Source organism: Nelumbo lutea, chromosome 1, assembly GCF_056320005.1.
Source record: "Nelumbo lutea isolate HS-2025 chromosome 1, American lotus-T2T, whole genome shotgun sequence".
Taxonomy (NCBI): domain Eukaryota; kingdom Viridiplantae; phylum Streptophyta; class Magnoliopsida; order Proteales; family Nelumbonaceae; genus Nelumbo; species Nelumbo lutea.
This window is the reverse complement of record NC_142684.1, coordinates 111,567,794-111,711,972: the sequence shown is the minus strand read 5'-3', so window position 1 is coordinate 111,711,972 and position 144,179 is coordinate 111,567,794. Positions and strand designations below refer to the sequence as shown.

Sequence of the window (144,179 nt, the reverse complement as noted above, 5' to 3'; positions counted from 1 at the left end):
AGGTAGGTCCTCTATGTACATAGTTCACATAGTGTTGTCGCTAGTACTTACTAGTCGTGATAAAGCATCGGCCTTAGCATTTTTGGACCTCAGAATTTTCCTAATGAAACAAGAGTTGAAGCGGGGTAGGATCTCCTTGACTATGGTTAAGTAGGTACCATAGTCGAGTCGTGTGCTTCATAGTCACCATTGACTTGGTTTACCACCAATTGAGAATCGCTGCACACGATGAGATGTTTTATTCCCATTTCTTTCGCTAAGTTTAGCTCAGCAATTAGTGCTTCATACTCCACCTCAAATATGAACCGGAGAGCGTACTCCAACTTCACCTCGCTTAGGCCATACAGTATCAATCCCACACCTCTTCCTCGTTGGTTGGACGAGCCGTCTATGTGGAGGATCTAGGGCTCCTCGTCCTAGGTCAGTACTGCTCTAACCAGGACCGGTGCCATGCTGGAGGATGCCTCCGACGCATTAGCGAGCTCAGTCAGTTCAGGGGCCAATGTGCTGAATGTGCATTCTGCTATGAAGTCCACCAAGACTTGGGCTTTGATTGCTGGCCATTGCATGAACCGGATGTTGTACTCGCTAAACTCGATGGACCACTTCGTCAATCTCCCTGACACCACAGACTTAAGTAGGATGTAACTTAGAGGTCTATCAATAAGGACGACGATGGTATGGGCTTGGAAGTATGGACGTAATTTTTGAGCTGCAACCACTAGCACGTACGCCACCTTCTCGATGTCGGGGTATCTGGTTTCCACATCCTGCAACACTTTACTTACATAGTAGATGGGTCATTGAACCCGGTCTACCTCTCTAATTAGTACCAAGCTGACCACCTCGTCATTTGTGGAGAGGTACATCTTCAACACATCTCCTTCCTCAGGTGGGGTTAAAACCAGGGCGGTACTTAGATACCTTTTCAGCTCATCAAATGTGAGCTGACAATCTTCAGTCCATTCGAAAAGTCTCATTGCTTTAAAAAAGGGGAGGCACCAACCTGCCGATTTAGACATAAATCGGTGTAGGGGAGCTACCCGGCCAGTTAGTCGTTGTACTCCTTGATTTTTTGGGGTGGTCTCAATTCTAAGATAACCTTGATTTTGTCCGGGTTTGCTTCGATGCCACGTCGGTTCACTATGTAACCAAGGAACTTACCCGACGTGACCCCGAAGACACACTTATTCGGATTTAACTTCATATTGTATTTTCTTAAAATTTGAAAAGCAACATCTAAATCGTCAATTAAAGATCTAGAAAATTAGGTCTTCACGACCATGTCATCAACATAACATTTCACTTTATTGCCAATCAAAGGTTCAAAAATTTTGTTTACAAGTCGCTGGAAAGTTGCTCCAGCATTTTTCAAACCAAAGGGCATAACTTTATAACAGTACAGCCCGAGTTCGGTTACAAAAGCAGTTTTGTCTTGGTTAGCTATGTCCATCCTAATTTGATTGTAGCCAGAGTAGGCATCCGTGAAACTCAACAACTCATGCCCTGAGGTCACATTTACTAGGCGGTCAATTCTAGGCAGGGGGAAGCAATCCTTTGGGCAGACATTATTCAGGTCAGTGTAGTTGACACACATGCGCCACTTGCCATTGACTTTCTTCACAAGCACGGGGTTGGCAACTCAACTCAGGTAATGAACCTCCCTAATGAAGTCTGCGGCGAGGAGCTTCCCGACCTCCTCATCGACTACCCTCCACCACTCCGGGGTGAGGTTGCATTTTTTTGTCTAACTAGCCTGAGTAAAGGGTCCACATTAAGTTTATGAGTTATCACACTAGGGTCGATTCCGAGCATTTCTGTCGTGGACCAGGCAAAAACATCTAAATTGTTAATTAAGAAACTTACTAGCTGTGTTCGAAGAGGTTCACTTATCAGTGCACCTATCTGGAGAGTCTTGGTCAGTTTGGTCTCAGAAACTGGTATGTGGACGGTCTCTTCCGCCGGGGCAGCTCACTCCTCTGTGTAGTCTGCAGGTTGCTCCAATTCGACATATTCTGCCAGTTTTGCCTTTCCCTTTAGGGCAGCCACATACACTTTCAGGATTCGAGCTGATCTTCTCGTATGACCCCTACTCCGTAATCTATTAGAAACTTCATCGCGAGATAGTAAGTTGACACTATCGCGCATAAGACATGTGTAATAGGTCGACCTATTATTACGTTGTAGGGGGATGGAGTCGTGACCAACAAGAATGTGTGCTCAAACCGAACAATATTTGGCCACGTGCTTGCTTCCACTGGTATTGTGACCCGACCTATAGGCCTGACTTCCTCTCCACTAAACCCTACTAGTGGGGCATCTATTGGTTTCAGATCGCTCTACTATAGTTGCAACTTGTTAAAGGTTCCTTTGAAGAGGATATCGGCTGAACTGCCTAAGTCCACCAAGATCCGCTTCACTTTGAAGTCATTGATGATCATCTTTATGACTAGGGTGTTGTCATGAAGATACTGAATCCCATGGGCATCGTCCTTGGTAAAATAAATGGGTTCTTTGATCTGAGGTCGCTTGGGTGGGTTCTCTGCCTCGTGCTACAGTTCTCGGACTGAATTTTTCCTATTGCTGCTATGCACCCCTCTACAATGGATCCTCTAGTGATCAATATTGATCACCCCGCAGATCAGTCTTTCTTCTGGTAGTGGGCGAGGTGGCTACTTGTTCTGCCTGCTACTCTCTAGGGTGTCTTTCTTCCATTCTCCTTGTTGGTCCTCCTATCCTTTCTCCTCGTGCAAAATGTATTTCTTCAAGTACCCTCGGCAAATGAGTTCTTTGATCTCATCATGGAGGTTTCCGTAGTTCTTTGTGTTGTGACCATGGTCCCGATGAAAGTGACAATAAACATTTGGGTTCCTAGTCTTTGGGTCTCCCTGTAGCCTAGGTGGCCATCTAACAATGGAGGTGTCTTTAATGGCCGTCAAGATCTCTCCTCGCTTCGCGTTAAGGGGAGTATAGTTGGTTCTCTCCACTGGCAGGGTTCTGGAACGCCGACCCAACCTGTAACTTCATAAGGGGGACTTACTTCTCGAGCTCGGGGACTTGCTCTTTTTCCTTTTCTACTTGTTGTTTGTTCCTTCTTCCTCTTTCTTCCCCTTCTCACCTTGCTAGTTATCGATCTTCTGGTTTATTTCCTCTTCTGTATTGATGGACTGATCGGCTAGCTTGAGGAACTCAGTGATGTTCTTCGGCTTATTTGCCATGACATGCCACTTGAACTCTTTGCGAGTAATTCCTTTTCGTGCTGCGATGAGACATACTACTAGATCAAGGTTTGGTATCTACAGGCATGTCTTGTTGAAGCGCTTGATGTAGCTTCGAATTAATTTTCCTTCCCTCTGTACCTCGTTTAGAAGGCTCTCTTGTGACTTCGGGCAATTCTTACTAGTGATGAAGTGGGCCATAAACATGTCAGCGAACTGCACCCAACTTTTGATGGAACCCGGCATGAGGTTTCTATACCAGGTCCGAACTACTCCTCTGAATGTGGTGGAGAAAGCCATGCACATGCAAGCCTCGTTGGCCCCAACGAGATGCAATTGAGATTGGAATGAATCTACGTGATCGTTGGAGTCAAAGGACCCATCATACTTGTCTAGCAATGGTACCTTGAAATCTTTCGGCATTGGGGCCGCTATGAGCTCAGGTGACAGGGGGATGGCTAGCTCAATAGAGCAGGTGTCATTCTTGTGGCCGAGCTTACCTCCTCTCTTTCTTGACCTTGATCTACTAGATGGCTGGGCTTCGCTGGTGGAATGTTCCTTGATGAGGAATGGCGAGTCTTGCGATGTCGTCGCTGCTGCTTTTTTGGTGGTGCAATGTTTGTACCGCCAGCCTCAACGCTGTTAGATATCTTGATCTTGCTCCGAATGGTATGGCATGGTGGTTTAGGGGTTCTTCTCGCCACTTCTTCTTCGCCGTGTGTCCAGTGATGGCTGTCGTGGGGAACTGAGGTATCTCCTCTCAAACCTGTGCCTCGGGCCCCGAGTTGACAATTTACATTATCTTGATGTGGAACTTGCTGACTGAGCCTCTCGGGCTAGCTGGGTTTGGGAGGATAAGAACTCCCTAGCCCGTTGCTTTATCATTGCCTCACTAGCCAAGGACATATTGGATAGTCTAAAGACAATGGATGAAGAGCATAACCGTTCTACTCGACAGAAGGTCCTGAAACTGTTCATGACCGAGCAGATGTCCAAGGGGCAGAAAGTTCATGACCATTGTCTTCGGATGATGGATTACATTAACGAACTTGAAGCCCTTGGATCCAGGCTAGATCTTGGCATGCAAGTGGATGCCATCCTGAATTCTTTGCCCTCTTCCTACAATGCGTTCACAATGAACTACAACATGAATAAGCTGAATGTCAGCGTCCAAGAACTCAACAATATGTTGTCGAGGGCTAAGGATCTACTAAAGAAGGATGAGCCTGTGGTTATGCTTGCTGAAGCTAACAAATCGGGCAAGAAAAAGAGAAAGGCAAAGAAGCCACAGAAGAAAACAGCCAAACCTAAGAAGTAGAAGAAGAACAAGGCATCTGATGTCTGTCACTTCTGCAAGCAGACTGGCCACTGGAAGAGGAACTGTCCTGCCCACCTGGAATCTAAGAAAGGTAACGACGAAACTTATGTCATAGAAACTAATATGTTAGTTACTTCTGTGTCCTGGTGTGTTGACTCTGGGGCTTCAATACACGCGTGTAACTCACTACAGGGGTTCAAGGTTAGCAGAAGATCGAGTGAAGGCGAAGTGACACTATTCTTGGGAATGACTGTAAGTGTTGCAGCTGCGGCAATAGGAACCGTAGAATTAGTTTTTAGAGAAGGAGTGCTTGTACTTAAAGATTGTCTTTATGTACAGAACTTAAGAAGAAATTTGATTTCTATTTCTAAACTGTGTGCTGATGGATATACTGTTTATTTTAGTAATGTGATTACTGTTAAACGGAATAACAAATTCATCGCATGCGGGAAACTGGAGAACGGTCTCTATGTTTTACATCATTCTCTGGAAACTAACTTAACCGAAACTACATCGGTCAAAAATCCCAAGAAAAGAAATCGTGATACAGTAAATCCCACATGCCTCTGGCATTACCGACTTGGCCACATCGGTGTTGACCGAATCACAAGGCTGGTAAAGGATGGTCTTTTGGATTTTCTAACTATAGAAAATCTTCCCACTTGTGAGCCTTTCCTTCAAGGTAAGATGAGACTAAGTGGCCATTTGATGGTAAGCCTGAAAGATCTGCAAGCACACTTGACCTAATACATTCTGATGTACGTGGTCCCCTAAGTGTTAGGACACGAAATCAACATGTGTATTTCATCACCTTTACAGATGATTTTTCACGATATGGTTACGTGTACCTAATGAGACACAAATCTGAGTCATTTGAAAAGTTCAAAGAATTCAGATAGGAAGTCGAGAAACAGTTAGGGAGAGAAATTAAGGACCTTCGATCAGATCGAGGTGGCGAGTATCTCTCTGACGAATTCAAGGACTACTTAAAGGTCAATGGGATAGTGTCACAATTAACTCCTCTTGCCACACCTCAACTCAATGGTGTTTCAGAGAGGAGGAATAGAACCTTGTTAGACATGGTCCGATCACTTCTCATCCACTCAGAATTACCCACATCCTTTTGGGGATATGCATTAGAGACTGCTATGTACGTACTGAATCAGGTTCCAACCAAATTGGTTCCAAAGACTCCATATGAACTATGGACCGGAAGGAAGCCAAGTGTAAGACACTTGAAGGTTTGGGGTTGTCCTACACATGTTAAAAGAACAAGTGCGGACAAGTTGGAATCCAAAACCAGTCGTTGCCTATTTATAGGCTACCCAAAAGATTAAGTGGGTTATCTATTCTATGACTCAAGTGAGCAGAAAGTTTTCTGTAGTCGAAACGCCCAATTCTTAGAAACTCATTACATCCTGGACTCCCATCGTCAAGAAATAGTTCTTGATGAGGAGAGCTCATGTGTAGTGGGAGATGTCCCACAGGCTCCATGTAGTGACCAACCTAGAAGATCCACTCAGGTATCCAGGCCACTAGTTCGATATGGTTATGACCAGGATAGTTACCTGGTGGAAGCCTTGACTAGTGAAGAGGATCCTGTAACTTACCCGGAAGCTATGTTAGACATAGATTCCCAGAAGTGGGTGGAGGCCATGAGAGCTGAGATGGACTCGATGAAGACCAATGGAGTCTGGACTCTAGTAGATCTTCCCTTCGGGATAAAAGCAATTGGTTGCAAATGGATCTACAAGAGGAAGAAGGGCCCCGATGGCAGGATTGAAACCTACAAAGCTCGTTTGGTGGTGAAAGGGTACACTCAGAAAGAAGGTATCGATTATGAGGAAACCTTTTCGCCTGTGGCCATGCTCAAATCCATTAGGATCCTGCTAGCTGTAACAGCATACCATGACTACGAGATTTGGCAGATGGATGTCAAAACCGCGTTCCTGAATGGAGATCTTAATGAAGATATCTACATGCAGCAGCCGCAAGGCTTCATTGCTGCTGGTCAGGAACATATGGTATGCAAACTTAATAGATCCATATATGGACTTAAGCAGGCTTCTAGGAATTGGAACATCTGCTTTGATTTCGCTGTCAAAATGTTTGACTTTGTGTAGAATTCGGATGAGCCATGTGTTTATAGGAAATCCAATGGAGATAAGATCACCCTTTTGGTGTTGTATGTGGACGATATCCTACTCATTGGGAATGGTGTAGGAACATTTACTTCGGTCATGGCATGGCTATGACAACAGTTTTTCATGAAAGATCTTGGAGAAGCTTCATATATACTAGGTCTTCAACTCTATAGAGATAGATCGAAGCGGATAATTGGATTATCCCAGGCTGCTTACATTGACAAAATTGTCAAATGATACAACATAGAGAACTCCAAGAAAGGAAATGTTTCTTTTAGGCATGGAGTCACTCTCTCCAAGAAGATGTCTCCCAAGACTTCTGAGGAGATTGAGGGCATGAGAGACGTTCCCTATGCCTCGGCCGTAGGGAGCATCATGTATGTCATGCTGTGCACTCGCCCGGACATAGCTCAGGCGGTGAGTGTGGTAAGCAGATTCCAGGCCAACCTAGGGCAGAAGCATTGGATTGCTGTGAAGAACATACTTAAATACCTTCAAAGGACAAAAGAGTTTTGTCTCGTATTCGATGGTAATTCACTACAAGTTCTAGGGTATACCGATGCCGATTTCCAATTGGATCTAGATGATAGAAAGTCTACATCTGGGTATGTTTTCACGATAGGATCGTGTGCTGTTTGCTGGAAAAGCAGCAAATAGGGGTCCATTGCAGACTCCACAACCAAGGCCAAGTACATTGCCACAAGTGAAGCTGCCAAGGAAGCCGTGTGGATGAAGAAATTCATACACGAATTGGGAGTGATTCCGTCCAGCACATCACCCATCCCGTTGTTGTGTGACAACAATGGAGCAACCGCCTGGGCTAAAGAGCCTCGGGCTCACTCGAAGTCAAAGCACATCAAGAGGAAGTACCATGTACTGCAGGAGATCGTTGGTAGAGGGGACGTCCTAATTCAGAAGGTAGCATTAGTGGATAATGTGGCAGACCCATTGACTAAGCCACTGACACAGAAGGTGTTTGAGAAACACATGGAAAGTATGGGACTCCGGCTTGTACCGGATTGGACCTAAGTGCAAGTGGGAGCTGTTAGACAGTTTTGTATGCCCTTAGCTTCAATCCAATTTGATGTACTTTTGACATTTAGTGTAAATAAATAAAGTACATGTTTGATTCATGTTGTTTGGTATATTTCTATGTAAGACCCTAAAACTGGATACATATAGAGACTCGTGTTAATTTTTAATATTCATAGCCATTGGATAAATCTGAGGAGATTTATCCTGCCAAGGCTGATACTGATGTGCCACCAAGTGTTGGGATGGCTTGTCTCGGCCACCAGGGTAAGACCCAAGGCACATGTAGTATGGGATTTGAATCATTGAACCGGACCAGATTTCCAGTATTGCCCTGGACCTTGGAAACAGATGGGCAAAACTGGAAAGTTACACCTGACCCCTAGACTCGATTATGAAACTTCACTAGGTGTCGGATCGGGCTGTCTTTGATATGTCAATCAGTGAGATCCTTAGCGGGGGTCAAAACCTGAACATGTTGGGACAGTCTGAGAATTCATCTGAGTGAGTGATCATAGTGATAGGATCAGCCTCTTTGTCGAACAATGGGAATGATCGGGAATGCACTCTCTCTGATGGAAACCAAACTACCGGTAGTTGATTTCAATCGTTGGAATTTTGTTTTGCAAAATTAATATATATAAATGTATATGTACGATTTTAAAAAGGGTTTGCAAATGGTTTTAATTCCCAGGATCCATGTGACTAGAGAGTGCGGCACTGTTCCTTGCAGCCGAGGGAGAGGTCTTTTCTTGTCGGGCGGTGCTTGATCATTAAGGGCTGAGAGGTTAAGTGTAAGACCATTTAGGATAATACCTGATGGGCTAATCTTGCACCTGCCCACAGTCCTTGGGTTTTTATAAGATGGCTTGGCCCAGGGACCACTTAATGTAAGTGTTGGGCCCATTGGGCCCATGTGATGGGCTCAAGGGGTCACTGAGTTTTTCAGTGAATTTGGTTGGGCCTTATAATAGAGGCTGGGCCGAACCCATGTGGCTGGTGTGTAAATCAATGCTTGGGTCCCACGCCATACAAAGAAGCCCAACTGGGCAGCAGATTGGAAACTAGTTAAACACTGAACACTTAATGGGCCAAAAGCCCATTACGAGCTGTGTTGATATGATCACCCATCTAAGGGGCGAATCTGAGATTGATGTTAGTAAAAAGATTGGGCTTTTGACCTTATCCACTCTGGGAGACCAAATTCAAATCAGATTTGAATCTGGTAACCTCCTGATAAGATCAGGAGTAAACTAACTTAATATGCAGATAGGATTAAGATTATCCCCTATCCAAATATTGATTTGGATTGGGATAACTCCTAATTTGGATGATTTCTTAATCAAGAAGAAAGGAGGAGAAAACCAATTCGAAAATACCAGATTTTGAACCAAGTTTTTCCAATGGAGAAGAAAGTCTTCTGCATACAGAGATTAGATCTCAAAAACTCCAGAGAGAAGAAAAGCTACTGAGTCATCTTCGTCCCAGGAGTTCTCCTCTAGCTGCCGCCAACCCCTCTTGCAAGATTCGATCTTTGCAGTAGAAATAAGTCAAGAAATCAGTTCTTGACATCGGTCTTGTAGAAAAGACTGAAATGGATTCAGTGTTCAGAGTTTTCAGTGGGTTCTTGTGAAGGATCCAGTGTGTAGGACACACCCTGCTGGTTCTGTTCCATCCACTGCTGTGTCATCTTCGGCAGGAGCAGATCTTGGTGTCTTCTTTGGGCGTGAACACCAACTTTGGGAGATACTGTTTCTCCGGATCAGGTATAATCCTCCTTTTACTTTTAGTTCAGATCTGATTCGATTATGGTTCAAGTGGAATCCTTGAATATTGTATTCTAAGTTTAAAGAATATGATTCCCAGTTGGGAGAAGGTAGGAAAATTTTTGAAATTCGCCCACCCATTCCGCCCCCTTCATGGCGTCCATTAGATGGATCCTACCATTCTTTCAGCATGATCTAGAAGCTCCCAGTTGGAAGGTTTCCTGGACATTGCTCACGTAGCGAGCTGGATCAAACTACAAAACAGGGATCAGAGAGACTGGGGTGGATGACCCGGTGAGGTCACTCCGATGCTTAAGTTAGTATTCTTGTTGTGGTTGTGAGCTAAAAGCTTAAATGCTAGAGAGCTTGAATGTAAATAATCGCGCGTACCTGGGCCTTGGAGGGGTTGATGCCCTTATATAGCTGAGTTGCCATGGGTCTCACAAAACAGTTCCGGGATCTTCGGCCTGAGTAGATGAGATCCGTTTCTGCTTTAGATGGGGAGTAACGTATCAGTTAATGAAGTCTATTGTTACCGCCCGATTTGGGCGGGAAGAGGATATGGCCTGCCATTATAAGGCGTGATCGCGGGAGGTTCGGAGTTCGCTGAGAAGCTTTTGGAGTCGATTACATGTCACTTCGGTTCTTGGGCCTTGAATTGGCTTATGTGCCGTGGTGCCTCTATACCGAGGTGACTTTATGCTAAGGTGGCTTTGTACCGAGGTGATCGAACACCTGAACTCTAAAAGTTGCTGACTAGGCTCCCTTGCTGAGTTGTCATCCTACTAGCAGATCACACCCACGTGACTTTTACTTACTAGGTCGTACCAAATTTCCCCTCATCACCTGTATTTTTTATTTACTATGGTATTTATTTATTAATTTAATTTAATTTAATTTATTTTTACTAAAAGCAAATGTAAATTCATTTTGTAGTGACTAATATGTAAAAATAAATGATGAAAATACTAAAATTATTGAAAATACTGATATGAAAAAATTATTGAATTATAATGTAAAAACACCAAAAAATTAATTAAAACCAAAAGCCTAACTAAAATACTAAAAATAATTAAAAAATTAAATTAATTATATTTTATTGCAAAAAATACTGAATAATAATGAAAAAATGTATTTTAATTATTAATAGTAATATAATTAACAAAAATTATTTTTAAACTATAATTAGCAATAATTATATGTTAAGCTATAAATAGTAGAAAAATACATTAAATTACCAAAAATTTACATATAATTAGTTTTAGCCAAGAAATTAGCAATATTACTAAAAATATGATAGTTTCTAGAAATTATTGTATTTTAAATAAATACAGTAATTTAATAATTACAATATTTTAATAGCTTACAATTTTTAATAATTAATAATAAAAAGTAACAAGTCATTTGTAACTTAACCTAACCTGATTAGATCTATAAATTTACAGGCTCAAGCAACTATTTTCTTTTGAGTTAGGTCTAGCTAAGATATGCACCATGCCCACACATTATCAGGGATAATCAGGTGGGAAGTCAAATTGAGTATCAAACTTTTGGTGTCCAATGATGGATTTAGCGGATAGGGCCCAAGCTAAACAACCCCTAATAAGCTTAACTTGGAAGTTATATGCATATATGGTAAATATTATTATATAATATTTAAATAACAAATTTTATATTAATATATATAGAAATTTTATATATTTTTTATACTATACTAGAATTAAATAAATTTTAATTTGTAAAAAAATCATAGTTTTATAATTAACACGAGCCTCTTTATCAACAGAAAATGTGTAAGATCAAGCCTGACCTGACCATCGGGCCTAGATCTTGAGCTCGAGCCCAACCTTTATATAAAGCCCAAAGCTCAAGACCGAGCCGAAAGCCCTATTTGTACACAAAATGTCTTATTTTTAGTATATTTTTATAAACTAATATTATATTAATTTAGTAATAATTTAATAAATTAATAAACTAATTTGTATTTCCTAATAGTAAATTGATATTTATTAATAATTTAAGAAGCATATATATATAACATAAGTACTTTTTTATATATGAAATAGTATTGGGCTGGGCTTATTTGAGAAAGCCCGAGCTCGAGCCCACGAGCCTGAAATTTTGTCCAAGTCTGAAAAATAATGGGCCAAGCTGGCTGTTGGGCTACCTAGCCAATGAATAGGTCTAATTGTATATATAAACAATTGTATACATCAAAAATCATATGAAGTAAAAATTTAAGTATCTTTTTCATTTTTTTTTAAATGGAACCCGCCCAATAGCTTGGCCTAGTTCACTGCTTAGCCTGGCCCAAGGCTTGGCCCAGCATGACCTGATTTACACCTCTACTTGAACCCGCCCAATACTGGGGACGGGGTGGGGAAATTCGAGGATTCCCCATCCATGATGAGTAGTGGGGTGCCTTGCCCCTGAACTCACTCGACATTGAGGAGTGATTGCCTTGCCTTGAACCCACCTAACACTGGGGACGGAGCGGGGATGGGGTAGAGTGTCTATAGGGCAGGGGACAGGGATGGGGTGCCCTACCTTGAACCCACCCTGTTGTCATTCCTATATAATTGTTATTTATTAGTGAAATTAATAAAAATATTAAATTTTGTAATTATTTTTATTTATTTAAAGCTAATCAAATTTTCATTTAAAAATAACAAAAGTAATAACGATTATTAAAATTATTATAAATTATTAATAAAACTAAATTTACTAAAAATATTTATTCATATTAAATTAACAATAATTATTTTTTATGAATCAATATTAAATGAAAATACAGTTATTAAAATTTTAGATATTGACAATAACTTTGAATACTTTTAATTAATTAACAACAAGTTTTAATTATTAATTTAATATTAATTAATAGTAAACAAATTTATTAAATCTTTCAGATTTCTACGTGTATCACACAGATCTCCCCGCTAGCAACACTATAAAATTAGTCAATGAAAATCACTTTCCCCCTCCTATTTCTCGAAAAATGAGACGGGCCTCGAAGGTAAATGAAAAGTTGAGGAATATAGGAGCCGAGACACATGGCGGAAATTTAGTCGTGAGAAAAAAGGCATTATTGTTAGCATTAGCAATATCCAATCGAGAAAAACAAGAAAAAAGTCTCTTTTGTGAGCTTGACCCTACATCTCTTTTGTTGGTTGGATGTTATGTTAAATTAGTTGTTTTGAGTCTTTGTGGAACCCAGCGGATTTTTTTGCCCTGATTGGAGCCACGATTGCAGGTCAATGAGAGTGAGAGGATCACATGCAATGTGAACTTGTGAAGGCAACTCAACCAGTACAGAAGGGTCCATAAACCGAATGGTCAGGTTTCTTATTTCTTGTTAGATTACTAAACGTCGCTGTGAATGGTGTAGTCAAGAATTTCTGTGCACATACACAGGGTTTCCTTCTTCCTCCCAGATCTCAGCATTTGTAACCCAATGTCTGATTAGTTTCCTGGTTTTATGAGGTTGGCATGATTAGAATTTTGTTTCTAGAGCGAGGAAGATGTCCTCCTATATATAATGTCTTTGTGGTGTAACAAAATAAACATACATAATTAGATGAATTTCGTTTCTATTTATGACTTATAGAGACGTTCCCTCTTTTCAAATTAGACAAAGACCTCCCTGTTTCGTTTTGGTTGAGTTGGCCTCAGGTGCCACTTCTCATTTTTGTGGCTGTCTTATTTCTTTGGCCATGTCGGCACTACATAAGATGGATAAGCACGATCAAGAAAGGAGAACCTCATACGGATAAAGAGGACAGCTCTGCCGGGGATTAGGACTTATCCCGAAGACCTTGGCAGACAACCTCATCCCGACAACCTCGGAAGCCTCATTCCAATAGGACATGGATCATCGGCTATAAGTAGGTAACAACCACTCAAGGTAAAGGACTTTTGATTCTTCAGCTTTCATACCATTATACTGCCTCTACTTGGACCAGCACGTTTTTCACAATTGCTCGGTCCAACCACCCACTATTATTGACTGACTTGAGCGTCAGAGTGCATACCCAGGGAACAACTCCTCGGGCCTCTGACTACATTCTTGTTTCAGATCTTGGTACGCAGTTTCGTCCTTTCACATTGGCTTCGCTAGTTGGCAGGATTATCTAACTTCAATCTTGGTTCAGAATACCTCTGATCGGACAACATCATATTGGCGTTGACCACTCTACAGGCCATTCCAAAATCTCTTTCCGAGCAATCAAGAACCATGCCAAGAAATGCATTTGACCACTCTACAGGCCGATCCCCATCTTAGGGATCCCGTTATCACTGCAACCCTCCACCTCAGGATTCTCAGCAACAAGCTCAAAAGCAGGCCTTAGTCGACCCTGCCTAGTTCCAGGCGATGCAATAGAAGGTCGACTAGATCCTCACAATGATGCAGACACTAAGACAACTAGTACAACCCTCTTAGACCGTCCCCCCTCCCATCCAGACTTTTAACACAGTTGATCCTCGCCCTCAAGACCCAAAAAGCCCCACTCAGATAGGCATAGGGCACAGTTTGACCAAGAAAGGCAATAGTCATCAAGGAGATCGAATTCTCCAACCCAATCTCGTGCACGTGACGATCGTAGTAAGGCACACCACTCAGCCTGGGTGCCAATGAAAGAAAGGCTCGGCCAATGTTTGCAATAGTAGTTGATCTCCATCGTCGAATCCAGCTCAGTCAGAGATCATCCCGTGATGCCCAAATGAGAAAGATCCATGCATGCAGCCCCAGACAACAGAGATGTAGAGATCAAGGAGCTCAGATAGCTCTTGGTCAAATTGGAATGCAACCAAGCTGATAGAAGTGCGGCTCCTCCTATGGCCTGGCTCATAGAACCTCACAACCAGCCTGCCAAAGAGCCAGTCTTCGTCCGAGGGATTGATGTGCAAAGCCTTCGTTACCACCCTCAAGGGACTTGCCCAGACATGGTACTTTTCCCTTCCCCCATGCTCCATCTTCTCTTGGGTAGAGGTGTAAAACAATCATGTCAGGCCGGTATTACACGACTCGTGGGAAGTTTGTGCGGGCCATGCCATACCGGCCCGCGGATTGTGCCGCCCTCCCCTGGGATAACTTGGGGGGTCAGCCTGACACGGCCCACGGCCCAGGCCCGTGCAAGCCTGTGTCATGCTACGGGCTGAGCCTTAGGCTAGGTTGGGCCGATAGGACCAAAGCTATTTATTTAAACAAACTAACAAAAACTTAAAAATTTTAAATTCATATAAATTTTGATGTATAAAATTGCTTATATATACAATAATTAAAAAATTAGTATAATAAAATTAAAAAAATTATTTATTTTATTAATATATTATATACTATATATTATTATATAATTATAATTTATATAATATTATATAAATATATATATAATATAAATAATATATATGGGCCGTGCCAACCTGACCCGTGAACCTAAAACCCCAAGCCTAGCACGGCCCATGGACTGTCGTCTAGGCCAACCCAAATTCGTGTCGGGTTGTGTTGGGAAGCAGGTGGCATGACCCGATTTACACCTCTACTATTGGGAGTAGATGGAGAGCCAATTCCTGGTGCAGTTCACGGCCAACCAACGAAATTAGAAGACTTCGACCAGCCTCATGCAAGTGTGGTAGAAGAAGAGAGAGACCCTTAGAGAGTACTTGGTGAGATTCAATGCCAAGGCCCTGCAAGTCCACGCCCTAAACCAGTCTGTTGCAGTAACGCCCATCATTAAATCATGCAAGGCTTGCACCCCTCCGCCTTCAACTTCTCACTCTCAAAGAACCCTGCTCCAACCATAGCCATATTGATGACGTACACCCAAAAGTACATGAACGCCGAAGAAGCGCAAGCGCAGCTAAGGAGTGAGGAGGAGCAGCACGACAAGAAGAGAAGGGACCACGAATAGTGTAGGACAGAAAAGGTAGATCAAGATAGCAAGAGACAAGACTGTCGATTTGACCGGGTGGCAAACCTTGAACCCCTCAAGAAAACCTATCCATTACTCCCTTTGGCACAAATCCTTTCTGCATCATTCTAGTCAAGCCATTAGGAATAATGGCATTTAAGTTCGGGGGTGAGGAAAGAGATAGAGAAAATTTGAAAAAATTGTGAAGCTAAGCCTTTAAATATGTACAATTAAAATTTCGTTGAAAATTTTAAAATTTTCTATTAAAAGAGATTCTCAAAAAGAAAAAGTTAAGAAAGCTGATAAAAGAATATTGAATTCTGTAGAAATTAGTAGCAAGTGATAGAAGTCAAAATGGATTCTAAAAAAAGGAATAAAAGGTCAATGGACACCCTAGACTTAGCAACCGGGTCTCTTCACCTAAGGCAAGTGTCGAGATTCATGTACAACGATTAAAGCTAGCAATAAAAATAAGTATGCATAACAAATTTAAGGGTAGAAATCCGTTGTCAAAAATGATAAGAAGAATACCTTTCTAATTTTAAATCAATCTCATTTTATCAAGACAGTCTGCAAATGGAAGGGTAAATAAGATTTTTAAGCCATGTTTCTATAATATTCAAAATAAGATAGTTTTACCCCTAAAACCCAATACTGATCTATACAGAGTTTGAGAATGCTGGAATTAGGATGCTTGATTAATCTGTTAGGAATGACCTTGTAATGGGAAAGATCTATATACTTAGTGTAATTTTAAGGCTGCATTGCTAAGGGACTAGCAATGGTTAAGTTGGGGGTGTGATAACCCTACATTTTAATGGCTTAAGGGCATCAATTCAGGGGTATTTTTGGCATTAGAGTAGTTAAAGAATACCCTTTTCCCAGTTAAAATCAATTATGTGACCTCTGAGGGTCTCTGTGCAAATTATGTAGAAAACAGGGAAGTTTTCAAGGCAAAAGTGCAGTTTTTGGGAAGCTAGTGTGAAGACCAGCTGAGAGAGGGGGTGTTTTTGTGAAAAACTAAAAGTGGGAGGGCGCTTCCTAGCTATTAAACCCAGTTTTGCGCCCTTCCTATTGCATTAGCATATTCCCCACGCCTTAGCAAACCCTATGGCGCCTTTTAATCCATTCTTTTCACTCTTAACAAACCCTAGCCACCCCTAACAGTTAAATCCTCACCTTCCATCCCTTCTAATCTCCACCATCTGATGTAAGGTACTCTCTTTTTAGCATTCTAACCCTAGGAGCCACCTATTCTACTAATCATCAACATTCAGCTCCCCACCACTAAATCTCAACCACTCCCTCCATCTTATACCTCAACCGTTCAATCTAAGGCACCACATATTCTTTTAATCTTAACGCTTCAACCCTAGATGTTCTAATCTACACCCTCCATTTTTAGGCGCCCAAATCCCAGTCCTACATAATATTGGGTGTCCTCTCCTTCCATTTTCAGCCATAGGATCACTCCAAAACCATCTTAGCAATCCACTAGAAACCCTAGGGCATCCTTAGTTTTGCTAAATCTCATCTGCCGCCCCCCATCTTTCTCCTTATTTCTAGTTGTGTCCACCATTCTCTATAAAAAGGGTCCCAGGGGCCCTGTAGAAGGGGTTGGTCAACTCACCCAGGTAAGAAGGAAGACTAATCTTAAGAAGTTCAAGGGTATAGGAAAAGGAGGACGCCTAGGCAAGAGGAGGGGTTCCTACTTGCAGTTCGCCAACACCACTACTACCACCTCTGGATTTGAATCCCAACCATTTTTTTTCTTCAGTTTTAGAATTACTTTATGTTCTTTAATTTCCAGTTTAATTTTTTTCCTTCCTGCAAATTTATTTTTATGAGATTTAATTTGTGTTTCATTTCTTTTCTGCAAATCTGAAATTCGGCCAGGTAAGAAGGAAAGCCTAGCTTGAGAAGTTCGAGGGTCGAAGGAGAGATCCGGAGACTGCTACCTCTGATCGGATTCTCAGACATTTTTATTTTGTTCTTGCTATTTATTTGTCTTTTTTATTTATTTATTCTTATGTAGTTGTTATTCTTAGTAATGTCAGAATGTGGTTTTAATGAATTCCATTTTTTTAGTTAATTAATTTTTTATTTCTACAACTCCCACTTGGGTTCTCTTCTCCCGGATCTAAGTACATAATTATTTTTTGTTCACTTCCCTGTGGATACGATCTGTTCTCATCACTTTACTGCATTAGTAGTTGTTTGAGAATCGGAGTAAAATTATAAATGTTTAAACTAGTGTTTCGAAGTGTTTAACAACACGCTTCCGTTCTCATCACTTTACACACCAACAAGCCAAAGGAAGAATCGCACCAAATAGACAGACCTCCAGCCCAGTCTCCCCTGACCGGGTTCATCATAGTGATCTCAAGAGGGATGGCCTCCAAGGGGAGAGCAGCTTGGGCCGCAAGGCATATGCATGACTGCTCGAGATCGATGAGAGGGCGTAGAAGAGAAGGTGGCAGGATGATCCGATCACCTTCATAGAAGACGACCTCAGAGAGGTCCAGACCCCGCACGATGACAACCTCATGATATCTGCCAAGGTGGATAACTTTAAAGTTCGGTGCATCCTAGTAGATATGGGAAGCTCGACCGACATTCTCTTCGAGGAAGACTTCGAACAACTCAGCATTAGCAAGGATCACCTCACCCCGATCAACACTCCCTTGGTAGGCTTCTCCGGAGAGTCCCTCATGCTCCAAGGGAAGATCATCTTGCCTCTTTTGATCGGAGATGGTGACTGATGAGAATAAAAATTATCATATTTTTATCCCTAAATATCTAGTCTTTTATATTTAATTAGTACTTAATTGGATTCGTTATTATTGTATTTTGATTCAGGGCATGAAATAAGGCGACAGGAGAAAAACAAGGCTAATTGGGTAATTTTACCCAGTTTCGGCACCGCGAGGTGATTTGGGCATAACTCTCCCATCCGGACTTTGATTGAGAAGATTCAAGATGCATTGGAAAGACAAGGAAAAACTATACAACTTTCATGTTTTGAATTTTGATAGGTTCAGACTGAATCGATGTCCAAATTGGGCCCGAAGTATAACTAAATTCGTAGAGAAGCCCAGTTCGCAGAAAAGCCTTACAGTGGCCCGATTCATTAAAGAAGCCCAATACGAATGCAAGAATAAAGAGTCCTATCATATTTAATTTCCTGATGTAATTCTAGAAAGATAAAGGAGATTGAGATTACTAGATAAGAGATAAGGATAGGATTAGATTAGGACTTTCTATTTTTTAGGAAGAACTCCAAGGAGTTGGAAACAACCCCTCCTCCTAAAGCTATATAAAGGGGGGGCAGACTAGCACCAGAGCATTAATCAATCTTTGAAACAATCAAGGAGAAATCTTCCAAGAGAGCTTCAGACTTCAAGAAGGCAGTCAGCAACGCAAGAGGAGAAAAGGAGGAAGGCGGCGGCAAGGAGAAGACAAGCTCATCGATCCCAACCTCAAGGGACGACATCATGAGTTCTTTCTTTTACCTTGTTTGTTTAATTTCCTTTATCATGAACTAATTTATTTGTATCTAGGGCTATGGAAAGCCTAACCACGACCATTAATTGATTTTTATTTAATTCAGCCAAGTTGTTTTTATTTTCATATTTTCTATGAGTTATTATGTGTAATGCAATTAGGAGCTTGGCCACCTCCTAGTTGATTTGGTTTATATGAATGAACCGGGAGGGGAATTCATATAAAAGACTAAATAATTCATAGTATGAATTGAATGGTATATAGGAATATATATACATGATTCATCTGATGACACAGGTTTTTCATAGAACTTAATGCACTTTCTATCTTGAGAACTCCAATCGAGAGATCGAAGGGTTACTTGATAGAAGTAGGTTTGATATATCCTGAGAGGGAATATCAGATAAATTAGGAAAGACTTCAGCTTATGAAAATAATAAATCATCTTGGTTAATTTAGTAAATTGTTGTTCATTGGGATGGTTAGGTGGATCAATAGTCCTAGCATTTTCAATTAAATCATTGCAAGTTCAATCGTTGATTGCCTTTGTTTTTATTTCTGTTCTTTTTCTATCTTTAATTTTCAGTAGTTCCTATTGTTAGAATTTGGTTGTCCAAATAATTGAGGGAAGTTATAGTTCTAATATTTATTTTGTTAAATCCTCGTGGTAATGATATCTTTATACTACTTGATATCTAGTGCACTTGCTAGGGTTATAATTATAGCTATCAGTGACATCACCACCACGATGATGGTCGTCTTAATCATTGTCCAAGTCCTCTCACCCTACAATGCCATCCTTGACCGAACGACCTTGAATGCTCTTCAGGCCTCAGTTTCCACATACCACTTGGCAATTAAATTCCCCACCCCATACGGAGTAGGTATGGCATGCGGAGACCAGAAAACCGTATAACAATGTTACTTCATAGCTTGCTGGGGAAGGCCCCATAACGTAGAGACCTTGACAACAAAGAACATAGACCTAAGAGATGAGCTGAAGACATAGCGTGGCTAGTCCGTCGCCACCCTCCAATGAAGACCACAAGAATGCGGTCCAAGTTGGATCCCTTTTAGAAGATCGTCTTTAGGAAGACCTCATATAGCTGTTGAATGACAATGACAATGCCAATGTGTTTGCTTGGTCGGTGACAGACATGCCGGGGATCAACCCCAAGGTCATCACCCACCGCTTGAATGCCAACCCGTGCTATTGACCCATCAGGTAGAAGAACAGGATCTTTACCTTAGAACGGTGGCAGGTGATCAACGAAGAAGTCGAGAAGCTGATCGGCGTCAATTTCATCCAAGAAGTCAAGTACCCAAATTGGCTAGTGAATGTAGTGATGATGAAGAAAGCCAACAGAAAGTTTTGGATTTGCATCGACTTCACAAACCTGAACAAAACCTGTTCCAAAGACAACTTCCCCTTGACGAGGATTGACCAACTCGTCAATGCAACAATGGGGCACGAACTCCTGAGCTTTATGGATGCATTCTCAGGCTACAACCAAATCCAAGTGCATCCAGGCGACCAGGAGAAGTCAACCTTCATCACTGACTAAGGACTTTACTGCTACAAAGTGATGCCCTTCGGTCTCAAGAACATTGGTGCTACTTATCAGCAGCTAGTGAACCATGTTTTTAAAGATCAACTCGGCTGCAACGTGAAGGCGTATGTGGATGACATGCTGGTAAAGAGCAAGAAGGCTAAGCACCACCTAGCCGACCTCAAAGAAGTCTTCAACATCCTCAAGAAGTATCAAATGAAGCTGAACCCAAAGAAATGTGCCTTTGGGGTCGGGTCTAGCAAATTCTTGGAGTTCATGGTTACATAGAGAGGAATCGAAGCCAACCCGGAGAAGATCAAAGCCATCCTTGATATGCAGTCACCTCGGACCTACAAAGAAGTGCAGTGCCTCACCGGACGAGTAGCCACCCTCAGCAAGATCATGTCAAAATTCGCGGACCGATGCCTACCCTTCTTTAAGGCCTTAAAGAAGGTGAAAGACTTCCAGTGGACTGAAGAGTGTGAATGGTCCTTTCAAGAACTGAAGAGGTACCTGAGCTCGCCAACTCTTCTTACAGCCAAGCTTCAGAGATGTACTACTACTTTATCTCTTGGATGGAGACAAGGTGGTCAGCTTGGTCCTAGTAAAGGAGGAAAACCGAACATAGAGGCCAATCTGCTACACCAACAAAGTCCTCAATGGCACAGAAACCTGGTACTTGAACCTGGAGGTTGCCTTGGCTTCATTCACCTCGTTAAGAAAGCTCAGGCCCTAATTCGAAGCCCACAATGTCTAGGTGCTTACTAACCAGCCTCTCAAACAAGTTCTTCAGAGGTCGGAAGCATCTGGCTTCCTAGTCAAATGGAGAACGGAATTGAGTGAACTCGACATCGGCTATGCACCTAGGCCTACCATCAAAGCCCAGCCCTTGGTTGATTTCTTGGCCGAGTGCACCTTCTCAACACAAGTCCCAGTTGCGCCATCGCCGGTTTGGACTCTACACATGGATGACTCATCCAACCAACAATGCAACGGAGCCAGACTCATCCTCCTTGACCTAGACAGCACCATACTAGAGCACGCCCTCAGATTCGTATTCAAGGAATCCAACAACGAAGCTGAGTACGAAGCTCTAATTGTTAGACTTCAGCTCACCCTAGACCTCGGTGCTCGACAAGTCAAAGCCTTCAGTGATTCCTAGTTGGTGGTTAACCAAATCCTCGGCCACTACGAGGCAAGGACACCAACCATGGCGAGATACCGGCAAAGGGTGCAAGAGCTCATCCAATGGCTTGAACATTTCACCATCTTGTAGATCCCTCGAGCCGAGAACATACGAGCTGATGCACTCTTAAAGCTCGCTAGCTCGCCGCAAGCAAACCTTGACCAAACAACCTAGATGGATACACTAGCTCAGCCTAGCATCTCGGCAACATCCTTCCTCATACTCCCTATTCAGCAAGGCCTGTCCTGGATGGACCCCATAGCATAGTACCTTCAAGACGACACGCTACCAGAAGATCAAGCCAAAGCCAAGAAGCTCGCACACGGGTCGGCTCGATACTGCCTCATCTAGGGATAACTTTATCGTCGGCCGCACACTCTCTCCTACCTAAGGTGTCTCCCCCCTTCCAAGGCCAACTATGTCCTCAGGGAGATACGTGAAGGTATCTGCGGAGATCACCCCGACACTCGAACCTTAGCGCATAAGGCACTTTGGCATGGTTACTTCTAGCCGGCCATGAAGCAGGATGCAACCCAACTCAACAGGAAGTGCGATTGTTGTAAGAGGCACTCCAACCTTCACCATCAGCCAGTAGCTCCTCTGAAGTCGACTACGAGTCTATGGCCCTTTGCTCGGTGGGGAATGGACATCCTCAGATCTTTCCCTATCGTAGTCAAGCAAAATAAGTTCCTCCTTGTTGCAATTCACTACTTCACCAAGTGGGTGGAGGCCGAAGCCTTGGCATGTATTACCACACAGAATGCCCAAAACTTCTTTTGGCAGAGCATTGTTTGCTGGTTCGGCATTCCTCGGGTCCTCATCACCGACAACGACGCTCAATTCACCGATCGTAAGTTTGAAGCCTTCTACACCAACCTAAAGATAGATCACTGGACCACAACCGTTCACCGACCATAGATCAATGGACAAACTGAAGTGACCAACTAAACCCTACTACACAACCTGAAGACCAAACTTGACAAAGACCAAGGGAAGGTGGGTTGAGGAACTACCGAGCATTCTCTAGGCATACAAGACCACATCGTGGACAACTACTGGAGAGACACCGTTTAGCCTAGGATATGGGGCCAAAGACATGATCCCCGTAGAGATAGGCTCCCCAACTCTCCGGACCGAGCTCTACGACGAAGAGCAGAATAGCGAGGGCTTTCACGCAGAGCTAGACCTAGTGAAAGAAGCACTTGATCGAGCATATCTTAGGATGGCAGTGCAATAGCACTGGATGGCTAAATACTATGACTCCAAAGTCTGAAGAAGATAGTTTAAGACAGGTGACCTCATCCTTCGCAAAGTCTTAGTACTCGGACCATGAGAAGGGAAGCTCGGCCCAAATTGGGAAGGACCACACAAAGTAACCAAAGTCCTCGGACCTGGTACCTATAGGCTGGAAGACCTTGACGGGAAGCCCATATAGAGGAGTTGGAATACCGGGAACTTGAGGATATACTATCAATAGTTCACATCAATAAAAGGCTCATTTTTACATTTAGCTATTCATCACACACCGCCCAACCGAACTCTAATGGCTGAGTTACCCACGCATGCTTTCAACTGCTCAGCTATTCCACACGATCACACTTTGGCAACACATAGCTAACCAAATTGACTAGTTGACTCGGTCGACCCACAATGGCCAGAGCCCGAAGAAGGAATGACGCTCCCACCTCCAAAGGCTAAAGGGTGGCCATTGAACTCCGCACACCCGAATGATAATCCGTCAAAGTAGAGCTAGCCGAGGAACATGACTTGCCCAAAAAGAGCGTGAGGCTCCCTAAGACCATGTGCCACTAAGCATCCCCAAAGAGATGAGAGCTAGGAAGTACCTTGGCCAGCACAAAGCCGAAGACTAGGGCATCAAGATCTTGGCTACTTTAGACCTCAACCAGAATAAGACCAAGGCTTATGAATAACCCGCTCGTTTAAGTTCAACAAAATAAAAGGAGAAAGAGGAAATGAGGATACACATCTCAGAACATAAAAAACTTCTTTCATTAAATAAAAAGTCTTTATAGGTAAAAAAGGCTCGACATATCGAGCTGCGTACATTAGCAAAAAAAATAAAAAAAGAGACAACACAAAGCGAGCAGGACAAAGCAATAGCAGCACCAATAGCAGTGGACAAACACTTCAACCCTCGACTAGGTGCTCCTTGGCAGCAGCAGTGCCCTCCTCACCAGGCGTAGGGTGACCGTATGGGTCCAAACCCTCCGCGATCTCGGTGACGTCAGGAAGCTGGCGCACAATCCTCTTTCGACAAAGGTTGAGGCCATCCTCCCAAGAGCGAGAAGCCCAACCATCCATCTCGTTTTGGTAGGCCTCTGAGACCTTGTACTTTGTGACCCCTTCTTCCTCCTCCTGGGCAACCTTCTCCTTGGCCTCCTTCCTTAGGGTGTCCAATGCCTCCTTCAGCTCGGTGATGTGGCCATTTATCTTGCAAATGGTGTCATTCCGCTTGTCGATAACGTGCTTTAGTTTGGAATTCTTGGCCTCAAGCTTGGCAAGTCGAGACCTCGTCTACCCAGCCTCAGCCTCCCGTGCCTCGTAAAGGTGCTGCAACATCCAAAGGCGGTTGACCAAACCGACCATCGAGCAAGCATTCTGCAAGAAAAGACCAACCATTAGTACATCAGAAGCAATAATCAACCGAAGTAAAGTGACCAAAGAAATAAGAAGACTTACCGCCACGGCCTGCTGCAAAGCTTCACTCTCCAAGGTACTGCTCGTTGAGCAAGCGATTTCATGTATATTAATGGGCATCATCAGCCCCCGGACAAGCTGCTCGGTAACGTCCTCCATCTCAAGCCTATTGCCAAGCCGAACACTATTGCGGCATGTAGACGTTGGAGGTGCCGCTCTCCAGCTCATTCTCTCGTGGCAGCGAGGAGTGGGCGGCCCGAGCCCCCTCCTCCAGGTCAACCACCATCTCTTCCTCTGCCTGCCTCGGCCTTTTCTACTTCCAAGGCGTATGCTCCGCAAACCTTAGTTGCGGCTCAATAACTTAGGGCTAAGTCCCCTAGGCCCTTCCAAACCGCACTCTCTCTACTATGGCCCTCATACAACAAGCTACCTCCTCGCTACTAGCCATCTCAGCACTTGCACAAAACAACCACCGAGTCAGTCACCAAGTAAAGAGCTTGGGTACAAGAAGTCCGAAAACCTCAGCATGACACACAAACCGGTCTCACTCAAAACTAGTTGCACCCTCGGTCATTCAGCTCGGAGAAATATAGTTAAGGAGTTCCTCAATCGAAGTCAGAGCTCTTCCACACCACACCACGGCCGAGTACCACACTCCTCGACTTCGGAACTGGGGGAGTGGTGTTTGGGTTATGGTTGAGTTGGCCTTGGGTGCCACGTGTCACCTCTGCGGCCGTCTTGTATCTTCAGCCATGTTGGCACAACGTAAGATGGATAAGCACAACAACGAAAGGAGAACCCTATATGGATAAGGAGGACAGCTCCGCCGGGGATTAGGACTTATCCTGAAGACCTCAATAGACAATCTCATCCCAACAACTCCGAAAGACTCATCTAAATAGGACTTGGATCCTCGTTTATAAGTAGGTAACCCCTCGGGCCTACCCGTGGAACAACTCCTCGGGCCTCTGACTACTTTCTTGTTTCAGATCTTGGTGTGCAACTTCGTCCTTCTACCTCAGATTTGCCAGTTGTAGAATTATTTGACTACGATATTGGTTCGGGACACCTCGGATCGGACAACATCACTTCCCTCCTTAACAAAATTCTAAGAACTGTTTGCTTGTGACATCATGTGTAAATTAAATATTTCCAACAACCTAATTTTGCCCCTTTTGATCCATTTGAATTTAATTCTATTTGACTTATTTGGACAAAGACCTACCTTCATGGAGAAGACTCTTAAGGAGATTCCAGTCTTGGCAAATAAGTGCTTACCTTTTTCCCCAAGGTTCCATTAGGCATATATTCATGGATAATAAAATAGTGCATTCTACATCAAAAACCTAAGGATGTGTTTGGAAATGATGCAAATGGAGTGTAAATCCCGGTTTAGGGTAAATTTGCACTTTGGTTCATTTTTGGTGTGTTTGGCAATATTACATTTTTGCATTGACAAATGACAAACCAATGCATATTTACATTGACAATAAGATGTAAAAGTACATCAATAAAAAAGAAGTAGATTTGCATTCAAGTGGGATTTTGATAAAAAAAAGCATATGCTTTATTGGAATTCGTGTTTGCATCCATTAGAGATAAAGGTCTGTTTGGTAAGAATGTACATTTGTTAATGCAAAACTAACCCAACTTTACAATTTATATGAACCATTTTACACTCTACATATTTGCATCGTTTCCAAACACAACCTAAGTTTAATTGAGTCGAAAACAAACAATGTGGTATAAATGTGGAAGGAGTCTATAATTTAATTTTAGAAGATTCATGCAAACCTGTATCCACTGCAAGGGGTCACCAGGTTGCTAGAAAATATGATTTGAAAATTCGAACCAAACATAGCAGCAACGAAGTTTTTTTGAAGATTTTACTAATAATTGGGAGCTGTTCCAAGTGAATTTTTTAACTGAAGCTTTTTCGTTTTGAGATCGTCAGCTTCCTTTATCGGGAGCTTTACCAAAGGATTATTGAAAAGTTTTGGGTAAATTTCTGAAACCCCTCCTGAAGTTTGGTAATTGAAATCACTTCCCCTGAACGTTTTTACACAGTTCCAAGTAGATTCCTTCTGTTATATTCTTCTAAAATAAGGCACAAAAATGTCCAAATTACCCATGTAATTATTATTGAGGCTGCTTTCTACAGAAAAAAAATACAAAGTTTATAAACAATAAAAAATATAGAATTTAAAGTTACAATTTCATATTTGAGCAATTGATGTGAAGGGCAAATTTGGAAAATAAATCAATTTCAAAAAAGAGATTGGGAAGGCTTGGGCTAGTCATTCATATGAAGAGAAAATTGGAAGATGAACATTTTGTTCAAAAGTAATCATATTGGGTATTTTGGCTATTTTCATACATCTTTTTAGAAAATTCTAAAAGAAGGGTCTACTTATAATTATGTCAAAAAGTTCATAGGAGGTGATTGCGATTATCAAATTTCAGAGAAGATTTTGATAACAACCAAAAACTTTAGAGGAGATTTCAGCAATTTACCGGAAAGCTTTTGCAATAGCAAGGAAAAAAGGGAAATAGAATTGAGACTGAAAATTGAAATACGATGAAACCCTCATTTATTAGTGAATAGCTGATGATCCAACCGACCCAACCAGACAGTTTGTTCTGTCGGATTACCCAACCCGCTATTGACCCGAAATAGAAAAACACAACCCAACCCATTAATAAATGGGCAGGATGAAAATCGCCACCCCTACTATTGTTGACAACAACAAAATAGCCTCTTCGCTAAACAGGGTTCCTCATGATTTGCATTTCACATGTAGCGGTGATATGAAAAGTGGTATTTGCAAGGCAATTTTTGAAGGTGATTGTGCTACTTTGATTAATTTCTTGTTGGAAGATTCTGATAATCCTCCGTCGAGTGTTTTTAACTCTTTCATAAAGAATATTCTGAATCACTATCCTGATTTCTCGGTAGTCTATTGAGTTATCTAATGAATTTTAGGCTATTTGGCCTTTTTCATAAAAAAAAAAAAGAAAAAAAAAAGTGGTCAAGTTTCTACTGTCCAAGGTTGAAGATGATTAGATGGGCTTTTCTCCATTTAACTAAAGACCCATCTAATCCCAAATTTAGATAAAGGTTAATGGATTGACAGGGTAGGTCTTAGCCCTTTTTTTTTTAAAGAGAGGATGTTTCATTATCTAGGAAAAACCTCAAGCAAGGCTTTAAGTCTTCTACATTTCGATCTTTTTTTTCTGCGTCTACGTTTCGGTTAATTGGAACAACAGCTTTGAATTTATTATGAAACTAGGTTTGCAAAAGTACACATGTAAATACAATCATGATATTCATTTCCATTTATTAATTCTTTTTTGTTTCTAAATGCTGTAAAACCAACTACAGACTACAGTTTTATGTAATTATTGTTGATCATCCACTCGAGACTCCAGTGGTTCCTCACATTCTTTAGTGTCCAATAGGCCCATCCGAATGTGGCACGCCCATATACCTCCAGTTGGGCCGCCGCAAATCTCTGATAGTCCATCTTTGTTGCCCCATTGACTCGCCACTCTGCTACCCATTCCCCTGCATTTATCCATCAATATTATTGGACAGTCAATGGTATTAATCAAACAATGAGACATTTTGTGAGTTTGTTGCCAGGAGACAAATTCAATTCAACGAATTGTAAAAACCAAGGTATCTCTGGGATTGGTCCAAGGCCGCCTTCGCCAGTCGCCACCCATCCCGGCCCAATAGGATTTCAAGCCCACAAAACTGGACCGTTGTGGGAACATCTCCCGAGGTGGTCAGCGGGAGATGTTATGTTTTCAATACACGGTTGGGATATGCTGTGGGGCTTAGTGAATTCTGTTGATATTAGACCATTTGAGCCGATTGGGTTTTCTTCTGGTATAGTTATAAGCAATGGAAGAGGGAGAAGTAAGTTACCGACGAAAGTGAGAGGTCCATTTGATGTGGTGACATTATTGAGTTCAGCAGATCTGTTGGTGTGGATGAAGTCAATGTTTTCTTGCACAGTCATGTTGTAGAATACATCGTTGAAAAGATTGTAGTAATGGACGTCGATTACAGATCCCACGAGACCGCTGGCAAGAGGGAAAAGTTCTCTCGGCTCAGATGGTTCTCCTAAACGGTTGGACATCACCACGTATGCCGTAGACGAGTGCTTGCGCACGGCATCGTAACCGGCTCTGTAGTACTTCTCTAGACTCGCCAACGTTACTCCGGGCGAGCGAGGCTCGTTCATCAGTTCCACTGCGTAAAGGCTCGGGTTCCTAGCATACCTACGCATGCATAAATTACAGAGAAATTTCAATTGGGTACTGGGTATTCGATGCATTTATACCCTCTCAACACAAACTCCATAGTCTATTATAATGGGAATTAATTGTTTTCTGTTTTCTGGCACACTTGAAGAAGCTTACCTGGCAGTGAGGAAGTCTATAACCTCGATGGTCTGTTGTATGTTGTCGTCGGTGGTTCCCCAGTCCTGAAATCCGTCTCTTGATGCACTGTGCTCCCAACCATTTTGTGACCCTGGCGCTGCGTGTAAGTCGATGATAACTTTGATACCGTATTTCCTGTAAATTTAAAGCCGGAGGCCGGCCGGCCGGAGTTAATTTTAAAATAAAGCAAATAAACAAACGGGGAAAAGGAAAGGATTATTATTTACAATTATCCAATAATCATGGATGGATATGGTTGCACTCACTTAGCCCACAAGAAGGCATTGTCCAAAGCTTGCAAGGATCCACCCACGAAAGGCATGGGCGGTGTTGGGTCGCTTGCTATCCACCACCCAACTGGAATTCTCACCGCATTTAACCCATTGTTCGATATAAACTTGAAATCATCTTCCACGATGAATGTGCTCCAGTGCTCCTAAAACATAAAATTCATTCCGCTGAATTTGATTAGTTTCATATATAATATAATCGTAAGCTTCTTTTATTTTTTATTTTTATTTTTTTCGGAAGTCTACCCAGGTGCTCGTTCACAGATATATAGCAAAGAAGATGAAGATTGAAGATCGATCTTACCCTCATAACTTGTGGGGCTTTGTTAGGACCATACCCATTGGTCACTTGAAACTCGCCGTGCAACGTCCCAGCACTTTCCATTACAAAAACCGACGGATCATCATCTCCCCATCCACCATTGCCTTGGTAATCGGCTGTCACCAGCTCCTCTGTCTTCACCTATTTTTTGTTGAGATAATAATACTATTACTTATCAGGCTCCTCCATTATTAACTAACAGTGATGTTAATGGACTATAAACCACATAAATTGAAGGCGCTGGAACCACGAATATAAAACGTAGGAAATTACCTGTAAAAACAACCCATTGGGCGCTTTGATACGAACGCGACTTAAATCATCAGGTTTCCTCACAATCTCGAACGTTTCCGACCCACCAGCCGTGTTTGAAACAGCTACTACTTTTAGCCCATCTCCTTGTACATCCAGTCCCACGAACTGTCTATTGAACACTCTAAATTGAAATGTGGTCTCATTGATCCTCCACAACTACAACGTCAATTAAACAACACGGATATCGATCGTCAGAAAAAAGTAGTAACTGAACATGAAAATTCTGTAAGTTGTTCTTAACTCTCAGTTTGGAAAGAATACAAATACAAATCGGTACAGCGCAAATACATACAAAATAATACAAAATACAAGGCTTTGTACTCTACAAATTTGTATTTATCAGCTTTAGCCTTACTTTAAACGTTTCCCAGCCAGAAGCAGATGTCCTGTTTGCAACAATGATTGTTCCGCCTCCACTCTCGGCACAGAGATACTTCCCCACTGTAACGGACTTGAATTGAAGCTGGTTTCCGTCCTAACAAAAGATCAAAACAATGGGACGTTAAGAAGTAGAGGTTACAGAACTCAGATGATCAACCCAATACAATAAGAACATTACTAATTAATATATATACCAAGAGATCATTGTTGGGTATTCCATCAAAGAGAGTTGGTTTAATCCATCCTTCTGTTACCAGCCAACCGCCGAGGTTAACTGCTTTAACTCGAGAACTGGGGGTTTCCCTTGCAGCAGAAGCAAACGAGAGATACACTATAAAACAGCAGAAGAAGACATGGTAGAAAACTAGCAGCTGTCTCTTGAGTCTCCAGATTGCCATTGTTCTCCTCTCTCTTGGTTTGCTTTTTTTTGCCGACCTGCGAATGGAGCGATATCTTTGTGGAGTGCAGTCTATTTATAGTATGTTGCAATTGTGGTCAACGCATCTAGAAAAGTTGACTTGACTAACGGACAGTTCGCGTTTGACTTGGAAATAAAATACCTAAACGTTCACTCTAAACCTCTTACTTAATTGGAATGGGCCTTTTTGTGTGAAAACGAGAAAAAGTCCAAAGATGCTTGCTTGTATGCTCTATATCCATTGATGAGGTGGTGTCGGTCCCACCGAATGGCCCACCACTATTGCCCATAGAATGGCCCACCGAAATAATATGGTTAAGCGATGAAAACTAATTCTCACCACATTTATTCACAAATCAACATGTATTATAACTGTAAGATCGAGTTTGGCACATCTTTTCGTGTGAGAAGTCTGGCAGTTTACATTTTAGTCTTTTTTCATCAACTGTAGAAAATTGCAATCTCGAAAACATATAAGAAATTTATTTTGAATTATTTTTAAGAAGCTCCAAATAGAATTTTTTTATCAAATTATTAAGATCTTGATACAATAATTCATATCGTCTTTTAACTGTTAAAACTTTCAAAAAATCTTTCAAAAAAAATTTATTAAACGGCCCTTATGTTTTGTAGTGAAAGAAATAGCTGCAAGGTATTTCTACTGCATGTGAATATGAGTAATTGGCCAACTCATATTAAATTTGGTGTTTTTATTGACCTTACAACTTTATCCTTGAAAAGAACAGAGTAAGATCATAAGAAATTGGATTTCACATTGTTGACTTTCATTATGTCAAAAGTCCTAAAAGTATATCTTAGCAAAAGAAAACTCCACCATTGTTAGCCTTCACAAAGTCTTCTTTAGGGAGCATCGCAACGGATTCGGGTCAATACCATTGAAAATGATGTCATTTCATTCATATCAAATTTACAATTTTTTTTGAAATATTATATTGTTATCCAATTTCTCTAATTATTCACAAATGGAGCTAAGCAAAAAAAAAAAAAAAGACGCCTTAAGCAAAATTTCTTTACAAGCTTAAGAGAGGAAGAGGGTTTTCCAATGCACAAATTTTGCCTTGGTTCTATCAATTAGATAACCAAAATAGTTTAGCTATTCATTTGTCAAAATCAATGGGAAGACCCAAATGTTTACTAGGATTTCTTGCTATCTGAATTTTCAAACTTGTAGCCACTGCTTTCTAATGTTTTGTGCATATGTTTTTATTAAAAAAAAACATGTATATTTTATATTTTGGCAAATTCATCTATTGAGTAGTCTTTCATAGCAATTGATTTCTTGAGAAAATATAGCTATTATCTTAAAAAATAAGTGAGAGATTGCTTCCAAAATTTGCCTTCCTTTAATGATATATATAGTTTTGGATTCTAGAAGGTGAGAAAAAGCAATTGACAAAGCTTTCGAACAAAGAAAAAAGAGATAGCTGAAAGTAGGCTCCTCTTGTCTTATTCCCCTAGTGGGAATGGTTTTCTTTAAGACTGTTTAGTTTGAAGGAAAAAGGTAGAAAAAGGAAGAAAAAAATTATTTTATAAAAGTTTCTCTATCTTTCTCTATTTTTTTTCCTTCAAATCAATCACAGCCTAGAGGAGAGCCATCTACTAGAATTTTATACGATAATCATTACTTTTTTATGTGTCAAACAAACGCTCATCACAAACTCAAACTGCAATACATAAATACTCTGATTCAACGTTTGCATTGCAAACAAACAGAACCTAATAGTCTAACTCTGCTCGATCACCCAATATATATATAATTCAAATGTTTGAAGATATGACAAGGAAATAAACGCCACTAACGATTTTATTTAACTTGCTTCTTCCCCAACAGTGTGTTTGTGGTACATGAGTAGGCTTTCCATTTCGAGACTAGACCCACCTCCTCAGAAATCTTTGCTTTTAATTCTATAAAAAAAAAAAAAAAAGCTTTGCTTTTAGGGTCCAAAATGTATGATATAGTTCGACCCTTTCCAATGAACCCAAATGGGAATACTGGGTGATGTCCATTTTCTTCTTGCTAACTATAAATTTAATATAAAAGGGCGTCTCTGGGTTGGTTAATGTTGACCTGCTTTAATTGGAGTCCAAATCAAGGCAGGCCCCAGTCCACTCACTACCAAAACCTGTATTATTACACAAAATAGATGATGTCTTTGAGCCTAGCTAGCTCCTTTTCATTTGCAATTTGTTAATAATACATGGTTCATGGCATGTACTGACGTTTAAGGATTTTTAATCTCAACGTCATCTTAATTTGAACACACTTTATAAACAAGGCCAGTCAAATAGGCCTAATGCTTTGGTGGCATTAGCAAATTAAGCCATAACAAGATAAGGATAATATTCAGTCAAATAGGACACTCACATGCAACCAAAAACATATAAAGTAAAGGTCATAGACAGACATAGTGGATGAGGCGCACACAGTTCCTCAATATGGAGAGAGGCTTCTATTGCTGCTCCACCATACAAATGCTAGTTTGGGCAGGGATTTGTATTAAAGCATGCATGCATCAAATACATCCCCCACCGCTCCAAGTCCTAAAGTCAGCATATGATCAAATAAGGCTGCTCAAATTTAATTTCTGGCTTCATTAATATCAGAAGAACCTAAATTTAATTTCTCTTTTTCTTCTTTTGACATCTCGACTTAGTCAGCCCACTCCAACCCCATTGATAAATGATAATCACTCTGTTGAATAAATTGGGCCATAAGCCCCGAAAGTCAAATATATGCATGCTGATGCAGCCCATTTAGTTAGCGGAAGAAACTATGGTTTTTAAAATCGGATTGGACTGGATGGTCGGCCTGGAAAACCGAAAATTTGTTATTTGATTAGTTCCGTTTTTTTTCAAAGCTATTTTTTCTCTAAAAATATTGATTTTAGTCAATAAATCGCTGAATCGGCTAATTAATAGTTCGGAGCATTTTTTAATTTTTTTTTAAATTTTTGTTAAAACAGGCTGGTCGTTTGAATCGAATTGTCGGACAGTTCGAATCGATAACCAGACCCCTGACCGATTCGATCACCAGTTTGTTTTTTAAAAGCCATGGAAGAAACACATTGATGAGAACAGCTTCGAGCTTCAGCTTGCGGGCGATGATGGGTTGGATACAATATATAACATCTAGATCTAGTTATTGAAAATTTGAAATTAAGGCTGCAGAAATTGAAAAATGCTAACACAAATATACATCACTAAGTGAGGATCCCCAATCAAGAATCGCACATCGTGGGGAATTCCCACCCCATTCAGAGTAACTCCTATCAAATTCATCTAATTATAATTGGGCTTTCCTAGCATGAAGAGCCCTAGTGCAAACAACCAAGCATCACAACCTCTAACGGTTAATGGTTGGTAGACGGTATAAACTTCAAATATAAGGTAAATTGATAAAACCTTTCCTGAAGTTTTTGACTGTTCATGAAACCTCCTTAAAAGTTTGGCACTTCTAATGACCTCTCTGAACTTTTCAACACAGTTGCAAGTAGATTTCTTGTGGTAGAATCTTTTAAAAGGAGGTATAAAAATGTCTAAAATATCCATGTAATTATTATCGAATCTAGTTTCCACAGAAAAATACAATATAAACTTTATAATTAATAAAAAAAAGTAGAGAATTTAAAGTTGCAGCTTTACATTTGAGCGAATGATATGAAGGACAAATTTAAAAAATAAATCAATTTCAGAAAAGAGATTAAAAAAGTTTAGACTAACAAATTCATATGAAGAAAAAATTAGAAAATAAACATTTTGATCAAAAGTAACTGCACGAGTATTTTGAACATTTTTATGCATTTTCTTAGAAGATTCTAAGAAAGGGGATCGATTTGCAACAAACAAAAACTTCGGAAGAGCTTTCAACTTTACCCTATATATCAAACAATCATGCATGATTCATCATTGAAACATTTTCTTAAATCTTCAAGCTAATCTAGCATATAAATCAAATTAATCAATCATTGATAGATCATTGTTGACCCGACCAGACAATTAATGGAGCTCCAATTGGCATGTATAAGAAAACGCATCCACCAACTGAATTGGATTGGGCTGGGTTGGATGCCTAACGTGCCAACAAACTGGCCCGTTGGACTGGACCTAATCCATCAAATTACTTAGGAAAGAAGAACCAGACCAATTTGCCATTTTGGCTTCCCATGTTGAGCTTAGCATTTGCTTCACTAATACATAATAACAAAATAAAAAGAAAGTCGTCATTTATAATTCACCAACAAATAATTGAAAGCACGCTGTCATGTGTGGTGTTTTTTTTTTTTTTTTAAATCAAAACCATAAACCTTTATATTAAGTACTAACAAAGAGCTGTACACTATATTCATGATACTACGACTTGGTATATGATGCTCCATGTTCCTGTATTTTTCTTACATTAGTATAGTAAGAACCAGTGTTTTCAAAACCAGATCGGACCAGACAGTCAGATTGAAAAATCGGGAATTAGTCAATTGATCGGTTCCGCTTCACCCCAAAATCATATTTTGGCAAATAATCTGTTGATTTGATTAATAAACCATTGATCCAGACAGACCTGAACAATAATTTTGGCCATTTTTTTGTTTTTTGTAATATTTTTTTATTAAAACGGAATATCTGTTCAAACCGGGCAATTAGACGCTTTGACCCAGGAACCTGACCGAGAAGGGTTCCCTATCCGATTTGGTTTTAAAAACCTTGATAGCTACAATACGTGCCAGTACATTCTGATTTCTTTTTTACAAACATAAAAGTATATATAAAAGTATAAGATCCAAATTAAAACTTCGTTGTAAGTCCATAGTTCTTCAATGAAACTTAACTTCTGCTATAGTAGTATTAATTAAGTAAATGTGTTAGTAATTTAGCATCGGAAAAGAGGATGACACTTCTCATGCCTCAATGACTCAATCCTGTGTGCCTTGTTCGATGGACTACGTACCATTCGGCTTCCCTTGCATTAGTTACCCGGCCGGCATATCCACCTCGAATTGCTTTTACCTGCCACTGGACTATCAACTATCACTTTTTGAGTATAAAATGAAATATCTGAAGTGTAGGTAATGACTTTGGGAAATTAGACTCTCAGGTTGTACAACTTTTATGTACATGACTAAGTCTGTGTTTGGTTTGAAGGAAAAAGTAGAGAAAGGAAGGAAAAATTTTACCTCTTAACTCCGCAGGAGACAATGGTATTGTACTAGATGATCCTTCCAATGGCTGGTAAGCTGATGGGGGCATCAGATTAGCCATATCAGCTTGTTGAATCCCATCCAAACAGGTGTAGAATAATGGCATGTGAAGAAAAAGATGGTTTAATTCTTCTTTCGATCTCTTGACCACAAATTGGACAAAGCTGGTCATGAGATTGATATGTTTGATTCTATATATCCCTTGTTTGTGTTGCAACCCATTATTAATTAATAGACTCTCTCCATAGAAAAGCTTGAAATGTAATCTCCATCCAGTTAGCTTGTGATTCAGAAGCTAGGTTCTTTGCAAGAGAACACTTTATATCATCAACTCCTAAATGTCTTGAGATATTTATTTGCATGATACAATCAGCTGTACGTTTTCCCGTCAAACAAGCTGTAAATTGTCTTCCATGTCCATCTACTCTGAGGCTAGGAATTAATACCACTTGGGAGTTGGGATGGTATATATATAAACGTTAACCCAAGGATCTATTATTGATGAAGAAACTCTTTCTCCCTTATTGTGTGCTGCGTTGACATGGCTGAGCTGATTATTATTGAATTAAATAAAGTGAACATTTTGTTGTACATTCATGCTTGTGCTTGTGATGAATTTAGCATCCCAGAAGCCAGAAGAGGTTGTATGCGAGTGCACAGAGCTTTTGCTAGGCAAAATATATATATTGGTTATGACCTGTCAAGTGAATTTTTTGAGCGGACAAAAAGAAAGTCTCTTTAGAGGGTGAAAGCGAAACATTACGTTGTATATGACGTCGTTTGCACGGTTAGAATTTACTCTAGTCTCAGAAAACAGCTTTGGGTCACGTCGAGAGCTAGCTGCAGCAGCTCCTGCCTGCCAGCATTTGAGGCCTCGCCGTAGCTCTTCCAAGTTCCAAGCTAGGAGGCATGCACCGAGACCCTGTGTAGTTGTGTACTGCTACATGCATGGAGTCAGTTAGATCTGTAAAAGAACAATGCTATTTAAGACTGGATTAATTTATCTATCTTTTAATAGAAGACTAGCTACTACAACAGTCTGATGAGTGAGAAGTGCAGATTTCACCCCAAAAAAATTCAAGTTTTTAATGCTTCCCCAATCCCCATTGCACTGCAGGATCAGTGGATTGCCGTTGGGTGGTGGCCGGTGGCTGGTATGGAGAGAGAGAGATTCCAATCCATCCAAGATTCCCGGTGGGTGGTAAGTACATGTACATCGACAATTCGTCATACCTGGGGCTACAGTAAAGCCACAAATTTGTCTGAGCTAGCCGACCTCAAAACTGACGAGCCCCAATCTGATCAGAGGAAAACTCCAGGAGGCAAAGTGGATGAGCATCAGAGCTTATTATGGGCAAGACCCACCCACCGAACTCCCAAAATGCCACTCCACCAGACCACAGTTTACATTTGGTTTCTATCTTATTTCTATACCCCTCGTCCTAAGTCCTAACCCTTGATAAGTTGACATTGAATCTGAAACAAGCTAGTCAGTAGAAAGGGCCTAGACCCAGACGGACACAGACCTGACGTATCCCAACAACCCACCACACCAGGTCCAGCAGCAAGTCAGCAATAGCTAGCTCCAGGGGGTGAGGGTGGAGCGGAGCTCCCTTCACTCTTAACTCTTAAGATCGATCGATGGGACTAGACGAATGCTAGCTTCTAGCTATCGTTCAAGAATCGATGCTATTTTTCATTTAATTAAGGATTTCTCTCTGTCTCTCTCTCCCTGCATTTCTTCTGAAATTCCTTGCATCACAGGAAAAACAGTAGGGATCACGTACAGGATCACGTACATATTACACGTAACAGTGCTGCAAACATTGGGACAGGAGAATTCCGAGTCCGTACGGGTGGACAAGTAGTGGTCCTTTGTCTAGGGGCATGGGGTGAACGAATAGTGTAGTGTTGGGTCCTAGTTCATCCTTGTAAGTTGTAACGAACGTGCACTGTGGCGACCCGCCCAACAATCAATGGTCCCACGTTTACTCCTGATTAATCGGTTTGGTAGATATTAATGTACACGTATTGTTTACAAGAGATCATCCAGAAAGCAACAGACTGAATCAGAGCCTCCAAATGCTTATTAGCAGGATAAAAAGAACAAATTTGTCTTAAAATGTGTTTGATTTGATGACTCATTAACCTCGAAACATGTAACGATCGACAAAGGAATCATCAATAGGGCCTTAATAACACCTTGGGGCTTGGGCTGATCAAATCCCAATACATCCATCGCCTTTATCACATAAAATATTCACATGAGAAATAGTAAGTGATGTTAGTTTTTTGTTTTTTATTTTTAATCCCATCTCCTACTCTTTGGATCGATGATTGATTAGAATCACATTAATCACCAAATAATCTGTTAATATCCCTTCCCTGTAATTAATACAAAGCAACAAAAGGATACGTGAACTTGTGCTTGGTGCTTGTTCAAGTTCAACAACAACATTAGCTCACGGGCTCCTACAGATACATCAAACTTTCGTCGTTATTGTCGTCCATATCATCCTCATCATCATCCTTACTATAATACTAACAACACCAAGAGAGCTAGTTTTGATTACAAAACAACTGTGATATAGTTTATATGTACAACAGAGGTACAATTAATTGAAACCAGTTGCTGAAAACATTATAACGTTACTAGATTACTGCTCACATACACATATATATATATATATATATATATATTCTATATACATATTTATATTTATCTTCTTTCTAAATCAAGGTTTATGCCTTTGTACTCTATATACATGCATATTTTATGAAGTTATTCATCCATTTTTTATTTCATTTGTAAATTAGACAATGACTGTTTTAGTCATAAAAATTCATTAATAAAAGGGATAATTTTGTCTCATCCAAGTGTTAACAATTTTTTTCAAGTGAAAAAGTTATTTATCCACCAAGAGAGATAAGTATAAGTAAGTGATACACAGGGAAAATAAACTTTTCATAGACCCTACATAGAACATGAGCATCTTATTGGTCAATGAGAACCCAAATCCCATTGACCAACTTTCTTCCCTCTCAAAATTTAAAAAAGGAATACCCCCTTTATGTAATGGACACAAGGATTTTGCAAGTTTAAACCAACATGGAATCAGTTTATTATAAGAGCAAATAGCTGCAGATTTGTTATAGAAGAAAGATAAAATATAAAGATTTAAATTAAAAATTAGATGACAAGATGTGCTAATTTGAACCATTAGTTTGAGACAAACAGCTGAGTCTCGAGAACATATATATTGATGGTGATTCCAAGGGAACTAAGGAGAGGTTGTTGTATCTAGAACTGTCAATTGGACTGGATTTGGTTCAATCTGGTCCAATCCAACATTGGTCCATTTATAAATGGACTAGACTAAATTCGGTCCAAACCTCATACAAATCGGATCCAGTCCAATCCAATTGAAATGCAAATGGACGGCTGATCCAAATTAAATGTTTTCCTCATAAAATATTTTCTCTACTGACAGTCTGTAAGAGTCTACAACGGTGAAATAATAGCAATAATCAACGGACGACAGCCTCTCAACACGTACGTGTCGTCTTTTCATTGGTTGAGAGTTTTGGTAAAGCAACATTCCTTCCAAACTGCATGCTAGAGGTGTAAAGTGGGTTGTGCCAGGCCAGCACGGCATGACCCGCAAGCGGCCAAGCCATCACGGGTCGTGCCGCCCTCTCCGGTGAAAATTTTGAGGTTCGACCCAACATGACCCGTGAACTTCAAACCCCAAGCCCAGCACGACATGGACCATTGTGTCGGGCCTGGCATGGCCCGTGGGCTATCGTGCAAAACCACAGGCGACATGACCCAATTTACACCTCTACCACGTGCAGACCCTAGAAGGCTGGAAACTTCGCCCCTCCCCCAATAATATCCCGCCGTCCATCCCTACAAACTTGGAGAAATCTCAGCCGTAGCCTGTGGCATCGCTTGTCCCTCGCCAATCGCCACGTAGCATGCTAAGAGCCAATGTTTTCTATATAAAGCAAAGCCCTCAGATCTCTAGTTCCAGCTCCCCTCCTTCAAAAATAATTAACCTTAAATCCGACAACGACCACATCCGAAAGCTCTCAATCTCACAAACAAAGCAACCACCTTCTCTCTCTCTCTCTTCTCTCTTTAGTTTCTCGGATTTTCGCAGAAATGGCAACAGTAGTCGCACATCAAATCGGTGCCCTATCTGTAACGCAAATAGCTTCATCTGAAACCAAGAAAGAGTCAGGTGTCAGCCTGCTGCGATAGTGAATTTATCAGCGCTTGTGGTCGGAAGAGATGTAGACTAGAAATCAGAAACAAGGGCTGGTTGTCAGAAGAGATGGAGGCCAGCCTGTCGGTGGTGTGTCAGGCACTTGTGGTAGAGACAGCGATGGTGGAGTGCAGACATGGAGAGGTGGGAGGTGCGCAGGTTAAGGGCGAGAGGAAGATCTTCGGAGAGGAAAATACTGTGGGAATTCGTTCGAAGCTTCAAACGAAATACCACTTGCGAGACTTTGAAATGGAGTGGTGGAGGTGCCGAACTAGCCTTCGAAAGTTTCCACGCTTCAAGCCTTCAATGTTCAAACTTAATACAAAAATGAACGGACCAGCAGGCTCATCCAAAACTTTTGGCCTTATCCACTTTTGGTCCATTCATACGATTCATGTTCGGACCGGTCTGAGTCCATAACAATTTTAGGACCGTCCAAATCCGTCTATAACACTTAGTCCACCCCAAAACCGGTCTATTGACACCCCTAATTGTACCCTCGATACATATGGTTTAAACTTTGACGGTGAGGATTCTTCTTCTTGCACTCAATATGAGAACTTAATCATTAATTCATCAAACCAAAAACATTTAAATCCGATTAAGGCTTCTTGAATAAAGATGATTAATATCGGGCCTGATCTCTTCAATGAGCTTGCACTAGAAACTGTAGGGGCATCATGGTATACTACATCCAACTATACAAAATAACAAATTGGCAAATACAAGAGATCTCAATATTAAAGATGCGAATTAGATCAAGGATTTCTTTTTTCTTCCTGATTGCTGTGTTTTAGTAGGATGATTACAATTTTTTTCTTCGATTTACTCCTTTTTCATCATTGATTTTTGCTATCTATGAATATGATATCTATTACATGTGCAAGAATGCACACACAAGACACAGAATATGTCATTTCAACAAGGTTTCGGTAGATATATCTACACATTTTATATTAGTAACTCTTATCCGACACTTCAAAGTATGTCGATTTCTTCCTTTCGTTCTTATGTGAAATCAGTTGAATGGTTGATCAAAACAAGATTGAACTAGGATCATGTTATAAATTAACTATGTATTGCGCGCCTAAGCTTCATTTTAAATCTCCTTTGCTTCACTTCTTTCCACTAAAATTAATTAACCACGCGGAGTTTCATGTCCGTGACATATAATCTTTCTTCATTTGGAGGTCTCCTAGAGAGTACCAGATGGTGTGTGATTTGATAGTTTCTTGTTGGGTGATAGTTCGGATGTCGGATTAGGTAGGTTGCTTGGTTGAGCTCCAAAAAAAGAGAGAATATTAGAGTACCCGAGCTACTTTATCCAGTGTAGGCATTCCAATGCTTATGTCAGCGAAGTAAAGTTTTTTTTTTTTTTAGAGCTAGGAAGTAAAAGAGAGCTAGAGAGCTTGAGTGCTAAATCGTGCATACCTTATGAGATTGGAGGTGAGGCCCTTATATAGGTGGGCTGCCATGAGCCTCATGAAATGCGTCCAAAATCTCCAACCCATCTAGTTCAGAGGTGGTTTCATGCCTAGGGATGGACTCTATGCAAGCAGGTAATGTTAATCCAATCCCATTTGAAGTGGACAGGGTGATAACCAGCTTTTCCAATGTGGTGTTGTGATCCTAAGGAATTCGGAGGTGATAGTCAGCTTAAGGGGGAGGTCGCTTGGCAAACTAGGCAGGTCGCTAACCGAAGTGAGCTTAGATTAGTGGAAGCATGTCGCCTCTCACGCCAACCTAAGGTCTTTCCAAGTAGCTCACAATTCAACCTACCGGGGTGGTGTCGAGGTCGTTGAAGTGTCCAAAGTGGTCTGCTTGTGTGGTGTCAAGGTGACACTTTGCTGTTCTATAATGCCACGTGTTGTAATATCATTGGAGGACCAAATTACCCCTCATCAATTGCCCCCCAACTCCCAAGTCCAACATTGTTAGTCCAGCGAAGGAGTAGTTTTAATCCAAGGCAATTTGGTCCAATTTCCGTCCTCATTTGTGATTCGACCAATGGCTCAGGATCGGGTTGGTTTAGTCAGTTCGGCTTGGGCACACGGTAGAGTACCATGGAAGTGTGGACGCTAGACAACCATTAGGTCACGCGGATGTAAAAATGCACTAAATTGATTTTGCCTTGGAATATGAATCGTCACACCCCTGTGAACCGTTAGATCTAGCCAATCTCAACCATCCATAGTTCGGTTCATCATTCTATAAATAGGACCCTCAGGGGATCATTTCTCTCATCCCTATCTTTGGAGCTCTGGTGAGATCACGGAGCTCAACATTGTCGAAGTGATCGGTGTTGACGGCGAGGTTGGTTTATTCGTCTTAGGTGAGTTATTTCCCTTAGTCCTGTTTCATTCATAGGAATGGCAACGGAGCATGTATGGAGCAGGGCACCTCCTCCCCATCCCCACCCCGTGGCTAAAATCCCCTAACCGGTTCCCAACCCGTCCCTGGTATCGGGGTAAAGATTTAACCTCATCCCCGGCCCTATCGGGTATGGGGAGTCCCCGATATATCCCTGCCCCGATGACAATTAAGCAGCTACTCTAATGGAGTGGTAATAAAACCATTTATATAAATTACAAAAATCTTTCATGTAACATTTACCTACATCCAATTAATGGTTAACTGGTAAAGTTCCATCTTAAGTAGTAATCTGAATTCTAGTACTCTTTTCAAGAGATACAAATAAAAGTGAGAAGAAACAGAGTATAAAATTTGAGTCGCATAAAATCTTGCCAAATATCCAGTATAATAGATATTAACTGGTTTACATTGTACTGAGATGCTAATCCAACAATAACAAGATAATGATGATAGCAAACTGTAAACAGGGGGAACTAAAGACTGATACAGTGGGAGAAACTCAGTGGACGAACAGAGAGAGGAAAAATGATGTAAACATGGAGAACTAAAGACTGGTACGGCGGGAGAAACTCAGTGGATGGATAGAGAGAGGAAAAATGATGTAAAAAGAGAGAACTAAAGATTGATACGGTGGGAGAAACTCAGCGGATGAATGGAGAGAGGAAAAATGATAGATAGGGCAATCCTCTATAACTGGTCACTGTTGTTAGGTGGTGGCACCCGATGGTTGGTGGATGAATGAAGAGAGGAAGAACGATATATGGTGATTCCTCTGTAACTGGTCTGCTATGGCGGCGGCGGTTGCTCTTCTTTGGCAGTCGGTAGGCAAAGTCTTGAACTATAAGCTGTGAGCCTGTGAAGGAAGAGAAGAGTCGAAGACCAAAGAGAAACAAAACCAAAAGTCTAAACTCCAAAACCTAACTTACCTATACCTATATATAGGTATTTTTGTAATTCACAAGCCGGCTCAGGGCGGGTTCGGGGGTTTATATGTAGAACCTATCCCCGCCCCGTCCCCGATTTGGGGGAAAACAAAAATCCCTGAACCTGACTTGTCCCCATTTATGATTGGGGAAAATCCACCCTGTTCAGGGCGGGTCAGATCGGGGACCCGGTTTTGTGGGTAAAATTGACATACCTATTCATTCATAATGTCTAATAGTGAGTTCGAGGAAGAGAGGGGCCCATCCTTCCAAGCTAAGGAAGGGACCTCGGCTCAAGACTGACGAGGTTCTCATAATAGGACCTCGTCTTCCAGCTTTCTACCGATAGTGTCTACGAGCTCGTATCTCGACATAGGTTTCTTAATTAGTTTAGATATTCCCTTCCCCTTGGGCAATACTCGTGGGAGCATGGGAAAGTTGAGGTCACTGTCTTCGAGGAGGCCTTGAAAGCGGGTCTTTGGTTCCCCGTTCATCCCTTCATCCCTGAGGTATTGAACTATTATAACATTAGCCTAGGTCAACTACATCCCAATTCCATTAGGACCTTGGTTGGCACCATCTCCTTTGTCACCACATTAGCTTCTCCCTAGATGTTAAGACCTTCGTCATCATATGCCACATAAAGAAAAACCCTCCAATACTCCTGGGATGTACAATTATTACTTGTCCTACTGTCTTGGGTGTAAGTTGTTGAACGACTTCCCCTCCAAAGTACCGGCTTGGAAGAGGAAGTATTTCTTCCTTGACCAAAGTGGCAAATGGCCATTCTTGACGACTTGGAGAGAGGGAGGGAGGAAACCCTAAGTGAGCAAATGCAAGCAAGAGTGTAGGTCCAAATGGACTGGAAGTCTATGCTGAGTGAGTACTTGGCCGATGAGAAGTTGATCCAAGTCGGGCTGAGTCCTTTAGGTATGTCATCATCTCAAGCTTGGGCATTTTTTTTCTTCTTTGCTTTCCTTTCCTTTTACAGTTCGGTTCTCCCTTAGATCTCTCATGCAAGAGACATGTCAGGTATGCAAACTTCTGGGCTATTCCAAGCCATGAAGAGGAAGAAGAGGAAGGTGGCTCACCAAGAAGCATCTCAGGTCGCTGCTCTAGAGACTATCGTGCGAAGTTCTATTGAGGTTGTGTCAGTAGTCGAATTGGTTGAGGGAGACCAGCTAGAAAGGACCTTGCTAGAGCCTGAGGCTGCCCATACATCCATGGAACCCCTTCCACCACCCTTGATCTAGGCGACCGGTGGTTTGAACACCAAGACCGATCCCGAGGGGAGGCACACCATCATGGACTTCTAAACTGCCCTGGTGAAGGGCAAGGAAGCTGACTTTCCTGAAGAGGTCACAAGGCTTCGAGAATCACGTCCTAGTGAGCTAAGTGGAAAGCTTATATATTGCCTCATGGTGGTATGTTCCCGATCTTCCCATTGTATTCATTTCGATCTTCATTCTGGACTTATTTCCCCTTTCTCTTTTGTAGGCAAACATTTTGGTGCACTCCTTGTTGGGACAAGGTGAGGGAAATATGGCGAGGGCCCAAGCTACCGACGAGGAAGTGCCGAAGTACAGGTCCCAAATTGAGTGGGTTGTTTGTCTCATCGACAACCTGAAGGACAAGCTTATGGTGGAGCGGGGTCGCAGTATGGACTTGACGAGGGAGGCTGAGATGCTAATCAAGGAGCTTGGGCTCAAGGAATTGTAGGAGAAAGAAGCCAATCTCACTAAGCAATAGTCAAAGTTTCTTGATGGCGTCCATGCTACCAAGGTCAGTGTAGTTGAAGAGTTCAAAAATTTGCCCAACTTCTTAAAGAAAAGAGAGGAGTTCGGGTCTGGCACTTTTCATTAGGAATTCAAACTACGCCAGATGTTAGTGGCCTCGGTATGCCTAGAGTTCGACCTCAACAAAATAAAGTCCTCGGCGTGTACCAACGAGATGATGGATCGGGTTGATCAAGAGCCTGACTCTGAGGAGGAGGAGGATGAATTCGATGTGGTCAGTGGCAACACGAACAATGGATCTAATGTTGGTGTGGTAGGTGTGAGGGCAAACAAGCCCCAGAATGTCTAAATTTTTGCCTCTTTTCTTGGACCCCATGTATATAAGTTGTATGCTGAGCCTTCGAGCTCAGCTTCCTTTTATTTATTTATTTTTTAATAGCGATGTACTCGTTCCTTCTTACATTTAATGGAATAGACCTTTTACATATATTGTGCCCCTCTTTATTGCCTTGTACTTTTAGTTACTAGAAAATAGGCTAAGTCTTAAAAATGCAATCTGAGGTGCCAAAGTAACAAGGTGCACAAGTTGCCTATGTGCCAAAGTGACTAGACTCATAATTTCGGTTAAGTCAAAATGATGTCGAGTTGTCAAACTGCTAACGTATTCCGAGGTCAGCATAGGGGGTCTTAGAGATGAAAGCAACTTAGCTTCCCCTTATGTATAACTTATCCGAAGTGCTCATAGCATAGATCAATGAGACTAGGTCATCAGGGCGGGCGATCTCAGTTTTCACACTTGGTAAATTTCGCAATCCTTGCGGACGTAGCTCGAAACTTTCAAACTCTTCATAGATAATATCTCCTTAGGTTGTTGACATTCCATGCATGGGGACCTGCCTCCCCTCCAATGTTTTGAGCTTGTTTGTAACCTTACCAATTACCTTGAGAACTCTGTAGGGACCTTCTGATTCGGACCTACCTTTCCCACACCGGGCTCAAGTAGATAAGTACCATAGCTATCGTTGTTGGTATGTTGTCATCTGAATATAGGCTAAGTCATGGACTTTTTCCACTAGGTCGAGGTTAGTTTGCATCTCGTCCCCATTAGCCTCCTCATCGTACGTCTTAAACTACAAGGTCGGCACCTCGATCTCGGTTGGGATGACTGGCTCTATCCCATATGTTAGGTTGAAAGGAGTCTCCTGATTGTCATCTTGATAGTAGTTCGATAAGCCCAAAGGACACTAGGCAACTCATCCAACCAAAAACTCTTAGCTCAAGAGAGTCAAGCTTTGAATCCATGAAGTATCGCCCTATTTGTCACTTTGGCCTGACCGTTTGCTTGGGGATGGGCCACCGAGGTGAAGCTTTGTTCGATTTCCATCTCTGCACACCAAACTTCTTCTTGTCCAAAATTAGTACCTTGGGAAGTTCGAATCCGCAAATGATGCTCTTACAGAAAAAGTTTTGCACGTTTTGAGTAGTGATGGACACCAGTGGCTTGGCTTCCACTAACTTCGTAAAGTAGTCAACCACGACAACCAAGAGCCTCCTCTACCCAGTTGTAGGCAAAAAGGGACCAAGGATATCTATCCCCTATTGTTCAAATGGCCATGGGCCGATAAGGTACCTTAGGCCAGTGGCGGGTTGATGTGGTATGTGAGCATGCTGCTGGGACTTGTCTAACTTTCGAATTAATTCTAATGCATTCGCCTTCATTGTGGGCCAGTAGTAGCCTTGTCATAATGCTTTATGGGCAAGCGACCTACCCCCAAGGTGTCCTCCGCAAAGACCTTTGTGGATCTCGCATAGCACCTAGTTTGCTTCAGTTAGGTGCTCACTTATGATTACATAGCAAACTGATTGTTGCTCTATCCTTTGAGCTACATTGCACTCTATAGGTAAGGTCTAGTGGCACATATAATCATAGAGCGGATCCATCTAGCTAGGTTCTACAGCCAAAATAGGAGTGACGACTTTTGCCAACCTTTCTATGCTAGGTCATGGTAGGTCTTCAATGTAGACTATTCTCTTCGTAGTGTCCGTTGCACCAATAAGCTTCAAGAATGCATCGGCTTCGGTGTTCTCGGACCTTGGGACTTTCTAGATGTACTAAGAGTGGAAGTAGGGTAGGAGCTCCCTAACCTTAGCCGAGTAGGCTGATGTGACATGCTCCTGAGCCTCATACTGCCCATTCACTTAGTTCACCACTAGTTGTGAGTCGCTGCACACCATGAGGTGTTTCGCGCCGACTCCCCTGCCAGCTATAGCCTAACTATCAACACCCCGTACTCGGCTTCATTGTTTGATGCTTAGAACGTGAACCAAAGAGCACACTCCAGCTTCACCATGCTAGGCCTGTAAAGTATCAGCCCAACTCCGCTTCTGTGCTGGTTGGATGAGCTGTCCACATGAAGGATACAAGGCTCCCCGTCCCAAGTCGGGGCAGGTGCCATATTGGTTGATGCCTCCGAGGTGGTCACAGTTCCGACAACCTTAGGGGTCGGTGTGATGAACGTGCACTCGATGACGAAGTCATCCAAGACATGTGCCTTGATCACTTGGCACGGCTTGAATCAGATGTCATACTCACTGAGCTCAACTGCCCATTTTATTGACCTTCTTGAGACCTTGGGCTTCTAAAGGACTTGCCTCAGAGGTCGATCGGTTAGGGCTACTATGGTGTGGGCCTAAAAGCAAGGGCACAACTTCCGGGCTACTAGCAATAGCGAGAAGGCCAACTCCTCAATGTTTGGGAATCTGAAGTCCCCCATCTAACTTAGACATAAACCATAGGGTTTAACTCGACCTCCCAGCGCAAGTCAGGATGTCGGGCACTGTTGACTACTTTAGTGAGCTGGACGGCTAGGTCGAGGTTGGAAGTCTGAAGCCGCTCTAGGTTGAATCGTTTGATGTAGTCCTAGAGCTTCTTATTAGGTCGTTGGACAACATTCAACAAACAGGTCGCCAATTTTGGGCACTACTTGCTCGTCGCAAAGTGCACAATAAACAAGTCGACAAACTAGTTCCGTCCTTAATAGAGCTTGCGGCCAACCCCAAATACCACATCCGAGTTATGCCTCAAAAGTTGGACAGGAAGGCCATGCAAAGGCTTACGTCGTTTTCCTCGTATAACTACATCAGAGCTTGAAAGATGTCAAGGTGGTCGACTGGGTCAGTCGTCCCATTGTAGGATTCCAGGCTAGGGTCCTTGAAGTCTTTTGGACATGGGGCCACGAGGATCTCAACAGCCAGAGGTGCCGATTTGACTCACCTCCTTCTTCTCTTCTTGTTTCCTTTCCGCCTCTTCGTTGTCATTTGAAGCAAGGCGACTCCTTCCTGTAGCTTGGTGTGTGCGTTTGCGTCGCCTTCTCTATGACCCCTCGGTCAAGCTGGTGGCCTCAATCCCGCTTGATGCTATGGCCTGACTCAGTTCATCGATAGGGACCTAGTTCTGGTAATCAGAGCGACAAGGTGGGCTAGGTATTGGTAGTTCTATTTGTCAGTGTTCTGCCAATGGCCTGATTTCCTTGGTATTGTTGTTGTTTCTACTGTTGTTGTTGTTGTTTCTATTGCATCCTTACTAGGGCAGAAAAGCGTCCTTCCCATGTTCTCATTTGCAGGTTTATCTCGCAGACATATTGCATCAATTCATTGAATTGTCGCACATCAATCCCAACAGGAACCATTAAGGGCTAGATTGGAGGGAGAGGTGCATTCATGTTGGGTAAAGGAAAGTTGCATGTCGGGGACGCTTGGTAGGGTCATGGGTGCGATAAATTGCCCAATAGTCATAGAGGGGTTCTTGGGGTGCACCGCGGGTTGGTATTGCCCCCTATGACTGAGTTGTTATTGATAGGGGTGTTGCTTGAAGATGCCATTGAAGATGTACTTGGAAAAGAAAGTGTGAGAGTATGGCTTTTGTGTAACATTTCCTACAGACAATACCAATTGGTGGTGTGCGATCTGTAGTTCCCTGTTGGAAGACAGCTCAAACGTTGGACTAGATAGGTTGCTTAGTTGAGTTGTAAAGAAAGAGAGAGTATCAGAGTACTCGGGCTACTTTACCTGGTGTGGGCACTCCGATGCTTATGTCAGTGAACTGGAGTTTTTCTAAGAGCTAGGAAGTAAAAGAGAGCTAAATGGCTTGAGTGCTAAATCGCATGTTCCTTCTGAGGTTGGAGGTGAGGCCCTTATATAGGTGGGCTTCTGTGAGACTCACGAAACATGTCCAGGATCTCTAGCCCTTCTGGTTTAGAGGTGGTTTCGTGTCTGGGGATGGACTCCATGCAAGCACAAGTAGGTAATGTTTATCCAATCCCGTCCAAAGCAAATATGGTCATAATTAACTAGCTCTTCCAACGTGGCATCGTAATCCTGAGGAATTCGGAGGCGATAGTCTATGTAAGGGGGAGGTTGCTTGGCACACCAAATAAGTCACTAATCAAAGTGGAATCAGATTGATGGAAGTAGGTCGCCTCTCATGCCGACCTGAAATCCTGCCAAGCTATTCATAGTTCGGCCTATTGAGATGGTGCCGAGGTCGGCTGAAGTGTCCGAAGTAATCTACTTGCGTGATGCCATGACATCACTATGCTTTTCTACAATGCCACATATCACAATAGTTTGCCTTTGCTGAAGAGTTCATATATAATTGGACTAAATCCCCATCATTTTAAAATTATCGACTTCAAAAGTTTGATTTGTTGTGCACCCTTTTTCTTCCTAGCAATTTTGTTCTAGATATGATGCTAATTAATATGCATCGTTATCTGTGGGCCCGTTTGGCAAGTCTTTTTGAGATCTTCTTGCAGCTCTAATAGTCAATAGATGCATTAAGCTTTTGACATAAGATCTGGGCAGCCTGAAAACTGTTTAGCAAGTGCACATATTCATTGATCTGTTGGAAGACACTATTAGCCCAAAGACCGTTTGGTAACTATGGGTTATTGCACATTAATGATCTGGGATACTTGTGCATGTTTGACACTTGACCCATCATGATTGGGTCACAGTGGCCCAAGACCATGGTGGACACAGGTCTTGTGGAATCCATCTACAATAACAATGTGTGGGCCCCACATATATTGTGTACTATCCCGTATGGCTTTAGCATTGGTGGGGTCCACAAACCATTTGTGGGATCCACTTGGATTAATTTTAGCTGGTCTGACTAACAATATAATAGTTAACCCATCATGGTTGGGTCATAGGATAGTGGATTGGGGTATTCTGGATCCCAATTACCTTGAATTGATTTGGATATATGTGTGGGCCCCACATATACTTAGTATTATCTTGCATTGATTATAAACACCATATGGTCCCTGTATTGCTTTAGCATTAGTGGGGTCCTCATGTCCTTAATATGGAGTCCACAAACCATTTGTGGGGCCAAAAAATTGAATTTAATTTTAACTGGGGTCCTCATGTCTTTAATGTGAGTCTACACACAATTTGTGGGGTCCACTCGAATTTAATTTTAACTGGTCAACTAAATATGTGTAGCAAACATAAACATGTTCATAAGAGTTTGCTAAGGGTATCCTAATAAGTCATTTCCATACTAACAAAATGATAATTAATAGCATCAAGAAAATGATGAAACACATCATTCAACAATAGCATGCACATACTCCAAGAGCAACAGCATGCTTATTCTTATAGCCCGCATTGTCATGACCATTGTTGTGTTGTTCAATGATCTACACTTGAGGTTCGTTTGGTGTATAATTATCTGCCCACATGAAGTCGTATTCATGCGGCTAAAATATAATAACAACAAAAACTGATTACACATTACTCATTTTTCATATTAAGTAGTATGACTCACAAATATTGATTTCTTGGCTTCATACCTCACCACTAGGGCACTTATAAAATCATCTTCCATAATTTTTGTTTTCGGTTTTTGCCATGAATAACCTTATACGTCCTTGTCCACATGCACACATAGGTCCCTTACGAATAGTGGCCATAACTACCATTCAACAAGTACAATTAACTCATAACATCCGAATATTAGGAAACACAAATAAATAATAACCAACAGTAAACATATAAGTTCAAACTATAGCAAACAGTGTGAAATACACAAACAAGTTCAAAGTGAAAATAAAAGTCCAAGTATCAAATCACAACCCACACAAAGGATTAACACATAAGTTGTAGTGATCAACCATCTTGAACATAATTTCATTTTTAACTTGTTTCATTCGTCTAGTGGCCTATGACCCAATGTCAATAGGGGTAGGTGCTACATTCTGAAACACCCCTCCCTTTCCTTTAACGGGAATATCCTCTTGTAGTAATCAATTCCAATACGAATCCTCTATCTGTGACATCCATATGAAATTGTGTAGCATGCAATAAGCAAACACAATCCTAATTTGCTTGTGAAGTGGGTAGGGAGGCATCAACTTCAAAATCATGAAACATGCCTTCAAAACTCGAAAACACCACTCTATGACATTCCTAAGTGAAGAATACACATAATTAAAGTACTCTTCACCATTTCTTGGATGACCACCTCTCCCTTGAAAGTCTCTCAGGTGATATCTCTCAGATCGGTATGGAGATAAAAATCCCAACATATTTGTGTAACCCGAATCAACAACATAATACCTTCCTATACAAAAGAGTGCAACCATATTTATCAATGTATTGGTGACTTTCATACAATTATATAATTATTTATGGTTGTTTTGTTGACCTTCTGGTGGTAGAGGAAACATGTTATCTAGGTTTTAGACTGTTTCCAAAAATACCCTTGAATCATGAGCATCCCGCTCCCATCCTGCTACAACGAAAGTGAATAGCATGTCAAATGAACATGCACACATCACATTCTGGGTGGTGATTGACTTGCGTCCCCTAAATGGCACTTGTTCACTAGGTGGAACACATGCATGGACATGTGTACCATCTATAGCACCAACACAGTTCTGCAAAAAAAAGAGGGAGAAATGCAACAGTTTTGTATGTAATGGTTCAAAGAGAAGTAAAACATCTAACAAATATAATGATTTGCCTCAAACCATGGAAAATACTTTAGATTATTTTGAATATGGGGTGGCACAACTATCATATCACCAGGTCACACAATTTCTTTCCCAAACTCATATGGCCTTCAAAGCAGTGTTAAAGTGTCGTGAAATTGTTTCACTAAAATGCTGAAAATGATCTGCAGTATCCCGGTTTGATTTGTTGTGCCCTATCACTTGCAATAGAATCCCAATTTGCTCATCAACTAATACATATCGGCTGTCTTTCACTAACCCTCTCTGTTTCATTGAGGCTACTAATCTAAGAAACATTGTTGGTGTGAGTTTGAACATATCTAAGCATCTACTACCACCACTGTAGATGGCATTCTTTAAATATTCTGACCTGGTCAGTATGTCATCATGGTAAGGTGTCTTAGAGATTGACATCCCTTCTTTCTCTATTTCTCTCACAAGGATGATATTTGTCAACATTCATTTCTCTTCATCCTCAATTGCAGCAAGTGCAATTGCTGAAAGCACTGCAATCTTAGTAGGGTTGTCAACCATTTTGATCTGGCATATGAATAATGAATGAGTATAAGATGCATATCAAGGTTGGATCACGATGTCAAATGACAAATGCTTATGGTGGTGACCCATAAGCATACATTGACACCTACACCAAGATAATCATTCACCTACTATTCATTAATCACCCACCTGCCTCAAGCCCAACTCATACATACATCATACAAATAGGAGCAGATAAAATTGCATTCATCATACGTATGTCCCCAAGTCTATCCATTCACCATGTACCTATATACCATTAACAACAAATGGAAGCAACTAAAACCTGCAATCACTAGCATCTACATCCATCAAACATTAATTACAACCATAAAAAAATAGCAAAAATATATAAACTTGTCTTCACAAATCACAATAAGCATCTATCAAACCATTCATTCACCATTAAAAAAATAAAAAGCAACCCATCATGTCATGTGCTTCAAGGTTAATCATCTCACAAAGAAAAAAAAGCCCAAAAATGCAAAATACTAGACTAATTTTTAATCAAAGTCAAACAACCACCATGTTCAACGACCTATGCGGCCCATCAGCCAATTCTTCCTAATGGTTGGGGGCAAGTTCAAATAAAACTCTCTTGGTGATGGGTCATGGAAAACCTCGTATATCCTGTCATAGTCAGAAAGGTCAAGTCCTTCAATGGTGTTGACCTCAGCCAGCACAAAAGACATGGATGTTGGACTATCTATCCTTATTCGCAATCCATTTATGGCCTCAACTAGCCTATCAAACCTCTTTTTCAGCTAATGTAGATTGATCAACCACTACATCACAAAATTCGACTGGTCTCTTCCTACGTGGAGTTTTGGTGCTTGTAGTTGAGACTTGGTCAGTATCACCGTTCATTGGTTCATCAACTCCTACTGATGGGTGTTGGGTCTCATCAACAGGTGGACCAGTTGAGATGTTTCCCTCATCTCGGGGTGCGGACTCTATGCCTCATGCCAATGATGCTGAAAACCTTCCAATGGGTGTTGTTCCTCCAAATATGACCTCTAAGTTGTCATACTCCGGGCAACCCACAGTACAAAACTTTTTGGCTTTGGGATTAACCTATAAAAAAAAAGACATTGGAACACCAATCAATTTATATGCAATGTATTGAATTTAAATAAACAATCATATATGTTATAGCAAATACCATCAAATAATTGTCCTATGTCTCTGGTGAGGCTATAACCATTTGCTTCTCTTCATCCCAACCAAATCCGGTTTGCCCATATCTCAGCTTTGTAAACTCCTTATATCTACTCTTTAAGTCTTGTATCTTGTTATTAAACAATTTTGTATTGAACTTGAGGCCAAATTTTGTGAAAAAACTATATCTCACCTCTTTCCAAGTAGTTGGTTTCAAACAACCAGCTACCATTCCCCCACTTTGGACTTGTTATACAAGTAAATCTATGAAAAAAGTTTCTTGTGTAGGTGTCCAATTTTCATTTGTGACGGGGGTATTCTCAAAAGATATGTTAGATACACTAGTCACCATCTAATCATCATGAAACTTTGGGTTACTGACACAATATTGTTGTAAATTTATAGAATAATCATATTTTTTTCCAGTCAACTAAAAAAATAGAAAAAGGTTTGATGGTTGTATGAGTCACCTGAATTAGCTATTCCCTTTGAATGTCCATAAGTGGATAGAATCCTACAATCAATAACAAGGGTATGATAGCTTCAGTAAATTGCCAGTACAACCCACATCAACCAATATGTACAAGCAATGCACTGAATAACAAAACAAAGAATCTTGTGTGAATGTTTTCTTCCAAGTAATAACAAAGCAATAAGTGTTCAAATACAAAGCAATAACAAAAAGCAAAGGCTGTCAAAGAGAAACTCAGCTTGATAAATGTTTGCTTGCGAGTAATGTATGAGTTAAGCAAATTTTTTCTTAAATGAGAAAAGTGTTGTCTACAGTTTTGGTGTCCTACTAGAAGTTGGACTCCATGAAAGAAAACAATGCATATTAAGGTGGATCATGCAAGAAAACAATGTTGGAATCCATGAAAAAAAACAATGCTGGATCATTAGACAGTCATACATCTGAGGTCCTATTGCTTAGAGCCAGAATTTGCATAATCCTCCTTACCATTCAAATTTTATGGACCCACTACTTGGAGATATTTGGTGTGTTCATTTATGGGTCCACTGCTTGGAGATATTTGGTGTTCATTGGTAGTTTACTTTGTGAGAGAAAGAGAGAGAGAGAGAGGGAGAATTGGATGATTTCTCAAATAATAATTTGCATCAAATCAAGGATTGCCTTTACAACTATGATTAGCAAGTCTTTTTGAGAGAGAGAGAGAGAGAGAGAATTGGATGATTTCTCAAATATAATTTGCATCAAATCAAGGATTGCCTTTACAACCGAAGTGTACAGCAAATTTTATCCAAAAGGAGCTTTTCATGGTTCTTAGGGTTTTGGGCATGAGACAAGCTTTTATGATCATCCACATACACTTGTTTTGGGCATGAGAGAGATTGAAACCATTTTATTTGTCCTTAAAAAAGAAAGAGTTTTCACAACATAAAGCTCATTAGGGTGGATATTTATTAACTTAAAAGGATGGAACCATAAGATCATCTACAAATTCAAGGCAATAAATACCATCAAGATAATCCTTCCAATTAATCATTAGGAGTAAACCACCTACATAATAAACACCAGTAGAGGTAAGTAGAGATTTATTTATGGATACTTTGAATTGGGCAATGCTGCTGTTAAATGTGCAAAATGTGTAAATTGGAATCAAAATTGCTGAATGAGCCCTAAGTATAGACTATAGTTATAGAGGGATGGACTATTGTCTGAATGTTGGATGGGTCAAGATCATGGGTTACAGCCTACCACAGCAAGCCATCCCTTAAGTACAGGAGTGGAAGGGCTCCTTGGTATAGCAACAGGTCAATACCCAGATAGTTTTTTTTTTTTTTTTTTTTTTTTTTTTTTTTTTTGTGAATGCTAGATCTGTTTCTTTGTTTATTATCTGTATATAATTGTATAACCCTGGTGTACACACCCTTTTATAATTACTAATAAATTGATGGTACCTTCAAAAGGCATGAAAACATGATGAGAAAAGATGATTATTGAAAATTTTAAACAGGAAAATGGAGCCTGTAAAAAGTTACTTCTGCTCAAAAAAGAAAAGAAAAAACTTTTAACAGGCAAAGGAGCTAAGAGGCACATGGTTCTAGCGTGTGACAATGAATTGTGAAGTACTCCATGCCATTCCAACAGAATATTACATCAAATTGTTTAGCAAATGGTGTTGGGAAGACAAATGGTGTTGCAGTCCATTGTTTAGCAATACTTTTCCTGCTCTCTATCAAACTACATTGGGAAAAAAAAGAGCTATGAGTAGCAAAGGGTGTTGTCTAGGCCCTCATCTAAGGCATAATGCTAGATCATCTTCAGCAGCATAAACCTTTTATGGAGAGGTTATATAAGGGAGTCAATACTCTAATGGCCTGTTCTTGGTCAAGTCCTTGTATTGCCTTGCTAGGGGTGGGAGCAATTTCTTTTCCCCTTGGCATTGATTCTGTTATTGTTGCCTCGAATCCTAAACAAGGTGTGTTTTTCATGTACATGCCTCTATGGCATATCTAAACAAGATTCTTACAATTGATCAGCTTACCTCAAGGGGATGAGATGTAAGTATTGAATGTATTCTTGGTAAGTTACGAGAATTGATACCGCATATTCTCATTCATTGCAGCCTCTCCATAAAAGGTACAATCCCAGTTCATTAAACTTTTTTCACAGGCAATTGATAATACCAACAAAACCTAGTACACTTTAATACCAGGCAAGTGAAAGCTTTCAGTAAAGATGGTAAGAAGATTCCAGTACCAACAAAACCTAGTACAATTTATTACCAGTTAGACAGAGACACTTACATTCCTAACCCAACAATAATCGATGTTCCAAAAATATACATTAAAAAAAAAGTCGTACTCAGGGGCCATGCATAGGATTGTTTATGGTTTTCTTAAACCTAACAATAATCGATGTTTCAAAAAACCCTAATAAAACATTTGCAAGTTTAAACCTAACAATTTTTAACTATATTAAAAAAAAAGGGAGTAAACATATAGAAGTTTAAAGACAATCGATGTTCCAAAAAAAACCCTAACAGTACATATTGGGATGGGATGGGGGTTATACTTGTGCAAGCCACCACCGAATAACAGAATACCACCGCCACGAGATTCATGAGCACCAAATGCCTTGTAATCTCCTACAAAAGAGGGGAAAATTATTTTAGTGAACCATGGAACAGAGACGAAGAAGAGGATGGCGACGGCGGAAGAAGAAGATTGAAGGAGGAGGAGAAAGAGGAGGATTAGACCTGTTCATGGGCCGGGTGGCCCAAACCTTGGATGGGCTTGAATAGGATTTTTGGCCCATGGGCTTAACCTCGAGCCAAAAAGCCCGGCCCGCATAAAATTCGAGCCAGGCTCGGGCTTTACTAAAATAGCCCGGCCCGACCTATAGTTAAACCTAAATAAATCTGACTCGACATATAGTTAAACCTAAGTAAAAACCCTATGTGATGTCCATTTGAATATTTTTTTTTTTGATTTGAGAAGGTTGTTGATTCACTTGTAGGCCCATTGTTCATTTAAATAGGGAAAAAAATCTGAATTAAAATACATAATATCTATTTAAATAGGGAAAAATTCAAATTTCTTTTATTAGGTTGGGCTTTGGGCTCAGACTCGGGCCTAACATTTTTTTGTTAATAAAGAGTCAAAGCCCGGCCTGAGCCCGGCTCGACCCGGCCCATGAACAGGTCTAAGGAGGATGAAGGGAATGGAGGAATCGAACCTGTGAGAAGTGACAGTGAAAGTGTCGAGTATGCGAATGAGAGGAGTTTGGGGGGGTTTAGCATCGGGGGTTACTGTTCATTTGTGTATGCGTGTGAGAAACTGCACACGCATAGGGAAGCTCTGAGAGGGCATATAAGCCCAGAAGTTACGATCCTAGCTTCCTGAAATCAGTCCAATTTGGCTTCTCTAGGCTTTTTAGTGCAATGTCTTTTGACGACAAAATCTAATGTGAACCAAATAGGAATAGACCCATTTTCGATATTATGGATTTTTAAACAGACGGTGTTCTTAATGTGCGGCTGCAGTGGAGTGTTGGTACTGCACACGAAAATACTTGCCAAACGCGACCTGCGTTTAATAGGCACAATCCTTTTCGGTTCCGATCAACAAACAATATCAACGTAAGGACGGTGTTCTTAATGTGCGGCTGCAGTGGAGTGTTGGTACTGGAATCATTTTGTTGGTAACATATCCCTACCGTAGCCCAAGTAAATCCTAATTGGGGAAGGTGTAAGCGAATCATCAATTAAGGTGAGCGACCGGTCGCAAGAAACACTGGTGAAAAAGACAAAATATCACATCAAAACTGGTTTCGATTAAAACGCTGGTGTGTTCAAAACTCACTGGTTTCGTCCTGAAATGTGATCTCATCTCAGGTTAGGTCAGAGTTCAACTGTTCCAGCTATCTGGGGTAGCTTTTCTACTTTTATTCGGGATCAGAGCTAACTAGTTCTAGGCAAATACCACATCCATGCCTTCATATACACCTTTTATTCTCTCTGCACACTCTGTTCCCACCTACAACCTCGCTGTAACTGCAACATAATAAATTAGCAATAGCAAAATTGATCTCTATCTCTCTCTTTCTCTCTCTCTGATATGTGAGGGGTCGCAGGATTCTTACATTTCACTCGGCGAGGAGGAACTAGGCAGAAGAGAAAGCTAGAAGATGGATAGCCGAGCGAGGAAGAGTAGGGAGACAAGCCCTGACAGGGCAAGAGTATATGTTCAACCCAAAATGAAGGCCTTCAAGAAAATTCAGGTTTTGTATTATCTTTGTAGAAATGGGCAGCTTGAACATCCCCATTTCATGGAGGTCTCTCACTTAGCCAACCAACAGCTTCGTCTAAAAGGTAAGTAACACAGAATAACTTCTTTCTTTCCTTTGTTTTTTCTGTATCAAAATTCTTTTGGGAACACTCCTGTATCTTTATTCATTTTCTGTGCACAAAGATGTCATAGATCGGCTTACAGTTCTCAGAGGTAAAGGCATGCCCTCCCTGTTCTCCTGGTCCTGCAAAAGGTATCACTGTTTATTCAACTATACATTTCCGTTAAGCTTTTGCGCTCGTGATTTCTCCTTCATATTCTTATTAAACATTCTATGTTACAGCCTGGGAGATCCATCTTCTCATCTCACCCTTTTCTGTTTTTTTTTTTTTTTTTTCTGGTTACTGATTTAGGAGTTACAAGAATGGTTACGTGTGGAACGACTTAGCAGAGAATGACGTGATCTATCCAGCAGAAGGAGCTGAGTACATCCTCAAAGGGTCTGAGCTAATAGAAGGTTGTGCAGGTTAGTCTCCAATCACTTCCCTCACCTCCGCCAGGCCCCTACCACCCTTTACTTTCTCAGCCCCAACAATTATTTTCTTTTCTTTGAAACAGAGAGGTTCCAGCAGCTTCAAGTAAGCAGAAAGCAGCAGGGAACAGAACCAAATGTCCATTATAAAAGAAAACTAATAATTAGCCCTCGAAACAGAGAGCCGGAAGAAGTGGAAGGCATGCAAGAGGTAGAGGAAGAAGACGAAGAAGAAGCAGAGAAGGTAAGCAATGGCAGCTTCAACAGACCGTCCTACTCTCGACGCTCAAAGGGTGTTTCAACAGAGAAAAACGAGATGCACAAGAACCATCAAAAAACCCAGAACAATCTCACAGAGATCACGTTAGACAACGCATCTCCTCCTTCAACTTCCTCGACCGTTTCAGAGAAAGCCCACGAACCTAACAGTAACTTTCAACGATTCGAGGACTGTGACTCGGCCACTGAGCCCATAATGAGTCGGAACTCGGTTTTGCTCCAACTAATCGCTTGCGGCAGCTCGGTGGCCATTAAGGGAAGAAATGTTCCTACTCTGAATCACCACCAATCGGTATCGAATGGGAGAAAGAGTAATAGCCTTCACAAAGGGGTTCTCTGCAAAACTGCAATCAGGATGACCGAAGATGAAGAGATCAATTACCTGTCGGAGAACCCGCGATTCGGGAACCCTCAATTAGAAGAGAAAGAGTACTTCAGTGGGAGTATCGTGGAGTCGATGACATCAGAAGACCGGGTCACGGTGGAGCCGACACTGAAGAAATCGTCATCGTACAACGAAGCAAGGTTTGTTCCACACTCTGTCCGTCTGTCCCTCTCCTAAGCCAATCCGATACTGAAGAAATCATCATCGGGCGAGTCAAATCCAGACTCAGTCATGGAAGAACAAGCCTTTGGTATGGCTGTGGGCCTTGTGGCATGTTCACTCTTTTGAGTTTTCAGTCTTTTGGGCCTGTTCACTCTTTTTGAGTCTTCAGTCTTTTGGAGGTTCTCCCAAGTCCCAAGTCCCACAGCGTCCTAATAACATGGGCTTAGTTTAGGGATACTCATGGGCCAGGCCTGGCCGCTTTTTAACAGCATTTAATTATTAAAGCATTTGGGTTTCCAGGGCCTGATAATATATAACCAGGCCCGAGGATGGGCTGGGCATCAGGGTTGCTTGGCCCAGAAGAAAAACAGTTGCCCCTGCCCAGATCCAGAAATTTGCAGGCTTGGCAGGCCAGGCTGGGTCGGTCATAAATGATCATCCCCAACATAGTTGCTTACACATGGGCCCATGGGACAATGTCCATTTGTCTGTCAAAAGTAGTCATTGAGCTGAGCTAAACACTGGATTTATATAAATTTGCATTTATTTGTTATAGCAGGAGCATGAAGACTAGGTTGGGAGAAGTAAGAGAGGAGGAAATGGAGAAGAGAGTGAAAGGGAAGTGCATTCCTCGCAAGAAATCTTCTTCCAAGGTCCAAGCCAACCCAAAAAGAAATGATAAAATGACAAATGTATCCTAGTATTCTTTTCTTTTATTTCTTTCTTTACTAGGAAAGAGGTGATGTTGGTGTAGATGAGTAGTGATACTTAAAATTCTGACTTGTGGGACCAGAAGAAGTTCTTCGTCGTGGAAATATGAATGATGGGACTGTGGGAGTGGATCAGTGGAAACAATGTTGATCTCTTTTTTTTTATTAAAAAAAAATGATGATTATGCTGCAAAGCTGATCATTTCATTGCACCAAAATCTAACTACATGAATGAGCGGGCGTTCAGATGTACTTAAAATTAAAATGCTGATGTAGCAAGTTAATTAAAGATGGAAGTAAGACAATATGGCTTTGCCAAACACAATATGCATATGCCATGTCAGTCTGATTCGTGGAACCTGTGTATGGAGCTGATTTGAGAGTCGGTTGTTTGATTATCCAATAGGAATAGGGTTTGGGTGGAAGCTTGTTTATGTGAACTATGAGAATGGCCTTTTTCTTGTAGATGATCCATGAGAGAACATAGTACAAGCTATTTAATTGTTGGTTCAAATTAAATTCACATAGGGTACAGGCTAGTAAGCTCCTTTCAAATTAATTGGTGAAGAAGAACCCAGCTAGTTAATTCATGAGATATTATTGTTTTTCCTCAAGCGGGATGGTTTGTAGATTGATTTGCTCCTATTATTATAGAGGATGAGGATAAGAGAGAGAACAGATCTCACCTTAACAATATGAATTAATTGAACGCTTTAACTCTGTAGCAGCCTAGCAGGCTGTGGAAAACGTTACCAGTCCATGAATTCTAGCTTATATCATATTGGGCTGCTAAAAAGTATATCAGACTGGGCCAAACGGCCCATATGATGATATAATACAGTATAAGCCTATTAGTTCGTTGGTGAAAGAATTGAGGTTGAAAACGGGGCAGTAGGGAGTGGGCTGCTTGCCTAGTTGCTTGCTTCATTGTTGCCCCTTGGAGATTGGAGTATGAAGTATGAACAAGAGGAACGTGAAGTAACCGGCTGAGTAGGTGCCTAACAAATCTATAATTGTTAGATCTGATATGCCAGGTGGGAACCACCATCATCATCACCATCTAAGCCATATCCCATATCATTTCAATCCAAATCATTTTTGGTCTCTCTCTTGTTCTTCTAACTACATCACTTATTCTACTATGTACTATAGATAACCTTCTATACATACATACAATCAAACTATCTCAATCTTCTTTCTCTCATTATCACCTATTAGAGCCAGTGGTAGATCCAGGACCTTTGATTAGTGGAGACAGGGTATCCACTATCCAGCAGGGGAAATGGGTATTCAATGGTGAAGATGAGGAAAATTATTATCTCTAGGTTTGAGGAGACGAAATAGAGGGATGTGATTGAACTGTTGAGTGATGTGAAATGGCAAAAGAACAGAAGGGCAGGAAAAATATAAAAGTTAAAATCCTGAATCTCAAACCTTATAACTTGGTTAATAGGGAATAAAGATATAGGTGTCACTCTTGTATATTTTTCTTTATTTCTTACATATTTACCTCAAAAAATTGATCCTATTTAAAAAGCCAAATTTTATTCGACTCCCTATTATTTTATTTGAGTGGGGGTAATTGTATAGAAAATTAAATTTGTTTATAAATTTTTAATTATATAAGACTTTTGTGGGGGCAATTGCCCATAATGACTTCTACATAAATCCACCACTGATTAGAGCTATTCCTAGGTTCGTTCTACATAGATCCGCCACTGATTAGAGCTATTCCTAGGTTCGTTTAGTATAATTTCATTTCTAACCTTATCATTTCTAATTTGACCACTTATTCATTTAAGCATATTCAGTCATACCTTTCTTTTTTTTGGGGGGGGGTGTGTGGGTGGGGGGGTGGGGGACCTTCAGTTGATTCCAAACAACAGCCCTTCCTTGTCATCTTTCTTGAGCCAGGTTAGTAGCCAAATGATGCAAATGAGTTTAAGGCCTTGTTTGATTTCAATTCTAAAAGGTATTTCATTTAAGTACTAGGACCATACATTAAGTGGCAAAAAAGTACTTGTGTGTTTTGATAAAAACGTCACCCAGAAGTACTATTTTTTTGAAAAGCACTTATAGAAAAAGTGACCTAAGAGTGTTTCTTTTTAGCACTTCTTGAAGATGTGCTTTTTCAAAACGAATGGGACGATTCAATCCCTAAATGATTTATTTAATACCAGTTTTGCCCCCACGTGAGGGTTTTCTTCCCACTCTTCTTATTCAAACACAACAAGTAGAGGGCAGCAATTTCAGTTGTAAGTCCACCGGTGACGATCAACAGTGCAAAAATACGACTGACAAACCTGCCATTTTTCCCTGTGACTATTTTTTGCTTATTTTATTCGATTTGAAGCATTTTTCTGAAAAATGCACTCTTCTCTCTATTCATAGATCTGTGATTAAGCAAGTTTACCGGCACATGGCACTCCACGTGTGGGCCCACGTGGGCTACTAGGTGTCATGATGTGGCAATTTTTCATTGAAATGTATAGTATAATATGTGAAAAGCATTGCTTATATGTATGAGTGAAATGAAGGCTAAAATTGTTGTTTGCGTTAATATAAATACTTATGGGAAAAGTAGCTCACCAAACATCCCCACCCCAATAAGTGCTTAAAAAACATAATAAGTGATTTGACAAATGGGTCATTAAACAGTTTTAAGTGGTTGTTAAAATAAACAATTCTAAAAAATAATTGTGCAACAAGTATTTCTTTTAACAATCACTTAATCACCAAACATAATTAAGTGGAGACTAGGGTTGAATTGTTAGAGATTTTCAATATATCATGTTCACAATGCTTATATGACATTGGAAACCGGAAAGTAAGCAAAGTTTTGATTCTGCCATGGAAATACTAGTTGATGGCTACTCTCGCGCTAGTAGCTTGCCCTGTCTTGGCTCCATTGTCATGGCCCTTGCCATTAGCTTTTTGTTGCATTGAATATAAATTTGTAATTGAAACCTGTACCGGTATTGGAATAGCCCAGAGGCCCATCTTTACACCATAAAATGATAAAATGAAAATTAGTTCTGGTGCAAATATCCTACATTTCGACCAATTGACTGGTGTAATAAACCATCTCAGTCCAATTCAATGTCTGGCTGTCAAATATGTTAAAATTGGTTTTAATTTAGATTGCTTTTAACTCAAATTTGATCAATCCTATATAAATCCATTACGGATAAATTAGGTTTCTAATAAATACTTGGCCATTAATTAAATATGAACTGGTCGAATTCATTGTCATATTAATCTATCCAATCCGTTCAAATTAATTTTGATTTGAATGAATCCAACTCAAAACCCGGTCCATTGACACCCCTAGATATGGATGTGCAAGGAAATTGGGTCTGAACCTGATCAATCATCGGCTATTGGATCCGTTCAAAGTTGCTTCAGTGACATGTTTATAAAATTTGGAGTTCCAAGTTCCAAAGGCGAGTTGAGCACTTAGCCAGCCAGCCACCCCAAATCCAACCGCTTGGCCGACCGCCCTTCAGGCTTCAATTAACATCCTCATCCCGCAAAGATCTCCGAAATTGAAGCGTGCAGCATATGCATGGTTGCCAGATACGATGCTTTTGTCTGTTGGAAATTCTAACTTCATTAACTGTATCGCCTTGTTTGTTCAACACTCAATCAGAACTCCATCCTACTTTTCCTCCATTTCTGTAGTTTTTTTTTTTTACTTTTCGGTGTCTCACTCATGATTCTTGCCGCGAAACTTCGCACTCCCCTCCAGCGTGCTTTGCTATCGGTATCACGTTAAGAGACGTACAAAAGGCAAACTAAACCTGGCAATCCATTTTCAAATCCTAGCTTTCTGTTGTTAACAACGACGTGCATAAATATTTCCCTTCTGATCAATCTACCATTTACCACCTGATCAGATCACGAAATGCCATGCCATCTATTAGAATTTAATTTGCTAAAAACTATAATTATATGTGTAAATATATTTGATCCTTCTTGCTTTTCACCCTTGCTTCAATTTGAGGTTTCTCTTTAGTCTGATGTCAGTTAGTAGGAGTGTCAATTAGATTGGATTTGGTTTAATCCATCCAGTTCAATATGAATTTATTATAAATGAGTCAGGTCCAATCCAATCTAATAAATATTTTGGATAATTTTGGATCAGTTTAATTTAATGTTTGGACCATCTAATCTATTCAAATTCGTTTTTGGTTTAGATTGGTTTCAACTTAAACTTGGTTCATTGATACCTATATTATTATCTTATATCAATGAATGAGATGTTAAATTAATCTAACCTAATCCAAATATAAATTTATTATAGATAGATCAAGTTCAATCCAATCTAATAAATATTTTAAACTGGATTGATTCAATCCAATATATATTGTTGGTCTGTCTAATCTATCCAAATTAATTTTGGACTGAACAGGGTTCAATCCAAAACCAGTCCATTAACACCCTTACCAGTTAGACCTCATTTCTCAAATGTTGTTGGAGGATGCAATCAAATGAAAAACCAACCCCTCCTCTTGTTTGAGCTGACCAAATTCAGCTAGCCCAAACACAACTACATTTACCCTCGATTTGGATCAAAATACACTGCAATAAAAAAGGGCGGGGGGGATGAACTATGATGTATATTTATATATTATTATTATATATTTGGCTTAGAGGGGGAGAGGACTATGTGAGCTGGTCCTCAACCCGACCAACCAAATCTATTTTTTTTTTTTCATTTCCGTTGGGCCTGAAGTTCAAAATCACAACCCAATAATGCTGTAAAGATTTGATTATGGTGTGTATTTTTGAAATGGGATTTGGGTTGGGCCAAAAAATCAAAATGTATGCCACAGCCACACTGTCTTATCACACCGCGTGCTATCAGAATTATTACAATACACGAACTGTAAATGCAATCTGATGAAGGCAGATTTGGCCTTCCAGTGAAATTGTGACACGTGGCACCTCGTGACAACTATGAAAACACCCAGCCAACAAACTTACGAAGTTGATGACCCACCCGGGCACCAGTCTGGCGGGCCTGGCACGACCTGCGTGTGGCACACGCGACCTGCGTAGCGTACGCGCGACTTGTGCGGCGCGCGCGCGGCCTGCGCGAACTGCACATGGCCTGCACGAGCTACGTGGGGCGTGCGGCCTGCGCGACCTGGCTGACCTGGACCAGCCTAGCGCATGATCCGGTCAAGCTGCCCATATGGCGCCCACCGACAAACCTGGCTAGACACTGACCCGCCGACTGACACAGGCGCCAGCTTGACGACCTGGTCTAGACACTGACCCGCCGACTGACACAGGCGCCGACCTGACGACCTGGCCTAGAAAATAACCCGCCGACTGACGCAGGCGCCCCTCTGACAAGCACTAGCCTGACGACCTCGAGGAGTTCACCACCGTACCCCGGTTCTGACAAGATGCGACGAGTCTTACCGTTTGGAGGCTTTTCACCCACCTAACCCGCGAGGATTCCGGTATATAAAGACCTCACCCCCCAAAGGGGAGGGGGATGAAAAAAGGGAAGGAACCCCTGCTCTCTAGCTCTCTCATATTATCTTCAAAGCTCTCTACAATAAGAGTGCTAACTTAAGCATCAGAGAGCCCCCACCAGGAAAATACCCCCGGGACCTCTGATTCAGTTCTCGCAGGTCCTTCAGCTCCTGCCGCCTACAAAGAGGAGGAAAAGATGGAGTTCTCGCAGGTCTCTCAGCTCCCGCCACCTACAAAGAGGAGGAAAAGATGAAGTTCTCATAGGTCCCTCAGCTCCCGCAGCCTACATAGGAAAGAAGACCACCTCATGCTGAGGGCAGTCGGACTGTGCTGCACCAGGGAGCTCCAGCATTCTCTAAGTCATCGACCGCCTATTAGGCAGTCTGCCACCAGGCAGTTCGCCACCGAGCAGCTCACCACCGAGCAGCTCGCCACTGGGCAGTTCGCCACCGAGCGGCTTGCCACCGGGCAGTTTGCCACCAGGCATTTCGCCACCAGGCAGCTAACCACCGAGCAGCTCGCCACCGAGCAGCTCACCACCGGGCAGTTCGCCACCGAGCGGCTCGCCACCGGGCAGTTCGCCACCAGGCAGTTCGCCACCAGGCAGTTCGTAGGCAGTTCACTACCAAATAGCTCATCACTAAGGCACGCCACCACCGGGTCAAATAACGAGGTACTTAGCCAAAAATTTTTACATCACAAAACATTGGTACGTGGCCAAAAACAGTTACATCAATTGGCGCCATCTATGGGAACATGCTACAAAAAGCTAAGTTCTCATCCTACAAAAGCTAAGTTCTCATCTTGCCAAAACTAAGTCCTCACTTTTTAGAAATTGAAGCTATCGCTTTATAGTTTACATTTTTTATGAACTCAGAGACTATGCAGGGAGCTAACAGACTAAGTAGCTCTACCAGCCTTACTTTCAATTCAGATAATGCCACACCCGTCCTCTCCGCAAGGTCCCCCCTACAAAGATGAGCTCTTCGTGGCTTCCGTGGGAGTTGACAGCCAACTGACTACATAGGCGCCCTTACAGGTCGAGCCTTCCAAGGCTCCCGTGTGAGCTGGCAACCTAAAGTTAGTAGTGTTGCTCCCGAAGGTCGAGCCCCTAGTAGCTTCTTGTGGGAGTAGGTGACCGGCATTACGAAGCTGATGTAGGCCAAGCCTACGGGCCACATTACTACTTAAGACTCGGTCACCTCTCCGGCACGAGCAAAGTTAGAAAAGAGTAGACCACTGGTCACTCCCAAAGCCTACGGGCCACATTACTACTAAAGACCCAGTCGCCTCTCTGACACGGGCAAAAGTCAAAGAAGAGTAGACTACGAGTCGCTCCCAAAGCCTACGGGCCACACTAGTAATTGGATCAGCACTTACTAGCTCATCGACTTACGGGCCAAAAGAAATCTACCCCCTTCGCTGAGTTACTATCAGCTCGGGAGTGGGGGGCTATTGATGAGGGTAGATTTGGCCCTCCAGTGAAATTGTGACACGTTGTCACGGGGGTAGTTCTACAGCGGAAGAACCTGTGCGGCGTCCTGGCCAAGGCAGGCCAGAACAAGCCTTTGTAACGCATAGAGGCTAGGAGTTGCTCGAGGGGATGGCTCCACCAAAGTCAGTAGCACTGGATCATGACCTCAAGTCCAATGGCCGGGGCACTCTCCTGGCTCAGACCGGTCCATGGGAGGCGCCGCTTACGTGCTAAAGGGGGACAACCATAATGGAAGGCGACCATGCGCCGATGAAGTGACTTGGCACCGATGTGATGGGTCTCCTATAAGCCGATGATGACAGGCACCTGTGTGCCATGATGATAGGCAACTGCTTGGGCCGGAACACACCTGTGCGCCAAGGGCAACGGGGTAGCTCACTCAGCTTGGGCAAGGGACTGGCGTGGTGGAGGAACATGCTTGAGCCAAGCCCGCATGTCAAGCATCCCTTGAGTATCGGCAGCGCAGTGCCGGTCCAACACTGTCCCCATGAGCAAGTGTGCGCCCATGAGGAACCCTGGTAGCCATGCTAGCCGTTAACCAAGGCAGCCCCGCAAGGGGATGATGGTCTAGGAGTGCCAAGGTTAGGCACCCAAGGAGGTCGACCACCCCACCTCAAAGAGTACGTTAAGCTTTTGGTGGTTTGCCTGAAGATGACATCAATTCTCCCAAAAATCTTACAGGCGAAAATGACGGGCATGTCCCTAACGTAAGCCTGCCAAGCGTAGGCAAGGCTAAGCCTGTGTCAGACTGTCACAGACTCCCCCACTCTATCCATTGTCGACCTCGACAATGGTCTTCATGTGAATGCGCGTCTGTGTCCCGTTCCATCCACTTCTCCACCAGTTCCTGGGCTCACCTGGTCAACCCGGGTCTTGCCTATGTTGGTGTCCATTTATGGGGACGGAACCGTTTCACCATTGCCGGCCTGCCTGGACTTCACCCCTCCAATGTTGAGGTTACTCAAACCGCGCAATGGCTATGCCGTTGATATGTGAAAGAAGGGCCCTCGAAGAATTGTGTGTGGTGCTTCGCGGAGGTCTGCCCCATGTATCATCTTACCTCAAGGCTCAATCGTCTTCTTGGTAGCTTTTCAGTGATGCTACCGAACACGCTAATAGGTCTACTCCTCCTGTTGGCGATGACCTGGGTACCCTTTCACCATGCTGGCCTGCAGACTTCACCTCGCCCTGTGCGGGTTACTCAAACCTAGCCATGGCTTATGCTCTCCTGGCCCTTGAAACTACGCTTCGCCTCGCCGACTCGGGCTACATCTTCACTCCGAGGGGGCCCCACTGCTGCTGCCTCAAGGAGACTTGACCGCAATCTGTGCGAGTGTGGCAACTTTTACCCATGAGTTGCCGAACATGCACTCGCCTTGTGATGAGCTTCTGCTGTTGCAAGTGTTCAACCAGAAAACTGAGCATATCCACCTGAAACTTTGCCGGTGTAGGGCCGCCATGCTCCAACGGCCAGTGTAACCACATTCCTAACAAGGTCCACGCGTCTACCCCCGCATGAGGACAACAACCAATGCGTCTGCACCCAAAAGGGAAGTTGTTTTAGGGTCATTGGAATGGGAACACGAACATTGAATGGCCTCTTGCTAAGCCGGATAAACAATCTACTCGGGCAGTGTACCCGCATTCCTATCAAGGCTCACGCGTCTACCCCGCATGAGGACAACAACCAATGAGTCTGCAACCGCAAGGGAAGCTGTTTTAGTGTCATTGGAATGGGGACACGAACACTGAAATGGCCTCTTTCCAGGCCTGATCTGAATTCTGCTCAATCTTGGGAGGATGTGCCTAGGGACCGCACCCCACAAAATGCTGCTTGTCGAAATGACCGCTTCAACTGGCTCTGGGCTAATCTGCTGAAAACCAACTGCGGCTGCAATTGGCCAACTTGCTCTGATACCAACTGTCACAGGGGTAGTTCTACAACGGAAGAACCCGTGCGGCGTCCTGGCCAAGGCAGGCTAGAACAAGCCTTTGTAACGCATAGAGGCTAGGAGTTGCTCGAGGGGATGGCTCCACCAAAGTCAGTAGCACTGGATCATGACCTCAAGTCCAATGGCCGGGGCACTCTCCTGGCTCAGACCGGTCCATGGGAGGCGCCGCTTACGTGCTAAAGGGGGACAACCATAATGGAAGGCGACCATGCGCCGATGAAGTGACTTGGCACCGATGTGATGGGTCTCCTATAAGCCGATGATGACAGGCACCTGTGTGCCATGATGATAGGCAACTGCTTGGGCCGGAACACACCTGTGCGCCAAGGGCAACGGGGTAGCTCACTCAGCTTGGGCAAGGGACTGGCGTGGTGGAGGAACATGCTTGAGCCAAGCCCGCATGTCAAGCATCCCTTGAGTATCGGCAGCGTAGTGCCGGTCCAACACTGTCCCCATGAGCAAGTGTGCGCCCATGAGGAACCCTGGTAGCCATGCTAGCCGTTAACCAAGGCAGCCCCGCAAGGGGATGATGGTCTAGGAGTGCCAAGGTTAGGCACCCAAGGAGGTCGACCACCCCACCTCAAAGAGTACGTTAAGCTTTTGGTGGTTTGCTTGAAGATGACATCAATTCTCCCAAAAATCTTACAGGCAAAAATGACGGGCATGTCCCTAACGTAAGCTTGCCAAGCATAGGCAAAGCTAAGCCTGTGTCAGACTGTCACAACGTGGCACCTCATGACAACTAGGAAAACGCCCAGCCAACAAACTTACGAAGTTGGTGACCCACCCGGGCACCAGTCTGGCCGGCCTGGCGCAACCTGCGCGACCTGCGCGGCGCGCGCGCGGTCTGCGCGAACTGCACATGGCCTGCACGAGCTGCGTGTGGCATGCGGCCTGCGCGACCTGGCCGACCTGGACCAGCCTAGCGCATGATCCAGCCAAGCCGCCCATAAGGTGCCCACCGACAAACCTAGCTAGACACTGACCTGCCGACTGACACAGGCGCCAGCTTGACGACCTGGTCTAGACACTGACCCGCCGACTGACACAGGCGCCGACCTGGCGACCTGGCCTAGACACTGACCCACCGATTGACGCAGGCACCCCTCTGACAACCCGGTCCAAGCGCCGACCTGGCCGCCTGACACAAGCTCTAGCCTGACGACCTCAAGGAGTTCACCACCGTACCCCGGTTCTGACAGGATGCGACGAGTCTTACCGTTTGGAGGCTTTTCACCCACCTAACCCGCGAGGACTCCGGTATATAAAGACCTCACCCCCCAAAGGGGAAGGGGATGAAAAAAGGGAAGTAACCCCTGCTCTCTAGCTCTCTCATATTATCTTCAAAGCTCTCTACAATAAGAGTGCTAACTTAAGCGTCGGAGAGCCCCCACCGGGAAAATACCCCCGGGACCTCTGATTCAGTTCTCGCAGGTCATTCAGCTCCCGCTGCCTACAAAGAGGAGGAAAACATGGAGTTCTCGCAGGTCTCTCAGCTCCCGTCACCTACAAAGAGGAGGAAAAGATGAAGTTCTCACAGGTCCCTCAGCTCCCGTAGCCTACAAAGGAAAGAAGACCACCTCATGCTGAGGGCAGTCGGATTGCGCCGCACCAGGGAGCTCCAGCATTCTCTAAGTCATCGGCCGCCTAGTAGGCAGTCCGCCACCAGGCAGTTCGCCACCGAGCAACTCGCCACCGAGTAGCTCGCCATCGGGCAGTTCGCCACCAGGCAGTTCGCCACCGAGCGGCTCACCACCAGGCAAATCGCCACCAGGCAGTTCGCCACCAGGTAGTTCTCCACCGAGCAGCTCACCACCAGGCAGTTCGCCACCGAGCGGCTCGCCACCGGGCAGTTCGCCACCAGGCAGTTCACCACCAAGCAGTTCGCCACCAAGCAGTTCGCCACCAAGTAGTTCGCTACCAGGCAGCTCGCCACCAAGCAGCTCGCCACCATGTAGTTCGCCACCAGGCAGTTCGCCACCGGACAATTCGCCACCAGGCAGTTCGCCCCCAGGTAGTTCTCCACCAAGCAGTTCGCCAATAGACAGTTCACTATCAAGTAGCTCATCACTAAGGCACGCCACCACCGGGTCAAATAACGAAGTACTTAGGAAAAAAATTTTACATCACAAAACATTGATATGTAGCCGAAAACGGTTACATCACAATTTTCTTGTTTTTTAGATGATCTCCCCAGACCCAACAACTATACACTAAAATTATTATTAATCTCAACCATCTGGTGTGTTTTATTCGCATTATTTTCCTTCTTTCCTTCTCATTCCTACTTTTGTCTTTGTTTGCGGTGGTGGTGATTATATGATGGTTTAAAGGGTCCCACCTACTACGCGGCTATTATCAAATAATCCAATTGCCATCAACGTTCAAGTTTGTAAGTAAAAAAAGTAAAAGCAAGAAAAAGAAATGATCAAATAATCCAATTCGGGCTATTCAGCCATCAAAGTTAAAATTTGAAAGTAAAAAAGTAAAAGCAAGAAAAAGAAAACAGTCGTTAAATTTTGGAAGGAAGAAGAAAGAAAAGAACCCCATTCCTAAAATCACGGCACGAGTCGACGTCGATATTCTGTTTAGGCGTTTATTGCTATGTTTGTTTCCTTTTTCCTCATATCTCCGCGTAATGGAAAAGCAACAGCTAAGGCTCTCTAATAGAGAAGAGGGAGTGATAGACCCCACACAATGAAATTAATGATCCACCATTTTAGTGGCAGTGCGCTGTAACCCCTACATGTGAACACCGACAATTGCCAGCTGCTTCGTTTGTCACTCCTTTTCCTTCACTTTATTATCATTTTTTCTTTTCCGGTACTCAACTCGCCCGTCGTCTTATCTATCCTTATATAACTCTCCTCACGACTCTTCGTCCGAGAAGTTATCTCTCCGTTGTATTGCCCCTTTTTTCTCTGCTTGTTCTCGGCGACTCATAGACAAAAGGCAACCTACTACCATGGGCAGACTGCTTCTCTTGTTTGCTCTCTGCGTCCTGCCGGCGTTCGTCGCCGCTGCCCGTCCTGCCAGAAACCCTTTCACCGTCTTTGGCAAAGTCTACTGTGACAACTGCCGCGCTGGTTTTGAGACATCCGCCACCACTTACATTCCAGGTATCTCTCAAGTCTCAGATCTCCCTGCCGTTACCGCCGATTTCTTTCTTTCTTTTTCACCCTTGAAACGCGAGAAAAAATCTGGTTCCATGGCTCTGTAATTAAACTAATAAAATTAGATTTTAGCTTATTATGTAAATGGGTATATCTTCCACTATAGCTATCATTACCAGAACAAGTACCTTAGCGTGCCCCTACAATCGCAGATCAGTGACGGTAGTTCAGGTCTAGGCCCTATATGCCACCGGTTGCATGTTAACACGAATCCATCCATTTACGAGGCGCTCTAAAAAAATTAGATTTTTTTTTTTCTAAAGGATTAGATATAAATGAGAAAGAAATCTCTCCATCGTTATGAGATTGAGATCCTAGTCGTTGGCTCCATTGATTTTTTTGGGGGCACCGTTTGGATTGTGGGGCAGAAGGGGAAAAGTCGTCTAGGATTCCGCCAATATAATAATTAGAATAAGGGCAAATTGCTTAAACTACTCGTATGGTTTAATTAATTGATTCAGTGTATCCTTCTGTTTACGTATTGTCTTTTTAGATAAAACGAAATATCAAATTTGTGCTTCATTATTCTTCAAAATTTTAAAATAAAAAATTCAATTAATAAAAAATTTTAGGAATATGAAATAGATTACTATTCTCTCTGTCTTCGTTTCCAATTTTGACTCTGCTTCCGTCTCCATTTTCCATCCGACGGCGCGTTTATGTTTGCTGTCTCTTCTAATGTGCTTGAGGATTTGATTGCTATTAGATCTGGTTTTTTTCGTAGAACAACCCCAACTTTAGCATCTTGTAGATCTCTGCAACAAAATCTTTAACACCCTGTAGATCTCTGCATACACTTCTTCCGGTTTAGGAGCATACAACACAAAATCGTACTGCCAATCAGTTCAGAAAATGCCCTTTTTGGCTTTGCATTTAAAGAGGGTGAGTTGAATCGTATTAGGTTGTTTGCTGGTTCGTTTCAAGTCAGCTTACGTAGGCTATTATGCTTATGGTTGTTTGGTGATTTTGATTTATGAATCGAGGACACATACTGTTTCTATGGTTTTTCTTTTTCAAATCTTTTTACACATGAGTCCAGCTTGCTTTTTTTACTCTCTTCAGTCTTCATTCCTGATTTCCGGTTTTCCTGAGAAGTACTCCTAGCTCAAAGTCTTCTCGTCTTCCTCTTGACTCCTCGGCCATCGTTTATCAATTCCATAATTTCCCATCTCAGTGTTGATCCTCATTCCTTCACCGGTTCCCTTCACCCCTTCGTCACCCATCTTTCCCTCTTTATGTATTTTGGTTTTGCCTCTTCCACCATTCCTAAACCCTCTCCTGTTCTCGCTCTCTGCCAAAAACTCACCGTCTCCCTCTCCTATCGCCACCTTAGATGATCAAAAAGACCTTCCCCTTTGTGTACATTTAGTGCCATTCGATCCACTCGCTTTGTGTTCCCCTACGAGGAACACTTAGTGCCATGGATTTCTGCGGAGACCCCTTCTCTCTCTCTCTCTCTCTCTCTCTCGTGCGTTTCCTCCTCTCTAAAACGTTGGATATAAAAATAGGTAGGGCTGTTCATAAGAAGGCCCAACCCGACCAATCCGGATCGACCCAACCCGAGTCGGCTGGTTTTCATCAGCACCGGTCGGTTTCGGGTTGTACAAATTCATAAACTGATGGTTTGGGTCGATTTTGAAAACCGAAACCGACTTAGTTTCTACTTAACTAAAAACTGAAATATCTGAAAATATATATTCCAATATTTGTATATATATTTTTGTTTATATATATATATATATATATATATATATATTTCTAAAATACATATTTCAGTTTTAAATATATTTCCAAAAAACTATGTGGCCATGGGGGTATGGATGAACTTAGAGCCAAAACCGACCCAAACCGACCCAATCCGACTCAAATCGACTAGGTTAGTTTTGTTTAACACTCGGTCGGTTTTGGTTTCCATCTCAGGTAACCCGACCAGGTCGGGTCGGTTGGAAAAACCTCAGTAAACTGACCCAACCTGACCCGTGAACAACCCTAAAAATAGGCATAACAATCCCGCTCATGTGCATTGATTCTTCTCCAGCTTATAGAAGTAGAGGTGTAAAGTGGGCCATGCCAGGTCGGCACGCGGGCCGCCATGGGTTGTGTCGTCTTCCCTAATGGAAATCTTGGGGGTCAGCCTGGCACGAAACACGGCCTAGGCCCGTGTTGTGCCATGTCGGCACGCAGGCTTGGGTTGGGCTAGGCTGTAAGCCGTGTTGTGGGCTTGGACCATGCTAGGCTGGGCCACAGGGCAGGCCTTGGGCCTAGGCCGAATCAGGCTGCACTATTTTTATTTTATTTTTTGAAAATTTTGATTTCTTTTCTATGTAAAATCGTAAAACTAAAATATTTAACTTTACTATGAACTTTAGGAATTAGGAACTATTTAAAAAATTAAGAAATGAGAAATCTAAGTTATTTAATACATAAATGAAAAAAAAATACTTAACCAAATTGAAATAAGAATGATGGAATAACAAATCGAAAGAAAAATAGGAATTTTATTTCATTTAAATTTGAATGGTACAAATTAGTGAATTACAAATACAATGATTTGGATCATTGCATACTTATGAATGAAATATAAAAATGGAATAAATTAATAAAATATAAAAAATACAATATGGTTACAAATTGAAAATACAAAATTACATTGTTAAAAAATTAAAAAAATATATCAAATAAATTAAATAAAATTTAAAAATTTCACAGTAATTTGAAAAAATGAAAAAATCTACAAGTAGTCAAATTCATGAATCGTCATTCATGACTTTCATCTGCTTCGGGTGAAATGTTCGATATTATATCATGCCCTCTCTTGTCTTGTAGTCTATCTTCTACATCTAACCAATCCTTGAAGTAGATGCACATCTCTATGCTCTTATCGTTCATGTAGCTTTTTTTGTCATCCAGCACCTTGGTACCTATACTAAAACAAGACTTCGATGGAATTATAAACACCAGAGGAGTTAGTAGATCACGTGTCATGGCGACGAGAATCAGATAATTTTTCGTGTTCACTCTACTAGGCTAAAATATCAAAGTTATTTAATACTTCACCTAAATTAGAAAAATTTACTTGCAAATAAAAATTAAGTTCAGTAAATGAACTTGTTGTAGAACTAGCAGATTTCTACCTTTTACTTATTAAATAAAAAAACTTTTTTCTTCTACTATTGGGCTCAAAGTTAGAAGAAGATGAGCATACAAATTCATACAAATTGTACATTTTAAATAATAAATTATTAATTTCTTCTTTTTTATTTCTTATATCAATATTCATAGTTTTATAATGTTTCAAGTAAAATATCTAAACCATCTTTCCTAATCCTATCTAATATTGTAGCTAAATAATAAAGGGAAGAAATGTTCTTCCAATATTTTTAAAATTTTTTTCCATAATTTCAATAATACATTGAAATTGTGGATTATTTCGATATTTGGCAAAACAATCACTAATTATCATTAATTGATACGGTAAATTACAACGAGTTGGATAATAAATTTTAGATAATTCATTTGTTGCATTATAAAAATGTTTTAAAAAATCTCTTATACCGATTGCCATTTCCTAGTCTTCCTCAAATATCATATAATTAGGCATTTTTTTAATTATAAAAATCAGAAAAGAATTTGTTTATGAGATATACAACTTTCTAACATAGCATAAGTAGAATTCCACCTATGCTTTACATTTAATATAAAATGTTTATATTTTAAACCATAATTTTGGCATAAATATTTAAATTCTTGTTTTCTTGTATCTGAACTTTATATATATATAATACAACTTCTAATTTATGAAATATGATTTGGAATAATATTCAAGGCATCTTGAATCCATAAATTTAAGATGTGACATGCACATCTAATATGAAATAATTTACCAATTAGACATGGTTTTAATTGAGATTTTAAAATATTTATTGCTGAATCATTATCAAAACTAATAAAAACAATTTTCATTAATGAGATGGTTGGTAACACAGATATAACTAATATTAAAATTGAATGTCCAAACATATGAAGTAATTGCAACTTTAGAATTAAGATTTGCTAACAAAGAAATTAAATTTTGTTTACATGAATAAAAAAAATTTTAAGCATCAATTTGTAGTATTCCTAGAAACTTTTTTGTATTGTGGGTTTATAGAACTATGTAACCATTTTTCTATCTTTGAATCTTCAGTTAATATAAATGGTTGTTCTGCATGTACAATATACTTAGCAAGTTCTTGTCTCATTTTTTCTTGTGAATATCTAAAAACACCAAAACTAGTTCCCCTCCCAATCTATGTTTGGGTTGTTTCTCTTCTTTCATCTTCCTCTCACTCATGTGTGAGCAGATGTCCTCTCAAATGACCCATACTACCCTTGTTACAATAACTAAAGTCTTTCCTACAGTTTTGGCAAATGACCTTTTTCCCCTTCTCAATATCCTCTACTTTGAAAACTTTCCAAACTGGGCTACTTAGCTTAGAAGCTCTCCTTTTTCCTCTAGTATCACTACTATCGAGGGTGAAAATTCCACTTCCTTCGACATTAAACGCATCGGCATCAGTGTTAACACTAATACTATCATGATGCGATTGAATGTCATCCATGGTGAACATGTTGGGGAATTGGTTTTGAGAAGGATTGGCCATTTTTTTTTTTAATTCTAAAAAGATAAAAATTAATTTAATTCGACTTACTTGGATTGTCGGTTCAAATCCCAACTTGAATTCAACGATTAAAGCCTTTCAACGTCCAAGCCTCTCGAATTGAGATACTTGATCCGTTAAGCAAGCCTTCTTGTTAAAAGTTGAAACTTCGATAAAGTTGAGACTTGAGAATTGAAGAATGCAGAATCAAACAATCAGCTAATCAAAATTTCTTAGATTGCAGATAATTGAGAATGTACGAGTATGAGAGAGAGAATTAAGAGAATTGTTGAATTGGTGTGATGAGAATGGTGGAGGATAGGGTTGTTTATAGGAATTGAACATAATTCAATTGCCCAAAATACCTAAAAAATTATCTGTTATTTAGTTGTTGGGAGGGGTATTTTGGTCATTGCAAAGTTATTTATAACTTTACCCAAAATGCCCCTCTAAACTAGTTGTTATATAGCTATTGGGGGGAGCATTTGTGATTTTTTCAACCTTCATAAGCAAAATACAGAAATACCCCCCTAATATGATTGTTTATAGCTGTTGGGGGGGGGTATTTCTGTAAACTCCCCAAAAGCTGAAACTAGCCGTTGTGCCCCTTTAGGAGGGGGCCCAACGACTATATTCCCGGGCAGGCCGAGCACGGCTCGTTACGGGCTTGGCGGGTCGTGCCGTGCCGTGCTGGCTAAGCTTGATCATGGGTCAGGCTCGGGCCGTGCTTTGTACTTATGATAAGGGTTAAAGCTTAGGCCCGTGCCCAACTCGGCCTAGGGCTTCGGGCCTATAACATAAGCCCTAGCCTAGGTCTACACAGGCCTAGCCTAGCCCGAGCCTGATTCTAGGTCAATGTCTTTCATATATAAAACATTATATATTTGTAATATTTTATATTCAATGACATGCATATAAACTTTTATTTTATATATTATATAATATAAAATATTACATATAATATAAATTATACATTTTATGTTATAATATTTATATATAAAATATATAATATAATGTAAAATAACATGTATATATATATATGTGGGCTGGGCCGGGCTTGAAATATCAAGCCCAAGTCCGACCCTAAAATTTGTGGGCTTGATAAGGGCTTGGATCGGGCCTGAACACAAAACCCAGCCCCAGCTTGAAATTTCCAGGTCTGGCTTATGCGGGCTGGGTTGGCCCATGGGCCTTGAACCCCTGACCCAGCACGACACGGACCTTGGGCCTGGCATGGCCTATTAGCCATTGTGTTGTGCCATGCCAGGCTGGTCCAATCGTTGGCCGTGTCAGGTCACGGGTGTCTCGACTTGATTTACACTTCTATATAGAAGAGAGACAAAGGGTAATAGTGGGTTTTAAAAAAAATTATTAATTTTGACGGAATATTAAGGGATGAAAGCTAGTTAATTGTCAAAAAAAATAGTAGGGATTATTTAAGACAACAGTTAAACAATAAAGTTAAAATTTATCAATTAACTAAATAGTACGAATAGTTTAAGAAATTTGCCCCAGCTAAAATAGTAAAATTCCTTTTCGGGAACAGAACGGCAAGGCAGATGTCGAACCCTTTTTCTAAACTCTTCCTCAGATTACGTCTCACACAAGGAACCTTTTAAACTGGCATTATCCTTGGGTGTCACGGTGTTCTAGGCTATGAATATTTGAATTTAGGGGATTTTATAGTTCAGTTGAGGGTGGAGTTAAGATTTTTAGAGATGTACTGAATCCTGTCCTGGATCGATGTCAAATACCCACGAAACAATTTTATTTGAAAACGAATAAGATGGAAAAATAACGTCTATGGATCGATTAACGTGGTCTGTTCATGGCAGGTGCAAAGGTCAGAGTGGAATGCCGAGACAGGGACACCCTGAGCCTGCTCTTCAGCGTTGACGGTGTGACGGATTCCACTGGGTCATACAAGATCCAGGTCGCAGAAGACCACGAGGATCAACTCTGCGAATCAGTTCTTGTGAGTAGCCCCCAGAATGGCTGTTCAGCAGTGGAGCCAGGCCGTGAACGTGCTCGTGTAATCCTCACCCGCGGCAATGGAATCGCGTCGGACAACCGTTACGCCAACTCTTTGGGCTTCATTAAAGACCAGCCTCTCCCTGGATGTGCAGAAATCATGAAGCAATACCAGGAACTCGAAGAGTAGGTCTGCCTTCGCTAGTTGTTACTAGTTACCCTTAATAGATTTTATTGGTGATGTTCGTAATATCTATTATTATTGTTTGAGAAACTGCCTTGTGATGTCTTAACTCTTATACTATAAATGGATACGATAGCCATCAACCATATGTGTTTTCTGCATCTAGAATTTCTAACGGGAGTTGAGGACTCTTTCATTCCTCCATTTTGTCTTACTATTTTTCTTCTCCATTTTGCCTCTTGTTATCACTTAGAGATAGTGACCCAGTGCTATATAAAAATATGAACTATTTGCGTAATATATCAATTGAGCTTTATATATTGATCCATCACTTGAGCCCATTCTTTTTCTTTTTATTTCCATTATCGTTTTGGTCAGTAGAGGAAGACAAGATATGAATGAGAGCTTTGGAGGAGGGTTGGTCAAAGCTCAAAGGCCTTTCGACATTGAGGACATGTTGAGGGTTCTGAGATGCTGTGACCATGTTTGCAATTTAACACTTGGGTACTGAAAAAGGATGACTGTGAGAATCATCCAACAGGGACTCATACAATGAGCATATATCCCTCAATTTCGAGTGTAAACCTGCAAATCAAAAGCTAATTTAGAACCCTCTAATAGAGCTTTCAATCTCCATGAGAGAAAACAAAGCACGATCACAAGTAAATTCTATAGTGTTATTGGTGGCTCGTGAATCACCCCGGTTGAATTTCCACCACGTGTACAATGACGTGCAATGACACGGCCAAACAGTGCTATATGATGGGTCCCAAGCTCAATTGATATGGAGGTTGGTGATGTGGCGGATCCATGTTGGCCGAAGAAATGAGCACTTGTGCATGTTGTGAACCATGTGATGAATACAAGGTTCAAAATATCGATACGCTCGATATGCGGTATGGGCGTATTGGGCGAATCAATACTCATTTTGGTGGTTTTTTTTTTTTGTATTTTTTTTGCCAATTGGTTCAGGGGAGTCGGTTTAGGTTTTCACCACACCCTGAACTGGTCAGACTGTATCGGTGGGGTGCTGGAACGATATGTATCGATCGATATGAGCCGATACATATTGATACTTTGAACCTTGGGTGAACATCAGTCACTGAGCAGAGTTCAATGAATTACACTCCTTGTCTTACATTTTTGTGTGTGGAACGCATTCTTGGAACCTTAGTTGAAGGCAACCTCAATGCCGAAATTGGCTTCAGCCAGTGCAAGGTCCGTTCGAACAGCCTTTACAGCCTTGCATCGGGAACATTTCCATACTTCTATGCTTTATTTCATGGAGAGAGATTTCCAAGACTATGATGATTGTTTGAACGGACTTTGCACCGGACTGAATCCCATTTCTTCAATACCATGTGTCCCCGAGCGAGGAATACAACACTTCTCAACAGTCAACACAGGTATTTAAAAGCACGCCACCCAAACTATCCTTCACACTATCCGGCATTCTAGATTTTTTGTTCTCTAGCTCACCTTGGGTTCTTTGACCATTTGTGTGTATAGATTGTCGGATCCGGTACAACTTGTCCAATTCATGAAGTGTAACAACATCAATTATTGAGTTCAAAAACATGTGGACTAAGGGGGTTTTCACTAACATGAGTGCTTTTGTTTTTCCATACATCAAAAAAAAAAAAAAAAAAGCAAAACAAAAACAAATAAACATAATTGCATCTGTAGAGATGAAGTGCCTGCCCAATTTACATTATTCATATCAATCTTGATCTGTTCTCATTGGTGGGATGCAACAACATAGGAGTGCACGGTCCAGATTGACACAGTATCCACTTGCCTTGCTTGTTATGAAACTTGGGGTCTTTGGTTCAATACAGTCGTACTCAGAAAAAAATAGTCACCCATTTATAACTCAAAACTCTTTTCGGTTTATACCTAGGTGTACAACTCGGGTTGACCCGAATTGACATTTTACACTGAGGGCTTTGGATCACGTCTATTTAAATTTTGACAAAAAAAGTCACCCTATTTTTACTCTTGTAATTCACCACTTTAATAGAATTGCACTTGGCACCAAAATGAAGGAATTAGATTCACACCTGCTTTTTATTTTGCATTTGGATCTGCCACCCACAGGACACTACAGCCACTCATCAGTAACATCTCCCGTAATTGCATGTTATCATCATGGGGAGATGTTCCTGATGCCTCGTGAGTGGCATTCTTGTGCATAGCAGATCCAGAAGCCTTTTATTTTAGGTTTTGAGAATATTACTTCACTAACTTCCTATTTTTTAAAAAGTAATTAAACCTAAGTACCTAACCCATATCAATGAAATGCGAAAGGGAAATTTATTCAAGTTTTTTGGATGGGTATGTGAAGGAAGATCGAGGCAGGGGTTATAATATTGGCTAGAAAACTCCAGTTGCAGAAGGAGCTCATATCAACATTCAGAAGTGTCTGACATTACAATAGCATGCACTTGGGCATATTCCATCCATTCCTTTGCATAATTTTAATATGGTGAGTGATGTGATTGTGTGGTGAAAGTCATAGGGATGCAATTTGTGCAGATTGGACCTAATTGGACTTGGAAAGATTGGTCAAGTTTAAATAAATTTATGAATCCACAGCCCGAAAGTTTAGGCCTAATTCTTACAAAAACTCAGGTTGGGGCGAATTGGGCTTGGGTTGAATCGCACGAGTTACAACTTACAACCCTGTTTGAGGAGAGTGAGATGGAAACTTGCCAGAATTAACTTGATATGATAGAGCAATATTTACTGTTTACAAGTTTTATTAAGTCATATAATGGTAATTTCTCTCTCTCGGAGGGGATTTCTCTTTTTCTCTCTTGGGAGGGGATTTCTCTCTCACAACTATAGATGTGAGTTTCTCTCTCACACTTCTGTGTGAACATTTCTCTCTCACATCTGAGGATGTGAGATTCTTTCCAGTGCTACTGTTATCAGCGTTGATTGGAGAGATTCCTGCGACGGTTTTGATCCAGGCCCGTGGAGATAATTTCAGATCTCTGGTTCTACTCCTCGTTGACTTTGTTCAATCTGTTCATTTTTCCATCTCTGTAGGGCTGTTTATAAGAAGATCCAACCCGACCAAACCGACCAACTCGGACCGATCCAACCTGAGTCAGCCGGGTTTTCTTCAGCACCGGTTGGTTTTGGGTTGTAAAAAATCATAAACCGATGATTCAGGTTGATTTTGATTTTCATGTTTGAAAACTGAAACCAACCCGAACCGAACCAACTTAGTAGTTAGTTCCTAATTAGTAGTTACAACCTACGTAGTTCCTACTTAACTAAGTTGTCTCTATTCTACTTACAACCTACTTAATTTCTAGTCTTCTAGTTAGAAATGACATTAATGGCAAGTATTGTAAAACAATTAGACAAGGAATTTTTTGGAAAAATTTAAAGAAAAGAATCAAAGGATCCTAGTTTCTATGGTCTTTTACACCAAATAAGCAACCAATTACAATTAGAATTAGGTGTCATTTTTTATTTAGATTATAAGGTTTCTTAAAATATACAAATTTCAGTTTTCTTTCTCTAATACAGTTTGACTTTTTTATTTTTTGATAACTTCTATTCTAACTTGGTCCGCCCCCTTAGCCCCTCAACTCAAGCACAATCTCTAATACAATTTGACTCTCAAGAATCAAAATTTTGAAATTTCAATTTATTACCAGGGTTGAACTTAGAGCCGAAACTGACCCAAACCGATCCAACCCAACTCAAACCGACTAGGTCGGTTTTGCTTAACACAGGGTCGGTTTCAATTTCAATTTCAGGTAACCCGACTAGGTCGGGTCGGTTGGAAAAATCTCAGTAAACCGACCCAACCCAACCCATGAACAACCCTACCTCTCTATTTGGCATTGGTTGCTTGTGTGAGGTGCACTTTTTAGGGTTTGCCTTGGGACTTTATTTGTTTTTCCTTTGAACACTTCAGCCGTTAATTTGGGGATGGTCTAGATATGATCTTCTTTGAAGATTGGTTTTGCCCTTTTAATCAAGTTTACTTCAAGGGGATTTTGTTTGCTTCTCGTGTTTGCCGACAATGGTGCCACTTCCGACCAGATTTTGGGCTTATTGTGTGATTCTTTGCTCTTGTTAGGGCAGTTAATAACAAGACCCAAACTGACCAAACCGACCAACCCGGTCTGATCCAATCCGAATCGGCCATTTTTCTTCAGCACTGGTCGGTTTTGGGTTACAAAAAAGCATAAACCGATGATTTGGTTCAATTTCGGTTTTCACACATGAAAATCGAAACCGACCCGACCCGAACCAACTTAGTTCCTAGTTAGTAGTTACAACCTAACTTAGTTTCTAGTTACTTATTAGTTATTACTTAGCTAGGTTGTCTCTATCCTAGTTACAACCTAACTTAGTTTCTAGTCTTCTCTTTAGGAATGCCATTAATGGCAAGCATGGCAAGACAAGGAATCCCTAGTCCTACTCCCTACACCTTTCCTCCTTTAGAAATATTAGCTTGATAGCTTCTTGCATTTTTTTGGAAGGTTTAAAGAAAGGATCCTACTCTCTAAGGTCCTTTACACCAAATAGGCAATTACAATTACGTGTCATTTTTTCTTAGATTAGAAGCCTTCTTTAAATTTCCAAATTTCAGTCTTCTTTCTCTAATACAATTTGGCTCTTCTTTTCTTTGTAACTTGGTCCACCCTCAGCCCCTCAACTCAAGCACTCTTCTTTCCCTAATACAATTTGACTCTCAAGAATCAAAATTTTGAAATTTCAAGTTCATTATTCAACTTCAAGACACCACTCAAACTTGGCTCTCCCATCTTCTCATTCTCTCAACTCAAACTCAAGTCTCAAGTCTCAACTTCTCAAGACTCAAGCAACAAGCATCACATTCAGTCATTCAAAGGTTAGTATTTTTTTATTTAATATTTTTAAAATTTAATGCATGTTACAAGTTGATATATTTCTGATATGTTTGCAAAAAAAAAACTTCAATTTTGTATGAAAAACCTAATTTATTTAAATATATATTTCAGTTTTAATTTAAATATATATTTTATATTTAAAACTGTTAAATAAAGATATTTCGGTTTTGCATAAAAGCCAAAATATCTGAAAAAATATATATTCTGAAATATATCAAATATATATTTCCAGAAAATATATATTCCAGTATATTTGTATATATATTTTTGTTTAAATATATATATATATATATATATATATATATTTCTAAAATATATATTTCAGTTTTAAATATATTTCTAGAAAATATATTTTGAAATATTATATATAATATGTGTATTTTCGAAATATATATATTTCAGTTTTAAATGTATTTCCAATAAATATATTCTCACTGAAATATTATATATAATATGTATATTTCTGAATATATATATATATATATATATATATATATATATATATATATATATATTGGTTTTAAATATATTTCCAAAAAATATATTCTGAATTATTATGTATAATACGTATATTTCCAATTATATCTGAAATATATATATTAAAACAAAAAATCATGGCACTAGTAATATGTGTGGAGTCATTTGTAGCAACGGTGTATGAAATATCTCTATAGGGTTGATAAAAGGCAAAAGACATTGTCTTTTGAGCCTAAAAATGAAGGAGGAGAAGATGGTCTCACTACTGGTAAGCTAAAAGCAGTGACCTTTAGTGTTATAATTGATGAATTGCATAGAGGGGAAAGGATTTAAGAACTACTCTCGAGCTTTGCAACCTAAGTTTACAGTCCCATTTGTACCACAGTTTCTAGAGATTGCATGAAAATTTTTCTTGATGAGAAAATGAAACTGTAAAAAGTAATGAAAAATCAATGTATATGTTTTACCACTGATACTTGGTCGTCAATCCAAAATTTAAATTATATGTGCTTGACTGATTGATAGTGAATGGAACTTGAACAAAAAAATTTTAAACTTTTGTCAAATTTCTAATCACAAGGGAGAAACAATTGATAAGACTATTGAGGATTGCTTGCTAGAGTGGGGCATTGATGGAATTTTTACAATTACTGTTGATAATGCAAGTTCTAATAGTGGTGCAATTAGATATTTAAAAAGAAGAACTAGGGATTGAAAAGGCACCATCTTAGAACATGAATTCATGCATTTAAGTTATTTTGCTCATATTGTGAATTTGATAATGAAAGAAGGATTGGAAGACTTACATGAGTCTATTCTCAAAATCTAAAATGCAGTAAGATATGTGAGATCATCTCCATCTAGGCTTCAAACTTTCAAAATGTATGTTGAGAGGAGAAAATAGAAAATAAGAATCTTGTATGCCTTTATGTTGAGACTAGGTGGAATTCTACCTATTTGATATTGGAAGTTGCTAAAAATTTTGAAAGAGCTTTTGACTAGTTAGGTGAGGATGACCCAAGATATCTCCTATACTTTGAAGGTGGTGACAATGATGAAAATGAAGAGAGTAGAGGTGGGAATAGGAAAGGAAGAGGAAATAAGCATGTTGGTCCTCCTAATTATGATGATTGGGACAATGCTAGATGTTTTGTGAAGTTCCTAAAGCTTTTCTATAATGTAACATTGTGGTTTTCGGGATCTCTTTATATCACACTGAATGCATTTTTTCATGAACTCGTGGAATTACAAACTAGGTTGGTTCGTTTGTCTAGAAGAGAAGGCAATCTCTTGAGTTCTGTGGGCATGAAATGAAAGTTTGATAAATTTTGGGAGAACCTTGAAAATCTGAATTTCTTATTATATGTTGCCATTGTTTTGGATCATTGTTACAATTAAAATATGTGAAATTTTGTTTTGGTCAGATATATGATAGTTTGAGGGCTAGAGAGATGACCAAAAAAGTAGAGGCAATTCTTAATCATTTATATTACCATTATTATGATCATGAATGCAATTCAATTTTTAATGCTGGACATGAAAGATCAAGTTTAAGTAAAGATTCTAATGAGATGGATTTTGATGGTAATGAAGATGATACATGGAGATTCTTAGCATCTCAATTTGCAAAACACTTAGAAAGTGAAGACAATGTAAAAAGTAAATCTAAGGTTGCAAGGTATTTGCTAGAGAGTTGTGAAAAGCCAAGGGATTCATTTGACATTTTGATTTGGTGAAAAATGAATTCTCAAAAGTATCCTATACTTTCTCAAATAGCAAAAGATGTCTTGGCCATGCCAATTTCTACAGTTGCTTCTAAGACAACATTCAACACAAGTGGGTGTTTACTTGATCCATTTAGGAGTTCACTATCTCCAAAAATGGTGGAGACTCTTATATGTGGCCAAGATTGGTTACGGTCCAAACCAATCCCAATTGATGTTCAAGAATCTATGGATGAAATGGAAAAATATGAAAAAATTGAAATAGGTAATATTTGTGATCTTGTGAATAAACTTTATTTCATGATATTATTTATAGCTTATATAATATTTTGGGTTACATACTAATATTTGTTTCTTTGTTATAGAATTCTTAGGAACAACGGAACAAGTGTAATTAAGTGATGATGATTGGTGTTTTGTTAAGACTTAATAATCTTTACAAGTGTAATTATTTTTTTTTCTACAATTTAAAATTTCATTTTCCAAGTAATGTGACAATCTAAAACAAACTTTTCTTATTTGTTTCTTGACAGTTGAGTCATTAGCATGGCAGCATTTTTTCTTCAAACATGAAGTTCCAAAGTCCATTAGGCCACCTAGTTTTTGAATGGCTGCAAGCAATTTTGGATTAGTGATTAATGAACAACTTTGGTCATTAATTTTTCCTTGGATGGCTGAAATGATGTTCAGTTTATGAATGTTTTTAAACCTTATTTGGCACTTGTTTTTAAACCCAAAAGTTAGCGATGTTCAATACAACTTACAAGTTTAAGCTTTATTGGAATTAGAAGCTTTATTAGAAGCCAAGATGGATTTATTACTTTATTATTGATATTCACTTGTTCAATTATAAGTTTAACTGTTTAAGCTTTGTTATTAGACATTAGTGATGTTCAATTCAATAAGAGAGGCTTTCATTTTCTCTAAATACAAACAGTGGGAGAGAAGGATACAACTGTTAAGAGCCATTATGAATTGATTGCTAGTGATGTTGTGTTAGGGACAAAGAGGAGTAGCTCAACATGGATTGTTGGTTTCTATAACATGGATTGTTGGTAATATTGATCAAAGTATTAAGTTTGAAGAGAAATAGCCTTCAAGTATAAGTGAAATCATGTTTAGATAGATATCCAAGTTAAAATAAAATAAAATAAAAGCTATTTTGGACACATTGGTTTCTCCTACAATCACAAATCCTTTTGTTCTACTAATGTTTTATTCATTATTTACTAATCATTTCAACCTAATGAGCTTGTTGATATCATTACTCTCAACTCTCAACTTTCTACCTCTTACTTAACCGTACAAAACAAGAACCCAAATCCATTAAAATTTGATTTTTTTTTGCTAATTTTCCTTATTAGAGTTGTAGGACAGAGATTAGGCGCTTCTTATTCTTAGAACAAAATTTCATCTTTCAACATTCTCCATAGAAATCATTTTTTCCAAGCATCCAGCCTTCGCTTCTTAGACTTGAATCCTTTACCATTCACACTAAGAGAATCATTCACAAAACTGACCCAAACTGACTCAAAATGACCAGGTCGGTTTTACTTAGTATAGGGTCGGTTTTGGTTTCATTTCTAGGTAAACCAACTAGGTCAGGTCGGCTGGAAAATGCCAGTAAACCGACCCAACCCGACCTGTGAACAGCCCTAGGAGACACTGGGATCCTGGTTAGAGTTGCAACTGTTTGGGAAGAGAAAGTGACCAAAGGAAGAAGCGGGGAATAGCAAGTAGTGGCAAAGAAGTAAGTCACTGAAGAGAAGCTGGTCACCCCGCGACAAGAAAAGAAAATCGCCAAGAAAGAGTAGATCACCACATTGGAGTTCCAGATTAGGCTGGCGATCCAGAACACCACCAGTTTAGACTCAAAGTTACACCACCCTGAATGCAAAGAGGGGCGAGATATTAATGTAGATAAAGACAATGAAGTATGTAAGATGGCCGCCCAAGATGAGAGGTGACCTCACCACTTCCATCGTGACATCAGCCATGCCATGGAGAGTTTCCAGATCTTGAAGGATGAGATAGAGGAGTTGATCCATCATGGCTACCTTAGGCAGTTTATCAAGCATGATGAGAGAGATGCCCGACGTGCCGACTAGCCTAGGGAAGCCCTTGAATCGAGTAGGCAATGAGGTCATGACAAGCTTCCTCGGGATCCACCAAGACTAGAGAGGCCGATATGTAGAGTGATTAACATGATCACCAGAGGTTCCACCATAGCATGTTGCAATACAACGGTGGGGAAGAATGCAGTTTGGGAGTTGGAGCAGGAGGACGAGAACCCGCCAAAGCGCCCTTAGGTGGAGGAAGTCATGTACTTCACCGAGAATGGTGCTTGCGGGGTCCAATATCCGCATGATGATGCCCTTGTCATCAAGATGTTCATTAATGACTTTGAGGTAAAGCGGATTCTGGTCGACTCAAGGATCTCGGTAGGCACACTATTCCTCAAGGCCTTCGAGAATATGCAACTTGAGAGGAAGGATTTGTAGCCAACAGAGGTACCACTCATCGGCTTCAACGGAGACGTGGTGAGGTCATTAGGGTGGATTAAAGTATTAGTTGTAGAAGGGTTGAAGCCCAACATAGTCTAGTTTGAGCACACCTTCCTGGTGGTTGCCACCCTATCCCCCTACAACACAATCTTGGGTCAGTCCATCTTCATGCACTTCGTGCAGTGGTGTCGACCTACCACCTCTCGATGAAGTTTTTGACGAGGCTTTGAGTAGGGGTCATACGAGGCGACTAGTTGGAGTCACGGAAGTGCTATGTCGCAGCGCTAAAGGGAAAAGGAAGTTGGCAGGCGACATCGAGCTGGAGCCACCCCCGAGCACACAGATGAGCGAGTTCAACCAATGGAGGATAAACTCCTGGTCCTAGTGTCTGATACCGAGCCCGCAAAGATAATCTAGATTGGATTTCACCTAAAAGAACCACTTTGGTAACAACTAGTAAGTTTTTTGCTTAATAATTTAGATGTTTTAGTATGGTTGGCTGCAAAAATTCCCGGTATAGACCCTACTTTGATAAATTATAAGCTTAATGTGGACCCTTTAGTCAGGCTAGTTAGGTAGGGAAAAAGGAGCCTCACCCTAGAGAGGTGGAGGGTAGTAGATGAGGAGGTTGGAAAGCTCCTTGCAATAGATTTTGTTAGAGAGGTCCAATACCTGAGTTGGGTAGCCAACATTGTGCTCATAAAAAAATCCAATGGCAAGTGGCGCATGTGCATTGACTACACCAACCTTAATAGAGTTTGCCCAAAGGATAATTTTCTACTCCCCAAAATAAACCACCTAGGTGACACGACCTCGGGGCATGAGTTGCTAAGCTTCATGGACACTTACTCTGACTATAACCAAATCCAGATGAACTAAGCTGACTAGGAGTAAATTGCTTTTGTAACCGAGCTAGGGCTATACTGTTATAAGCAACGTGGTGGCTAGGCTAAGGGTGGTGGTCTCCTTGAAAGGTTGAGGAAGACCGGGGATGAGGAATCAAACGGAAGGTTGAGGCAAAGAGGGTTAAGAGACAACTAAGCAGGGAATCCTAGGATAGGGTTAATCAATGATTGGATCCCTTTGTTATGGGAAGGATCTCTATTTATAGGAAAGATCCTGAGATCCTATAAAGAAGGAAGCAAAGGTGTTTGTCTTCTACTAGGAAAGTGAATATTGGATTTGTTATTAATCATTAAGGGCATTGTTGGGGTTTCGCCATGTGTCCATATGGGGATCTTTCCAAGGATTGACTTTCCTTTCACTTGGAGATCCTCATAGCCCACGTGTGCTACTACTCTTTTGCCCCTTACTTAATTGACTCAACACTAGTAACATCGATTTTTGGTGGGCGAGGTCTTATTAGACTTACATGGTGCCAAGTCACTTTCCCCACATTAGTAATACGTGTGCGGCTAATACTCGAGTCCAGTTCTTGATGAACCAGAATGTCGTAATGGTTTTTAAGTTCATTGTGGGGCCTGGTACCCATGGAACCTCATCACAAGTTCGTCCTGAGTTCATTTTGGGCCTGCGCTAAGCATAGGTTCATTGCAAGTGTATGATGAACATCGGGTTCATCACATAGGAAAGACTAATTGTTGGCTTATCGCAAACGTCCATATGGTATCAACCTAATGTTTATTGTGTTCTGATGGATTGAGCAAGCACTATGCACCTACAACTGTTATAAAATTATGCCCTTTGGACTGAAAAACGCTGGAGCAACTTTCTAATGACTTGTAAATAAAGTATTTGCACCTTTGATAGGCAATAAAGTTGAATGCTATGTTGATGACATGGTCGTGAAGACCTAGTTTTCTCTCTTATTGAAGATTTAAATTGTGTTTTTCAAATTATAACAAAAAATTTAACATGATGATCAACCCGAACAAATGTGTCTTCGGGTTTGCATCGAGCAAATTCCTTGGCTACATAGTCTTAACTGATCAACCTCTGAGGCATGTCCTTCAGAAGCCTAAGGTCTCAAGACGGTTGATGAAGTGGGTAATCGAGTTGAGAAAATATGACATCCGGTTCGAGCTGCGTCTAGTAATTAAAGCATACCTTGGCAAACATCGTCGCCAAGTGCATGTTCAGCACGCCGACCCCCGGGGTGACTGAGCCCGTTAACACATCGGAGGCATCAACCAGTGCGGCACCCATCCCGGCTTGGGATGAGGAGCCTTGGATCCTCCACATTGATGACTCATCTTACTAGTGAGGAAGTGAAGCTGTGCTAATACTCTATGGGCTTAGCGAGGTGAAGCTAGAGTACGCTCTCTAGTTTGCGTTCTGGGCATCGAATAACGAAGTGGAGTATGAGGCATTGATAGCCAGGCTGACTTTGGCGAGGGAGGTCGTTGCAAAGCACATTCTGGTGTGTAGTGAATCTCAACTGGTCGTGAACTAGGTGAATGGGCAATACGAGCGTGAGATCCCGCCATGTTGGCCTTTTTGGCCAAGGTGAGAGAGCTCCTGCTCAGCATCCATTCCTGGTTCGTTCAGCAAATAACAAGGATTGAGAATGTAGAGGTTGATGCGCTTTCAAAGTTGGCTAGTGCAACCGACATCACAAAGAGGATGGTCTACGTAGAAGACCTGCCACTACCAAGTCTTGAGAGGGTGGAAGAAGAGGTCATTCTTGTGTTGTCAGCAGAACCGAGCTGGATGGATCTACTTGTTGACTATCTGCTCCAAAGGACCCTACTAGTATATCACAATGCGGCTCATAGGGTAGAGCATCAATCGGCTCGCTACGTCCTTATAGGCGAGCAACTGTATATGAGTTCCTTTACGCTTCCTTACCTACGTTGCCTGTGACCTTCGGAAGTAAGCCAGGTTCTACACGAGATCCATGAGGGTCTTTGTGGATGACACCTAGGGGACAAGGTGCTCACCTAAAAGGCGCTAAGGCAAGGATATTATTGGCCTACGATGAATGTGGATACACTCGAGCTCGTCCAAAAAGTGTGATAACTGCCAAAGGCACGCCAACATACCTTACCAACCTGCCGCCGACCTCAGGTATCTGACCAGCCCGTGGCCTTTTGCCCACTGGGGAATAGACATCCTCGGTCTATTCCCGTTTGTGACTGGGTAGAGAATGTTCTTGGTCGTGGCAGTCGGTTACTTTTTGAAGTGGGTGGAGGCTGAGCCACTAGTGACAATCACAACCTAGAATGTACAAAACTTCTTCTAGAAGAACATAGTGTGCATATTCAAACTCCCGAAGGTGCTGATATCCGATAACGGGAAGCAGTTCGAAGACATAAAATTCTAGAACTGGTGTGTTGAGATGGGGATCTAGCAAAACTTTACTTCTATAGCACATCCACAGGCAAATGGATAGGCCGAGGTGACAAAAAGGGCAATCCTCCGTGGACTCAAAGCTCAGATTTCCTGAGCTAAGAATTTGTGGGTAGATGAGTTGCCCAATGTCCTTTGGGCCTACTAGACTACAATCAAGATAGCCACTAGAGAGACCCGATTCAACTTAACATATGGTATGGAGGCCATCATCCCTACTGAGATCGAAGTACTGACCATGTGGTTAGAAGCGTACGATGAGGAGGACAATGATGACGAGTTGCAGACCAACCTTGACCTGATCAAAGAAGTGTGTGACCTGGCCCATATCTGAACGACGGCTTACCAACAATAAATAGCTCAGTATTATAATGCCTGTGTCAAGTGATGCCACTTTCGACTTGGCAACCTTGTACTCCGGAAAATCAGGGTGCCTCATGCCTAAGCTCGATGTAGGTAAGCTTGGACCGAACTGGGAAGGTCCTTACAGAATATGGTGGGTGTCCGGAGAAGGAACGTATAAACTCAAGATGTTGGAAGGGAGGTAGGTACCCCGTGCCTAGAACATTGACAACCTAAGAAAGTACTACCTATGAGCTCGAGAGTCAAACATCCACGACTTCAATCGAATAATCAAATTTTTTTCTAACTATGGAAGACCATCCGTCTCAGCAAACTGGTCAAGTTGCCCCGTGAAGAGTGCACATTGGTTAACTTATATGCCAAATCGACCTAGTAATGACCTCAACACCATTATAAATCCTAGTCGCTTTGGCATATAGGCAGATCGAGTTAATTATATTATGCCTAGTTGACACATAGGCAGTTCAAGTCATATCCCCTTCTATGCCTAGTCACCTTGGCATACATTTACCTCAGGTTTATCCCATACTATGTCTAGTCACTTTGGAGCTAGGCACCTTGGGTAAACCTATACTTAGAATTATTTTTTTATAGTTTTAGGTTTTAATAGTGTATTGAGAACAGATGAATGCGAGGTATGCAAAAAGGGCATTTTAATTGATTACTAGATCGGTAAATTTACATTAGTATTGCAAAAAAAAAAAGAGAAGATTTCTATAGACTGCGCTTGGAGGTTCGGTGCAGTACATGTATATATTGGGGGTCCAAGAAAAGAGGCAAAGGTTCAGACATCTTGGGGCTTCTCGTCCCTGTCTTCGATAGTAGTGGCAGTGCCCTCCTCGGCGGCTTCTTCCTCCATAGCATCCTCACTGGCAGCATCCAAGTCGACTTCCTCCCTAGCACCCTCGTTGAGCCCGTCTCCTTCCTCATCCTTGGAGTCTGGGGCTTCATCGACCTGGTCAGTCATCTCCTTGGTGAGGCAGAGGATGTGATGGGTCTGAGGTTGATCTTGGGGTATACCGACCTCACGAGCATTTGATAGAGTTTGAAACCCATATGGAAAGCCACAGTGCCGAAGTCCTTCTCTTTGATGGCATAGGTCTTCGCCTCCTAGATTGCGTCAATGAGGAGGGCCTCACGATCAGCAAAGGAGGCTTCTTTCTCCTCGAGGTCCTTCTTGAGCTTAGTGTTGTCAAGCTCCAGATTCTCGACATGCCTCCTCTCTGACATCGTAGAATTTTAGTACTTCAGGAATGAAAGGGTGAAGTGGAAAGTGGAGCCCAACCTTCAGGTACTCCGCGATGACATTTATTTCATTATTGTCATGTTCCCAAGTTTTTCACCATGGACTCCTAGCAGTTGGTCAGCTCTCTGAAGGTTTGGAGATGGCGACGGGGAAGAGAGAGAGATGTGGGGAAGAGGGAGGAAGAGAAGAGAGAAGGGAGTTTGGTGATAAGGCTAATCAAATGACTGGATCTCTTTCATTACGAAGAGGACCTCTATTTATAGGGGAGATCCTGAGATCTTGAAAGGAAGGAGCCAGAGGTGCTCGTTTCCTACTAAGAAAGGGAATAATGGATTAATTGTCAGTCGAGCTCGTCCAGCTCGGGGATTGCGGTGCTGAACGTACATTCTGCCATGAAATTGGCCAAGGCTTGGGCTTTAATTGCCGTCTGAGGTTCATATCGGATATCGTACCTACTGAGTTCGATGGCCCATTTCGTCAATCTTCCAGACACTTCAGGCTTGAGCAAGATCTGTCTCAGAGGCTTGTTGGTGAGGATTATGACTATCGCGTACGCCGGCTTCTCGATATCCAGATACATTGTTTCAGCATCCTGCAAAACCTTGCTAACATAGTAGATGGGTCATGGGACCCGATCTACCTCTTTTATCAGAACCGAGCTGACCACTTCGTCACTCGCGGAGAGGTACAACTTTAAAATATCCCCTTCCTTGGGGCGAGTCAAAACCGGGATACTAGCTAAGTATCTTTTTAGCTCGTTGAAGGTGAACTGACATTCCGCGGTCCACTCGAAGTCTTTACTTTTCTTTATAGACTTAAAGAAATGCAAGCAATGACCTACTGACTTAGACATAAAACGACTCAGAGCGGCTATACAGCCATTCAACCTTTGAACCTCTTTTATTTTGCGAGGTGGTCTCATATCTAAGATGGCTTTATCTTTTTTAGGTTGGCTTCGATGCCACATCAGTTGACTATGTAGCCTAAGAATTTACTCGAGGTGACGCCGAAGACACATTTGTTGGAACTTAACTTCATATTGTACTTTTATAAAATTTTAAAAATATTTTGTAAATCATTTAATAAAAAATTTGAAAATAGGGTCTGAACGACCATATCATCTACATAGCATTCAACTTTAGTGCCGATTAACGGCTCAAAAATCCTATTTACAAGTCTTTGAAAGGTTGCCCCAACATTTTTTCGTCTGAAGGGCATAACCTTATAGTAGTACAGTCCGAGCCCAGTGATAAAGGTTGTCTTTTCTTCATCGGCAGGGTCCATCCTGATATGGTTGTAACCCGAGTATGCATCCGGAAAGCTCAGTAACTCATGCCCTAAGGTCGCATCCACTAGGCGGTCAATCTTGGGCAATGGGAAACAATCTTTTGAGTAGGATCTATTCGGGTTGGTATAATCGATGCACATGCACCATTTATCGTTGGCCTTTTTTACCAGAACTGGGTTAGCTACCCAACTCAAGTAATGGACCTCCCTAATGAAGTCTGCCGCTAAGAGCTTCCCAACCTCTTCATCGACTATCCTCTAGCGCTCCGGGACGAGATTGCGTTTTTTCTGTCTAACGGGCTTGAATAAGGTATCGATATTTAATTTGTAAGTTAGAACTTTAGAATCTATTCCGGGCATTTCTACCGTGGACCATTCAAATACATCTAAATTATGAAGTAAAAAACTTACCAGCTGAGAACGAAGTGGTTTCTCGATCGAAATGCCATTCTGGAGGGTCTTAGCTAGATCATTAGTCGAGATCGGGATGTGAACTGTCTCCTCTGTCGGTGTAGCTCGGTCCTCGGCATACTCCATAGGTCGCTAGAGATTGACGTCAGCCACTAGTTTGGCTTTCCCCTTGAGGGCGGCTACGTAGCATTTGCGAGATTCGAACTGATCTCCTCGTGCAACCCCTACTCCGTAGTCTGTAGGGAGCTTCATGGCCAGGTAATAGGTGGATACTACTGCACGTAGGGTGTGCGTAATGGGCCGACCTACTATGGTGTTATAGGGAGATGGGGTTGCAACTACTAGAAACATGTGCTCGAACCTCGCTATGTTCGGCCACGTGTCGACCTCCACAGGTACTGAAACTCGCTCTAGTGGTTTGACTTCCTCGCCGCTGAAGCCTACCAGGGGGGTATCCATTGGCTTAAGGTCGCTTTCCTGGAGCTAGAGCCGAGCTACCTGAGTCAACTAGGGCACGCTTGACTTCAAAATCATTGAGCCTTAGCTTTATCACTAGGGCGTCATAATGGGGATACTAGATCCTACGCGCATCATCTTCCGTGAAGTAGATTGGCTCTTCAATTCTAGGTCACTTTGGCAGGTTCTGCTCCTCGCTTTCTAATTTGCGAACTGAAGTTCGACCTACTACCGAAGTGCAGCTCGCGATGATGGACCCGCCAGTAATCATATGGATTACTCTGCGGATCAGTCTCTCTTAAGGTAGTTATCATGGCGGCTGCTCTTTCTGTCTATTATTGGAATCAAGAGCATTTCTTCTCTGGTCCCCCTGTTGGTCTACTTGGTTTCTTTCTTCTCTTTGGATAAAATTTTTGAGATACCCATGATGGATGAGCTCTTCGATCTCGTCACGGAGGTTCCTACAGTTCTCTATACTATGTCCGTGATCTTTGTGAAAGTGACAGTAAATGTTTCTGTTCTTGGTGGCGAGATCTCCCCTCAACCTAGGAGGGCAGTTGACAAAGGAGGCGCCTTTGATAGCCATCAGGATTTTTTCCCTAGTCGGGGACTTACTCTTTCTTCTCTTATTCACGTCGTTACCTGTGTTGTCACCTTCTATTTTTCTCTTCTCTACTAGATTATTAGTCCTCTGATTCATCTCTTCTTTGGTCCTGATGAACTGGTCAGCTAGCTTGAAGAATTCTGTGATATCTTTCGGCTTGTTGGCTACCACATGCCACTTGAATTCCCTCTAGGTTATGCCCTTTTTTGCTATCGTGAGTCTCACCGCTGGGTCTAGGTCGGGGATCTACAGGCATGTATTGTTGAAACGCTTAATGTAGCTTCTGATGGACTCCCCTTCTCTCTGAACTACATTAAGAAGACTTTCTTGGGACCTCGGATGAAGTGTGAGGTGAACAGCTCCACGAATTGCGCCCAACTCTTGATTATTCCTGGCGCGAGGTTCTGATACCATGTGCGAGCTACTCCTTTGAATGTGGTGGAGAAAGCTACACATATGGAGGACTCGTTAGCCCCAGCTAGGTGCATCTAGGACTGGAAGGAGTCCACGTGATCGTTGGGATCAAAAGATCCGCCGTACTTGTCGAGGGGAGGCATCTTGAAGTCCTTGGGCATCGGGGTCACCAAGAGATCGGGAGATAGAGGGGACGACCCAGAGAGTAGAGGGACGGTCTTTGTTGCTACCGAGCTTGCCTCTTCTTTACCTTTAATTTGTTTTTGCTGGTTTGGTCTCGCGAGCTGGAGTTCGACGTGGCTTGCGATGCCTTCATTGCTACTTTTTCATCGGCTCGGCATTGGTACTACTAACCTCTGTATGGTCTGGTACTGCTCTGCAATGAGGTAGCTCTTGGTTCCTTGGGTTTTGATGCTGGCTGTCATGAATAGAAGGGCCTTGCCTTGAGTTCACGACCAACACCCCGAACCGGTTACCTGCGAGCGATCCACCTTCCTAATGTGAATGCCGAGGAAGAGTAGCTCTATTGGGCTATGTTTCTTCGGACCTATTTCTTATATTGCCTTGTGAAGCGGACGGAATGATTTGTCCGTCTCTCCTGTCGTGAGGTGAGACTTGGCTCCCAAGAGGAAGTTGAACCTGGGAAGTCTCCTCGCCTCAGTGGGGAGATCGAGTGTTCTAGACATGAGGTCAATTCTGATGAGTTGTTGGGTGCCGGGTGGAACCGGCTGCTGGCTTTGCTGCAGTGGAGGGAACTGCTACTGGTAGTAGTGGTAAAACACTTGCTACCGGAATTGTTGTAACTACTGGACCTGCTGCATTTAGACCTAAATGGCCCGCACGCAGTGTACCTGGTCATCGAACTAGGACTGCTCGACTCCGAGGGGAACCACAGATGGTTCAGCAAAGGTTGCACCCACGACTGGAGGGAGTGGGGCGTTTACCTATGTAGCGCTTTGTGGCACGATCAGTGTTGGAATCACAGCTACAGTGAGCGGTATGGTGAACTGACTAATGCACACTGTTGGAAACTATGGTTGTTCACGGGTCGGGTTGGGTTGGTTTACTGATGTTTTTCCAACCAACCCGACCTGGTCGGGTTACTTGAAATTGAAACCAAAACCGACCTTGTGTTAAGCAAAACCGACCTGATTAGTTTGAGTCGGTTTGAGTCGGTTTGGGTCGGTTTTGGCTCTAATTAGTGGTGACTTAGTTGTTGTTCAAGTGTTCATTTCTAGCTCTACATTCCCAAAGGAAACCAACATTTCCTTAATGTTTTGTGGCCCATCCATGGATCCAGTTGTGGAAGGAGTAGAGTTTGAGAGGCAACTTAGTTAAGTAGGTTGTAACTAGGATAGAGACAACTTAATTAAGTAGGAACTAAGTAGGTTGTAACTACTAAATAGGAACTAACTACTAAGTCGATTCGTTTTGGGTCGGTTTCGGTTTTCACATATGAAAACCGAAACCGAACCGAATCATTGGTTTATGAATTTTTATAACCCAAAACCGACCGGTGTTATAGAAAACCCGACCAACTCGGGTTGAGTCGGTTTGGGTTGGTCAGTTTGGTCAGGTTGGGTCTTCTTATGAACAGTCCTATTGGAAACTGAGGTTGCCCCCCAAAGACGTTCATTTCAATGCTCTGTTCGGCATTACTGGATTGATTTCTGACGAGCTGTTGATTGTGGAGAAGGCTTTTTATAGTGGTTCCCATAGACGACGCCAATTGATGTTGCGTGATCTGACTACTCCCTGCTAGAGGATGATCTGGCTTCCAATCGAATGGCAAGCTATGTAAATCTACAAAATAAGATCAGATAACCTGGGGTGGCTAGCTCGGCAAGGTTGCTCTGATGTGTAGGTTAGTAAGTTGTAGCGAGCTAAGACAACTACGAATGTAGAGAGCTAGAAAGCTAGAGAGCAGAGAAATCACTCGTACCTCATGCCATAAGGGTTGGAGCCTTTATATTGTTGAGTATTCATGGGGCACACGAAAGAGTTCCGGGATATTCGGGATGTGGAGATGGAGTTCGCTCCGCTTCCGAAGGAATAACATACAGGTAAGGCTTATCTCGTTCCTCCTCCGATTCCGGCGGAGTGAGGATAAGTGCTTATTGTGATCCCCAGAAAGGTTGGGGCCTGTTAACTTATCGTGATCTCGAGGGATTCGGGAGTCATTGGAGAGACCTCTAGAGTTGGTTACGTGTCGATTCGAGTAGCTGGTTCAGAACTGGTACTTCAACCTTTTAATTCCGAACTTACTTGAATATCGAGGTGAGACCTGCATCGAGGTGGCTTTGCTCCGAGGTGATCCTTAAGGCGTGGCCTTTGTGTCGAGGTGACTAAATACATGAGATCCATTGTTGCAAACTGAGCTTGTCAAGCTGAGTTGTCATCTCTTGGTCAGGTCGTGTCCACGTGTTCCCTTTTTACTAGGTCGGGCCAAATCACCCTTCATTAATAATAATAATAATAATAATTATTATTATTATTTAATATTACTGATTTCAAAATCAATACACACATAATTAGAATATATTATTAGTAAATAATAGTAATAATAATATACTTATTTTTATTACTGATTTCATAATTATTAATATATTATTAATCTATATTACTCAATAAAGACATGGAATAAAAATTATTCAAATTACCACTAAATGAATGAACTAAAAATCTATGAGTATTCTAATTGACTTGAATTTGACACATCAACATGCCCAAAATTATAATTACAACCTACATTTTCTATTTCTATTTCCTAATTCCCATAATTCAAAAATATCATTAGGTTATGTACAGGTTTCCCTATCTTTTCCTAAAGATAAATTCTAGCCAGTCCAGGTGCATTGTGGAGAGCTTGGACTTAAAATCTATAACCATGATCGACCAAAAGAAGCATTTCCACCTAAATTGGAGGTGACTTACATACTTAGGATGATCCCATTATTCTCCTTTCTTTCATGTTTCTTTTGTTAGATGTGCTTCAGAATCCTAATTATATTATCAATTGATTGTAGTCATACACGATGATGATTTGATTGTAGTCATATATTTTTCATCTCTTACTTTAGAGGATGGATGAATCTACAAATGTTGTTTGGCATTGATTGTTTTTCTTAGCAACTCTTCGAATGATTTTCTTCATTCTTTGCCTCTTTGAATGGATATCACAAATGCTTTTTATCCATTCATATGTCTCTAAATATTAAGTAGTATTGGTGATATTGTTGTAAACATCCATCTAAGTTTACTATTTTTTAAATAGATTAATGATTTCAAAGTTATTGATACTTTTTTGGGGTGGGCTCAACAGGACATTGATTTTTTATTGTTAAATAGTAAATTTCAAATTAAATGATACTGTAGTTGCCGCTTAGTATGGGGTCATTGTCTAGATAAAAACATGGTAAGTCTCTTAAATCAAATAAAGAGCCTACCCTAAATGTCTATTATAAATAATTAAAAAAATGAAATAATTCAGATCAAATCAAATAATTACTTACTCAAAATTACTGAATTAAGTTAATAATAATAACAATCAATTATTTATAAAAATAATTAATAATAATAACAATCATCAAGTACTTATTTAAGTAAATAATAAAAAATGAAATAACAATCATCAGTTATCATTAATGTTTATTCAAAGCATGCCCCATAATAATTACCAAATACAATAATTAAACCTTAAATAAGAATCAATATTTATCAATAGTCATTAAAAATGTTAAGCCAAATGATTAATGTTTATTCTTAAATGGAAAATATGAATTAACAAATCTATTATATAATAATTATACTCGGTTGGAAAAAATATTTTAAGTAAATATTTAAATAATTACAAATTTAGTTAATATTATAACTAAATAACAAAAATTTTAAACTAAATACTAAAATAAATTAATAATAATAATAATGGTTAAATTAAAGTGATAAACATTTCAAGTTGAATTTAATGACCCGTATAATTTTACAGATTTGACATATAAGGGTCAATTTATGTGGACTTATAAACTATGTGAGTGTTTTAAAAAATGACAGTTTATAAACAATAATAAAAATCATTAATATTTATTCATATATATAATTAACTTCCCCATACTTAATACGGGGTCATTCACTAGTTAGATATGAGGATGAGGAGCAAAAAATCCGCTGCGACTATAGTCCCAGGTGACACCGGACGAGAAGAAAAAAATCTGCTGTGACCATCAAGCATTTGAAATGAAAAAAAAAAAAATCATTTAATGTCATGAATTTATTTCGAAGATTCGGCTATTGATGCAGGAGAAAAATTTATAACCAATCAAATCAATGATCGAATGATAGATAACATAAAAGTGATAACCAATCAATGATCAAACGATAAATGACAGATTTCATAAATAAAAGTGATAACCAATCAACGGATATCATAAAATATTGAATTCACTGAAATTTTGATTGGCCAAAGCTAAGCTCTTGCCGACAAAGCAATTTGTGTTTCATTCGGATTATATGCGACCAATGTCGCAGCAGATTTTTGCTCGAGGATGAGCAGTTATTTACAAAACTTTGGCTGTTCACGTTCGACAGCCTGCTGGCTTGCCAACATGACTGTATCTGTGCAATCGGCGTGAACAAACGTTTCCTGTTGACAGCGGGTTTACTTTGGCTGTTGGGTTCTAACAATATATGCTGTTTAGACTGTTTCTAAGCTGGGTACTTTTTGGGCAGTTAATCTATTCACGCCCATCCTTTGATTTTTGATAATTACTAATTTAATCATTCACACAGGATAACGTGGCATTTCTATAAATTCTCTCAACAGTATAGGCCTGTTTGCCCAACAGCTAAAGTTTATCCGTGACAGCCAAAATTTTCCACCTGAGATATCTTGCATGGACCATGCATGCAGTGGAACAGACAGCAGTTAAACACTTAAAAAGTGAACCGGAAGCGCGCAACGGGCATTCCTGTAATTTTGAAGTTCAATAATCCGAGGAGAGGATCTGTTGCTGTTGGGGCGCGCGATGAGTTGGGTTGACGAGTTCCATCCATGGCTCCGAACTTAATGGCGGGAGAGTCTGCGAGCGGGAGAGAGAGCGAAACAATCGGCGAATCTTGAGTATACACGTTAGGGTCCTCTCTCTCTCTCTCTCTCTCTCTCTCTCTCTCTCTCTCCTTCTCTCTCCCTCCGTTCGGCAGAGCAATACCGGTATGGAATTTGGAACGCATTCAGGTGATGCCACAACCCCGCCGACGACATCTGACCCACCGTTCAATTCTTTGATTGAATGAATCAAGTATGAACCGATGTCCTCGTTTGCCGAGAGTGTGGAATTGGACCCCTACAATGAAACGACCAAAACCAACACCACCCTTGATAATTCTGTCAAGAGTGACAAGAAGAAGAAGGTATTCTTACTTCTTACATTTTTTATCCAACATTAACTGAAAAGATGAATGACAAGAGGAAGAAGGAGGAGGTACCGATACCCGTTCCTTCTTTCTCTGTTATTTTATTCTGATTGAATTTTTTTTAATCATTATTATTTTGTGTTGCCTTTCCTTTCTGGGTCAAAGTCAAGCATTCTAAAGATTTTTGGTTCAAAGCGCCGAAACGGGAGAGATCCAAACGACGATATATTTAGACGAGGGGAAGTTGTTCTGGGTATTTCTTTCCTCTCCTTTTATCTGCTATTTTTGTTTCATCTAAAAAGGTTTTTTAAGGACAAAGGTGTAGATCTTCGAATTGTGTGAAGATGATTTTGCTAAAATCTTTGATTTAATGATCAGACCTGCAAAGGAGGATTACATCAAGGAAGGCTGCCTTCTTGGAAGCATCTCCTATAATGAAAAAAAGCTTCTCAGGTGAGGGTTCATTAAAATTGACTATTTACAGGTAGTTAAGATTGAAAACCATGACTTCGATGGATATTGCATCTTTCGTACCCTTCCAGACAAAAGACAAAAGTTGGGAAGCTGAAAATCCCACACGTTCGGATGGTTTTATCATATTTTCTTCAGTTTGATTCTATAGTTTTGAAAGCGAAATCCATTAGACTTTGAAGCTTGTAAATCAAGGATTTAATTTATTTCTTTTACATTCAGAAAGACAAGCAGATTCGAGAACCGAGGGGCTGGGATTCTCTAACTTTGAATTCTCAATGGCTAAAACCGAAGTTCAAGATTTCCGGTGCGAATTCTCGAGTTCCGGTGATCATTTTATAACAGGTGGTTTTCCTTGGATTTGATACACCTTTCCTGTCTCACATTTAGTGTTTATTAATTGCAGGATATTCGTTGGAACATGGAATGTGGGAGGTAGGCCTCCCAATAATTGCCTCAACCTTGAACATTTCTTGCAGGTGGAGGGCGCTTCAGACATATATGTTTTGGGGTATGCTTAAACTCCAATTTCATAGGCCGCGCGTAGTCATGTATTTTTATGTTTATGGTTCACATTTGAGGAATAATCTTTAGTCTTTTACTAGTTTTCTTCATTAATCCAAAAGCTCCAAAAATGGACCAGACTAATGCAGTTGTCCCCCTGTATTTTCTTCAGGTTTCAGGAAATCGTCCCTTTAAATGCAGGAAATGTTTTAGTGATTGAAGACAATGAACCCGCGGCAAAATGGCTTGCCCTCATAAATCAAGCACTTAATGACCCACGTAATGACTGTTCTGAATCGAGCCAAAGCTCAAAACTACAAAACAACAGCAACCATCCCAAGGACCTGAAATTCAATAATGGAGGTCTCAACTTCTTTCAGAAACCTTCTCTCAAAATTCTAAGTCGAAATTTCAGGGCGGACAGCAGACGTCTTAAGGCATGCAACTGCCCTTTGGACTCACCTCCAATCTTGCAAAGGCGTGTAACAGACGTCAGTGAAACCCTAATAAGGAGAACAGTAGGGGACACTATGCGCAACTCCCATGACAGCTGTTCAGGTGATAGTGATATCTTTTCAATTGCAGAAGTACCACCATCACATAGCCACTTAAATTACCGGCTTATATCGAGCAAGCAGATGGTGGGTATCTTCCTCTCGATCTGGGTGAGGAATGAACTGGTTCAACATATCGGCCATCTCAGAGTTTCCTGTGTAAGCAGAGGAATCATGGGCTGCCTTGGCAACAAGGTCAGTTAATAATATACTGTGCTTAATTGTAAGCAGGTGTTCTATACTATTGGATCAAAGATGCAGGTGTTTAGTTCCAAGGCAATACCTACTTTTTTAACATGAAACTGGAACATGATTTCTTATGTTTTACTCAACTGCGCATGGATCTGGGTATAAATTGTAGGGATGCATATCAATTAGTATGTCACTGCACCAAACAAGCTTTTGCTTCGTATGCTGTCACTTGGCTTCGGGGGAAAAGGAAGGAGACGAGCTCCGGAGGAACATTGACGTGGCCGAGATCCTCAAAAATACCCAATTTAATAAGATTTGCAAGAACCCAAATAGCCGAGTCCCTGAAAAAATCGTCGACCATGAGTATGTTCATGTCAGAACTTATAACTGGAAGAAAAATGATTTCAATGTTTCTTCTTCTGTTACTACTATGAGCTTTCTAACCTGCGAATATGGATTTATGATCCAAACGTCACAGTCGAGCCATTTGGCTTGGAGATTTGAACTACCGGGTTTCCCTGAGCTACGAAGAAACAAGAACCCTGTTGGAGGACAATGACTGGGATGCTCTTCTAGAGAAGGACCAGGTTTGCATTCCTTGTTCTATCATCAGTATTTCTGTTTTGCTCAACTCCTTCCCTGAGTTGTCTTAATGTTTTCGCTATCTATCTTCTGTGCACAGTTAAACGTGGAGAGAGAAGCAGGGAGAGTATTTACGGGGTGGAATGAGGGAAGAATCCTCTTTGCCCCAACTTACAAATATTCTTACAACTCTGACTCCTATGCCGGAGAGACGGTCAAATCGAAGAAGAAACGTAGAACTCCTGCATGGTATTGTCTCCCCCCTCGCTCCTCTTCCTCCGAGTTACTAAATCACACATAATTAACCACTAAAGGTATGACAATGAATGAACTGAATTTCAGGTGCGATCGAATATTATGGTATGGTAATGGAATAGAACAATTGTCATACATTCGCGGAGAATCAAGATTCTCAGATCACAGACCAGTGTGTTCAGTCTTCCTTGTAGAAGTGGAGATGGGAAACAGTACCGCCACCAAGTTGATGAGGAAGGGGTTCTCAACCTGTACAACAGTGGATCATTTTAACGGCTTCATACCTCAAAGGCACAGCTTCTGTGAGTCGTGAAAAGAATAGAGCTGTACTGTTGTATATTTCTCTGTAAAGTAGATAACAGAACCCCATCTTTTGTTTTTTTGTTTTTTTTTTTCTTTTAACGTGCTTTACTTTGTATCAATCTCTACACTGCAAGTCTGTAACTGAGCACAATCACTTACCCTTCATCAATTTAAAATATCATATTGTAGTACCGTACGTGAAACCCGGCCCCTTTTTTGGACCCTCGTCAGTGGGATCAAGCCAATCTCTTCCAATTGATCAGACTGACCTCACTGACCCGACCAGAGACGAATTTGCATCTAATAATATAGTCAATTTTCACTTTACTCTTCATCAATTTGTATCAATCTCATGATCGAGAGCTTGATTGGGAGGGCTTTCACATTGTTGCTTTAGTCAGTTTTGCTGGGTGGGGCCCGCCCATCCAAAAGAAGCCTATAAATAATCAACGCCAACGGTTGATATATATGAAAAACCCTATTGTAATGTTCAGCCACACTACTTAACATGGCTCTGGTTCTCGGTTATATTACAAGCTGCTTTTATGGCTTCTTCAAAAGCCCTCCCAGGCCCAGGGCATGTATCGGGTAGGATACAATAAATTTATTTGAAACGATTTATTTTAATATGCAAGGGAACAACCTAACTTATTACAAGTTGTCCTCTACAATCCTTCTCGTTATACTTGTAGAGGACAGCTTGTAAGTTAGTTGTGTTGCTTATCTATTTGTTTATTTGATTTTCACACAGATTGCTGAATAAATAATGGGGAAAATTCTACTTTAGTACCCTGAATACTTAAATTTTCAAAAATTGTTAAGTTGGTCTCTACTTTAACCGACCGTGGTTATCTGTTGAAAATGTCAAAACTATTTTTCAAAAGAAACACTGTTCGTTATCTTCTACCTTGAGTCTAGACTAATGAAGTTATTGTCTTTTACCTTTAGATCTAAAATACATTCTTGTTTAGTTATTATTTTTGCTTTCAGGTATTGTTTCCCTCTATCATATTTCATCTTTTTCACTATTTTTCTTTAAAAATAACTGGTTCAGTCTCAAGGTAGAAGACAATGAACAATCTCTTCTTTTGAAAGGTAATTTTGACATTTTTACAGATAATTGACGGTCAATTAACGGCAAAGACCAACTTGACACTTTTTGAAAGTTAAGTACTGCAATGACACGCTTAAAAGTTCAGATACGAACTTGACACTACCTTGATATATACTAAGATGGAATTTTTCCTAAATAATAATGATAATAATAATAGGTGGGGTAAATACTTAAACATACCCTCACTCTTGCCTCTCTGGTGAGACGTGTCTATAAAATTTTGGTGAGATGAAATCGTCCCCGCTGAGAAAGGCACATATTTTATTCTGTGTCACTGTCTGAATGAAGAATAAAAAATTGAAAAGTGCAGACCATCCGACTTTCCGCTTCAGCATAGAAACCGTCCCTCCAAATGGTAGAGGGAGGAAATTTGGGAAATGGTGAAATGGTGAAACAGGAACCAATTCAAAAAAATTGCGAACTTAACCTGTTGAATTTATTAGCTTGTAGTATCAAGAGATTTTAACGTTGTTACTCCCAATCTCTCACTGCCACTTCTTTTTTTTTTTTTTTTTTTTTCCAATTATTAAGGTCTAGAGGAAGTTCCATTGATGATAATTGTACTGAATCGATTTTTTTTGTCGGCTAATGGGAATTCTAGTTCTGTGGTAAAAATTATACCAGAAGCACCATGTCTTTGAACTGACAAGATTTCTTCAAAACATTCAAACATTAGAAGTCGAGCATTCAGTCAGGTGCTAAGGGATTGTTCTCTTTCTGGGTAAGATCATTTGTTTCTAGAAAACTTGTGGATAGATGAGATTGGGTTTGTCGATCACTCAAGGTTGTTGTTGGTGATGTCATAATGTAGAGCATCAACTTAGATAACCTCTTTGGTTCCATTTGCCAAGAGTTGGAACTTAGGCTACATTCGTTTTTTGGTACCTGAGTAATGTGCTTACTCGGGAAAATGATTCCCAGGAAGAGTTATCTAAGCAAATTAAGGTATCAGTGTTCGGTCACACTAATGTTTACTCAGGTAAAGACTTTGGCGGGGGATTTTAGGAAATTAAAGTATCGGTTGCTTGGTGAACTGACGATACTAGATCTCCGGAAAATAATCTTTCTGTGGAACCCATTATACCGGCACTTGAACGTAGGGGAATTGGTCAATTACCCAGTTAACTACCTTACCCCCTGCGAGATATCAGTAAACAAACCAGGCGTTAATCTAGAAGGAAAAAATTAATAGAAATTTAAAAATTTTAAATGAATTCACATTGATGTTTCGTTGAATTTGAAGGAGGGAAAGGAAGGGAAAGACAAGAAAACCAATACAAGGTTTGTAAAGGTTTCGGTACCTTTCCCTTCCTTTCCTTACATTTTCCTTCAAACCAAACATAGCTGCCTTAAGTCTTTTTGAAAAATTCAGGGTACATTTAAGTTAATTTACTAAAATTCAGGCTATGTATTTTACCCTAATTAGTGTTCCTTAGAGTAGCTAGGTAAGTGATGCTTCAAACTATTCTACATTGAAATTTATGTTAGTTGATAGCATAACAGATTGGGTGAATCTCTCCTTCACTTCATTAAATCTTAACCCAAAAGTAAACCCAAGAACAAGATGGGTATCTTTAGTGTTGATGTCTGAGAGCTTCTTGCAGTGTGATTTTCTCAAAAGTAAGCTTTGCCCTTTCTGTCAAAAGGGCAAGGAGCTTGTAATTGAGGAAGTCTGGGTCGATTGCTGGGTCTATACCATTTCCTATTGTAATAAAGTTGTGTATATAGTTAATTTGTATATGAAGAATTGGCAAGCTGAAGTTCCGATGTTGTAGGTACCTAGTGTCGAAAATACATTTTTATGTGAGAATTGAAGTACTGGGCATGAAATCTAAGTATAATGCATGTATCATACCTACAAGGCTAACCAGATCTTGAGAGTTGAGCCCTTTTAGCAAACTTTCTCCTTTGCTCGGCAATGAAATCTATATAAATTGGTAGAAGAGTATCAGTAGCCTATGATACACGCCTATCTCTTCGCCCTATTGGCACAACCCAACTTGATCCCCAGTCTGTGAGAAAGAATAAACAAAATATATATGGTTAGTGTTAGACAGTGTATGCCCTTAGCTCCAATCAACATGATGTACATTGTGACATTTATTGTAAATGAATAAAGTACATATTTTATTCATGTTATTGTGGTGTGCTTTTGTGTAATACCCTTAAACTGGACACATATGAGACTCGTGTTAGTTTAGAATCTTCACAGTCGTTGGATAGATGTAGAGAGATTTATCCTACCAAGGCTGACACTGATGTGCCACCAAGTTGGTTAGGGTAGCTTGTCTCAAGTACCAAGGTGAGACGTGAGGCACATGCAGTGTGCGTTTTTCTTAAAACCCTGAACCAAACCAAATTCCATTATTGCCCTAGACCTTGGAGACAAATGGGCAAAACTGGAATGTTACACCTAACCCCTAGACTCGATTATGATACTGCACTAGGTGTCAGATTGGGCTGTCTTTGATGTGCCAATCAGTGAGATCCTTAGAGGGGGTCAAAACCTGGGTATGTTGGGACAGTCTGAGAATTCGCCTGAGTGGGTGATCATAGTGATAGGATCAGCCCCTTTGTCGGATAAAGTGAATGATAAGGGAAATGCACTCTCTCTGATAGAAACCTAAACTATCGGCAGTGGATTTCAAATGTGTTTGAAATTTGGTTTTGCAAAATATGTTTATATAGAGATCTACTTATATATTATGGTTTCAAATTGTTTGCAAAAGGTTTTAATTCCCGAGATCCATGTGAGTAGAGAGTGCAGCACTGCACCTTGCAGCCGAGGGAGAGGTCCTCTATTGTCGGGCAATGTTTGATCATTAAGGGCTGAGAGGTTAAGTGTAAGACCATTGAGGATTATACCTGATGGGCTAATCTTGCATCTGCCCACAGTCCTTGAGCCTTCAGAAAATGGCTGGACCCAAGGACCATTTAGTGTAAATGTTGGGCCCATAATGATGGACTCAAGGATTCATTGTATTCAGCAGTGAATTCGACCGGGCCTTGTAACAGAGGATAGGCTGAACCTATGTGGCTGATGTATAGATCAATGATTGGGTCCCACACCATACAAAGAGAGCCAAGCTAGCCAACATTAAAAGGAAGTGAGCCTGAAAGCTTAATGGGCCTAAAGCCCATTTTCAACTGGGTTAATTGGATTAATTAAATAAGGGCGAATCTGGGTATGGATCAACAGATAAAGATAAGATATTAACTCTTATCCACTTAAAGAGTCCAGATCCAAAGAGAGATTTGGATCAAGGAACTCCTAATTTGATTAGAAATAGCTGATCTTTATCTGCAGATAAGATAAGGGATTATCCTTGTGACTTAAAGAGTCTAGATCCAAATAAAGATTTTGATCAGGAGACTCCTAATCAGATTAAGAGGTTGTCTCTTTAAGGTTATAAATAGAGAGCAGGGTGGACCTGAAAAAGACACAACATAGAAGACAACTCAATTTGACTGTTTCTACCTTCAGTTCTTTTTCTCCTTGCTCTTGCCACCCTACCCTGTTCGATCTTCAATTCTTGGAACTGATCAAGATTTAATCTTGATATTGTTTCTTGCTAGAAGAAACAATTCTAAAGTTGTGCTCACTACCCATTCAGTTCTTGCTGAAGAATCAGAGGTTCTTGGTGAAGAACTACTTGTTGATCTTACCTCATCCTAAGCTGTGTCATCTTCAGTGGATGGGGGATTTGGTACACTCTTTGGGCGTGAACACCTGCAATGGGAGGAGCTTTTTGCGTAGATTTCGTATCAGGTATATCCCTCCCTAATCTTGGTTTCAGATTTGGTCCAGTTTGGTTACAAGAACAAACCTTGAAAATGCAGTTTTCTAAATTGGGAGTATGATTCCCGGATGGGAGTAAAGAAATTTTTAAAATTTCGCCCAGCCTTCCTGTAGGGTTTGGCCATCCATATGATGGATCTCCCATCCCTTCAATTAGTATATAGATCTGCATTCTACAAGGAATAAGAAAAGAAAATACGTTCCACTCAATTTTCTCATAAATATTCTCTCTGTATCTGTCAATGGGAAAATGAATAAGTTGTAATTACCACAAGCACAAAGGCTCCGATCGACATCAAGTGCTAAAATATCTGAAAGATGATAATTAAGTGATCATTATGTGCCAAAAATCCTAACAATAGTGAAAGGAAAAGTCAAATTTTTATCTTATTCACATGCAGATATTGCACATCATAAGAGAATTAGTTTCTCTACTAGGATCCTATGGGTCTATTGGACCATGCAAGATGAAATCTTTGGATTTGGGAAGGGTGAAATACCTTATCTTTGATATCTACAAGTGAAAAGATTGAGCCTGCGTTCTGTGCACCCAAGGATGCATTGGATGCGTGAACCCACCAATAAAAATGTTATACGTCAGCATTTCAAAACACTAATAACTTAATGGGTGTTTAGCCATTAGATGAAGAAGCCCGATTGAAGCACCCACAAAAAGACAAAAAAAAAATCATAGAATTTTTTCTTTCAAGGGATTTCATTCAAACTCCCTCCCATTTCTGTTACGAGTATTTATAGGAGGACTTGGTTTGCTAGCTACCTTCATTGTTGCATACATGTCTCTGATGATCAAGGCAATCGAGTCATTGGGGAAAGCTATTGACAGTTGTGCAGCTTGTTAGCAAGGTAATCATGCAGTTAGGATCACCTGTAATCATTGCCAATCATAATGGGTTGTAAGTGGCTATGAGACTAGAAATACCTATGATATATCAATAAAGGATTGATCGATTATAGCCTAAACCCTTCATCTTCTTAAGCTTCCTTGTGGTTGTTGTAATCCTTCTTTGAGTGGTGCTTCAACACTATGTCTTGAGGGCAAATACGACCTTCCTCCACCAATGGGAAAGGGTTCCTATCATTTGGTCTCAGAGCTAGGTTCATCCAGGGATGCATGGATGGCAAGTTTTGAAGCTCATCTCAGCCATCTTGAACATAATCAAAGGATTTAGGAAAGGGTTTTGGCCAAAATGACAGAGATTATAAGTAAGCTCAACGACATCTTGCTGCCAGTCAGATCTCCGGAGAGCACAATCGCTAGACTTCACCCCTCCACACTCATCCTAAAGATGATGGAAGTTTGAAGTAGATTGAGAGCTCTGGGAAGCCAATTGCGGCACCATGTTTTTCAATTTCAAGAACTCTAAATCTAGAGCACAACACTTATCTTTTCATTTGGAGTGGCAGAGCTTTCAATGCCTCATTGATGAAGGTTGACGAAGACTCACTTGATGAGGACATTGAGGAGCCACCCCAATGATTCAGCTTAATTACCCACGCCATCTGCAACAACAAGAAAATCTTCATTCAAGAACTCACCATCAAATCCTCCGACACATTGGATAGGAAGGGATTGATGGACATGAGTGAATTCATTGCACAACAATGATTGTTAGTTAAACTTGTACATAAGAATGCAAACCAGGCCTTGTTGATCACAGGCAATGGCATTGGGATGATGAAGCTGAATCTATCCTATTATAAGTTGCTCAATCACAAAGCCAACTTTATCAACCAACAGTTAGTTCTAGTGATGATGAGCAGTGTTGGTCCAAATTCCACAATTGATGGTTGTATTATTGTTGTTGTATGGAAACAAAGGGTGACTGTGGTTCTTAATGACAAACCAAAATGGGAAATCCATGCCTTCATCGGATTTGGTGAGAAGTAGTGGTTCACTAGAGCATCCAGAGCTGCATTTAGTATCATGAGCCTCATTTCTACAAGCGGGCAATGGAAATTGTCAAGTGAGGGAATCACTATAAATGGACATCCAAAACCCTTGGTGATATCAACATTAATCAAATGGAAAGGGTGTAGGCAAATATTAATCAAGATAAAACCAAACTCATCAAGGGAACAACTATTGGGTAGTGGAATATGTTTCAGTTGAATCAAGGCTTTGGCAATAGTAGCATATTCCCTTTCTTTAACCACTGATGGAGGGTGATTTGACCCGACCTCCTAACCAGGGGACACGTGGACATGGCTCGACGTAAATGATAGCTCAACATGATAACTTGGCCACAACTCGATGTAATGAGCTCGTTGATAACCCAGCATGAAAAGCTCACCACAAGACAACTTGCTGCAGAATGGCTTGCTGCAAGGCAGCTGCTATTGGAGCTCGCTACAAAGGAGCTCGCTACAAAGGAGCTCGCTACAAAGGAGCTCACTACAGAGGAGCTCGCTACAAAGGAGCTCGCTACAAAGGAGCTCGCTACGAAGGAGCTCGCTATTGAGTAACCTGGAGTCTTCGGGAAATTTCTTATCCGACAAGACCGTGCCTGTCAGACTGCTCCCATGTCTCTTGTCTGGCGGCATAGCACTTGCCAGTCTAGAGGACTGCGCCCATGTCTCACGTCAGGCGGCATTGTGCACGCCAGCTCTGCGTAACATCTCTCAATTGACAGGACCGCACTCTGCGATGGTTACCTGCACCAATTGAATCAACCTGGCGAACAATAGCTATAGCAGAGATTCAGAGGCGGTTACACCCGGTTTGATAGAGCATCAGTATATAAGGGCTCCGACCCCCAAGGAGAAGGGTAATTGAAAATCGTGCATCTTCACTCTTAGCATTTATTATTTCGCAACTCTCTCAGTTTTTCGCCGAGTTCTAACTTAAGCATCAAAGTTTTTCCACCGGGCAAGCTCCCCAGGAATCCTTCATCTTCTTCTCCTTCTCAGGTGTTGTCCGTTGCCAGCTAAGAGTGAGGCCCCTGCTAGCTAGGAGTGACCAGATCGTGCTACATCATTTGGCGTCGTCTATGGGAAACGCTTAAAAAATCCTCTCACCAAGCAACTTCAGTAAGACTTCGGCTTCCTCCAGCAACGTCGGATGAAGTGCTGACCAAAACACATCCGGGTAACGACCTCAGCTCCCTACTGTCTGCATTGGCCGGTTCTTTATACCCCTCTCTGCGGATAGATTCCCTACCTTGAGCGCACCTCAGATCATGGCGTCAATAAATGCTCCACTCCCTCAGCTGGCAGAGGCGACCTTTGCAGAACCATCAGTTCTCCCGGTGGTCGGATAGAACTAGTTAGAAAACTTGGTACACTATGTACGAGCTATGCAAGCTCAAATGCAACAGGTCCACTAGTTCCAGCTGTACCAGCAGCAAATGCTCCACCACGTCTACCAACAGCAGTACCAACAATAGTTTCCATCACTACTTTAGCATCAACAATAAGTTCCACCTTGACACCCTGCTACGTAGCAGGCCCAGCCCTGCCATCACAGTGAGCGTCTCCCCCATCGAGGAGAAACCTCCCGAACTCAGAACCCTCTCAGAAGCCAGGTCTTGTCCCATGGCAGGAGGGAAAGACAAGTTACTCCCCCCACCTCGCAGCCTGTAGTCAAGTCGAGGGCCTCTCAGCCAGTCAGACCCGCGTCGCCTCGGCCTTCACTGTTCGAGCTTCTGGTCACCAAGAACCAGTTCAAGGTCCTGGCCACAGACTATAAACAAGGCCCTTCAGTTCACAACCATCAACAGCAATCCAAGCCCCACCCTAGGTCCATTGAGCTCGGCAACACAGAAGCAAGCAGTACTAACGCCGAGTCAGTGAAGCAGCGGAGATGCCATTGAGCTCGTCGAACTGCCACTAACAACCTGCCCGTGCTCAAGGGTAAGGAAGAGGTGAGCTCGGACAAAGTGAAAGCCACTCCGCTCTTCTCAATGTCATCCCCCCTGTCTCAAGAACTTCTAGCCGTCCCTATGCCAAAGGACTTCAATCTTCCTCCCTTGGAAAAGTATGATGGATTGTTCGATTCGAATGACCATGTGGATGCCTTCCAGCCGCAGATGCACTTGGAAAGGGCCAATGAGTCCTGCATGTGCATGGCCTTTTCAACAACCTTCAAAGGAGTAACCCGTACATGGTACAGGAACCTCATGCCCGGGTCAATAAGAAGTTGGACACAATTCGTGCAAGTCTTTACCTCACATTTCGTCACCAGCAAGTGGTGCTTGAGAACCTAGGAGAGTCTCCTCGGCATAGTCCAAAGGGAAGGAGAGTTCATCCGGAGTTACATTAAGCGGTTCAATGACACTTGTTTGCAGATACCTGACTTGGACCCCACAGTGCGGCTCACAACAGCCAAGAGAGGCATAGCGCACAAAGAGTTCAAGTGGCACATGATGGTCAATCGGCCCAAGACTGTAACCGAGTTCCTCAAGCTTGCGGACCAGTTCATAGGAATGAAAGAAGAGATCAACCAGGAAAATGAAAGTGTGCCTGGAAAGAGGAAAAGAGAAGTAGAGTCCTCGATCCAAGGGGACAACAAGAAGAAGAAAGACCCAGCTCGGGGGGCAAGGTTAGGATAGCCTTTCCAAGATCCTTCCGCAGAAAGGACCAACTATACACCCCTGAGCGCGAAGCGGTCCGAGATCCTCGTGGCAATCAAAGATTCCCCGTATGTCAAGTGGCTGCCCCGGCTGAAAGGGGACCCCAATGTAAGAAATAAGAATCTGTATTGTAGTTTTCATAAAGATCACAGTCATAGTACCGAGCAGGGTAGAGATGCTCCCAAGCCTAGCAGCAGGCAAGCAGAGCAGCCGCAACGGCAGCCCCCTGAAGAGAGACCTATTCAAGGGGCTATTCATGTGACCATTAGAGGTTCGATCATCGTGGGTTGCACTTCGGCTACAGCTCGGATTTCAGCTCGAGAGGTCGGAAGAGAGGAGCAGAACCCCTCAAAGTGACCAAGGATAGAAGACCCGATCTTCTTCACTGAGGATGACACGCATAGGGTCCACTACCCCCACGATGACGCGCTCATCGTGAAGATAAGGATTAATGAATTTGAAGTCAAGCGCGTCCTTGTCGACTCTGGCAGTTCGGCAGATATCCTTTTCAATGCAACATTCAACAAGCTTCAACTCCAAGAAAGCGACCTCAAGCCCGCAAGCACTCCCTTGGTGGGCTTCAGCGGAGAGGAAGTCAGGCCCCTGGGGAGAATCACAGTACCTGTGGAAGTCGGCACCTGGCCTAGCATAGTAAGGCTTAACCATGACTTCTTGGTGGTCGCAACTCCCTCCCCGTACAACGCCATAATAGGTCGGCCCATCACCCATGCTTTTTGTGTGGTGGTCTCCACCTATTATTTGGCGATGAAGTTCCCCACAGACATCGGAGTTGGGGTAGCGCGAGGCGATCAACTCAAGTCATGCAAATGCTACGTCACCGCCGTCAAAGGGAAAGCCAAGGTGGCCGACGACCTCAAGCTAGAGCGACCTACGAAACAATGCGAAGAGCAAGCTACACCTACGGAAGAGACTGTTCCTGTTCCCACTTCGGCAAAGGACCCAGCTTGGACACTCCAGATCGGTGCTTCAGTCCCGGAACCCCTGCAATCTCAACTAGTAAGTTTTTACTTCAAAATTTAGATGTTTTTTTCATGGTCCACGACAGAGATGCCCGAAATAGACCCCAGCATCATAACTCAAAGGCTAAATATTGATCCTGTAGTTAGGCCCGTTAGACAGAAGAAACGTAACTTAGCCCCGGAGCACTAGAGAGCAGTTGACGAGGAGGTCGGGAATCTCCTCGCAGCCGACTTCATCAGAGAGGTCCATTACCCGAGCTAGGTAGCCAACCTAGTCCTGGTAAAGAAGGCCAATGGTAAATGGTGCATGCACGTCGATTATACCAACCTGAACCGAGCTTGTCCGACAGATTGCTTCCCACTCCCCAAGATTGATCGCCTGGTGGACGCGACCTCAGGGCATGAGTTGTTGAGTTTCTTGGATGCCTACTCGGGCTATAACCAGATAAGAATGGACCCAACCGACGAAAAAAATAGCTTTTATAATCGAACTAGGCATGTACTGTTATAACGTCATGCCCTTCGGGCTGAAAAATGCTAGGGCTACCTACCAAAGACTTGTAAATAAATTGTTTGAGCCATTGATCAGCAAGAAAGTAGAATGTTATGTAGACGGCATGGTCATCAAGACTCAGTTTTCAAATGATCTAATATAAGATTTGCATTATGTTTTTAAAACTTTACATAAGATTAACACGAAACTAAACCCAAACAAGTGTGCCTTCGGTGTCACCTTAGGTAAATTCCTAGGGTACATCATCAACCGGCGCGGGATTGAGGCCAACCCAGAAAAATACGTCATAATAGATGAACAGTTGTACCGAAGATCTTACACGCTTCCCTATCTGCGCTGCTTGCGACCTTCCGAGGCCGAGCTCGTGCTCTGCGACACTAATGAGAGTCTGTGCGGTGGACACTTGGGGGGCAAGGCTCTCACTCAGAAAGCGCTACGATAGGGATACTACTGGCCAATGATGAAGGCAGATGCGATCAAGCCCGTCAGAATATGTGACAAGTGCCAGAAGCACGCCAACATCCACCACTAGCCTGCTGCCGACCTGAAGTATCTTACCAGCCCGTGGCCTTTCACACAGTGGGGGATTGATATACTTGGACCATTTCCGCCAGCAACAGGGCAGAGGAGGTTCTTAATGGTAGTAGTTGATTATTTCACTAAGTGGGTAGAAGCTGAACCTCTCACAACGATCACAATCTGGAATGTGCGGAACTTCTTCTAGAAGAATATAGTGTGCCATTTCGGACTACCCTGAGTACTAATCTCTGACAATGGTAAGTAGTTCGAGGATATAAAATTCCAGAACTGGTGCAAAGATATGGGAATTAAACAAAACTTCACCTCAGTGGTGCACCCTCAAGGAAACGACCAAGCGGAGGTCACGAATAGAGCCATTCTCCGTGGACTGAAGGCACGCCTTAACTGATCTAAGGGACTATGGGTAGACGAGCTACCCAGTGTACTATGGGCTTATCGGACCACGGTAAAGACAGCAACAAGCGAGACCCCCTTCAACCTCACTTATGGCACTGAAGCAGTCATCCCAGCCGAGATCGAGGTTCCCACGCTACGTCTAGAAGTGTATGATGACAAAACAAATAAAGACGAGCTACGCACCAACCTCGACCTACTTGACGAGGTACGAGACCTCGCATACATTAGGATTGCAGCCTACTAGCAGAGAGTAGCTCAGTACTATAACGCTAGGGTCAAGAAGCGGAACCTCCGCATCGGAGACCTAGTCCTTCATAAAGTTATGGTGCCTGAGCCTGGTGTTCGTAAGCTCGGGCCAAATTGGGAAGGATGCTACCGAGTAAAGCGGGGGCTTGGGGAAGGAACGTATGAGCTCGAAAATCTAGAAGGGAAACAAGTACCTCGGGCGTGGAATATTGTCAACTTAAGGCAATACTACCCGTAATCACAGAGCGGAGTGGACCATAGTCGATCCCAGAGCCTAAGGGCCAAAACACCGAGCTAACAAAAGACCTCGGTACTATAAGACCCAATCGCCTCTTCGGCATGGGCGAACTCCAAAAGGGAGTGGACCGTAGTCGCTCCCAGAGCCTAAGGGCCAATACGTCGAGCTAACAAAAGACCTCAACACTATAAGACCCATTCGCCTCTTCGTCATGGGTGAACTCCAGAAGAGAGTGGACCATAGTCGCTTCCAGAGCCTAAGGGCCAATACGTCGAGCTAACAAAAGACTTCGACACTGTAAGACCCAGTCGCCTCTTCGACATGTTCAAACTCTAGGAGAGTGGACTATAAGTCACTCCCCCAACCTAAGGGATAAAATGCCAAGCTAACGAAGACCTCGACACCATATAAGACCTAACCGCTTCATCGGCATAGGCTAAGTATTAGTACCAAAGGCGCAGGCAGCTCGGGTGTGAACCCTATAATGCATAGTCCGCCCCGGTATACAAGTTGGACCTGTTGGGGACAACCGACTTCAACTTCAGTAACCCAGGTGTAGACAAGTCGAGCATATGCCTTACTATGTTGCTCATGTTAGACAGTTTTGTATGCCCTTAGCTTCAATCAGAATGATGTACTTTATGAGTTTATTGTAAATGAATAAAAGTGCATATTTGATTCATGTTCCATTGATATGTTTCTGTGTAATACCCTTAAATTGGACACTTAATGAGACTCGTGTTAGTTTATAATGTTCACAGCCAGTGGGTCGGTCTGGGGAGACCTATCCTGATAAGGCTAACACTGTGGTGCCACCAAGTCGGTTGGGGTGGCCTGTCTAAGCTGTCAGGGTGAGACCCTAGGCACATATAGTGTAGGATTAATTGAATCTTTGAACATGACCAGATTTCCAGTATTTCCCTGGACCTTGGAGATTAATGGGCAAAACTAGAAAGTTACACCCGACCCCTAGACTCGATTATGATACTGCACTAGGTGCCAGATTGGGCTGTCTTTGATGTACCAATCAGTGAGATCCTTAGTGGGAGTCAAAACCTGGGTATGTTGGGACAGTCTAAGAATTCATCTGAGTGGGTGATCATAGTGACAGGATCAGCCCCTTTGTCAGACAAAGGTAATGATTGGGGATGCACTCTCACTGATGGAAACCAAGACTACTGGCAGCCGATTTCATTCGTTGAGATTTATTTTGCAAAGTATATTTTATATGAGATATAAAAGTATATATATTGTGGTTTCTAAAATGTTTGCAAGAAGGTTTTAATTCCCGAGATCCATATAAGCAGAGAGTGCAACACTGTTCCTTGCAGTCGAGGGAGAGTCCTCTCTTGTCAGGCAGTGTATGATTATTATGGGCTGAGAGGTTAAGGGTAAAACCATTGAGGATAATACCTAATGGGCTAATCTTGCATCTGCCCACTGTCCCTGCGTGTTACAAGGTGGCTTGGCCCAAGGACCACTCAGGGTAAGTGTTGGGCCCATAGAGCCCATTTGATGGGTTTTCAGGGGGTGCACTATCCATAACAGTGTATTCGGCCAGGCCTTGTAACAAAGGCTGGGCCGGACCCATGTGGCTGATTTGTAGATCAATGCTTGGGTCCCATGCCATACAAGGAAGCCCAACTGGGCAACAGTTAGGAAGGTTAAGTGAGCACATAAAATTAATGGACCTAAAGCCCATTTTGAACTGGACTTATTTAACAAGTTAAATATGGGTGAATTCTGAAATGGATCAGCAAATAGGATGGGGTCTTAACCCTATCCACTCATAGAGTCCTGATCTGAAGATGAATCAGATCTAGAAACCTCCTAATGAGATTAAGAGAAGGCTGATCTAATCTACAGATAAGATAAGGGTTTATCCTTAAAACCTAAAGAGAGGTCTGGTCCAAATATGATTTGGATCAGCAGCTCCTAATTGGATTAGGAGCTGATCTTTTAGGGTTACAAAAGAAGGAGGGGGCAGCAGCCTTTAGAAGAATCACATAATTAGATCCTCTTCAGTGCTGAAATCACAGAAGAAAGATTTCTGCAATCCCTGCAAAGATTCGATCTTGACATCAGTTCTTTGAGAAAGAATTGACAGGAAGTTGTGCTCACGTGTCATTCTGTTGTTTTTTGCGAAGGACAGAGTTCTTAGAGATGAACACTATTGATTCTGCTCCAACCTACACTGCGCCATCTTCAATGGGAACAGTCTTTGGATCCTTCCTTGGGTGTGAACACCTTCATTAGGAGATATTATTTCTCCGTATCAGGTATAATCCTCTCCTACTCCTTTTGGTTCAGATCTAGTTCAGTTTATGGTTCAAGATTGACCCTTGAAAATATGATTTTCCAAATAGGGAATGCAATTCCTAGTTGAAAGGGAGAGAAAAATTTTTGAAATTCGCCCCTTTATTCCGCAAGATTTGGGCGCCCATACGATGGATCTCTCATCCCTTCAGCTCACTTCGATGTACATCATAAAATCACCCCTACTAAGTACAGGGAGGCAACTCGGGGTGACGATAGTTGAGAAACCCCACTTCAGGGAGACAGCTCGGGGTCACTTCGACAAAAGAGTAAATCGCACAACACTTAGCAAAAAAAGGAGAGAGGAACATTTCATTGCTAGTTCATATAAAAAAACACCGGGCCTAACAACCTGGGAGACTACATCAAGACAAAAAGAAAAAAGAGAATCGGGCTCAGCCGCCCGGGAACAACCACTCCAAAAGATCCATTTAGAAGAAGAAGAAAAAAAGAGCAACCAGTCTTAGGGTCCCACCACCTCTACATTCTCATCATTGTCCTCCAGGGAGTCGGGCTCCTCCTCCTCTGCAGCGTCCGCCATCTCCGGGGCCAGGTCCTTCATTGTCACGCCTTCGAGGTTAAGGTCGGAGAACTTCTTCTGGACCAGCCATCGGCAAAGTTTGAACCCTGAGTGGTAGGACTTCGAGTCGTACTCGACTTGGAGGTCATGGAACTGTCGGGACTCTTTAAAGTCCTCCACCGCCTTAGCCCGCTCTTCCTCCACCGTGGCATCGAAGTTTTGAGTCCGCTCATGGAGCGTGGACTCCAAGCTCTGGACCTGCTAATGAAGAAGCTCCCTCTCCACTGCCACCCTCGAAGACTCCTCCCTGTAACGGGCGCTCTCCTCAAACAATCGGGAGAACCACGCTTTTGGGTCCCTAATGAGAAGCTCCTGGGCCTCGCTCCCCTTTTGAGCCTAGAGGACCTCACCTCGGGCTTGGTCGAGCTCATGTTGGAGCCTCCGCACTTCCGACCCCTGTTTGATGGTGTCCTGGGAGTAAATATCAGTCTGAAAGGCCATGGCATGGATGGTAGAGTTCAGCTGCCAATAGAAAGTCGAGGTAAGTAAAAAAAAGAAAAGAAGAAAGAAGAAAGGAGGAGAAAAAGGGGAGAAGCAGGCACTTACCATTATGCAGTGAACTAAGGCCAGCTTGGAGAGCTGCGTAGGGTGCATCCCGACCCAGTCCGCAATCTCCTCATGACCGACCGCTTGCCGGCTCCTCCATGAGGCCACGAGGAAGTTGGTGACACTTTCATCCCTCCCCTCAGTAGGAAACCATGGGAAGACGGTGGGACCAGACTGCACGGCCAGAGGGTACTACTCCTGGGGTGGGACCTCTTCTTCTTCGCCGCCTCCCACGGCTACTCCCTCGCACTCCACAGGTGGGATCTCCAGAGGTGGAACAAAGGCTGGGTCCGCAGCCTCGAACTCAGCGGCCCTAGAAGTGGACGCTTGGTCAGGACGCAACCTCTTCTTCCTACGTTTTTGGTTGCTCGATAACAGGGATAACAGGCGATGTGCATCCACACCAGACATGTTGGCTGCAAGAATCACAAGGCACTAAACCAGCTCGCAAAAAAAAAAAAAAAACCCGCTTGGGGTTATGAACTACAAAATAACCCCGCTTCCAAGCTAGGATCCTGTTAGCAGCCCGTGGAGGAGCTTGAAACCAGGACAGGGAGAAAAGTAATAAGAGCGCCTTTCTGGAGGGGCTTTGGGGGAGGCATTCTTAATTGACAAGATAGTGGAAAAGGTATCAAGGGAAAGAGGAAAACAATACTCAAAGAATAGAGAAATTGTCCTGATCACATTCCGGATTGAGTTCAGATGGAGTTGGTCTATAGTGACATTGAAGTGGGAAAGAACCTCCACTATTAGAGGGTGTAGAGGGAGTCGGAGACAGCCATGAGCTGCTCCTCAAAAATCACGATCTCGTCGTGATCGTGTTCCTAGGGATAGTTGCCGGATGGGAGGCTGTCTGTAAATAAGATCCCTGGGGAGGTTGTAATGAAAGACTAGGGCCCGAAGTCTCTCCATAGACATGGAGGAAGGGCCGAAGCTATCCGGCTCCCGACCCCAGGAAGTGGAAGCCAAGTTACCGGAGCCTTCCCAAGCCTCCAAAGACCGCCCTTCGGGTAAACCCCAATCTCCCCCCGAGCTCGAGGGGACCTTGCCCTAGTTATCGACCCATGAGTACCCAGACATTGTTGGACAAGACAGAGGACTCACCAGAAAAAGTGAATTGAGAAAATGACATGAATGGGGAGAGCTCGAGCAAACAAGGCGAAGGCGCGACCTCAAAACCAGAAGCAAGGCAAGTTGGCATAAAAAATTGAGGCCTGGGGGCCCTCCTATTTATAGCCACTGTGCCCGAGAGCCAACGGTCTCGATCAAAGTGAATCCAATGGCTCATAATCAAACCAGATGCATGTCTTTTGAGACTGAAATAAAGCTAGCTGCATGTCTTCCAAAATTGATGGCAACTTGGCGCATTTTTTGGTGCCCAAAAAATCTAGAAATTGCCTAACATCCGTGCATATACTTCATGTGGTCGGTCAACCTAGTTTGAATTACGGGTCAAATCCACCCGTCATTTTGTGAACTCCCTGCGTTAGAGCAAGACCCTTAGCTCAAGGAGTAAGGGGCAATTGATGGAGGGTGATTTGACCCAACCTCCTAACTAGAGGACACGTGGACATGACTCGACATAAATGATAGCTCAGCATGACAGCTTGGCCACAACTCGGCGTAATGAGCTCGCTGAAAACCCAGCATGAATAGCTCACCACAAGACAACTCACTGCAAAATGACTTGCTGCAAGGCAGCTGCTATTGGAGCTCACTACAAAGGAGCTCGCTATGGAGGAGCTCACTACGAAGGAGCTCACTATTGAGTAACTCGGAGTCTTCGGGAAACTTCTTATCCGACAAGACCATGCCTGTCAGACTACTCCCTGTCTCTTGTTTGGCGGCGTAGCACCTGCCAATCTAGAGGACTGCACCCACATCTCACGTCAGGCGGTGTCATGCACGCCAACTTTGTGTAACGTCTCTCAATTGACAGGACCGTACTCTATGATGGTTACCTGCACCAATCGAATCAGCCTGGCGAATAATGGTTGTAGCAGAGGTTCAGAGGCGGTTACAACCGATTTGACAGAGCATCAGTATATATGGGCTCCGACCCCCAAGGAGAAGGGTAATTGAAAATTGCACATCTTCACTCTTAGCACTTATCACTTCGTAACTCTCTTAATTTTTCGTCGAGTTCTAATTTAAGCATCGGAGTGTTCCTGTCGGGCAAGCTCCCCGAGAATCCTTCGTCTTCTTCTCCTTCTCAGGTGCTGTCCGTTGCCAGATAGGAGTGAGGCCCCTAATAGCTAGGAGTGACCAGATCGTGCTACATCAACCACCACCAATGGGAAAGGGTTCATATCAGTTTCTTCCTCTCCTCCAAGTCCTAACCGAAAGAAGCATACCACCGACCACTCACCACCCATCGATGCCCGTGAACAAGGTAGCCACCAATGACGGAAAGAATTCTTCTTCTTCTTCTTCTTCTTCTTCTTCTTCTTCTTCTTCTTCTTCTTCAGTACAACCAATAGAAGACAGGACACAAAAGGATGTGATTTCTTCCCTACATGAGGGGAAATATACAAGGCAATGAAGAGGGTCCATTTTGGTGTTACACATTTAAATAGAGTTGTAAAATTGACTACAAAAAATGGGAATTAGGAAAATGTCATGTTTCTTTGAGTTCTAGCTGCCCGTTGCACCTATAGAAGATTGAAACCACTATTAGAGGTTGAAGCACCTACCTCTACAAAGGCAACAACAGTGGATGTTGTTAAAGAGTTTTGTATGCCCTTAGCTTCAATGAAAATGATGTACTTTATGAGTTTATTGTAAATGAATAAAAGTGCATATTTGATTCATGTTCCCTTGGTATGTTTCTATGTAATACCCTTAAACTGGATACTTAATGAGACTCGTGTTAGTTTAGAATGTTCACAGCCAGTGGGTCGGTCTGGGGAGACCTATCCTGACAAGGCTGACACTGTGGCGCCACCAAGTCAATTGGGGTGGCTTGTCTCAGCTATCGGGGTGAGACCCTAGACACATACAGTGTAGGATTAATTGAATCTTTGAACTGGACCAGATTTCTAGTATTGCCCTGGACGTTGGAGACTGATGGGCAAAACTGAAAAGTTACACCCGACCCCTAGACACGATTATGATACTACACTAGGTGTCGGATTGGGCTATCTTTGATGTACCAATCAGTGAGATCCTTAGCTGGGGTCAAAACCTGGGTATGTTGGGACAGTTTGAGAACTCATCTGAGTGGGTGATCATAGTGACAGGACCGGCCCCTTTGTCGGACAAAGGTAATGATCGGGGATGCACTCTCACTGATGGAAACCAAGACTGCCAGTAGCCGATTTCAATCGTTGAGATTTGTTTTGCAAAATATATTTTGTATGAGATATAAAAGTATATATATTATGGTTTCAAAATGATTTGCAAAAGGTTTTAATTCCCGGGAACCATATAAGCAGAGAGTGCAACACTGTTCCTTGCAGCCGAAGAAGAGGTCCTCTCTTGTCGGGCAGTGTATGATCATTATGGGCTGAGAGGTTAAGTGTAAGACCATTGAGGATAATACTTGATGGGCTAATCTTGCATCTGCCCACAGTCCCTGGGTGTTACAAGGTGGCTTGGCCCAAGGACCACTTAGGGTAAGTGTTGGGCCCATAGAGCCCATCTGATGGGTTTCAGGGGGTGCACTGTCCATAACAGTGTATTCGGCCAGGCCTTGTAACAAAGGCTGGATTGAACCCATGTGGCTGATGTGTAGATCAATGTTTGGGTCCCACGCCATACAAGGAAGCCCAACTGGGCAGCAGTTTGGAAGGCTAAATGAATACATAACCTTAAATGGGCCTTAAGCCCATTTCGAACTGGGCTAATTTGATTAGTCACTTAAGGGGCGAATTCTGAGATGGATCAGCTGATAGGATTGGGCCCACAACCTATCCACTTAGAGAGTCCAATATCTAAATAAGATTTAGATCTGGAAACTTTCTAATTAGATTAGGAGATGGTTGATCTAATCTGTAGATAAGATAAGGGTTATCCCTTATCACTTAAAGGGACTTCTAATCCAAATATGATTTGGGTTAGCAACTCCTAATGGGATTAGGAGCTGATCCCTTTAAGTCTATAAAAGGAAGAGGGGGCGGCAGCCTTTAAACATCACAAGCAAGCAATACACATTCTTGTCATCAGAGCTGAAATCACAGAAGAGAGAATCTGCACCCTGCAAATACTCTCTTGCCGCCTTCTTCCTACAGCAGTTCGATCTCCAGTTCTTAGGAGAAATCAAGATTGGATCTTGATTCCAATCTTTTGGAGAAAAGATTGGTGGGAGTTGTATTCACAAGCCATCCAAGTGATTCTTGAGAATGATCAATTTCTTTTGGAAGAACACTGCTGATTCTGCTCCACCCTGCACTGCGCCATCTTTAGTGGGGGTAGATTTTGGATCCTTCCTTGGGCGTGAACACCTCCATTGGGAGATACTACTTCTCTGTATCAGGTATTATCTCTCCCAACTCCTTTTGGTTCAGATCTGGTTTAGTTTATGGTTCAAGAGTGATCCTTGAAAATATGATTTTCTAAATGGGGAATTCGATTCCCAGTTTAAGGGAGAAAAAATTTTTGAAACTCACCCCCTTATTCCACAATCTTTGGGTGTCCATGTGATGGATTTCCTATCCCTTCAGTGATATCAGAGCCATGGTTCATATCTTGAACCATTCTGTTTCAGATTTGAACCTGCGCAAATAGGGAGAAGGCGTTCTACCCAATTTGCGCAGATATGGGTTTTGGGAAATTTGTTCCCAAAACTAATGGGAAAATAATCTAAAATTATTTTTATATAAATCTGATTATTAATTAGAATAGTTCTATATGATTTTCTTAATTTATGGGTTGTTCATACAAGAGGAGATCGAATTCTTGGTTTGCATTGGGAGAACTACAAGATTTGTAGTTTCCTAAATTTATTTATTACATTTGGTCTGTAAATATTTTTTGTTTTTTTAGACTCAATGTATAGGCATTCGATCTGATGTAATTATTAATAGAAATAGGATTTCTATTTAATTTTAATTTTGGATCGAAGATGGTGGCGCAGAGAAGCAGATTCGCTATCTGCGATTTGCAGTTTGTGAAACCGCAATCTATGATCTAACCTCTGTTTTGCAGGATGGAGTGTACGAACAGCCCTAATCAACTGATTCTTGATTTTCTTTTATCAGTTATTTAATTTCAGATTATTTTCTTGAATTAAGGATTTAATTAAAGATCAAACCCTAGACCCATTCGAACCAAGATTGGTTCAAAACTGTTTGGACCAAATCTAGGGTTTAATCAAGGCTGAAAGTCAGCCCTAATTTTTCCACTAATGGGCCTAAGGATTGATATTTAATTAAATGGTTAATTCGGCCCAACCTGTAAAGGACCAGTTTTAAATAGTTAAAACTGCTAAAAGCCCACTTCAAAGGATAAAGCTATATGGGCCGAACTGGAGAACCCTAATTCAGCTCATATACCTAAATAATATTAATGGTTAATATTATGGATTTTTAACAGACTTCCAATGGGCCTTACAGATAATTAATTGATTGGATCAATTTATCCCTGCATGAGATGTTTGGGTGTGTGATGTGCTGCGTACATGGGCCATAAGTGCTTGGCCCATGCTCATTCGACAGTGGCTCTTGCGCACACCATGGCTGAATGCACAACATTGCCATGGTGTCCCTTTTGGTCATTGGATGACCTCCCTCAATGGTGGGCCCCACACCTCATCAAGAGGTTACATGCGGAACCCTAGCCAATTAAAAGCCCACCGAAATCTGATTTTATGAAAGTCAGTGGGAGCCACTTTGGTTTGACCTAAATCAAACTAGGGCATAATTAATTGTTCCCTCCAGCTAATATGAGTGCAAGTGATAGGGAAATTCATATGATAAACTCTCTAAAGGCCTTCCATCATTAACATAACGATGGGTTCTTCAGTAATGAGGAAACGCACCAGAAAATGGGCTATCCATTTGCTGTTGGGCTTGTCTGAGTGTTTCATAAGATGATAGTGGCATCATAGACCGATGTGGGAGGGGCTTTACCAGAAAATGGGAACTCTCTCACGGTACCTTGGCGTTCACAAATATGATGGGTAAGCACTCACTGGATAGAAAGGTTTACCTGAAAACGGCTCTGAACCTTGTTTGATAGAGGCCAAAGGGAAAACTCATAGGATGAGTGAATATGATCCTTCACAGAAAGGTGGTGGGGTTATGCAGCTGAAACAGTTGGCTCCATGCACACTATGTGATTTCCCACATTTCCAGAGACAACCCGTAGCCGCCATCACTGAGAAAGGAGGAAAATCTCATAAATGAATAAATGGAAATGGATCGTAGATTAAAATCCATATCTATGTAATGAACATGAATCAAATTAGGTTGTGGATTGATGTTTGCTCATTTATCAGAAAATGGCAAACAAATCTTTTGCAAAACTTCTTGACGACAACAAGCTTAAAGGCCCAAACTATGCCGACTGGTACAGGAACCTTATGTTGGTCTTAATCTCTGAAAAGTTGGATAAGGTAGCCAAGAATCCTGCCCCGGATTGTCCGGGAGATAGGGCTTCTGAGGCCCGTAGACGAGAATACCAAGAATGGGAGGAGAAGAACTCCCTTGCCCGCTGCTATATCATTGCCTCTTTGGACAATCCAATTTAGAGGCAGTTCGATCAGATCAAACTTGCCAAGGATTTATTAGATAGTCTTAAGACAATGTACAAAGAGCAGAATCATTCTACTCAGCAGGAGGTCTTGAAACAGTTCATGACCACGCAGATGTCCAAGAACCAACAAGTTCATGACCATTGTCTCCGGATGATGGGTTATATCAATGAACTGGAGGCTCTTGGATCTGGGCTAGATCTGGTAACACAGATCGATACTATTCTCAACTCTCTGCCTCCATCCTTTAATCCATTCATCATGAACTACAACATGAACAAGTTGAATGTTAGCTTGCAAAAGCTTGGCAATATGTTGCAAAGAGCTGAAGAATTGATTACAAAAGATGAGCCCATTGCCATGCTTGTTGAAACTGGCAAATCGGGCAAGAAAAGGAAGGCAAAGAGAAATCCCCAGAAGAAGGCTACCAAACCCAAGAGGCATAAGAAAGACAAAGCATCGGATGCCTGTCACTTCTGCAAGAAGGCCGACCACTGGAAAAGGAATTGTCCTGCCTACCTGGAATCCAAGAAAGGTAATTTCGAAACTTGTGTTATAGAAACCAATTTATTGGTAGCTTCTGCGTCCTGGTGTATTGACTCCGGGGCTTCAACTCATGCGTGTAACTCACTGCAGAGGTTCAAGGTAAGTAGAAGGCTGGGTGAAGGAGAAGTCACTCTCTACTTAGGGACTACTGCAACTGTTGCAGCTGCGCCAATAGGAACCGTGGAGTTAATTTTTAGAGAAGGAAAAATTGTACTGAAAGATTGTCTTTATGTACAAAATTTAAAAAGAAATTTGATTTTGGTTTCAAAACTGTGTGCATATGGTTATTCTGTCTTCTTTAGTAATACGATTAATATTAAAAGAAATAACAGATTCATCGCATATGGAGAACTGGAGATCGGTCTCTATGTTCTACATCCTTCTCTAGAAACTAACATAACCGAAACTACATTGGCTGAAATCCCCAAGAAGAGAGCCCGTGATACAGTTAATCCCACGTGCCTGTGGCATTATCAACTTGGCCACATCGGTGTTGACCGAATCACAAGGTTGGTAAAGGATGGTCCTTTGGATTTTCTAACTATAGAAGATCTTCCCACCTGTGAGCCTTGCCTACAAGGCAAGATGACGAAACGGCCATTTAACGGAAAGCCTGAAAGATGTACAGGCACATTTGACCTAATACATATTGATGTATGTGATCCCCTGAGTGTTAGGACACGAAATCAAAACGTGTATTTCATCACCTTCACAGATGATTTCTCACGATATGGTTACGTGTACCTAATGAGACACAAGTCTGAATCCTTTGAAAAGTTCAAAGAGTTTAGACAAGAGGTTGAGAAACAGTTGGGGAGAGAAATTAAAGCCCTTCGATCTGATCGAGGTGGCGAGTATCTCTCTGAAGAATTCAGAGACTACTTAAAGGACAATGGGATAGTATCACAATTAGCTCCTCCTGCTACACCACAACTTAACGGTGTTTTAGAGATGAGGAATAGGACCTTATTGGACATGGTCCGGTACTTCTTATACACTCAGAGTTACCCACATCCTTTTGGGGTAACGCATTAGAGACTGCGATTTACATGCTGAATCGGGTTCCAACCAAATCGGTTCCGAACACTCCATATGAACTCTGGACCGGAAAGAAACCAAGTGTCAGACACTTGAAGATTTGGGGTTGTCCAGCACACGTTAAAAGAACGAGTGCAGACAAGTTGGAATCCAAGACCAGTCGTTGCCTATTTATAGGCTACCCAAAAGGCTCTGTAGGTTACCTATTCTATGATCCAAATGAGCAGAAAGTGTTCTGCAGTCGAAATGCCCAATTCTTGGAGACCGATTACATCCTGGACACCCATCGTCAGGAAATTGTTCTTGATGAGGAGAGCTCAGGAGCAGTGGGAGATGTCCCACAAGTTTCAGGTAGTGACCAACCTAGAAGATCCACTCAGGTATCCAGGCCACCAGTCCGTTATGGTTATGACCAGGATAGTTACCTGGTGGAAACATTGACTAGTGAGGAGGATCCCGTGACTTATGTGGAAGCAGTGTTGGACATAGATTCCCAGAAGTGAGTGGAGGCCATGCGAGCAGAGATGGACTCAATGGAGACCAATGGAGTCTGGACTCTAGTAGATCCACCCTCCGGGGTAAAAGCAATCGGTTGCAAATGGATTTACAAGAGGAAGAAGGGCCCCGATGGTAGGGTTGAGACCTTCAAAGCTCGTCTAGTGGCCAAATGGTACACTCAGAAAGAGGGCATCGATTATGGGGAAACATTTTCGCCTGTGGCCATGCTTAAATCCATTAGGATCCTGCTAGCTGTAGCGCCATACCATGATTATGAGATTTGGCAGATGGATGTCAAAACTGCATTCCTGAATGGAGATCTTACTGAAGATATCTAAATGCAACAGCTGTAAGGCTTCATAGTTGCGGGTCAGGAAAACATGGTATGTAAACTCAATAGATCCATTTATGGACTTAAGCAAGCTTCTAAAAGTTGGAACATCCGTTTTGACTCTGTTGTCAAATCGTTTGACTTTGAGTAGAATTCGGATGAACCCTGTGTTTACAGGAAGTACAATGGAGATAAGGTTACCTTCTTGGTTCTGTATGTAGATGACATTCTACTCAGTGGGAATGATGTAGGAATGTTGACTATGGTGAAAGTATGGCTTTCACAGCAATTCTCCATGAAAGATCTTGGAGAAGCCTCCTATATACTGGGTCTTCGACTCTATAGAGATAGATCGAAATGGATAATAGGATTATCCCAATCTGCCTACATTGACAAAATAGTTAAAAGATACAGCATGGAAAACTCCAAGAAAGGAAATGTTCCTTTCAAGCACGGAGTCACTCTCTCCAAGAGGATGTCTCCCAAGACTTCTGAGGAGATTGATGGCATGAAAGACGTTCCCTATGCCTCTGCTGTAGGGAGCATCATGTATGCCATGCTGTGCACTCGTCCTGACATTGCTCAGGCAGTGAGTGTAGTAAGCAAATTTCAGGCCTACCCAGGGTAGGAGCACTGGACTGCTGTGAAAAACATACTTAAGTACCTTCGAAGGACAGAAGAGTTTTGTCTAGTATTCGATGGCAATTCACTACAGATCCAATGGTATATAGATGTCGATTTCCAGTCGGATCCAGATGATAGAAAGTCTACATCTGGATATGTTTTCATGATAGGATCGTGTGTTGTTTGTTGGAAAAGCAGCAAACAGGGGTCCACTGCAGACTCCACGACCGAGGCCGAGTACATTGCCACAAGTGAGGCTGCCAAAGAAGCCATGGATGAAGAAGTTCGTTCACGAGTTGGGAGTAGTTCCGTCCAGCACATCACCCATCCCATTGTTGTGTAACAATAATGGATCTATTGCTCAGGCTAAGGATCCACGAGCCCACTCGAAGTCGAAGCATATCGAGAGGAAGTACCATGTACTAAGGGATGTTGTTGGTAGAGGGGACGTCCTGATTCAGAAGGTAGCGTCAACGGAAAATGTAGCAGACCCATTGACAAAGCCACTATCACAGAAAGTGTTTGAGAAACACGTGGAAAGCATGGGACTCCGGCTAGTACCTGATTGGACCTAAGTGCAAGTGGGAGCTGTTAGACAGTTTTGTATGCCCTTAGCTTCAATCAAAATGATGTACTTTATGAGTTTATTGTAAATGAATAAAAGTGCATATTTGATTCATGTTCCCTTGGTATGATTCTGTGTAATACCCTTAAACTGAACACTTAATGAGACTCGTGTTAGTTTAGAATGTTCACAGCCAGTGGGTCGGTCTAGGGAGACCTATCCTGACAAAGCTGACACTGTGGTGCCACCAAGTTGGTTGGGGTGGTTTGTCTCAGCTACCGGGGTGAGACCCTAGGCACATACAGTGTAGGATTAATCGAATCTTTGAACTGGACCAGATTTTCAGTATTGCCCTGGACCTTGGAGACTGATGGGCAAAACTGGAAAGTTACACCCAACCCCTAGACTCGATTATGATACTGCATCATCATTGGGAGTGAACACCATCATTGGGTGTGAACACTATCATTGGGAGATATTACTTCTCCATATCAGGTATAATCTTCTCCTACTACTTTTGGTTCAGATCTGGTTCAGTTTATGGTTCAAGATTGATCATTGAAAATATGATTTTTTAAATAGGGAATGTGATTCCTAGTTGAAAGGGAGAGAAAAATTTTTTAAATTCGCTCCTTTATTCCGCAAGATTTGGGCGTCCATACGATGGATCTCTCATCCCTTCAAATCCATCCTCACAACCAATGTAAGTTGAGTCTAAAACTTATTGCAGAAATTGTGATGTGGAAACGTATTACGGAGGTTGAAAGAATAAGATTGCTAGCCAATGGATTTCACATTATTAGGGCTTGAAGGAGAGGAGACAATGAAAGGGAGTTCAAATGAAATCCCCTGAAAGAAGTTATTCCTTTTGTGTCCGATTCGATCGGGTTCGAGCTGCTAACAAATGAAATCCCATTAACTTTATGATCAATTTGAAATATTGGCATGTAACATTTTTATTGGTGGGTTCACACGTCCAATGCACTCATGGTTGCACAGGACATAGACTTGAAAAGATTTGAGTGGTAATTCACACCCAAGTTTAAATGCTCCCAACAAAACTGCAATAGGTTGAAGATGGTGCAACAGGTTGAATTGGTCCAAATAGTGCCCAAACACTTAAAACACTTGAGATTTTACCATTCTAAAGGCCCAAGTCCAATTGGTTCAATCCATTATGTGATTATCAAGTTAAATAGGCTCAACATATCACTTACAATTAGTCTCTCTATTAGTAACACTATACATTACTTATGGGGAAGGGTTTTTCCCTCTTAGTTTTTATGGTATAGTGTCTGACCTCCACCTTTAATGGATCCAAATAGAGGATTCATATTATCCTATTGCTGGTAGTTTCATGGTTCCACCACAGGAAGTTGCGTAGAGCATTCTCTATGTTATAATCAGTTCGTTCAAGTACCATTTCTAATTACCCCAATGAACCTGCATATTTGGCTCTAAAAAGGATATTACTAGTTAAGATATCAAAGGCAAACAAGTCCAACCTCCGGTGTGATGTCAATATCAAGTCTAGGAATTAAATGCAACATTTAATTATTTCATCATCATAAAGTCTAAGGATACACTAGGTTTGGTCCAACTCAATGTTTTTGCAAGCACACATCCCCACACCTTAAACCACAACCTAAGCAATTAAGACCCACTACTCCACTACTTGGGTAATGTGAGAATGGCAATCGTGTCAGGATAAACGTTACTCTTCTAATTTATCCATTGGTTGTAAACATTTAAATTCACATTGGAATAATTATGTGATCTTATAAATTAGTAAAATAAACCTAGATCTATTGGGCTGAGGGCATACTTTGTCCAACAATATCAACTCAAGAGATAATACTAGGATAGGTGTCTTCAAGTAGGGTCGCGGCATCATGGATTACTTTATAGCCCCTAACTAGAAGGCTAGAATTTCAATTTTCCTAATGGAGGGCTCATCAATGATGATGGAAACATCACAACTTTAGATGAAGCAATCATAGAAGTGCATTCGCAATAATCTAGGAGCAACGGTGGGATCAAAGTGAAAATGGGCTTGAACAATAGAATGTACAATTGATTATGCCTCGGGATAGGAGGTTAAATAAAATCCAATCCACCTGATTAAATAGAATTCAATCCAACTCTTTAGCCTTGATTTAAGGTTGTTGCCAAGGTAAGTAGTAGAGGTATTTATGAGATAGAGTAGACCTCCATTTAGATGGATTGGTAGGAACCAAATAAAAATGATAGAAAAGAAGGGACATTCTTAACAATAGGTTTTTAAGTATTGGTAGGTATTGGTAGGTAAAGGAGGGAAGAAGAAGAAGAAGAAGAATTTAGTTGATTTGTTTCGTAAGCTTTTCCATTATCAAGGAATCTTTCTTTAAGTGGAAATTTAATTAGGAACCGAACAAACCACAATTGTTGGTATAACTTGCTTCTATTGAAGGGGTAAATTTTAGCATGAAAGCATTTGCCATGTGTCACAAGTCATTCTTTTTGCACCATTTGTATAACTAAAATCTAAAAAGTTTGAATAAATCGATAAATTGTTAGAGAAACTACTAATACAAGGTGCATAATGGAAATGGGGTGTGTAGACATGGGTTTGACCATACTATTTGGACCATGTCTCTAGGAGACTGCAAAGTCAATCATATGCATCTTTGGAATAGTTCTTGATAACTTCCATATGACGAATAAAATCATATTGTGTATATGATTTCCTAGCAGCCCATTCAACACCCTCCAATGCCTTCTTGAATGATTTTTTTAAGCTATTGTATAAACGCCTCTGGCAAAAGCGATGGTTTAAACCAAGCATGCAAGTTGATACTCCCTCAACTATGCCTTGCATACAAAGAATAAGTTGTTAATGTTAAATGTATGCACAAGCAAAGAAAAATAATTAAGGTCAAATACAATCGAAAGTAAACTTTGATACTTACCCTGACATGAAGGTCCACCTGTGTGGGTCATCAATGTCTAAAGCATCTCTGAAATCAGTCAAAAACCATAATCAGCTATCCTTGTTTTCAGCTTCCACCACAGCATATGCGATGGGAAATATACCATTGTTTCCATCAAGGCCTATATTTGAGAGTATTACACCTCCTATTGCATCAACCTTGGTATGGAAACCATCTAGACCAATAATTTTTCTACATCCCTCCAAGAAACCAACCTTTAGTCCAACAAGGTAGATGAACACTCTCTTGAATATACCAAAGGTGTCATGTTTTGAGGCCATGGGAGCATGTAGCTTGACAACATACTAGGCGTTGCTTGCTAGTAAAGTTGTGCAGCATTGAAATAGTCTTGCATAAGACTCAACCAATGATCCTCTGATCCTATCAACAACTTTTAGTCTAGCTTGATGTATTTTCCTCCATGAGACCTCTATTCCATAGACCCTTCTGATTTCAGCTACAAAGGCATTAGTTGGCAAGTTAGGATCAACCCTTCAACCTTTGTGGACAGCCATGTGTTGGATGCCTCCCTATTTGTTGTAACCCCTACACATGCATGCATGTGTATCGTAGAGGGTCTTTATAATGAAGCTACACTCATCATAGCTAAGGGATGCATGTATCTTCTAGCCACAACCCTCAACAGCACAAAACCTAGTAAATCTACACTTCTCATTTTCCTTCTTTTAACCTCTATACCCTCTACCACACAATATTGCCTCAGTGCTTGCTTAAATTCTTTCACTATGACAAATGTCATTCCTACCCAGAATCTTGGTTTGGAAAAATCAAACTCATACTTACCCCTCTTTAATACCCATTTACCTGGATTGTTTATTAGCTCAAAATTAGACAAATCAACTACAGCTTCATCCCCTTGTTGCTCTATTACCATCATCACCATGCCTTGTTTCCTTGTTACCACCATTACCACCATCCTATACACCTTCAGCATCACCATTTCCTACACCCTCTCCCAAACCATTAGTATACCCTAATGCAACATCCTAATCATCAACCCCACCAGTATCTTCTACTGCAACACCCTCAGCATCCATATCCCCAATATCTTCTACTGCAACAAACTCATCATCCTCACCTTCACCATATCCTGCATCCTCACCCTCATCATCCCCATCAACAGCATCCTCATCATGAAGCCATACATCATCCACACCTTTAAATCCTTCACCATGTTCATATTCTTCATTGGCTACACCCCCTTCAATTTTCACTACATAACATTCATCATCCTCTTGCCACTAATCCTTTCCCTAGCCATTGCTTCTATCATTTACACTAAGATGTTTAGCCTCAATATATGTAACATAAAGCAATATCTCATGCAAGCCCCCATGGATGGCAAACATAACGAACATGTCATTCTCACCTTCCAATACACCTTACTTTTCCTTAAATTCCAGTCCTAGTATCTTGTAATTGATGGTGACCATACTTCCATGGGGTACTTCTCACTAGTGGTCTTATGAATATTTTCAACCATTGTAAAGAAAATAAATGAGAATAAATGGTAATATGAATATTACATTTTAAACAATCCATATGTGTAGGTACATGGCGGCCACTAAGACCATCAGAGTACAGAAAGCGTCAAACCAACACTACACAGACACCTGTGATGAATCCAAAACCCATCGCACGATTGCGACGAGTTCATCGCAGATCTATGATTGCGAGGAACTCATACCCGGGACAGGTTGCGATGAAGTTCGACTAACACGAATCTGCGATAAAGCTAAGACACGTGTGGGTTTGCAAGGAACCCCGGACACACGGATTTGTGATGAACCCAGCACCTTTACAAAACCAAGGATTCATGGTATATCGGGAATAAATGCCGATTGTGCATGTGTCTTTAAAACACGCATGTGGACCCAATAAAAATATGCTCGCCAAACGATGATGTCACTCATGCCATGTCAGTATAATAGGGCCGTATATGGAAATGAATCTGGAAGGGATAGGATCTCCTTTCCTAACAGGAAAGAACTTCTTCCTGGATAACCTTAACTTCCTCTCTATAAAAGGGGGAGAGCAATTCTTCCCTAGAAACAATACAATATGCAACTTTGACCTAGGGTTTCTCACAATGGGATTCTCCCTTCTCTCTTCTCTTCTCCTCTCTTCCTCATCTCCTCTCTCATTCCCATCACCATCTCTAGACCTTCGGATCCTAATCGATTGCTAGGATTCTACGATGATTACAATATGAATGGAAGAATGAGAATTTACTAGGAAGTAACTCAATATATGCTAATGAATGCCAATATGAGTTCATAAGTAACTCAATGAAAATTCACATGCACTAAGGAACATTGTACTAAGGGGGCATTTTTTTTTGGATTTTGAGAGGGGGAAAGTTGGTCAATGGTATTTTGGTTCCCATTGACCAAGAATCGCATGTTCATTTTTCAAATTAATGTAGGGACAAGGGAAAGTTTATTTTCTTGGGTATGTGATACCCATCTCTTAGGTGGGTAAATAGCTTTCCCACCTAGGAGGAAAGTTGGTAACACTTGAATGGGACAAAAATGCCTATTTTAATAATGGATTTTTATGACTAAAATGGTCATTACCTTATTTACCTAAGAAATAAAAGAACATGGGTAAATGCACTTACTTGAGTAAGTGTTCCCCAAGAAAAACTTACCCAAGTAATTGCATTTACCTGGATAAGTAACTTACCAGAAAGTGAACAGGGCCTAAGAAGTAACTCAATGTATACTAAGCAATTTTACTTGGAAGTAACTCAACAAGCATATGAGTTCATTAGGTAATCTATATAGTACCAATGTATACTAATGAGTCAACCAAATTGCTTGTTTGGACGAATTCGGCTATCTACTAGAATAGATAATTTTTCTTCTAACTCTATATGAAGGACAATGATATGTTGGAACTAGGGGTGTAGACAGATCAAATTCGAATTGAATCAAGCAATATCTGAATTCCAATTCGATTAGAAAATCCGATATATGAATTCGATTCGATATCTAACGGATATTGAAAATTAATATTTGAATTCGAATTCAATTAAATATTCAAATTTGAATTCGACCAATTAATTATTTTAGGTAATTAATAAATATTTTATTTATATAAAGTATATAAATTTATAAATTATTTATATAATTTAATTATTTTATATATAAATTATATAAATCATTTAAATACTTTAAATATTATATATAAGAATTAAACAATTGATCAAATTTTGATATTTATATAAATTACATAAAACATTTAAATATTTTAAATATTATATATAAACATTAAATAATCGGTCTAATTCGGATATTTATCGAATCGAATCATGTCATATCTAAATTTGAATCCGATTAACTATTTGATATGAATAAGATATCTAAATTCAACAAATTAGATATTCGGAGGATCCAAATTTAATTAAATTATTCCAAATCTCGAATTTGAAATCGGATTTTTGAATACCATTGACACCCCTAGTTGGGCCACCCACCACCCTCAATAACAAATCAGATTTGTTGGACCACCTTTCAATCATGCTCTAACACCTAATAGGAAAAGATGTGAAGCAAAGTTCTAAACCCCCCCCCCCCCCCATTATATGATGAAGTCCTCGAGGCATAATGCTTAACTTCACGGGATCTCTTTTCATGAATAAACAATGAATTAAAATAGGAAGATATAGTATAATCAAGGAAAGCAGTGGCAACTATGTATTTATTCAAGATTTTAAATGATCTAACCACCATATAAACAACTAGAACCAAACTACAAAAAAAAAAGTCTGAATAATGAGTACCATTCCATTTTTTCTAAAATTTGGAGAACAATTTTGTTTTACCATTTGATTATATTAAAGGTAATGGAAACTGCCAACATCTTAGGTGCCCCAGAGATCTGAAAACTCAGGGATACTTGAGGATTTTCAGTAGTGGATAAGGTAAATGCCACTTAGGCATTATGTCTAATAATTGGTGCTGAGTAAAATAATAGGCCACCACTCTCAACAATATCCACCATGTAGAGTTGTTTTGTTCAGGTCTGGATCCCATGTGTGCATTGTAGCGAACACATGGGTCCCAAATAGAACATGTAACCCTTTGAGGCACTGTTGAAATAGTCCCCATAACCCTAACCCTTTTAACAAAACCAAGAGGGGTTGTGAACTACGAATCCCTATGAATGGTCCCCCTCACAAGCAAAAGAATCGCACACAATTGTCTAAAAAGCTAATCCATTATGTGTACTCTACACAATACCTCGGTGATGGATAGACCTGTTCATGGGCCAGGCCATGCTTTGCCTCATTATAAATGGAAAAATACTAGGCTTGAGCCCGAGCCCGAAACCTAGGCCCAAGCTTGAAGTCTGACTTCGATAGATATTTTATAACATATTAACTATATATTATTAATAATATATTATATATTATATAATATTTTATACATTTAATATATAACACTTTTTTTTGCTATTAATTTTATTATCATATAATATATATTATGTATTATTAACATATACATTAAATTTTTGTTATATATTTAAGATTATCAGGTTGGGCTCGGGCTCGGGCTTATTTGGAAAAGCCTGAGCTCGACCCAAAAATAGTCGAGCCTGACTTTTAGAGCCCAAGCTCGAGCCTGTGGGCTTAAAATTTTGTTCAAGCCCGATTTAAGATGAACCTGACCGAGCCAGCCCGTCAAGCTACCTAGCCCATTAACAGGTTTAGTGATTGAAGAATTTGAGCAAAGCAGGCAATAAAAAACTATTCTTTCTTTAGAAATCACTGCAAAAATGCATAAAAAATTGCTAGTAAGACCATCATAAAGAGACACCCGGATTAGGGTTTAAAAACAAGTGCGCCCTAAAAACAATACAACGAAAAACTGCACTTTCTTCATGTTATTAAGAGGGCTAATCATTATTTTCTTCTATCACATACAAGAAAGGTTTTTTTTGTGTGTTGGTCGGACATTGTAGCGGTGACCGTTAGCATTAGATAATGGCGTTCTCGGACAACGATGGGTTCTCTTTCTTCAAGACCGAATATCTGGATTGCCTAATAGTTAAACCATCAAGGGTCAATATAGTAAGTTCTCTTTTGTGCGAATGGTGGCAATACTTGTGGAAGGACAGAAAGGACATTTCAACATAATCGTTACAATTTAACTTTGTCAATTAACTAAATAGTAGGAGTAGTTTAAAAAGTTTGCCCTTTTATTTTTCACCATCCTTCATAATTTATTTTGATGTAAAATGATCATAACTGATGGGCAAAACCATTGTTTTAGAAACCAATGTGGAAACCAACTGATTGTGGTTCAGTTGGTTAAAACCAATGTAAAGACCAACTGGTGGTGGCTCAAGGGATGGCCCATTTGTGTAGCCCCATGAAGCAAGAAAAAAAAAGGTGGAGGTTGAAATGCTCTTTCCTTTTAGTCATGGGTTATCCTGTGACAATTAGTAAGCAATTAGGTGTTTGTATCAAAATTTATAGGATTTTTTTGATTGGTCAAAGATCTCCCAGTATCATACCTTTTTTATATCATAGAATTTTTTGTTTATTTTAGGATCAACTTTTATATTAAAAATTAAGTTTTGAGGCAAAAAAAAAGCTTCTTTTGGCAAAAATATTGGGTCAAGACAGCTTTGGCTCCTTGAAACACATAGATTGCAAAAAGTTATCAAAAATCACAAAAAGAGGAAAAGAGAAAATTTCACCCCAATCTGATCCTTGAGTGAAAGGTTATGGCATCCCTAAGTTTTCTTATAAATTGTTATTTATAATCTTCACTCACTGATCAGGTTAAGCGGGCCAATAGTTCAACCACACTTAGGTGGTGTTCGGTAACGTAGAATGACCACATGATATTATGCTTTGGAGCACACAATGGTGGTTTAGGAAGTTTGATTGGCCTGTAGTGTAAACCAATCCATGCTATCTCGTGGATTGGTCCACACCATGGGGCCAATTTCTCATCCACGAGTTTTTCTCATGGATCAAAACACGCTGCCCTATTGTATGCTATTAAGATTGATCCCATGCTTCGCACCTGATGTTTACCTAACATAAACCTAATTTCTTTTATCATTGAAACCTCTCTTACAGAGCACTGCTGCTCGCCTCTGTAACTCCGACCACCACTACTTGTTTCACCACTCACCGCTGCTACTCCGACCATTATTGCATTCAACCGTCGGTGGTAAGAGCCCCATCTCCATCTACTCTTACCCCTGTTTCATATTTGTTTTACAAATGATGAATATGTGCTTCTTCGATACTTTTGCTTTGTGATTGTTACATTTTACATATCTACATGTTTATGTATTGTGAGAAACAAAATTTCTCTTTCATATATTGAATAATAAAAACAATAAACATATATTCTATTCATGTATAGAAAGAAAAACAAAAGTCAATAGCCCCATCTGAAGTTTTCGGTCCTTCTTGATCTGAGCTTAATGTTGGGCTTTTGCAATTTACTTTTTGCCCCAACATCCAAACCCCACAAAAGGCTGTCACACAATGATTGTGGAAAGAAGCAACATTACATTGTCAAGCATTTTTCCAAGAAATCAAAACCCACCTTCACGCTTACTTTCCAAGAGAAAGGGGTAACGTTCTATGACAAATGGGACCCGTATATTTTTTTTACTGTTAGACATTTTTGTATGCCCTTAGCTTCAATCAAGATGATGTAATTTATGAGTTTATTGTAAATGAATAAAAGTGCATATTTGATTCATGTTCCCTTTGTATGTTTCGTAATACACTTAAACTGGACACTTAATGAGACTCGTGTTAGTTTAGAATGTTCACAGCCAGTGGGTCGGTCTGGGGAGACCTATCCTGACAAGGCTGACACTGTGGTGCCACCAAGTCGATTGGGGTGGCCTGTCTCAACTGCTAGGGTGAGTCCCTAGGCACATACAATGTAGGATTAATTGAATCTTTGAACTGGACCAGATTTCCAGTATTGCCCTGGACCTTGGAGATTCATGGGCAAAACTGAAAAGTTACACCCGACCCCTAGAATCGATTATGATACTGCACTAGGTGTCGGATTGGGCTGTCTTTGATGTACCAATCAGTGAGATCCTTAGCGGGGATCAACACCTGGGTATGTTGGGAAAGTCTGAGATTTCATCTGAGTGGGTGATCATAGTGACAGGATCAGCCCCTTTGTCGGACAAAGGTAATGATCGGGGATGCACTCTCACTAATGGAAAACAAGACTGCCGGCAGCCGATTTCAATCGTTGAGATTTGTTTTGCAAAATATATTTTATATGAGATATGAAAGTATATATATTATGGTTTCAAAATGATTTGCAAAAGGTTTCAATTCCCGGGATCCATGTAAGCAGAGAGTGCAACACTGTTCCTTGCAGCCAAGGGAGAGGTCCTCTCTTGTCGGGCAGTGTGTGATCATTATGGGCTGAGAGGTTAAGTGTAAGACCAATGAGGATAATACCTGATGGGCTAATCTTGCATCTGCCCACAGTCCCTGGGTGTTACAAGGTGGCTTGGCCCAGGGACCACTTAGGGTAAGTGTTGGGCCCATAGAGACCATGAGATGGTTTTCAGGGGGTGCACTGTTCATAACAGTGTATTCGGCCAGGCCTTATAACAAAGGCTGGGCCGAACCCATGTGGCTGATGCATAGATCAATGTTAGGGTCCCATGCTATACAAGGAAGCCCAACTGGGCAGTAGTTTGGAAGGCTAAATGAATACATCACCTTAAATGGGCCTTAAGCCCATTTTGAACTGGGCTAATTTGATTAGTCACTTAAGGGGCGAATTTCGAGATGGATCAACTGATAGGATTGGGCTCAGACCCTACCCACTTAGAGAGTCCAAGATCTAAATAAGATTAGATCTGGAAACCTCCTAATTAGATTAGGAGATGGCTGATCTGATTTACAGATAAGATAAGGATTATCCCTTATCACTTAAAGGGACTTCTTATCCATATATGATTTGGATTAGCAACTCTTAATGGGATTAGGAGCTGATCCCTTTAAGTCTATAAAAGGAGAAGGGGGCGGCAACCTTTAGACATAAAAACCAACACATTCTTGTCTTCAGAGCTGAGATCACAAGAAGAGAGAATTTTGCACCCTACATATATTCTCTTGCCACCTCCTTCCTGCAGCCACCGCCTCCAGTAGTTCAATCTCTAGTTCTTGGGAGAAATCAAGATTCGATCTTGATACCTATCTTTTGGAGAAAATATTGGTTGGAGTTGTATTCACAAGCCATCCAGTTGATTCTTGTGAAGGGTGAAGTTCTTTTGGAAGAACACTATTGATTCTACTCCACCATGCACGATGCCATCTTCAGCAGATTTTGGATCCTTCATTGGGCGTGAACACCTCCATTGGGAGATACTGCTTCTCCGTATCAGGTATAATCCCTCCATATTCCTTTTAGTTTAGTCTATGGTTCAAGAATGATCCTTGAAAATATGATTTTCTAAATAGGGAATTCGATTCCCAGTTGTAGGGAGAGAAAAATGTTTTAAATTCCCCCCCTTATTCTGCAATCTTTGGGCATCCATGTGATGGATATCCTATCCCTTCAGTGGTATCAGAGCCATGGTTGAAATTTTGAACCATTTTGTTTCAGATCTAAACGTGCGCAAATAGGCATAAGGTGTTCTACCCAATTCGCGCAGATATGGGTTTTGGGAAATTTGTTCCCAAAATTGATGGGCAAATAATCTGAAATTAATTTTATAAAAATTTGATTATTGTTTAGAATAGTTCTTTATGATTTTCTTAATTTATGGGTTGTTCGTACAAGAGGAGATCGAATTCTTGGTTTGCGTAGGGAGAACTGCAAGATTTGCAGTTTCTTGATTTATTTATTACATTTGGTCTGTAAATAATTTTTTTTTATTTTTTAGACTCAATGTATAGGCATTCAATCTGATGTAATTATTAATAGAAATAGGATTTCTATTTATTTTTATTTTTTGGATCGAAGATGGCGGCGCAAAAAGGGAGATTTCGCAGAGAAAGAGATTTCGTAGATGGGACATTTGCTATCGGCGATTTGCAGTTTATGAAACTGCAAATTGTGATCTAACCTCTATTTTGCAGGATGGATTGTGCGAACAGCCCTGTATAACTGATTCTTGATTTTCTTTTATCAATTCTTTAATTTTAGATTATTTTCTGGAATTAAATATTTAATTAAAGATCAAACCCTAGACCCATTCGAACCAAGATTGGTTCAAACTGTTTGGATCAAATCTAGGGTTTAATCAAGGCTGAAAGTCAGCCCTAATTTTCCCACTAATGGGCCTAAGGATTGATATTTAATTAAATGGTTAATTCAGCCCAACCTGTAAAGGCCCAGTTTTAAATAGTTAAAACTGCCAAAAGCCCACTTCAAAGTATAAAGTTATATGGGCCGAACTGGGCAACTCTACTTTAGCCCATATACCTAGATAACATTAATGGTTAATATTATGGATTTAAAACGGGCTTCCAATGGGCCTTACAGATAATTAATTGATTTGATCAATTTATCCCTGCATGAGATGTGTGGATGTGTGATGTGCTACGTACATGGGCCATAAGTGCTTGGCCCATGCTCATTCGACAGTGGTTCTTGCGCACACCAGGGCTGAATGCACATCATTGCCATGGTGTCCCTTTTGGTCATTGGATGACCT

General features: G+C 41.4%; 4 protein-coding genes across 5 annotated transcripts; 3 read left to right on the top strand and 1 right to left on the bottom strand.

Annotated features, from left to right (window-relative positions):
- Window positions 1-27,594: 27,594 nt before the first annotated feature.
- LOC148876817 (putative glucan 1,3-beta-glucosidase A) lies at window positions 27,595-30,490 on the bottom strand. Its single transcript, XM_088972383.1, has 8 exons — window positions 30,237-30,490; window positions 30,017-30,136; window positions 29,620-29,817; window positions 29,329-29,487; window positions 29,001-29,170; window positions 28,714-28,869; window positions 28,217-28,572; window positions 27,595-27,850 (listed from the first exon to the last, which is right to left on the bottom strand). The coding sequence occupies exons 1-8, from the start codon at window positions 30,438-30,440 to the stop codon at window positions 27,669-27,671; spliced, it is 1,545 nt and encodes a 514-aa protein (XP_088828509.1). The 5' UTR covers window positions 30,441-30,490; the 3' UTR covers window positions 27,595-27,668.
- Window positions 30,491-58,002: 27,512 nt separating this feature from the next.
- Window positions 58,003-60,701, top strand: LOC148876816 (protein SOSEKI 2-like). Of its 2 annotated transcripts, none has more exons than XM_088965005.1 (5): window positions 58,003-58,522; window positions 58,623-58,692; window positions 58,853-58,965; window positions 59,058-59,775; window positions 60,357-60,701. In XM_088965005.1, exons 1-5 carry the CDS (start codon window positions 58,339-58,341, stop codon window positions 60,496-60,498), a joined length of 1,227 nt encoding a protein of 408 aa, XP_088821131.1. In that variant the 5' UTR covers window positions 58,003-58,338; the 3' UTR covers window positions 60,499-60,701. The 2 variants fall into 2 exon arrangements, with proteins under 2 accessions (XP_088821131.1, XP_088821130.1); XM_088965004.1 differs by having other exon boundaries at window positions 60,354-60,701.
- An 11,283-nt stretch (window positions 60,702-71,984) lies between these two features.
- LOC148876815 (pollen-specific protein C13-like) lies at window positions 71,985-79,570 on the top strand. Its single transcript, XM_088972369.1, has 2 exons — window positions 71,985-72,560; window positions 79,090-79,570. The coding sequence occupies exons 1-2, from the start codon at window positions 72,407-72,409 to the stop codon at window positions 79,413-79,415; spliced, it is 480 nt and encodes a 159-aa protein (XP_088828495.1). The 5' UTR covers window positions 71,985-72,406; the 3' UTR covers window positions 79,416-79,570.
- A 22,674-nt stretch (window positions 79,571-102,244) lies between these two features.
- On the top strand, window positions 102,245-105,565 carry LOC148876814 (type I inositol polyphosphate 5-phosphatase 5-like). The gene is made up of 10 exons (XM_088983424.1): window positions 102,245-102,505; window positions 102,674-102,761; window positions 102,887-102,961; window positions 103,202-103,286; window positions 103,386-103,490; window positions 103,656-104,232; window positions 104,399-104,592; window positions 104,708-104,816; window positions 104,912-105,060; window positions 105,154-105,565. The coding sequence occupies exons 1-10, from the start codon at window positions 102,404-102,406 to the stop codon at window positions 105,377-105,379; spliced, it is 1,710 nt and encodes a 569-aa protein (XP_088839550.1). The 5' UTR covers window positions 102,245-102,403; the 3' UTR covers window positions 105,380-105,565.
- Window positions 105,566-144,179: the final 38,614 nt, after the last annotated feature.

Excerpts from the sequence above, each read along its gene's own strand:
- LOC148876817 (XM_088972383.1), bottom strand. The coding sequence starts at position 30,440 with ATGGCAATCTGGAGACTCAAGAGACAGCTGCTAGTTTTCTACCATGTC. Across the intron at positions 29,488-29,619 it reads CCAATGGGTTGTTTTTACAG|GTGAAGACAGAGGAGCTGGT; the intron begins GTAATTTCCTAC and ends AACAAAAAATAG. Across the intron at positions 28,573-28,713 it reads ATAGACTTCCTCACTGCCAG|GTATGCTAGGAACCCGAGCC; the intron begins GTAAGCTTCTTC and ends ATGCATGCGTAG.
- LOC148876816 (XM_088965004.1), top strand. The coding sequence starts at position 58,339 with ATGGATAGCCGAGCGAGGAAGAGTAGGGAGACAAGCCCTGACAGGGCA. Across the intron at positions 58,523-58,622 it reads CCAACAGCTTCGTCTAAAAG|ATGTCATAGATCGGCTTACA; the intron begins GTAAGTAACACA and ends CTGTGCACAAAG. Across the intron at positions 58,966-59,057 it reads GCTAATAGAAGGTTGTGCAG|AGAGGTTCCAGCAGCTTCAA; the intron begins GTTAGTCTCCAA and ends TCTTTGAAACAG.
- LOC148876815 (XM_088972369.1), top strand. The coding sequence starts at position 72,407 with ATGGGCAGACTGCTTCTCTTGTTTGCTCTCTGCGTCCTGCCGGCGTTC. Across the intron at positions 72,561-79,089 it reads CGCCACCACTTACATTCCAG|GTGCAAAGGTCAGAGTGGAA; the intron begins GTATCTCTCAAG and ends TGTTCATGGCAG.
- LOC148876814 (XM_088983424.1), top strand. The coding sequence starts at position 102,404 with ATGTCCTCGTTTGCCGAGAGTGTGGAATTGGACCCCTACAATGAAACG. Across the intron at positions 102,962-103,201 it reads AATGAAAAAAAGCTTCTCAG|AAAGACAAGCAGATTCGAGA; the intron begins GTGAGGGTTCAT and ends TTTTACATTCAG. Across the intron at positions 104,817-104,911 it reads CTCTTCTAGAGAAGGACCAG|TTAAACGTGGAGAGAGAAGC; the intron begins GTTTGCATTCCT and ends TTCTGTGCACAG.